The 144,179-nt window shown below is 41.6% G+C and overlaps 1 protein-coding gene and 1 long non-coding RNA gene across 5 annotated transcripts; one reads left to right on the plus strand and one right to left on the minus strand.

Moving 5' to 3' along the window:
* Positions 1 to 23,760: 23,760 nt before the first annotated feature.
* On the minus strand, positions 23,761 to 39,345 carry LOC117201223 (uncharacterized). The gene is made up of 3 exons (XR_004483209.2): positions 39,331 to 39,345; positions 38,693 to 39,220; positions 23,761 to 24,102 (listed from the first exon to the last, which is right to left on the minus strand). It is a non-coding gene; the product is annotated as an uncharacterized LOC117201223 (long non-coding RNA).
* HS3ST1 (heparan sulfate-glucosamine 3-sulfotransferase 1) lies at positions 39,310 to 104,060 on the plus strand. 4 transcript variants are annotated; one of them, XR_007477196.1, is made up of 3 exons: positions 39,310 to 39,965; positions 101,609 to 102,100; positions 102,430 to 104,060. XR_007477196.1 is itself a non-coding variant. In XM_004269637.4 (2 exons), exon 2 carries the CDS (start codon positions 68,557 to 68,559, stop codon positions 69,490 to 69,492), a length of 936 nt encoding a protein of 311 aa, XP_004269685.1. In that variant the 5' UTR covers positions 39,744 to 39,965; positions 68,448 to 68,556; the 3' UTR covers positions 69,493 to 69,821. The 4 variants fall into 4 exon arrangements, 3 of the variants coding, with proteins under 3 accessions (XP_004269685.1, XP_049565402.1, XP_049565401.1); XM_004269637.4 differs by lacking the exons at positions 101,609 to 102,100; positions 102,430 to 104,060 and adding an exon at positions 68,448 to 69,821 and having other exon boundaries at positions 39,744 to 39,965; XM_049709445.1 differs by lacking the exons at positions 101,609 to 102,100; positions 102,430 to 104,060 and adding an exon at positions 68,448 to 69,821 and having other exon boundaries at positions 39,965 to 40,078.
* Positions 104,061 to 144,179: the final 40,119 nt, after the last annotated feature.

Genomic DNA, 144,179 nt, shown 5'->3' on the forward strand with positions numbered 1-144,179 from the left:
AGTACCATTGGGCCATAGGACATCTCTGCTTTATCAAAGACATTAACTTTTTTTTAAAATTAATTTATTTTATTTTTGGTTGTATTGTGTCTTCATTGCTGTGCATGGGTTTTTCTGTAGTTGCAGTGAGCGGGGGCTACTCTTTGTTGTGGCATGCCAGCTTTTCATTGTGGTGGCTTCTCTTGTTGCAGAGCACGGGCTCTAGGCACATGGGCTCAGTAGTTGTGGCACGCAGGCTCTAGAGCGCAGGCCCAGTAGTTGTGGCGCATGGGCTAAGTTGCTCCACGGCATGTGGGATCTTCTCAGACCAGGGCTCAAACCACGTCCCCTGCATTGGCAAATGGATTCTTAACCACTGCACCACCAGGGAAGCCCAAAGACATTAACTTTTAAAAGGAAGCATGATTTAAAAATGAAAAGACTACATCTGGCTTTTACAAGAAAAAGACGGGTCAAAAGACCTATATGGAGTGATTACTTTTTGTCAAAAACTGTGTTACCTCCTTCCCATTCACAGCCTTATTTAATCTTCACAACTAGACTTAGAACTGTGGTGATCTTATAGATGAAAATATTGAGGAACAAAACACCAGAATTCATTGTCCTGGTGTATAAGTGGGAAGAAAAACTCTCCTTCTGCCTTTTCTAGCACAACCTGGATGTGTCTCTTTGTTTAAACTGAAGAACCTTTGCAAAATATTCTGTGACCTCCTTCCTGGTGGAGCTGAGGTGATGGTGGTGTCTAGAACAGAGCCTTAGTCATACCCACCAGGCACTGTGCACCCAACCAGAAGCTTGTCTGGGACTCCTTGACAAGTCATATGTGTGGTTTGGGAATTTTGTTTCCCCAGTGACAGAAACCAACATAAAATTGGCAAAAGTAAAACTGGAATTTGGTGTTCACCAAATATCGGGGTATTTGAACAGAGGGAATAAATATCTTAATATCAGAAACATAGGGATCTATTGGTTTTCAAGAAAACTGGAACCAGGGGCTCAGAATGCTGCCAGGATACATTATTTCTCTATCCCTATCTCGACTTGTGTCCATTGTCACTGCATCAGCCTTACTCTCTTGCTATAGATGGGCTTGCTCCAAGTAGCAGGAAACTTACCTCCCAAGATCTGGGAAGGACTGACTCATATTCATCCTGGTCACAGATTTAGAAATTAGCTCACCTCATGTTGTGTGCCCACTGGTAGACCATCACCTAAAGCCAGAGAAGTAGCTCTGTATGTTCACGGTAGCTCCTGTACTGACAATACAAATGAAGTGGAAAAGAGAACTTTCCAGAACAGTAAGCCTACTGGGGTGACCATACCATTAGCATCCAGGACACAATGGAGGCAAACAGCCACGGGACAAAGGAGAAGTTTCTACCAAGTCTAATGTAAACATTTCAATGCCCTGGAAACTGTTACATTTTCAAACTCCAAGTAGGTGGTTGTCAAGACTTCAGAGTATGCCCACACTCTCTTATTCATTCCTCAGACTACTGGTGCTAAAATAGAAGAGAAAATAAGAATAAGATATGATCCCTACGCTCAGAGTTTACTGCCTGCCAGGGGAAACAGACAAGTATACTAATGATGTCAGTACTGTGAGCAGAGTGTATTAATGAAGGTCCATAGAGGGCAGCGTTTTTCATGCTGTATGTTGGGACCCATTGGCAGGTCATTAAATCAATTTAGTAGGCTGCAGACAGCATTTTTAAAAAAGAAATAAAACAGGCCAGAGTATATCAGTGTAAAGATGCAAGAATCTGGTGAAACAATTGTATTTCAATTGTGAGGGAGGCTGTGTATGTGTCGGTTTGTGTAGTAAGTCATGATATAAAATATATTTTTTACTTTAGGTCATTGTCAAGAATCTTTGAAAGACACTAATATGGTGTGAGTAGGAACACAGAGAAGAGATATCTAGATGAGACTCATAGAAGTTGGAAGAGGAAAAAGTTTTCTGAAGAAGAGGACTCTTCATCCGAACCTCGGAGAAAAGGCAGTAATTCCAAGAGAAAGGGTAGCTTGTGAAGAAAGCACAGAGGACTGAGAAAGCAGAGCAGACTGAAGAAGTCTTGTGGCTGAAGAGTAGCAGTTGTGGACCTACAATGGATCATGCACTGTAGTTTTATCCCTCAAGCTACCGTCCCATGACCAAGAGCTGAGAATGAAGAAATGAGGAGACGGGGAACATACCTATCACAGAAGGCATGAAGTGATGGATGAGAATCAGATGAAAATATTATAAAAATTTAGAGTGTCAAAGATCACTTTTGCTTAAGAACACGAGAAAGCTTCATGAAGGAGGAAGCATTTTTGAGTTATCTATGAATGTTTCTCAAGCTTGGCCCAGGGATCAAATGTATGGTGCTTGAGTGCTTGAGTGTGGGGAGTTGGGTGAGGAGGAAAGAGTAGAAAACATTCCAAGAAAATTTCAGAGCCAAAAAGAAAGGGGTGACTGAGTAGGCACACCCTTGCCCTGAGACTCTCTCAAACCAACGGTGGTCATCGTTTGAGTTCTTTGTACAACGCCAAATAAAATCTAATTCATTATTTGACACTCTGAAATATGCTCATTGGAGGGAGGCAGTCTTTCATCTTAGTTAAAATTCTAAGATCTGTGTGACATTGGTCTAGTTAACTTGTCATTCTGTGCTTTGGAGTTCTCTTGGGTGAAACTGATAATTGTATTCTGCTCAGATCTTCAAGAAAGAACTTGACAGTCAGCTGACAGTAGTGTCATTAGCTATCAGCCTTCAGCCACAGCACCATTGGTTTCCACTGCAGAATTCAAGCTGAGGGCACACTCTTTCCAGAAGGCCCTAGGCAATGACAGAGCATGGACAGATACTAGGCCCCAGCCATATTTGTCCAATGTGGGACTCTGCTAAAGAGTAAGCTTTGCTTTGGATCTCCCGCTTGGGATTGCCAAGACTTTGTCAAAGCTGCATCAGTGTCAGAGTCTCATTCTACCTAGCTCTGCTTCCTCCAGACTCCTCCCTTTCAGAGGTGTCAAATCTGCTTGGTGGTCTGAAGTCTTTCTCCACCCTATCCTGCTTCTTCCCTCTTTATCTTCCATAGGCAAAATGGCCAAGAAGTCTCTTGCACTGCCTGAGCATCTGTTTCCCTGAATGGACACAATACCCAAATGTTGGGCTGTCCCAGGTTTCAGTTCTTGAATCGCTACTCTTTCTCATTTCCTAGATGAGCCCACTTCATTTTTAGGGTTTTAATGCCATTTGTATGTTAAAGACTCTCAAATTTGTGACTCCAGACCCAAAGAGTCTTCTGAACTTCAGGCACATATATCCAATCCCTATTGAACAGCTCCAGTGGCTATCCAATAGGAACCTACGACAAAATTGTCCAAGTTCCAACTCGTCATCTTTTCTCCTAAACTTGTCCTTTCTTCAGTATTTCCCACCTCAGTAAATAGCAACTTGACATTTATAATTGGGCAAACACTTTGGTGCCATCCTTGATTTCTCTTATTCTCTCATAGCCCACATCAATCCAACGGCAAATCCTGTGGATTCCACCTAAAAAAAACACACTGAATCCCAACCAGTTCTCAACACCTGCACCAGTACAACACAGTCTCAGCCAGCATGTCCTTCTCTCTGGAATACTTCCATGGCCTCCTATTTGAACTCCCTATTCCTACTCTTAACCTATCCAATCTATTCTCAACACTGTAACCAGAGTACCCTTTTTAAATGTAAACCAGCTCATGTCATTTTCATCTCAAAACCCCCAACAACATCTCCTGTCACTCAGAATGACAGGAGACCTCGTGTTATCTGTCCCCTCCTTCACAGTTTCCTTCTTGTTCACTCACTTCTGGTATTCTAACTACACTAACTTCACTCCTGACCCCATATGCATCTACCTCGGGATGCTGTGCATGCTATTGCCTTTGCCTTCAATGTTCTTCCCCCCAGTATCTGAATGGCTCCCTGTCTTCCCTGCTTCCCATTTCTGCTCACATGTCCCTTATCAGTGAAGCCTTCTCTGAACTCTCTCTGCAAAATTGCATAGCCCAGCACTCCTTTTCCCTTCCTTGCTACACTTGTTTATGACACTCTTAACATTTAACATAATTGATGCTTGTCTTATTGCTCTCTTCTGCTCCACTTAGATGTAAATTCCAAGGGAGCAAAATGTTACACTTATTTCAATCCCTGCCATATTCCCTGAGGCCTATTTCAATGCCTTGTGTATGGCAGGAACCCAATACATGCCTGGTGTATAAATTAATGAACTGGGATAATAATAGTGCTGACCTCATACAGGGGTTGTAGTCTCCAATAATTGATGTAAATACCTTAGTACAGTGCCTGACACATAATAAGTACTTGACAACTAATATTAACGATTCTTAGTCAATTCTTGTGTAAGGTGGACGCTTAAATGTAGTCCCCATTCTGGGGACAAAATTTGACAGCAGTAATCAGGTGGGGAAGACAGAATCTAGACATATCTCTATAAAACAATTTGTTCAGATTCTTTAGCAGGAAACTTTAGGGTAACGCATCCCATGTAGGTGAAAATGAGTACAATTAACCCACAAAATGACTGGGTAACTCTAAATAGTTTACTGTCTTCCTAATAAATATATTGTACTATTGTACTATGAATACTGCACCATAGATTTCTAGAAAAAAAGTCAATCTTTTCTTCAATAACGTGAACAATTTTAAGCCAGGTATAACTGAAAAATAAGACTCTAGTTTGGTTTACCTGGATTTCTCCTCTTTCATTGCCCAAGTCTGGGGACTGTGTTCATTTTTTTGCAACAAATGTTTTTGGAGTGCCTGATGTATCAAGGTACTGTGCAAGGGAAGAAGGATTCAGCAGCTAACAAGACAAGCTTGGTTTCTGTCTTCATAGAGCTTACTCTATCAGAAAAGAGGGATCATTCAATAAGAAATGACAGCAGGAACATGCTGGAATAGTGGAAGTACAGAATGCATATGATAGAAGCAAGTAACTTAACTTGGGGTAGGGAAGAAAGATGGGAAAAGAGAACACTTTAATTCTCAGAAGAGGAGATATTTAAGAAGATGTGTGAAGTTATCCTGGTAAAGATTCAAACACAAAACAAAATCAAACAAAAAACCACCTGGCAAAGAAGTTATCCTGGTAAAGTAAAGGCTGCTTCCAGGCAGATGGGAAATATGTACAACGGCTTGAAGCCTGGAGAGAACATAAGACCTCCAAGCCTTAAAAGTTCTGAAAGGTGTTTTTAAAGGTAAAACAAGGCTTACCTGCTGTGTCACATGAATGACTTGCCCATAATGAGTAGAGTTTCTCAGATTCTATTAGTAAGTATAGGAAATTCTTAATCTTTCTTTAATACATGTTCAAAGTTAACATTAAATCTTAATAAATAAGATTTCCTTTTTAATATGGTACACTCCAAAAATGTCTCCTGATCACATTTAAACTCTGGCCAGGATTCTTTCTCTGTTAGCATGGACCTGCAATTCTCTGTCTCACTCAGTTGCACGAGTACACAGCTGGCCTTGGGCTTTGGACTTTGAGCTTCTTTCAGGGCTGGAGTATATGCTTGCTATTCCCCCTCCTTTTCAAGAAAAGAGTAACTTAGTATTGGCGACAGAGCCGGACATAGATCCTAAATGTAGGCACCACATGCAAGCCTTGGCAATTCCTTCCACTACCACGCCCTGTAGAGTTGCTCTACAGGGCACTGGGTAGACTGGCTGATCCCAGGAAATATACAGTGTAAATAAGGAGATAGGGCGTGTAAGCATAAAAAGACGGTTAAAAATACAATGCAAACTTTGTGAAATGATGAGTGGTTTACCCAAAGAATATAATAGAAAATCAAGAGAAGGAAAGACCATCACAATCTGGACAGGTATTGCAAAGCAATAACAGTTTGAAATGGATCCTGAAGAATTAGTAAGATTCTGAAAGACGGGTATCAGCTGGATAATGCAACGCAGGGAGAGGGAAGGTGGTGGGGTGGGGGGCAGAGAGACAGGGGAGAGAGCATAAGTAAAGAAGTTCTATAGAAACCTGCAGTCAGCGTTCTGAGGTTCCAAAGAGACTCTCTTGAAATTAGTGATCTCTTTGCTTGCAAACTTAGACTCATTCATTCATCAAAATGTGGATGTGGTTATTTAAAAAACTTGGATTCTGCAAAGTTTTAGGATAGGATTTTAAGTCAAACCAAGGAAATAAAAAAAATGTTAAAGAGTAAAGACATGGCTTCCCTGGTGGCGCACGGGTTAAGAATCTATCGCCAATGCAGGGGACATGGGTTCAAGCCCCGGTCCAGGAAGATCCCACGTGCCGCGGAGCAACTAAGCCCATGAGCCACAACTAATCTAATCATAAGGAAAAGCCAGACAAACCTACACGGAAGAACTGTCTATAACTGGTCTGGATTCTTTAAAAATGTCAGTGTGTGCAAGTGGGAGGGACTGATAAACTTTTCAGATTAAGGGAGACTAAATAGACAAGGCCACTAAATGGACCAGATCCTATATTGAAGGGGAAAGTGCTTAAAGGACATTACTGGGACAACTGACAGCTATGGGATGTTGGAAGGTAGATTTGATGAAAGTACTGTAATAATGTTAAATTTCCTAAATGGAACAGTATTGTGGGTATTTATTTAAGAGAATATTCTTGTTCTTAGGAATTACACACTGAAATATTAATAAGTAAAAGGGCAGAATGTATGTAATCTACTTTAAGATAGCTCAGAAAAACAAATAAATATTTTAGAATTTATAATTTAAGCATACATATGTACATGCAGATACATGTGTGTATACATATAACTGTATACCTATCTATCTATCTACATATAGAGAGAGAGAAGATGATAAAGCAAATGTGGCAAAATGTTAAAAACCAGTGAATCTGGCAGAAGTATATCCAGAAGTTCTCTAGAGAGAGAGAAAGAGAGAGAGAGAAAGAGAGAGAGAGAGACTGTTTTTCCAGCAATTCAATGAGCTTTAGAAGTTTAAACAAATTGAAATTTCTATTAATAGGGAGTACTTACTGTGTGCCCATCATTTGCTATAGAATGTCCTAGACAGGTTACAGGCATTCTTTCTAAACTTTTTAAATAGCTGTGGATGTGGAAATCATTTTCATGTTTTGATATGAGGAAGTTGAAACAGGATACTCACTGCAGGACTTGGCAGGGTCCTGGATTTGAATTCAGGTTGGACTCATTTCCTATCACTAGAAGGGACAGTTCATGTGAGGTCAGGTGGGAAGAGGTGAGGCTTCACCCTTCAGGAGCTCAGAGCCTATAGGGAGGGTAGAGAAGGAAAATAGAAAAGACAAATATCATATGATATCTCTTATATGTTGAATCTGAAAAAAAAAAAAAGGATACAAATTGAACTTATTTACAAAACAGAAAAAGACTCACAGACATAGAAAACAATCTTATGGTTAAGGGGGGAGGGATAAATTAAGAAGATGAGATTAACATGTACACACTAGTATATACAAAATAACAAACAAACAAACAAAAATAACAAACAAGCACCCACTGTATAGCACAGGGACTCTACTCAGTATTTTGCAATAAACTATAAGGGAAAAGAATCTGAAAAAGAGTAGGTATATGTATATGTTTAACTGAATCACTTTGCTGTACACATGAATCTAACATGACATTGTAAATCAACTATACTTCATTTTTTTAAAAAGAAATAAATTTAAAAAATTAAAAATTAAACTGAAAATAAAAAGAAAGAAAAGTAACTGGATACCATAGAGTGCTGTGATAAGTACTGTTAAAGTCTTCCAACCACTGTTCATTGAACACCTACTAGGTGCCAGGTGTTATGCTTAGCTCTCTGGGACCAGAGCTGTGGACAGCAGAGCCCTGGGCTCTGTCCTTCCAGACCTTCGGTTGCAGTGGATAAGATGACGCTTGTGAGCACAAGCACTATGGGAGCACCTGGGAAGGATGGATCTCACATCCAGACTGGGAGGATTCTCAGAGGGGATGCCGCCTTAATGGATTTTTAGAGATGGATGAACCTGTGAAATCTTGCTCACCCCTGTGTTCTAAAGCCTGGCACGTATAGGGAACTCACTAATTGGTGAACTTGGAAAAAGAAATAGAGGTGTTCTCCATTGTGTACGGACTGCACTATTCCTGATTAAATGAATGAATGAGAGAGTGAATGACTAAGTGAGTGAATAAATCCTCACCTGCAAGGAGCCCAGTGGGATGAGCTCTCCCAGCAGGTGAGCCTCTCTGTCATCCTTACAGGTCACCAGAGAGAATGGACCAGTCTCAGCAGGCTTTCCTTCAGTGATGGAACATTGAGAAGAATTTGGGGATGGCAGCTGGTGATTAACCCTAGTATGCGTGTGTGCGTGCTTGTGTGTGTGTGTTGGGGGCAGGGTGCGGTTCCTTGTTGCCCTGGCTTCTGTGTTTTGCTTTTCTATTAGAGGAAATGCTTTATTAAGAAAAGACATTCAGATCTCTCTTTCTCACTCTCTATTTTTTTTTTCCTGACTTGCTCAATACTTTTTCAAGCTCTTATTTTCACAGAGGAAAACCAAGCCGCCTTCCCGAAGCTGTGCCTCAGGTTTTGTTCTTGCCAAGGTCATGCAAACCCAGCAGCCCACGTGCCTCTGTAGGTCAGAAACAAGGGCCCTTCGGCTCCATCCAAAGATCATAATCATCATAGTAACAAAACAATATCCTTTCAGTTTTGCTCAGTGCTTTTCCTTCTATGATCTCTTTTCATATATAGAGTACATTTAGGAAAATATGTACAACATTTGTGGATAAAATGCTTAGGGATTTCCACATTCGTTTTGGTGATGCCCCAGAAACCTGTGTAGGAGCCTATTGGGGAGGGGGCCCCCTAAAGGCAGGATGCTCTGCTGACTTATTTCTCTGCCCTTTGCTCAGCCAATCACACCAGCCAACTCAGCTGCTTGCTTGTGCACGTTCCATATACTGGAGTCCCAAGTTCCAGGTAACATACATTTCACATTTCACCTGATACATATATCTCATAGCAGAGGAAAAAATAAAAAAAGGTTGGAGATTAGTAATCAGTGGCAAAGTTGCATATCTTCATAGTGTTGCTAAAGAAATACAGGCCCAGAAAGGGAAATCATTTGCCTAAAATCACAAAGCTAATTAGTGGCAGAGCAGGAACTAATCCCTCATCCTAGGTATCATTCTGATTTCTACTCTAGAACATGTTTTATTGCTGCATCTGGCTAAACCAATCACAATGAGTGAAAAGGACAAGTAATTTGGACCAAGAGGGGAGAAATAATAATAGTAATTAAAAATCTTGAAAGCTGAAGCTTCTGGCCTGCCCCATCACCCTCCTGTGTACCTGGGGGATCTGAGTTCCCTGAAACTTGAGAGGTTATAGAAGGCCTGGTGCAGCTACTTCTCCCTCCTGGAACCTCACTTTCACCTCCAGAAACTGACCTGGGTTGGTCACTCACCACCATCTCTTTGGGCTCTGGAATGTTCTTCCAGGTAGGAAATAACTAGCAAGGATTACCCCTGTCCAGACTAACTAAAAGTCTGGATCTGAGGTTCAACTGAAATCAAGGATGGGAATGCTTTCTTTCTAATGTAAAACAATAAGGCTTTATAATGATGAAGTTGCTCCAAGCCTCCTTGCAGCATCACAGAAAGACAATCAGCTTCCAGGGAAGAGAATCAAGTCTCTACCACAACTTTCAAAAACCGCAGAAGGGAGGTCTCCAAGCTGCATGAAGTTCCTTTGAGAAGGCAAACTCAGATCTATTTTAGCCTCTTCCTGTGAAGGAATGGCAGCACTGAAGATGCTCCCTGGTGTCACGACCACCAAAATGACACTCTTTGTGCCACCTAGAGGTACTGGGAAAGTAGGGGGAGACCAAGGCAGTGACTGCAGCTGAATTAGCAGCTCCAGGAGGGCAAAGCGACAGTTCTTCCCAAGTTTTCAGCATATTCAGAACACTTTTAAAGATACTTTTACCTTCTGTAAAGAAAAATATGTTTGCTTATAGCTTCCTTACCTGTAATTTCTTGCAATGGTTTGCATACTGTCTGTTCTGTCCTTCCTTCCTTCCTTCCTTCCTTCCTTCCTTCCTTCCTTCCTTCCTCCCTCCTTCCTTCCAGTAAATCTCTCTCTCTGGCCAAAACAATACCATTTTTTCCTGTTCATTCCCTGAAGAGAGTACCAGTTATACTTATTTTGAAATGATGACAACAGTACCATTAAAAGCAGATTTGAATTCATGTCTAGTACTCAGATAATTTCTTCATATTAAGCATTGGTCTCTCCTACAAGCTTATTTTTAAATGTAAATAGTAATGTAATATTTTAATAATATCTTGAATCATGGAAGCTTTTACTGAATTAAATTTATTGAATCGATTTCACATCAACAGTAGACTCTGGCCAGGGACATATTCTGGCTATACTTATAAGGTTCTTCCTGGGGAGCAGACCCATTCGTTTCTCATCTCTGAGAAAAGATGAGTGGAGAGAGTACTACAAGAGGGGGTAACAAAACAGGTAAAGACAAGGATGTGGGGAAATCTGGAACACAAAGAGGGATAGTGAAGATCAGTGATTGTTTATAGGAACTATTTTGATGCATATCTCCTTGGTGGCAGATTATCTTCCATTATTCCCACCTCTTTAAGATGTACAACAACAGGAACTTCCCTGGTTGTGCAGTGGTTAAGAATCAACCTGCCAATGCAGGGGACACGGGTTCGAGCCCTGGTCCGGGAAGATCCTACATGCCACGGAGCAACAAAGCCCGTGCGCCACAACTACTGAGCCTGCACTCTACAGAACTGCGAGCCACAACTACTGAGCCCACGTGCCACAACTACTGAAGCTCACGCACATAGAGCCCATGCACAACAAGAGAAGCCACTGCAATGAGAAGCCCATGCACCACAACAAAGAGTAGCCTCCACTTGTCACAACTAGAGAAAGCACGCGTGCAGCAATGAAGACCCAACGCAACCAAAAATAAATAAATAAATTTATTTAAAAAAAAAAAAAGGATATACAACAATAGCCATAGTATTTTCCAGTGAAGCAGATCAATGTTATTTGCCATCAGGGATCTTAATCTTGTAAAAGAATAAAGTTAGTGAAATATATATATGAGTGAAAATAAACCTCTCTCTTTTAAAAGAAAAAAAACAAAACCTTTTATTAGTTTGTGTCACACGGCTTGTGGGATCTTAGTTCCCTGGCCAGGGACCAAACCTGTGCCCTCTGCAGTAGAAGTGTGGAGTCCTAACCACTGGACCACCAGGGAACTCCCCAGCCTTCCTCTTTTACACTAGAATTAACAACCAAGGGCCCTGGGAGGTGGGAAGGGGGAGGGCTGAATGTAAGGGCCATGAGTTCATGCCACACATTGGTGCCGAGGAGTGTTGCCATCACACCTATTTCCAACTCCAACCACCTTCGCAGTCCTGCATGGAGCTTTACTTCTGAAGGGGTTTTTGTGTGTATAAACAATCAAATTTACTACTTGCTCTTTCTTTAATGTTCAATGTAATTATACTTATATTAACTAAATTTTCTCTAAACATTTAAACATAAATTTACACAACTTATAAATCAAAATTTAAACTTTATGAAACCTCTTACACATTTAAAAGTTAATAACAAACCTTAGTCAAATTCTCTATCTCAATAAAAGCATGAGCCTAATGCGCGGCATTCCTTTAAGTGCGTCAAACACCTTAAAAACACATTCACAAATGTGTGATATTCACAAAGTATCATAATGCTTATAAAATATATTGTTATATTCATACTTAGCCTATGGGAAAATTAGTGATTCTATAGGTTTAGCTAAATTTCTCCATTATTCACATACTTTAATATATTTTAATGCATCTTTCCGGGTTACATGACCTATTGAACATAAAACCAAAACATTATGGTTGGTCAGCTGAGATTGTTATCAGTGAATTGATTATTAATCACACCAAGGCCACTGTTTGAATTTCCAAAGTGAGTCAAACCCTAGCAGATATTTTTTATCAAGATTGTTTCATTGTGTCAATGAGAATGTCCACAGCCACGTCTTTTCCTGCAACTTGGTGTCTCTGCTTTCTTCCTTCATTATATCTGTATCATGGGATGTGACTTATGTCCTCCCCAAATTCATATTTTGAAGTCCTAACCCTCAGTACCTCAGAATGAAACTATATTTGGAAATTGTATCTTTAAGGAGGTAATTTAATTAAAGCGAGGTCATATGGGTGAACTCTAATCCAATATGACTGCTGTCCTTACAAGAAGAGTATACTGGGACATAGACGAATACAGAGGGAAGATGATATAAACAGAGAGAAGACAGCCCTCAATAGGCCAACTAGAGAGGCCTGGAACAGATTCTTCCTTCATGGCCCTCAGAAGGAACCAATCCTGCTGACACCTTGATCTCGGACTTCTAGCCTCTAGAGCTGTGAGAAGGTAAGTTTTGTTTATGCCACCCAGTCTGTGGTACTTTGTTCCAGCAGTCCTAGCAAACTAATATATAATATTTAGCCTCAATTTACAATTTAACTCGATTTACAGTTTTTGCATCTCAGGAAAATTGGTTGAGTCATCCAGAAGTTTCATTTTCTAGGAGATAAGAGGCTGAGTTGACCTAGCAGTCCTTCTTCTTGAATTTGACCCATTTATCATGTGGCAACCCACTGGTATGCTTTCCACTTAGTTTCTGCCCATGGTCTCTTGAGCTGACAGGTCTTTGCTGCTCTGGGTATAATTTCGATCTCCTAGGTAAAACAAAAACAAAAAACCATAATACTTATAAACATGTACTTGGAAAAACAGAATGTCATGTATGTCATATATGTCAATAGTTCCTTACCAATTTTAGTTCATTTAAAATTTTTATTCACCCTTCTTTGGTATTATAATGATCATCTTATACGTGTTAATGAACTTATTTCATCTTTGAATGTCATAGCTTTCTTATAGACTCAATTCATTCCAGTTAGATATAGTTAATATTCTTGTTTGATGGTCAAATTATTATAACTTGGCAAGTAGGAGTTTCTTAAAACTATCTCCTTTGTCCTTGCAGGATGACCCTACACATTTTTAAAAGTGTCCTTGACTTCTGACACTCACTGTAGCTCAAAGTTCATCCTAATTTTTCTCCATACCAAGACATGGAGTCAGTTGATCTCCAAGAGGCCTTGGTTCTCTCCAGCTCAAGAACTACCTAGTGTTGGAGGAGGAGATGTGGCCACTCAGCGTCCATGACCATGCTTTGCATTTGAGTGATGGGGGACAGTGAGACATCAGTGCTGGACCACCAGTGCTGGACCACCCTGGGGACAGAACTGAAAACATCTGTTTCTCGTCAAGGTCAGGAGGCTCACAATTAATCTCTAATTTAGCTTTAAGATTAATAAGTTATTTAAAAAAGATTAATATGTTATTTAAATTTATTTCCATTTCACTATGCTTAACTTAACTTTTAACCCATCATCCCAGTTGTAATCATGTCTCCTTTTTTACTTTCTTTTTATGTCTCATCAACCACCATTTTGCAGTCACTTTATTGAACCTAAAGAGTCCCAAAGTACCTCATAAATTGCCTCTGTGTATCCTCCCTCACTGTCAGGACAGATACAAAGCAATCTAGCCCCTTTCACACGTGTGAACACATTTAGGTCCCATAAGATGACATTTCACAGGCTTAAGGCCTAATTTTCTAAGGATGTAATTTATAGCCTGAATGACCTTTACCCATTTTGTTCCCCTCTCTGGACCTCACTAACTCATCTATAATGTTTTGTTTCGTTTCGTTTTGTTTTTTTTTTAACTAAGAAAAGAAAAAGAAAAGGCCAGGTTTCTGTGATTCTGTGATTCAGGAATGTATCCGGTCCAGGACCAAATCTGTTTCATTAACTAAAGGATCTTTACAGAATGAATACAGAGGGAAGGAAGGACAAAAGAGCTGAGAGCTCTCCAGTCCTATAAAACCAGACACTGAATACCACTCAGCTGTTCTTTCCCTATGTGAACCCGAAGATTAAAAGGGTTAAGCTGTGTGAAAGCACTTTATAAACTTAAACCATGTGTAAATTTTCTTTATTTTTATTACAAATTACCAATCATGATAATGATTGAGTTAATTCAAGCATTAAGCTGTTAAAGCTGTCACCTAGGTGTCGGCAGCAAAGCCCTTACAAAGTCCACATACCCTGGATTTCCAATTCAGTGCTCTATCCACCAGATTATGCAGAATTTCAAATATGAAAATGAATTCCATGGATGAAAAGCAATCATTCACCCATGGGCCAGTCTCTCATCTTTCTCTGCACACCTGTCAGGAAGAGATCCAACTGGAAAGGCCCCACTTGCCTGAGATAAAGGCCAGTCCACTAAGGACTGTGACGTCGGGTGCTCTGCTCTTGAGCATTACAGCACACCAGCTGCATTAAGGTTGTAAGGCATGCAAGCCTTCCCGGGCTATTTTATTCATTCCAGGTCTCAGGGATACCTGGAATGTGAGATGAGTTTGGGTATACCATGTCTCTTCAGCATGGCTGAAAAATGAAGTGCATACATTGTAAACAATACATGACTTGTGTAAATTTATTTTTAATATACATACACTAAAGTATACTGTTTTATTATTGAAATATAATTGATTTACAATTTTTGTGAGTTTCAGACGTACAGCAAAGTGATTCAGTTATACATATAGATATATGTATTCTTTTTCAGATTCTTTTCCCTTATAGGTTATTACAAAATATTGAATACAGTTCTCTGCTCTATACAGTTGGTCCTTGTTCGTTATCTATTTTATATATAGTAGTGTGTATATGTTAATCCCAAACTCCTAATTTATCCCTCCCCCTTCTTCCCCCTTTGGTAACTATAAGTTTTTTTTCTGAGCCTATTTCTGTTTTGTAAATAAATTTATTTGTACCTTTTTTTTTTTAGATTCCACATACAAGTGATATCGTATGATAGTGTCTTTCTCTGTCTGGCTTACTTCACTTAGTATGATAATCTCCAGGTCCATCCATATTGTTGCAAATAGCATTATTTCATTCTTTTTTATGACTGAGTAATACTCCATTGTTCATATAGACCACATCTTCTTTATCCATTCATCATCTGTTGATGAACATTTAGGCTGCTATATGATCCTGCAATCCCACTCCTGGGCCTATATCCAGAGAAAACCATAATTAGAAAAGATACATGCATCCCAGTGTTCATTGCAGCACTATTTACAATAGCCAAGACATGAAAGCCACCTAATGTATACTTTTTGGTGTACTTTTTTTTTTTTTGAGTTTTGACAAATGCCTAGAGTTTTTTTTGTGTTTTGACAAATAACCACCACCACATTCAGGATGCAGGACAGCTCCATCAACACAAAACTGCTGTCCTTTTGTATTCAAGTACTCCACGGTACGTGGGCCTCTCACTGTTGTGGCCTCTCCCGTTGTGGAGCACAGGCTCCGGACCCGCAGGCTCAGCGGCCATGGCTCACGGGCCCAGCCGCTCCGCAGCATGTGGGATCCTCCCGGACCGGGGCACGAACCCACGTCCCCTGCATCGGCAGGCAGACTCTCAACCACTGCGCCACCAGGGAAGCCCCAACCTTTTACACAATGTCATATAAGTGGAAATCTGGCTTCATTCACTTACATACTGTATCATATATTTTAGATCTATCCATGTTGTCTTGTAATTTGTGTTTTTCATGGCCTGGTAACGTTCTATTGTATGGATACACCAGTGTTCGTTCATCCATTCATTAGTTAAAGGACATTTGGGTTGTTTCCAGGCTTTGATGATTACCAGTGAAACTGCTATAATCATTTACATACATGTTTTTGTATAACATAAGTTTTCACTTCCTTGAGTAAATACCTGGGAGTTGAATTGCTGAATCACATGGTGAGTGTGTGTTTAACTATATAAGAAACGGCCAAACTGTTTTCCAAAGTGACTAGACCCTTTTGCATTCCCTCTAGCAATGCATGAGGGTACTAGTCAATCTACAACCTTACCAACACTTAGTAGTGTCAGATATTAGTATTAGTAGTAGCACTATTATTATTATAGCAATTCTAATAGGCATGTAGTGGCATCTCATTGTGGTTTTAATTTGCATTTTCCTTGTGACAAATGATGTTGAGCATCTATTCATGTGCTTACTTGCCGTGGTAAATTGTCTTCAGTGAAGTGTATACACAAACCTTTTGCCTGATTTTAAATGAGTTGTTTTCTCATTCCTGAGTTCAATAACTATATTTAAGCTTACAATTTTTTGTTCACCAAGAAAAATCCAAATACCCAAGATTATTATAAATAGAATTTGAATCAATGGTAACAACAGACACCTAGATTTTAAGAAGTCCACATATTTAGTTATAGAACAGTACTTCTCAAAGTTTAGTGTACAAATGAATCATCTGAACATCTTGTTAAAAATGTAGATTCTGACTCAGTAGGTCTGGAAAGGAGCCTGAGAATCTGTGTTTCTAATAAGCTCCCAGGTGCCGCTGGTGCCTATGTCAAATTTGAACTAACAAGAGTCTAAAAGATCCTGGTTAAGTTCCCTTTTCTACCCCAGAGCTGACCAACACTCATCATGTAATCAAATCTTCCTTTTCTTTTAGAAGAAAAACATGGAATTAATAAATACCTTAAGATAATTGTATCTCTTCCACGGGTCATAACACATATTGCTAGACCTTGAATGGTTATGTCACAGAGTCACCGTAACAAATGTTTGTCCAAAATTATCTTATCCTGTTTTATATTTTGAAATTTTGCTACTAAAGAACAAAGAGGGATCCCCCGCACTGAAGTCATTCCAATGAAGAAATAGTTACATTTGTACCTTATTGGAATCAATTATTTTTTGACCCCAAAATACTTTGAAATAGTTTCTCATTGAAGTAAAAACTTTGTGTTTTTCCCCCCATTACAGTGATGTGGGAGTGGGTGAGTCGTATCCAGATATCCTAGGATGTTATTTAAAAATCCTCACAAACACAGGCTTTTTTTTTTTTTTTACATTTAGATGGCACCTACAGGAATTATTGTAGGTACTATCTAAATGTTATTTAATATTGCATTGGATATAAAATAAAATGATAGTAGAAAAACCCTTTTATGTCCAAGTCTCTTTGAGGCCTGGAATTTCTGTTTCATTTCTTGGGTTAAGAGAATCAGAATCCTACTAGCTAGCCCAGAGAAGAAAATCATCTACAATTTTGGCAAATGCAAATACTTGTTTATAAAGGGATTGTGTATACTTTAGAGGGTAACCAAGATGAGCCACTGAGATTCAGGAAAAAACTATTAGAACTTCTATTTTCATTCATTTGTAAATTTAAAAGAATAAGAAAATCACATTTGATCAGTGTTGACTGTATCAATTGACACATTGAACTTCATTTCATCTCCATGTCATAGAATGGAAGATAAAGAATTCCATTTTGGACATAAGTTTGAAATATCTGAGAGAGATTTGAGTGGAGATGTCAGGTAAGCAGTTAGACCAGCAATCACAAGAGAAGACCTGTTGGAGCCACAAACCAACAAGGTGTCAGAACAGAGAGGGAAGTGAATGGGATCCCTTCAGTAACAAAAGAAGGTGTAAATAGGAGGTAATTCTAACATTTAGAGCTTAAGCAGAGGAGGAAAGACAATCAAAGAAAATTGAGGAAGCAAAAGAGTAAAGAGTGTGGAGAGAAGCAAGCTTGTTCCCAGGAGAAAATAATGTTTCAGAAAGTAGTTGACAGAGTGTCAAGAAAGATTGATTAACCATATTAAATATTGCTGGCGGGTTTAGTAAAATGAGGGCAGAACATGACTACAGGATTTGGTTCCAGGGATGATTGGTGATCTCAGCAAGAGGGTGGCCATCTCAAAAGACCCCAATGCAAAGTGGAAGCACACAGGATCCATGCCCAAGGAAGGACACTTCCTTGCCGCTGTAAACAGAAGTCAACTTTATTTTGGTGTAAAGAAATACATGCATGTTCTGACTGAAATTAGGGGGAATTAAAGAAATGCAAGAGGTGACCAAAAAAACATGTTCTAAATTAATCACTGTTAATCCTATCATCTAAAGGCGAGCCCTGTACTAATGTTGTGTCCATCTCCTCTGTTTTCTCAGTTGGTAGGTTTTGTTCCTTTAATTTGCTCCACATAATTGTGATTAGGTTTTATGCACTGCTTTTTTCACTTCACTTTTTAACAAACAAACTTTAAATGGTTTGTCAGCATAGTATACCATAAAGTATGTACATCATATAGATACTCATCCCATTTAGATTGTTTCCAATTTGAAAGCTGTTACAAATAATGCTAAAATGAGCATCTTTCTGTATAAGACTTCTCCCCAATTACTTTGTACTTAAAAAAATTTTTTTTAAATAAGGAAATTTCTATGTTAAATGTTAAGATGACAAACTCTAAAGACCTATTTTTTTTTAACTGTAAAAAATTTTTTTTGAAATATAGTTGAGTTACAGTGTTACATTAGTTTCAGGTATACAGAAAGTGACTCACTTATACATATATGTATATATATATATATATATGTATATATATATATATATATATATATATATATATATATATATACATTCTTTTTTTACATTCTCTTCCATTATAGGTTATTACAAGATATTGAGTATAGTTCCTTGTTGGTTATCTATAACTTTATAGTAAAATATTCAAACATACAACAAATTGGAAAGAATTTTACAGTAAACACCCATATACCCAAACCTGGATTCTACTATTAGGTACTTGCTAAGGACCTCTTTTTAAAATGAATATTAGCATGCTATGGAATGACAGAAAGGACCCCAGATCGACCCATAAACAAGATAAATAAACTCTTGGCAGTTTTAATTCAGCAATTTCCATGAACACAATTTCTAATTTCTTTTCTCATAATTCAGAATATTACTTTTCTACCTTTACCTCCAAGGATACAGAACTTGTCTAATACTGAGTGGTAGGACATTGCTGCCAGTAAAAGGAGAGGGAGGTGGGTCGGGGGAGAGAGAGAAACAGGAAGGGAAAGGAAGGGAAGGGAAGGGAAGGCCATTTGCTACCTTTAATTTCAAGAAAGCAGTTGAAGTTGTTTAAGTTATATTTTTCTCTAAATATCTGCATTGTCAAAAGCTGGAGCATCCACATAGTAGACACTTATCAGAAGTTTTAGCTTCTGGGACAACCAGCCTCCTCTTCCTACCATCCCCAGTCTCCCATTTGGGAAACTCCTCTTAGCTGGAGTCCTGGTGAGAAACACCAACCCCTCACTAGAGAAGAAGAAGCAATACAATTCTTCTCTCCCTGTCTTGGGTCAGCAAGAAGCTGGCTCGTGAGTTGGGCTCTGCAAGTTGGCAATCAATTCCAGGGTTTAGATCTTGAGAGAATGATGCAATAATGTGGGAACAGAAGTCATTTTCATCACCGTGGTGCCCTGAGAGGGCCATCCCATGCTTCTATAATGACCTTTGCTGCAGTCTTTGATGGTCAGCTCTCCCTGGTGATTACCTGTTTCTACATCTACTCTTTCTCCTCTTGTTGTTTCTATGAGCCCTGAAAACACTTCAATAATCACCCGTTTCAACTAAATTGCTACAAGTCAGTCTTTGGTGCTTGTAAAGATGTCTCCGTCAGAGACCAGTGGGCAGGGCCAGGCTGCATTTAGGATTTTGGACTTTAGAGCTACTAATGGGTAAAAATTCTTTCAGCACAGCACTCATTCTTCAGGGATGATGGAGACCTCCCTGAAAACTAGTGGCAATCAGAACAAAAGGACACACAGGAGTGAATGCTCCTGGATGCTAAGGAGCAGAAAGAAGACTGCTCAGAGTGGCTGACACCCCGGGAGCAAGGACCTTCTCATCTTCCCATCACACAGAGGCTCAGGACACCAGGGAAGTAAAGACAAGGGACACAGAGGCTGCAAGTATACCTGTCTGGGAAATCCAGGGACAAATGAGGACGCCAGGAGAGACATTTCCTGCAGCCTGTGTAGACTCCAGTGCTGTGTTTTGTCCACTTTGTGGAGCCAGAAAGAATGAAAAATTGATAATAATCTGTTCTTCTGACAGCTCCTGACCCCTCAGTGCTCATCTCCAACATGTCAGGTGGGAAAAGCCCACCCAGCCTATAGCCACCACGCCCATCTTCAAGAAGTGTTTCCTAAACTTCATGGGTAAGATTCACCTGCAACTCCAGTTAAAAATGTAGCTTCCCAGGTGCTGCCCCCAGAGATCATGATTCAGAAGGTCGGGGTAAAAGCTGAGAATGATTTTTTACCATGTTCTGCCATAGGATTCTTGTCATCATGGAAGTTTGGGAAACACCACTGTAAAGTCTCTTACCTGATAAAGGTATAACATAGACGCCTAGGAGGGATTTCCCTGGCCATCTGCAGTATCATCACAGAAAAAAGGTGGTTTGAAGGCCAAGAATAGTGGTTCTTGATATTGTACATACCAGCATCTCCTGGAGGGCTTGTGACAATATAGATTGCTGGTTCTACTCCCAGAGTTTCTGACTCAGAAGGTCTTGGTTGGGGTCTGAGAATTTGTATTTCTAACAAGTTCTCAGGTGATGCTGAAGCTGCTGGTCCTGGACCACATTTTGAGAATGACTGACCTAGAAGGAACACAATGTCCACAGGTGTTCATGTTGGATGTCAGGCCATGGAAATTATCACTCACCTATTCTCCCAGAGGAAACCCCTCCCCCAATTGATGAACTATTAGAAAAGGACAGGAGATCCTCAATCCAGAATTACATAACCTGAGGCACCAGAGGCCAAGATTCCCCATCCCGCACAATATATCAGACAATAAAATCTAGAATCCCGATTGTGGTCATCAAGTAGACTCAGAGATGCAACCCAAATCCTAACCCTCCTGAAACTGAATAAAGTAGGAGGTTGGAGGGATATGGATGCCTGTACAGAGGCAATGTTTCTACAGTACAGCCTTGGGAGACCCATGGCAGAGTCAAAGCAAGGAAACTGATACAAAAACACCTGGGCCTTGGGACACATCCCTAGTGCGTCAGGGAGAAGACAGCTGAGAGGAAGGGGAGGGCATGCTGGGGTGGGGACTGGACACAGCTGAAAGAACCAGGCCGAAGCTCCCAGAATGACTCTGCCATACACTGGTGGGATGCCACCACGTGTAGAGTTGGACCATGGAACCCAGTGCATACAATCTACCTTTGGAGGGCTTTGTAAATGCCAGACAATGCAATGTTCTAAGAACTTTTCATGAAACAAACTCCCTTAAGACACACTAATCCCAGTGAACAGGTACTAGTAACATGGCCCTTTACTGATTAAGAAAATAGGGCACAGAAAAGCCAAGGATATTGGTGGAAGTCACAAGATGAGCGCTCACTGGAGCCACATATCCAATCCAGGCCATGTGACTTCAGTGACTCTAGGCTCAACCTCAATGTGCTGCTACTTCTCCTTAACAGAAGATGTATTTTGTGATTATCTGCCACCTTTAAGTTTATATTTTAGCCACTTTGGGTGGGGGTTAGAGGAGGGGGATATAAAATAAAAAAGATACTTTCCCTTCTTTGAGAAAGATTACCCTCTGGTAGGATGGACAGACATACTTACAGCTAGCAAGGCATCTACATCCAGTTAAAGGCTGTGGGGATGCAGAAGAGAGTATTGAGGGAGTAAATGGTAAATCTTGGAGACTTGGTGATAGAGGAGGCCTTTAATCTAGGCCTTAAATGTATTATAAGCCGGAAAAAAAAAAGTCCTTGCAGGGTGGGTACTTAAGAGAGAATATCTTGGAGAAAGAAGCACGTGATTCTGAGGCCCTGACCTCATTTTTCAGATTCTCCTTTGCTTTGCATCCCTTTCTGGTTCCCACTATCACCATCCCGCTGGCCTTAGAGGGTAGTAATCTTCAAATATTCTGGACCAGACAGAAAAGACCTTTCTATTAACTCCCCACTGTACAGCTGAGGCCAGGCTGGAATTAAAAATAATGGAAATCAATAAGCCTTTTACTAAATGCTCAGGAGCAGAAACAAGGAAATAAACAGTCCTAATAATATCACAACTTTGTCTAAGAGGGCTTCTCCTTCCACACTGGATCCCTGAGGAAAGGGCATCATGCCTGATGCCTTCTCTTCTTAGACCCTAGTCTCCCTTGAGATAGTGGATATCTATTTTCATCCCCACCTGTTATCTGGACTCCTCAAAGTCTAGACAGGAGATGGAGAATAGTCTTCCCTGGATCTGGTGCCTGTCCTTTCAGGTCTGGCCTTGTATGTTCTAACTCACCTCTCCTCTGAGTAATTAGAAGTGATTGACCTTCTCCTCTGGACTTTCATTTCTTTATGGGCTTTTAAAGAACACCATGGCTACCTTGTCTGAAATCAAGTCTGGACACTGCCATGAATTAACTGCATAAATTTGATCCAGGCATTTGACCTTTCTGAGGTTCTGTTTTTCTGTTGGAAAAATTAAGGGTTGGAATGAGTGGTTAGCTCTGTTCCATTTCTGATCTCTCTATTATTCTAAGGTTGTCCGTGGACATGACTCAAGTTGCTCGTAGCATATGTTTTTCCTCAGCAGTAATACATTAAGGGAAATTGTCTGAACCTGAATGTCAAGTCTATGAGGAGGCCCTGTGTCCCTAAGCTCAAAGACTGCTTTGCTTTTAAAGAACAAGGTTGGGTGAGTAGAACCTGGGCTCTTGGATTCTCTATCTTTATATACATAGTATTTAAAGTACATTAGGTCTAAAGAAATCCAGGAGCCCTTTCTATCTCTGGTAAGCTCAATTGCATGTAAAAACAGCATGGCTGATATAAACACTAAGGCCCATTCATCAGCTTCTCTCTCAGGCTGCAGCGTCCAGTCTCTGAGATAACAAGCTGGATTCAAGCACTTTCCCAGGAACTACAAGCCACGGCTGGGTCATACCAATGGGCCATCAGCATGTATATACAAATGACTCTTAGCCAGCCATTGGTACTCACAAGTTCCTTTTTATATGTGAAGATATACACAGAATTTTAATATGATGATGATAATGATCAGGTTTATGCTCAAAGAGGAAAAGAACCCCAGTGGAAATAACAAAATGGCTTGAGGTGACCCCACTGACATCAGCAATATCTAAGATTGTATTGAAGGTCATACTATTGCCTGGAGGATTTTCACCATTAAGTGGTCTAGAACATTAGATGCTTCTCCTTTGGTGGGAGGAGGTCTGCGAGAACCAGACCAGGAAGACATAGATATAACAGAACCAAGATGGAGATTCCTCTCAATAAAAGTACAGGAGGCATCAAAACTAGGAACCCTGCTTCAGTGGAGAATCAAAGTTAAGAGACCAGAGAGCAGGAAGAAAACATTCAGACTCAGGTACAGTACCAAGGAATCCAAAGGTAGTAAAAGAGAAGAGTAGACCATTGAATGAGATGAAAGAGCAGCAGGTTCTTTGGACAAATACTAGAAAAAAATCTCTACTGTCTGAGGTTGGATATTAAGGTGGCCTTTTAACATCCTGGTGGTATGGTACATGGGGCTCATCAAAGATTCTATAAGTCAATCAACCTACCAAAAAGAAGACAATGGGTGTGTGTTTTCTGGGCTTCGTGATATCCTTGGCTTCCAGCTGAATTTGGTTTCTATCACCTAAGTTCACGGTATATTAGTTACGTATCCCTGAGTAACAATTTACAAGAAACGTAGCACCTTAAAACAACACACATTTATTATATCACAGTTTCTGTGGATCAAGAGTCCAGGCTTTATTTTGTTAGGTTCTCCATTTCAGAGTCTCATTTGAAAGCTGCAATGGAGGTGCTGGCCAGGGCTGCAGTCTCACTTCAAGTTTTGACTGGGGAAAGATCCTCTTCCAGGGCCACATGACTGTTGGCAGCATCCATTTCTTACAAGCTGTAGGACAGAAGACCTCAGTTTCTAACTGACTGTCAGTTAGAAACTGCTATTCTCAGTTCCTTGCTATGTGGCTTCCTCCACAGGGCAGCTCACAACATTCATGGCTTCTTCACAGCCAGTGGGGAGAGTCTCCTAGAAAGATAATATTACAATCTCATGTAATATAACAGTGTACATGCAGTCACTTACATCCCATCACCTTTGCCAAATTCTAGTGGTTTGAAGCAAATTAGAGGATGCACTTGCACTCAAGCAGAGGGAATTAGGCAAAGGTGTGGCTACTAGGAGGTGGGGATCACGGGAGCCACTTTGAGTCTGTCACACATAAGTAGAGCTGCTTGTTGGTGCTGGCTCTCAATATTCTTCCATTCTCCTTGAGAAATTCAGCGAAGACACCATAGGCTTGGCAATGAACTGCCTCACATAGTTAAGTACAGACTGCTGGACCAGACAATGGGGCTCTCTAATCATTCCACAGTTGATGGGACAAGGTTGTTTCTCCTCTCTCTTGGCTAATAGCTGAGTTTCCATTCCCAGAAATCAAAGCTTTCCTTTTCCCAAGTAGACAGAAACCACAAACCAAATGAAATGAGGTAAAGAATTTGACAAGGAAAAGTATTTGGGTCCCCTAAACCTACCTCACAAGTTGGGGCAGAACTTGGTCATAAAGACTCATGAATAAGGCTTAAGGGATTTGATTGACTCAATATGAGTCAGCAGTGTGATGTGGCTGCCAAGAATAGCAAAGGCTGTGTTACATGCAGTGTAATTAGTCCAGATGGAGGATTACCCGAGAGGAGATGACCTTTTCTCACTTTGTGCTACTCTGACCACACACAGAGGCTGGTGCTGATTCCAGATCTCACATTCTAGAGGGCACATGGGGACATCCCTGAACCTGGAAAGGAGAGCCCCCAGGAGGCTGAGGAGTTGGAAAGCATGGAAGATAACAAAACAAAAGGAACAATCTCCCGAATGGAGAATAGCACTCTTTTCAAACACTAGAGGTCTGTCTTATGGATGAGGTATCAGGTGGTTTTATGTGAGCCCAGGGGAGAGAACTGATACACTTAGTGGAAGTCCTAGAGAATCAGAGTTCTGCTCACGGTGAGAAACATTTTCCAAAAGGCATAGCTGCCATAGAAGAGGGTAGATGTTTATTGCTGGAGATCTTCATCAAGTCGTTCAGTTATTCAACAAACTTTTATTGGTTCCTACTGATGGATAAGCACCAAACTATGCAGATACCCAACAAAGAAGATGCATTCCCTGTCTTCAAGGAACGTACCTTGAATAAGACAAGTCAATAAACAGTTTCAATGACAGGAAGTAACCAATAACCTCCAAGCCTCAGACATTCAGTTCTTGCTCATGTCCCGTGTAGGAGGCCACAGCTCGGCTCCTGGGGTTCCATCTGCCTGCTCATTCTAGAACCAGAATGAAGGAACTTGGGACAGGGGAAGAACAAGAGTGTTGGTGGAAACTTGTGACGCCTTTGAAAGTTTCCCCTCAGAGGAGACTAATCTGCTCACATCCCATTGGCTGAAGCATGTCACATGCTCAATGCCAATGTCCATGGACAAAATAGTACAGTCTTGCCACAGGGGGCCCTGTAAGACACAGCAACAGGCAAGTATGTATAACCCTATACAGGAAGGTGGGAGCAAGTATCAGGAATAACCACACAGTTTACTATAGTACCCTCACAGTCATTCTATGGAAGTTGAGAGAACAAGATTTTGTGGGAGACGTAACCCTTTGAAGGGACTTCAAGGATGGAGAAGACTGTTTTCTTGACAGTCTTGGGCCAATCACTCTCCCTTTCCAAAAATCACTCTATATTCACACATGTACTTACTATACAGGATAATACATTTCAGTGTGAATGTTTATAACTTAGTTAACTCTCGTCTAAGTGGGATGGTTTTCTTGCCTAGGGAGAGAAGTGAAAAAATAAACACTTTCCACTCGGGAAAGAAACCTCCAGAAATTTAAATGAGGTAAATGAAATTTAACAGCTGAGAGAAATTACAACTACGAAGAACTAGGTTAATCCAGGAATGAAAGGGAGTGAATCAAGAGAAAAATATAAGAAGCTGAATTTAATTAAGGGACCTAGAAGGAAGATATTAGTAGCTGTTCTCTGTGAGGAATAATAAATGAAAGATTGTCATTTTTGGTTGTAAAGGCCTAAATTATGGTCCCCTGCACACTTACCTCCTCAAAAAATAATTTATTTAAACTATCTGTGAAAATTTCACAAATGGAAGGAGCCAAGGCAGGCTGATTATAGTCTGTTGATTTGTTTGTTTATAAGAAATTCTATTGCCATGGCCCCTGGGAGCAATAGAGTGGAAAAGAAAAAAATATCCCTTTTTTCCTAAGTGTGGCTTGTGAACCAGGGAAGAGGCCGGGATGGGCACTTAGCCTAAAATACCCCATTGCTCACATTGCATGTCCTTTAATTTTTAATACATTTAATTCCTGTGTTTGGGGAGTTTTTCTTTTTTTTTTTACCCTCCTGGTGCAAAATCATTTTGTTAAAACTTTTGGAATCAATATGCCAAATGCCAACTGCACCATACAGTGGCTGTGAGATAAATGCTTCTTCAGTAATTTTCAATTAAAAAGCTACCTTGTTCTCTTCAGAGGAAAAAACAGTGCTTCTTCAGTAATTTTCAATTAAAAAGCTACCTTGTTCTCTTCAGAGGAAAAACACAATTTTAGTATTTTAAAAATAGTGTGGTGATGATAATAAAATCACAACCAGCATTTTCCTCTAAAGCTACCACTGGGGCCCTGGGTGGGCCCAATTAGGGGTGACTATGGTGAGTTTCAATCTTTCTGGATGTGTAAAGTTGCTGTTGGCAAGACAATGTCTGGTGAATGGAAGTTAGAAGCTTCTTTGGAGTTCTGTGTCCACAACTTGCTAGCCATGGGAACCTGGCTGATAACAACAGGAAACACTTAGGGGAGCACTTACTGTGTGCCACATATGGTTCTAAGTGTTTACATGCATTAACTCGTATAATCCTTGTGACAGCATCATGTGAAGCAGGTATTATTATTATTACCATTTTGTAGACAAGGAAACAGAGGCATAGTAACTTGCCCCAAACATATAAAGATCTTCTACAAATCAATAACAAAAAGACAAAAACACAACAGAAAAATGGGCAAAAGACATAAATAGGCACTTCATAAAAGAGGGACAAATTAAGGGTATGGTATTAACAGATATAAACTATTATATATAAAATAGATAAGCAACAGGATTATGTTGTACAGCACCGGGAATTACACCCATTTTCATATAATAACCTGTAATCAAGTATAAGTTGCAAAAATCTGAATCCGAATCACTATGCTGTACACCTGAAACTAATATAATACTGAAAATCAACTATACTTTAATTTTATTTAAAAAGTGAAAGTTGATATTCAATGTTATCACCACCACCCCCAAAGAAAACCAAACAAACAAACAGTAATTATGTCAGGGAATGGAGGTGTTAACCTTACTGTGATAATCATTTTGCAATATATACATATACGAAATTATCATGTTGTACACCTTAAACTTATTTATGCTATATGTGAATAATATCTCAGTAAAACTGGGGGGGAAAAGAGGATATCCAAATAGCCACTAAACATAGAAAAAAAGCTGCTCAACTTCATTGGCAATCACAAAAGTCCAAATTAAAGCCAAAATGGCACAGCATTATATACTCAGTAGAGTTCCTGACAGTAAACAGACTGGTGCTACCAAGTGCTGGAGAAGAAGCAGAGCCATGGAAACTCACACACTATGGGTGGGGACTGAGTCAGCACACATTCTCTGGAAAACAGTTTGGTATTAACCACTCAGTTGGACTTTTGCAAGTCCTGTGATGTAGCAATCCCACTCCCAAGTGTAGAACAACATAAATGTTTGCACTTGTGCACCAAAAACACATGCACCAGGATATTCACAGATGTGTGATTTGGGAAAGTCCTAAACTGGAAACAACCTGAATGCCATCCACAGTAGGACTAAGAACATTCCGCTACTCACACGATATAATACGATTCAGCAGTAACGATGAACTTCATCTCCAAGCAATGGTGTAGATGAATTGCATAAATGATGTTGAAAGAAAGGACTGAGACACAGAAGAATACTGGATGATGGTATGTAAATAACATTCCAGTTTGCAAATTTAATCTCTAATTAAAAAGTCAGGAGAGTGGGTGCTTTGGGGAAGGAGGGAGGGTGGTGCAAAGAGGAAGAGGCATGCGAGCCTTGCGGAGGTAAACAAGACCTATCCCTACGTCTTGAACCCAGTTCTTCATTCCTGGTTCATGAATTGGGTGAAAGTGAGTTTGTTTGACTACTTACGCTTCTTCAGACTTCCATGTATCATCAGACAATATTTGTTCATTTTCTATATGACGTGAATGTTGAAGTATTACCCACTAATTTAATTTTTTTAAAGCAAAGGCCTGGCCCCTGTTTGTGCCTGTTCCTAAGAAATTAGAAATCCAAATATACAATAAATGTTATGCTAAATAAAGTTAAAACTAAACAACTTTAAATGCTACAGGCTTAGAAATACCCTAGTAGGACAAACTGGCAATTTCAATTTCATTTTTCATTTCAGCTATTATCTACCCAGTCTTAATCCAGGAATTGCCTTTGGGTAGTGGTGTTATTGTTTTGTTTTGTTTTTTCCTCTAATTTTCTGTGATTTTCCAAATTAGCTATAATGAACAAGTATTACTTTATAATCAAACAAATGCAAAAGTAAACTTTAAAATTTAGTTGAGCCCTTAATACTGAGATGCGGAAGTTTAAAAGTAGCATGTAGTCCTTATTCATGTATCACTTGGGGCCTGTAAATGCTTCTTTCTCCTCTGACGTTTTCAGTAAATTCAGTGGAGAATTTTGCCATTTGAAACTCTTCTATAGAAACCAAGCCCATGATTCCTGGATGTGGCCCAGATCCCACCTCTTTGTGAGGCTTTCCATTCTCTGACTAGTCATTTGGAAGCAGGACCCTTGATGGTCAAGCAGGACCCTTGATGGTCAAGTTAAAATGATCTTTTTCTTTGAGTACATCAAACATTTTGAGGATTAGTTCACATGCATAGAACACAGTAGTATCGATCTCTTGAATGATTTACTAATTAAGTACCTCAAAATTTGATTCAATGGTTTTGGCTTTCTTTATTCTTATTATAACATGTAATTACAAAGGTACTGTGAAAAATTACAGGAAAAAAAATGTTATAATACATCACTTAAGGGTGCCGTTTCAAAGATTGTAAGAAATAACATACTGTATTTCACTGACTTTAAGGTTTTTTTTTACATTTTAATATTTGTGAAATTGGGATTATCCCACAGTTGATGGCATCTTGCCATTGTGGTCAGCCAAGCAGTGTCATGAGGCTGATGTCGCTGCCTGCTTATTGGTGGACTTGCTTGCTGCTGCAGTCAGTTTTGAAACTTGTCATGATCCCTGCCTCCTGAACTTCATATTTCCAGTAGCCTCATCCCCTACAGTATAGGCTAGACCTAGTTACTTATTTATAACAAATGGCTCGTGACAAATGTGACAGGATGTCTCTTCTGAGGTTAGGTTATAAAAAGATTCTGCCTTCCATCTGGGGTGTGCTTTTTGCTAACTCAGATGAAGCCCACTGCCCTATGGGGAGGCCATACAGCAGGGAACTGAGGGAAACCTCAGAATGGCCAGCAAGGAACCAGGTCCTCAGTTCAATGACCTGTGGGGAACTAAATCCTGCCAACAGCCAAGTGAGTGAGCTTAGAAGCAGATCCTCCAACTCTGAGCCTAGGCATGACTGCAGCTCAGACAGACACCTTGATTAGAACCTGAGCTACTCTGAGCCAGAGGACCCAGCTTAGCCATCCTGACCCACAGAAACCAATAGAAAAATGTGTGTTGTGTTAAGGCACTAGCATTAAGGTTAATTTGTTACACAGCAATATATAGCTGATACACCCAACTGCCATCACTTCATGTTATTATTATTTGAAGTACATGTGGTGAGTATAATTGTTTTAAAATGTCTTTTAGAAATACACTAAGAATTTTCATTGGAATGAAGTAAGTCAGAAAGAAAAAAACAAATATTGTATATTAACGTATATATGTAGAATCTGAAAAAAAATGGTATATACGATCTGATTTACAAAGCAGAAATAGAGACACAGACATAGAGAACAAATGTATGGATACCAAGGGGGAAGGGGGGGTGGAATGAATTGGGAGATTGGGATTGACATATATACACTATTGATACCATGTATAAAATAGATAACTAACGAGAACCTACTGTATAGCTCAGGGAAGTCTACTCAATGCTCTGTGATGACCTAAATGGGAAGGAAATCCAAACAAGGGGGGATATATGTATATGTATAGCTAATTCACCTTGCTGTACAGTAGAAACTATGCAACATTGTAAAGCAACTGTACTCCAATAAATTTTTTTTAAAAGATAGTATATATGCAAAGAGAACAGAAACAGGGAACTGTGGTATAAATGTGACTTCACAAAGTCAATGTCCGTATTTGTAGTAATGACCAGGAATTCTCTATTCTCTTGCAAACCAACAACAAAGTGTTTATGGAACTGTGTTCATTTTTTAGGGCTGCCGTAACTCAGCACCACACACTGGATGGCTTAAACAACAGAAACTTATTTCCTCACAGTTCTAGAAGGTAGAAGTCCAAGATCAAGGTGTTGGAAGAGTTGGTTCCTCCTAAGGGTCTCTCTCCTTGGCTTGTAGATGACCATCTTCTCCCTGTGACCTTGTATGGTTGTCCCTCTGTGCATTTCTGTGGCCTAGTCTCCTCTTCATATAAATATACTAGTCAGATTAGGGTTCACTCTAATGACCTCATTTTCTCTTAATTCCCTCTGTAAAGACCTGATCTCCAAATACAGTCAACTTCTAAAGTCCTGGCAGTTAGGACATCAACATATGGATTTGAGAGTCGGGGTACACAACTCAACTCATAACATAAGATCATATGTTCACAGGTTCTGGGTGTTAGGATGTGGACATCTTAGGAGGCCATTATTCTGCATATATCAAGGGTGGATGATGAAAGAGAGTTTCCTTTATGCTTCAACATGCCACACGTGTGAGTGGAGTACAGCTAGCAAACTTAGAAAGATGTTCTCTGCAAAAGAAACACCTCCCATTCTCGCTTATTCAGAAGATAATGGCCCAGTTTGATTTCCCATGGGGTTGGGGTCTCTTCCTCTTGCTCTGTTCCACCCCTTCTGTGTCACTTGCCTTTCAAGTGAATACAAGTCCACTCAGGAAGCAACATCAGCTCTGGTTAATGGCACTACTTGAAATCAGTGACAAAAGGAATATTCCTTGTATTCAGTAAAACCAAAATATATGTGCCACACAGTCAGTGGCTGTTAGCTGCATCATCTTACCTAAATCTCAAAATATTGTCTTCTAAGTACCATTGTGTTTATCTTATAGAAGAAAAACTGAGGTTCAGAGGGAAAATGTGAATAGACTTGAAAGGCAGAGAATCATACTTAGCTTTGTCTGACTCCCAAGCTTTTCTCTTTGAGAACTCTCCTTCCCTTCACTGCTATGATTTTCAAGCAGCAATGACCTCTGGAGCAGACGTTGTCAGTTCACAAGAACTGTTCCCTTAAAGGGTCTGTAATCCAGAGGCATTTAGGGTGCTTAAGAAAGTAGATGGGGTTTGTTGTACTTCTTTTAAGAAAGGCAGGACCATCTGATTTAATTCCCTTTTATAATAATGTGCTTGCATTCAGTGTGTACTGTATGCTTTACATGTAATATGAAGAGAAGGGGGCCATTTTTATTTTCACCATTTTAGAGAAGAAGAAACTGAGGTTAAATAACTTGGGTGAAGTCACAGAGCTCATTCTGCAGAGCTGGGATCTGAACCCCAGCAATCTGGTTCTGGAACCTGCCCTCCTGGGGTTTGCAATATCTCCTGAATGTTTACTTTGGAGGAGTTCACTTCATGTTCTCTTTCTAAGTATGAGTAGGGCCTAAAAGGCATAGACTATGAGCCCAATAGACATACAATAACCCCAGGAAATGACCTTGGCCATGGTAACAATTAGAGAACAGGGCAGTACATAATGAGTGCTAATTGTGGGCAAGGGATAAGTGAATTAGGACCAGGAAAGAAAGAGGGTTAATCAGTTGGGAGATTTTAAATCTACCTCCATAAGTGGCACCCCTCTTCCGTGCCTCTGCAATAAACACCAAGACAGATGAAAGCTAAATAAGTTCTTCACTACTGAGGGAAGTTACGCTGGAGAACGTACCACATGAGAGCCAAAAGGGCTGCTAGCTGAACCCCAGAACTGGGTACACTTACGTAGGGAGGAAGAGACAGCCCCAGGCCAGAAAAGACCTCTCTCCAACAGGGGAGGACCCCAGAGAAGCAGCAGAGGAGTCGAGCAGGTTGGATGCTTTCTGCAGGCATCCTGCTCCCATGAGGAAGAAGGGCAGAGCTGATGAAGCATCTGAAGTTATTCTTCTTTGCAATCTGCTCACAAATCAGTCCATCCATTTCCCTAGACAGGTAGTGTCCCCACCAACCAGAACAGCTTCCAGGAAGAAATAAATTCAGAAAGGCAGGCTGTCTCCAAATAAAGAGCAAGAGCTGGCAAGCGCATTTAATCCTCCAAAGGATGTACTGACACCTTCCTGATTTTCAGCTCTAAGACGACAGCAGGTGCTGTCTCCACTTCACCCTGTATCTCCAGGGCCCACCCCTGTGCCTGGCAGAGAGTAAGAGCTAGAAAACTACCTGATGCTGGAATAAATGAACTAGTGACCATAAGACACTAGAGCTGAGATCTGAAGCACCACATGAAATCAAGGGCCCCAATGTGAGATAAAGTTTGCAGCAAATACATCTCCATAACAGCTACTATATTAAAGGGCTGATTGTATGTGGGGTGAGAAAAACAATTACACTGAGAACTGAGCTTTTAAGTCTAGAGTGAGTTTACTGAATGCAATTACAGTATGAATATTGGATGTAAATACCTTATGGATAATTCCTAGAATGTAAGTACATTTTCTAGGCATAAAGAGAACCCTAGATCTCTTCTTCTACATTTGGAGACAGGACATAAAATCCACTGGACTCTTCTTTCTGCTTTTTTAAAGTGCATACATGCAGGTAAGAGAGGAAAGAAAAAGAAAAAAGGAGAGAGAGAGGAAAGAGAGAATTACATCATGAGACAGGAAAAAAACATAGAAGGACTTGATGTTCACCTGGCCCTAAATCCAGCATTGCTAGTTGTATGCCCTTTAAGAACGTACTTAACTTCTATATGTCCATGTGCAAAACGGGAATAAAAGGAGAATGTATTCGAATCTCCTAGCATAACGCATATCAATAAATGTCATGATTTTTATTTACCTCTACATACCTCCTCCTTATTTCCCATGTTGTCTAATATATTTTCCTAACTTTGTACAAGTTAACCATTTTTTTTAACATGGAATTCAAGCATGGTTTGATCAGGGCTCTGTCTTAATTCTTCTCTGATCCACTTGTTTTTACATCTTCTGTGTACCAGAGGTCAGATTTTGTTTCCCTGCTGAGGTCTCTCATGGTCACAGGACAGCTACAAAAAGGAATTGAGGTATCATACTTGCAGGTTAGTCATTTTTATATTTTATAATAAATATTGTTACTAATATATTGAGATGTCAGCTTGATCATTTTAAATACAAAATGTTTGTTTTTCATTTAGAGCTAAGTTGTCTGAGCTTCAAAGTGTTCTTTGAAATACATATTGCTACCATAAAGGAGAAAAAATATATAAATATAGCTAGCTCTTCTGAGTGTCACTGCAAACTCTTTATAAGAAAAGTATAGCAAAAGTCAGAAAGAGAACTTGAGCATCTTTCAAGACTCTTCTCATAGCTCTGGCTCTATTTTAAATATAGAATCAAAACAAGGCTTAGAAGTGAGAAGGCAGCCCTGCCGGTTTTCACGGACAATAGGCCACATTCTGGAGGACTTCAGCGGGGACTCGGAGAGGAGAGAGCTGCTAGAAATATCATGTGCTGCTTGAAGCTGAGAGTTCAGGGTAGGAATGTAAGGGTGTGAGAATCACAGCCCAAATGTTCCTTTGACCTTCCTAGTATACAGAGAACAGGAGCACATGAGAATCGTCAGACTGAATTGTAATTTTTCTGTTCTGCTCATCTGTGAGCCCCTTCGGGTAAGGGATTACATTTTATTCTTCTCTATAAATCTCAGCCCAGGTACGTACCACGGGGCTGCTATATAGGATGTACCCAGTAAATGTTTCCACTGAACTGATAGGGCTGAAGAGAGAGGAAAAGGTCCTTTTTTTTTTTTTCCTGGAGAGTTTGAACCTCCCAGGATCCTTGAATAAGACCTAAAAGAGAGAATCAGCAAGACCTGCTCATCAAAGCATCAGTCAGCTTTGGTCCGAGCAAACCTGAAATCAAAGAGAGTGCCAAAATTTCCCATCGCCCTGAAGGCTTTCCAGCACTCAGCAGGGTCTAATAATTTGAACAAGGGGACCACTTTGGACCTGCAATATTGCAATTTTTGCAGCACTGATGTGTGTAATTTGGGGCAAAGTTTGACACAGGATCAGAAATAAAAGCAGTATGCTGTCTAGAGCTGTTTACCCAACACAACAAATGGACTATAAGGTATGAGTATGAAATTGGGTTTATCATACATTCTTCACCAGAATCAATTAAGCATTCATCCCTTGCAATATCACCATCTACACATGGCCAAGCTCTCCATTAGAAGTCATGAGAGCCCAGGGTACTTTCAGTGCTTCTCAAAAAAGTTTTAATTTCTTTTAAAATCAGAAGAAATAACAAGCTTTATATCTCAGAAAATATTTAAATAAATAAGAATAATATACTCTTCTTTACACCAATGTAGTCATGCAATATAATTTTAATTTTTAATTAATTAAGTAATTCATTTTGGTGAAGGATAGGTCCTATAAAGGCAAAAGTTAGAACTAAACCCTGTAACCACATGTGCCAAGAATACATCTGGTATCGGGAAGGGGATGAAAGTTCTGTTTTCAGAAAAACATCCAATAATCTATTAATCACAGAGGCGTGAAACGTTTTCAAGGACATATAGATAAAGTTGGGAGTTGGTCGGGCTGTTGGGGGAGGCATGTGATGGGTGTGCTGATTGGAAGGAACCACAATCCTACATGTTTTCTGGATATGACCCTCATTTTCTCTCTCACAAGCCGTCTGCTCCAGCTAATTAGCAAGTCAAAAGATATAGAAACAATTCTAGACCTCAGCACAATCAAATTAGAGGAGTTATTTGAGGATACCATTTCCACACAGTGTAATCATACTCTCTTTGTTTTGGTCAAATGAGTGAAAATTATCTTTCAAACCCAACTCCCTCTCCTCTACCCAACCAGCTCTGTGGATGGTGGCATTTCATATCTGCTTTTATCAGTTTTACATGTGATCTTTCCTATGAAGACAGGAACGCACAATCTACAATTAAACAATACCCATCAAACTTTCTATACAGCAAGGACCTTTTAAAAAATACATTAGGGGCTTCCCTGGTGACACAGTGGTTTACAGTCCGCCTGCCGACGCAGGGGACACGGATTCGTGCCCCCGTCCGGGAAGACCCCACATGCCGCGGAGCGGCTGGGCCCGTGAGCCATGGCCGCTGAGCCTGCGCATCCGGAGCCTGTGCTCTGCAACAGGAGAGGCCACAGCAGTGAGAGGCCCGTGTACCGCAAAAAAAAACCCCCAAAAACATTGACTTTTAAGATGATTCAGCACTGAGAGCCATTAGAGCTCTATCTAAATCAAGACTTGAAAAGTTTATTAAAATTGGATTTTTAACCTGATCCCAATTTCCTCTGCTTATAAAGAATCCCACTGGACTCCTTAATATTCATGCTATTAACCTGAAAGAGTCAAATGGCCATTAAGGGAGGAAAGGCTGAGGCTGCGCAGGGTAGCCTTACAGATAAAATCAGGTTGAGCCCAGGCAGGTAGAGTGACCGTGGGTCCTGGAGGTGCTCCAAGGAAGCAAGCTCTCTCTTTCTCTCTCTCTCCAACTCCCCTTCTCCTGACCTCTCTCTTCCATCACATATTTGGGGGAAAGTAAACAAACGAAAATACCAAAAACAAACATAAGCAAACTATTCAAGTACAGAGAGCATGGGCTAGGAGTCTAAGTTTTACTGGAAGGGTAGCTGCCTTGGATAAATCACTTCCTCCTCTGGTGCCCTCATTACTCCCACTCACTCATGTCATGACTTTAAACTTCTGTGCCTTTTTTTTTTTTTTTGTAAAATGTGGACATCATGGTTTCCAAGAAGATCGATGAAAGAACAAATGGTGAGGTTCATATCATTCACTTTGTACAGAACCTGGCACAAAAGTCTTGGATGAGTCTCAGCTGGGTGTATTCCTGATTCTTGATCCAACACACAGGCCAGTTACTTCCACTTCCATTTCTTTCCTGCAGCCTTTATCTTCTGCAGGACACAGTATGAAACTTAACTGATGCCAGTGAGTCCTGGTAAAAATGGGTTCTGTCAGTCTTGTTTCTCCTTGAGATAAGATTTTCTGCTCCCTTAGGGCAGTGGCGATGTCTTACTTTTCCATCTCTTCCTGAGTACCTGGCATAGTAGTAAACACATACCTACTGGGTGCTCTATAAAGACTTTGGTACCTTAGAATATGAGCAGCTGAGAGATCACCTACTAACACCCTCTCATTTTCTAGTTGATGACACTGAGTAAGAAGGTCTTAGGCCACCCATCTGAGAGTGACACCCACTTTTCTAGTTGACTGTTACTGTGTCTCCTATGTCCATCCATTCTTACACTGATAGCTTTGAAATGGAAAAACGGAACCACATCTGACCTAAACCCTGACTCCTTCAGGGAAGTTCAGTTTACAATCTTTTTTGAGAGTATACTATGTTTCAGACACCATGCAAGGTTCTGGAAGAGATAACTAAATTGTACTCCCCATGTTCAAAGCACTTCTAATCTAGTGGGGAAGACAGATCTCTAAGCAGATATTTTCAGTACAGTGTTTGTGTTGTTATAGCAGAGCTGAGTTCTGGTGATACATAAACACTTGGATAGAAAACCTAACTCAGGCCCAGAAGAGGTCAGGGAAGGTTGTTCAGGAGAAATGACAAATGTTTTGGCAAAGACAACAATGCTGAATAACAAAATAACCAATTAACTCTTTCTTAGTTATCTAAGCACAAGAATACTCACCATCGATCAGTGAATGTTGGCTAAAATCAAAAATTGAAAGAAGCTAAAATTCCAGTCCTTAAACTCTTGCCAGTTGCCAGATCTGCCTTGAGTCACTTGGTGCAAGTGAAGCTTGTAACAGAGACTCAAGGCTGGGGCCTGAGGTTCTAGTTCCTTTTTTGGACTTGTAGTGGGGAACTAAGCAGATCAGTTCACCCGACTTTGGCTCCCAGGGTGCAAATGGAATCACTGCCAGCCTCCCTTCACATCTTACAAATGAGTTGTGAAATTCAGACTATGGGCACAAAATCACTTTGAACTCTTAAGGAAAAGTAATCATGCCAACTTAGTACATCAAAGCCGCTCCCTATTTTGAAGAACTCATGGTCTGTGCAGGGCTTAGCCTCTGGTAGGAGCTCAAGGACACCAGTAATTGGCAAGGGTATATCTTAAACTACACTTGACCCACACAGCCTCATATGTGATTATACACGGCTTCATAGAATAGGGGGAAAAAGCACTTCTTTTAAAGCTAATGTAAATTTGAACGTTAAGGCTTTTCAAAGTGGGGCTTTCAACTGACTTTGCTTTTTCCAGTTTTACTGAGAAATAATTGACATACATCATTGTATAAGTTTGACATACATCACTGTGTAAGTTGAAGGCACACAGCCTGATGGTTTGATTTACATATATTGTGAAATGATTACGACAATAGGTTCAGCTAACATCCATTTTCTCATATACACACGATAAAAAGTAAGGAAAGAAGAAACAAATGAAAGAAAAAATTCACTTTGTGATAAGAACTCTTAGGATTTACTCTATTCGCAACTTTCCTATGTGCCATACAGCAGTGTTAATTAACTATGGTCATTATGTTGTACATTATACCTCTGGTACTTATTTATCTTATAACTGGAAGTTTGTACTTTTTGACCACCTTCCTCCAATCTCAGCCCCTAACCACAAGTCTGATTAAAGTGACTTTTTAAAACATATATATATATTTTTTTCTTTTTTCTTTTCCTCTTTTTTTTTTCAACCTAAAATAGGCATGTCAAAATTAGTCTGGCTCAAAGAAGTAACCAGGGTCATTAAAACCCCTAAAAGCTTATTTTCCAAAATAAGACTTGGCCTTGGCCTCCCAGATGCTACTAGCTTTATTAGACAGCAAGATAATGTTGGTCATTATCTTGTTTTCTATTGTAAAAGGGCACTGGGTAACAGTACGTGAGAAAGGGGTCAATTTCCTACAGCATTAATTACTTAGATGGGAGAGTATTTTTAATCTAAGCAAAGTTAATGAAAGATTTTTTTAAACTTAAAGGACAAATTCGAATTCTTCCAAGTATTTATCTTCCAATATTTAAGATACGGAAGAGCTGCTGAAATTTCATATAAAATAAATTACTTTGACGCTCACCTGGCATTTTTCTTTTTTTCTTTCCTTCTTTTTTCTCTTTTTCTTTTTCTTTTTTTTTTTTTACGTGTTTGCTGATCTGCCTTTGAGGGTGACTTGCTTTGGCTCGGCTAGGCAGGAAGCCCAGCTTCCCCAAGGAGATTCCAACTCCAGGCCCCTGGAAACCTTAAATCTGAAATTGAACTGAAGGCCGGTCTAGTTCTCACACAAAACTTCCCAGCCACAGGAACGCGGGGTAGGGGGCAGGGAGACCTGCTTAATTTCAGAGCTGACATTTGCAATCCTGGTGCACTAGCAAAGGCAGAGCTGAACGCTCTGCGCTCCCCTGGTGAACCGGCATCGGCTCGCGAACGCGAAACCGAAGCTGGAGGGCGTGTTCATGGCGACACGGAGCGCTTGGGAGCCGGCTGCTCGCGCTGATCCCGGCCCGGGGTGCCCAGCCACTGGCGTCCAGGTTGGGCTGCGGTGTGTGAGGATGGCTCACCCTACTTCCTGGGCGGCGCGGGGAGCACCGACGCCTAAAGAGGGCACCTGCCGGGAAGGAAACCGGCCTTGCTGACGCACGTGGGAGGAGTGCAGGTATCGGGGACCTTGCAAGGCTGGAAAGTGGAGGAAGAGATGGGCTCGGGGTTCGGACCTACCTTTCCCTAGCAAGAGTGACGGAGTAGACAGGACTTCCCAGGTTTGCAGCGACGGCAGAGTCACCCAACCCACAACAGACCCCTTCCTCCCGGTAGCGCTGGTCCCCTCCCCAACCCCCCATCCCCACCCCCCAGCCTCCCGGGACTAAAACCCGAGGAACTGCCGTGTCAGGTGGGCGGGACTGACTCTTTCAATACCTATCGGCGGGAGTCCTCAGCCCAGCCCCGCCGCCGCGAGCGCTAAGTAGCTAGCCGGTCACCGAGCGGACCCGACTCGGGGCAGCACCGGCGCGGGCCGGGCAGCAGTGGGCGCTCGCGATCCTCCTCTGCCCAACGCGCTCTCTCTCAGCGCCCGCCTCCTCCGTCCCCTCCTCCCTCTCCTGCCCCTCCTCCTGCCCCTCCCCTCCTCGGGTCTGATAACCTAGCCTCGCGCCTGCAAAGTCCCCGGCTCGCGGGCAGCCACGAACCTCCGCCACTGCCTGGTCTCAGTGGGTGCCTGCGCCCGTGCCTCACCCGCCTGCCCAGGTCGTCTCGAGGCTCGCTCCGCCGGCCGCCGGTGCTCCACGGCGCTGCCCATGGCCAAGCCCGAGAGCCGACTTCGGGCGCCAGACCTGCTGGAAGGTGGCGCGGCTCAGGTGAGTGACGAGCGCGCGAGGCGAGGGCCGTCAGTCTGGGGAGTGGCAAGACGAGGGGCCGTCGAGGTGCCCTGACCTGGCAGCCCGGACTTAGGGCAAGAGCAGAGCCCAAGGTGAGTTGAGGCTGGAGCAAGTGGAGTGTACATTGGGGGGAAAAGGAAGGAGAGGCCAGAGGTTTTCCCATCCTCCTAACCTCCTGACTTGGTCCCTCAGCTGTGCAAGTCTTCAAGGACTGGTTTTTACAGGCAGGTATCCGGGTTTCTGATTTGGTGAATTGGATTCTTTATTTTCCCTTACCCCCTAGCAGAGTCAGGAGGTTCGCTCCTGCCCGAGGCTTCTCTCTAGGACCGACCGTGAGGGATAGCAGGAGCTCAAAGCGCAGCGGAGCCCGGGTACCACTCTGGCTGAGAACTTGGGGCGCGGATACAGTCAGCAAAAAGTCAGTCTGTTGAGGGAGCACCCAGGGTGGGGAAACCTTGGTCTGGTTTGCTTTTGGAGCGGAGCAGAGATGGGGCATTTCCCGAGGGGCGGGGATGCTCGGGAGGAGAGAGATCGAGGCGACAGACAGTAAGTACCCTTTTCCCCTAATGCCAATTATGCACGGTTCTGATTTTTCGTGTTACTTTCTACTCTTTTTTTTTTTCCCTGCATCTGTTTCTATTTCGAGCACCTTGGGTGGTGACGGCAGATGAAGGTGAGGGGAGGAGGGGCGCCAACCTGCGGTGGGAACGCGTAGAACCCGGCTCAGAACCAGGGGCACACTCACGGAGCCTGGTGTCTCCAGGTGCGCCCTCCGAGCCAGGCGGCCGACTGCGCGCTGCTCACCCTTCTGGCCCCTGCCTGTGCCGGGAGCCGGAGGGCCGCTTCCTGAGCTGGCAAAAAAAATGGGATGGAGAAGCGAGCGGGGGCAAGAGCTGGGATGCATGGTGCGGGGTGTGAGGTGTGCTCTGCTCCGCGGACGTTTGCCGGCTCTGTGAGTCTTCCGTCTCATCCCCTCCGCCGGGCGGGAGTCCACGCTTCCTCGCACTCCCGGGCCCCTCTCTCGGGAGGGGATTTTATCCCTCTTCCTCCGCCCTCCACTTTGCAGGACCAGTTGTATCCGTTCCTTGTCTTGCGCGAGTCTCGCTCCTCCCCACAGCGTTGTCCGCCGGCTATTTTTATCCACTACTTGTACAGAGATGCTTTTGAGGGGATTCTAGGGAGGCGACTCCAAATCTACTGCCTTCTCGCTGCGCTCCCCGAAGCGGTCCCCTGCTAGCAGGGAGCAGCCAAGGGATGAGAATGGAGTGCGCCCACTTCTCCTTCTGCAGCCTGAGCTCTCGAAGCCCCGGCACCACCGGCTCGGCTGCTCCGCCCGCCGCTTGCTGCGGGAGCCGATCCCCGGAGAGTTCCTTAGGGCCCGGGCGCAGGTGCTTGACCGACTTTCGTGGCCACAGCCCTTTTACACGCAGGATCCTTTGGGTCCTACACGGGCGTTCTCGCCTTGCCTCAAAATCTTACCTTATTTTGTTGAAATGTAATTACCAACTTCCACTCAAGTGTTAATTTCAGGAATTTCATGTTTAAAAAAAAGGAAAGGGAGATAACCCAACTTCTGCCTCTCTGCATTTCTAAATGGGTTTCTAAAACCCAACGCCCCTCCTTTGGCGTTCGGAATTACTCTTGCCTTTTGCTTTCTCAGTAACGATTGGGTGCGATTCGAATAAGCGTGACCCAGTGAAATCCCAGGAGATGGACGCTTCTGCTACAAATCCCCGCGTTACTCTTTGTGTTTCCAGTGCTTAGATTTTTTTCTTTTTTCCCTCCCATAGGATTGCACAAATAATATTGAAATGGACCATTGTGTTACGTAAGGTTTCTCCAGCGCTAAGCAGGGAAAGATCAGCTTCTCAAGGAGCTTTTCAGGGCTTCAGTGGGTCCTTTCTAACTCTTCCAGCCGAGTTTGACTGGGATCAGCAACTTCGTGACTAAGCACTCTTAAGTCGAAGCAGTTAATTACGGAGGTAACATCCAGTGAAGATCCCTTATGGAGGCATCTTGAGCGGTGTTTCCTGGCTAGAGATCCAGGCTGAAGCTGCGGGCTGTTCAGGGCACCGTAGCTTTAAGCTGGGAAATTCTTTGCTTGGGAAACTGGTGAGAAAGTGCTACCTTGAACTTGCAAAGGGCATCAGGAAAAACCCATGGTTCTCAGCTGTGTTGTGCTTTGTGTGAAATTTCAAGTCCTCCACTTTGTAGATTTTCAGGAACGCTTGGACTCCACAATATAATTGGGGATGCAGTTTTGTTGTGAAAAGAAGAAATCCTCTTACTGGAAAAGTCTGGAGTGCTCCTTGAAGGGAAACACAAAGTGGAAGCTTTTCTTATCTTGAACTAAAATTTGATGGCGAATAGAAAAGGGCTAGGGAGGTGGACTGGCTGATGTAAAATTGCTTGATGGGTAAACAGTGCCTTTCCCAGAACAGGGCATCTACCCAGGGTGGCCCATACCCACAGGGAGTACAGAGCCATTTTCTCTCTATTGAGGACAGTTTGGAGAGAGGGACAGTAAAAGGTAGTGATGTCCTGATGGAACTGAGCCTGTATTCAGGGCCACAGCTGAGAATCCAGGTTCCAGGGCATGCTTCTAAGCCAGGGTCCTTGTGTGAGAGAGAGTCTTGGAGGAGTAAAGGCCTGTGTAAAGGAGTAGAGGCAACTTTGGGGAATAGCAACTTTCTAACTGCCCTGTGAGAAATGCAGTAACTTTCCAGCTGGTGTTGGAAAAGATCTGGGTTTTTCCCCATCACTTTGATGTAAGTATCTTCCTTCAACCTCACTAATGACCCAGTGCTTCTTAGCAAGGCCAACATTTTCCAGTGGGGAATGGCAAGAGTGCTAGCTGAATTTGGAGCCCGCTTCTTGCCCCAGGACCCTAAGCAAATTATTTTTTAATCTCTGAGCCTCAGATTTTACCTCTGCAAAATAGAGACTGAAAGATTAAAAGTGAGAAATGTATGTGAAGAGCATTTGGGCAGTTCTCAAACACCGGTGAAAAATGTACAAGGTTACTTAATATGCTTTTCCTGCCAATTTCATTTGGTCTATTTTAATGCTAAATTTTATTATAGTTTGTGAATGTCTGTGTGAATTACATATGCTAAACTTTAAATGAGGGAGAGGATTCCATATAATGGACCAGTATCTCTTTGTGAAATTCACCAGCATCAGGGCTCCTGGCTTTTGAGAACTATTAGTTTCTTGTTTGTAGAACCAGAGTTAAATTTCTGAGTGTTTTTTGGTTTTTTTAGCTTAATGCATTTCATATGTCTTCAGGAAATATATGTTTCAGGAAGGGCCCTTATATTGATTAACCAAAAAAGGAGGAACTTGCAGATGAGTGTATCAGTTTCAGGAGATGACCTGGGTTTCCCTTGTCTACCTCTGTCATCAACATAAAGTGTCTCTCTATTGCATTTTGGTGTTCAAAAGTTGTCCTCAGGACCTAGCTAAGTGGCTAATACATGCTCGATAAGTTTTTTGTTGTTGTTTTTTTTTGCGGTATGCGGGCCTCTCACTGTTGTGGCCTCTCCCGTTGTGGAGCAGAGGCTCCGGATGCACGGGCTCAGCGGCCATGGCTCACGGGCCCAGCCGCTCTGCGGCATGGGGGATCTTCCCAGACCGGAGCATGAACCCGTGTCCCCTGCATCGGCAGGCGGACTCTCAACCACTGCGCCACCAGGGAAGCCCTGGATAAGTATTTTTGAAGTGAGTGAATGAACGATTGAACTGAATCTTCACAAGCAACCCCATGCTGTACACAGGCAGATGACATCATTTCTGTTTTAAAGATTTGGAATCTGCTGATTAGAAAAGTTAATTAATTTTCTGAGGGTACAGAGGATTCCAGATTGGAGTTCAGGTCTGTCTGTCCTCATTCCATTCCTCTGTACTGCCTGTGTTGCCCTCCCTCTCCCATCACCACTTAAAATCTCCTCCTAATCCATAGTGGACTTCTGCATTTTGGAAGGTTCCCAGCAACCAAACACCCTTCTTATTCAGGGGCTACCACCCTCCCCTCATGGAGGGTCTTTTCCATGGTGGGGTGGGGCTCTTCCTCTGTGTCCACATCTCCGGGCCTTGAACTGGGGCCCAGCTGGATGATCCCACCTGAGACTTGGAATCTCGAGGGACTAACTGAGGGACAAAAGGACAATTGAGCATTTATTTATGACCGTGGGTCATGAATCAAGTGGTGTCAGCAGCAGCCTCAATGTCACAGGATGTCCCAGGGATGCCATTCCTATGTCATTATCCTGACGGTCCCTGGTGCCAGGTTCCCTCCATTCCTTTTCATTTCCAAGCCTGGCTTTTCAGCTTCTCATTAATTCCTAGAGGTAACTCATAGTCTTCAAGTAAATTCTTTCTGTGTTTGATTTAGCCAGAATTGTAACCAGCTGATGCACAGCCGTTCACAGTTTGTCTTCTGGCCTGCCTCTGGCGTGAAGCATTCTCAGCTTCCTCTACCCACAGGGAATTAAGCTCATAGCTTTTTCAGGCCGTTAGAATAATATTTACTGGGCCATAGTTTGTCGGTTGTTATGTGATACCACCAGAGTTCTAGAAAAATGAATATATTATTCTTCCAAGAAATAGCGTAAACATAACGGAAATAGATCCCAGGGGACATCTTTTCTTTTCTTTCTTTTTTTTTTTTCATGTTACATGCTTTTTGGTAACTTTCCAGCAGGGGTCGCTCACTCAAATGCCTTCAGCAGCCAGGCAAGGAATAGCCTGAGCAAAACAGGCCTGGGAACAATCAGGGTAAGGGGGGTGGGGGGCTGCAGCTCTGACCCAACACACAAGTTGGGACCTCAGGCCCTGTCTTGCCACATTTGTTTTTTTTTTTTTTTTTTTTCCAAGATAGGCTGCAAGTTCACAATTTTATGTAGAATCTACTGACTTTTAAGTACCAGCCGCTAATTCAAAGCAATTCTACAGGTAGGCCTCCTCATCTATATCCCACAGGCCTCCAATTTACGGCCTCTGGGTTCTGGGAATAGAAAAGAAATTGGTTGGAATATGAGGCTAAGTAAAATCAGTTCTTGGGAGTATTGAGGCAAGGATATGTTGGGAGTGTAGTGTAGACAGTGTTCCAGTGAGTTAAATTTCATGTCTACAGAATTTGTGTTTGCGGTATTCCTTTTCCTTGTCCTGTAAGCAGTTACACCAATTGCATTTATCCCTTTAACATATGTTTATTGAGTTCCAGTCATGTACCAAGAGTTGTTCTTCTCATTGGTGACACAGTAGTAAATAAAACAGAGGGAAAGCCTTGCCCTTCTACTTGTCTTCTAGTGGAAGAGACAGGTAAAAGCAAGATGGGTAAAGACAATCTATCCTAGATTAGATCGAGATGTGCTAAGAATAAAAATAAATCAGAGGAAGTGTCAGGGTGCTGGGGTAAAACCTGCGGCAGGCGGGGCAGGAATCTCCAAGTTCAGTCTCTGACTCAGCATAACCAAAGTCAGCTTTCACTGTTGGAAATAAAAGATTTTGGGGTGTGGGAATTTGGACCCTGGATTATATTCTGGGAGTGGCTATTGTGGGTAAACCCCTAATAACAGACTGTTATCTTAATTTTAATGAAATCAACTATTGAGCCCATTCATTGAGTGTCTAGCAGGTGCCAGGCGCTGGATTAGGTGCTAGAATCCACTAACAGACAAAACCAATCAAGGGACAGTCCTCAAGGAAATTGTAGACCAGCATGGAAGACATGAATAAGTGATAGCAAAAGAGTAGATGGCGAAAGTGAGCAAGGAGGGTGGAAAGGGTATCATAACTATTGAGTTTTGACATTCGGAATGCTGGCATTCAGCATCTTTTTAATGGAGCATCTGATATGTGTCAGGAACAGTTTAGGTCTGTGCTTCTCAACCTATTTGAATCCTGGACCCCATCATCAGTGAAGATTTTTTTAAAGCTTTTTTTACTTGCCATGACATTTTGTGTGATTACCAAATTTCATTTTGTGTCAAGAAAACAAAGTATTTAAAAAATCTGTTCTAAGTGTGAAATGTACTTATGATTTTTGAAACTCTAGTACACCCTCTCCCCAGTCGGCCCAGCCATTGATAGTGACTGTTGTTGCCAGGGAAGTTGTGCAGAAAATTAAAGAAAATAGTTCTTGTTCTTGAGGAACTGACAGTTTAGTATGGTAGTCAGATAAATTAGCAATTTTTTTTTTTTTGCATATGAGCTGAGAAATGCATCCTGTTTGAGCCTTTGCCTGTGTCATCAGGTAAGCCTGTCCTTGAGAACACCTTCTTTACAATCACCCTATTCATTTCTTTCATTGCAGTACTCGCTCCCACAGCATGGTTTTGTAGCCATAATGTTTGTCTGGAGTCCTCTCATTACTTCATTGGTTCACTTGCTCACTATCTCTCACGCCCCCATCAGAATATGCACCCTGTGTGAGCAGGCATCTGGAGGTACAGGCTTGTTTCTCCCACCAGCTTCCAGAACAGTGTGTCTGGTTCCAAGTAGTTGCTCAGAAAAGAAACAAGAGGCAACCTTTCTGCCTGGGGGAATTAGGAAAGGCTTCATGGGGGAAAGAGAAAGGCTTGCAGAGAAAAGCCAAAGAACGATGATGATACAAGATAATCAAAATATGGCCCCAAGCCCTAGGTGCGATCTCATTTGTCGGTTTTAGGGATTCCTAGTGCGGTCAGCCCAGGTGAAGAGCTGACATGCTAAATACAAACCCTTCCCTGATTAGATCCTGGCAGCTCCAAAGCACTCTGGCATGAAAAGAATGAAAATGATTTAAAAAGACTGAAAAAAATGTAAAAAGAGAGAAAAGAGTGAAAATGATAACTCTTTACTTCCATCTAGTACGTTAATACCCACTGTCTCCTTTTTCTTCTGTACCCAGTCCTTCAACGCAGACAGGGAGCTCTTAGCATCTTCATTTTGTATTTAAGGAAACCAAGGTCCAGGAGTGAAGCGACTTTTCTTAGATCCTCAGAACGAAGGCAGCAGACCCTGGATCCAGGGCTGTGCTTCTCCACCTGCAGTGAGCAGATCGCTCAAGGTGGAGACTGGTTAAATCCCTGGAGGACTGAGTTTTCTATAAGCGAAGAAATATATTTAGATTTCAAACATTCACGTCTCCTTTGATTCGTTAAGAACTTCCATTTCAGCACTTTCTGAGATGTGTTTTGTGTCTTGTTGAATTTCCCCTAGAATTCTGCAGATTAGGTACACCCTGCAATAGGGTTGCTTTATGTAAATGTCTTCACTCTTTAGTTTAGGAGAGTAAATCAGAGTCCTGCATCAGCAGTTAAAATACAGTGGGAGAAAGGTGATTGCAGATGCAGCTGAAATGAAAAGGCATGCTCTTTTAGCTGTGCTCAGAAAAATACATACTCAAGTGGCATGGAGTGAAAGCAGGCTGGCACTGTCTCTGGAAAACTCACTTGCACTTGATGTAAATTACGTCTTCAACCAGATTTTTCCCAGTGTCCCGGACAGGAAGGACAGAAAAGGTGTCAATTACAGATTTCTGGGATTAGATTTTGGAGTTATTCTTGAGGTGGAAACAGCATGGCTTTTGAAGTCATGTCTGTTGGCATTTCTGATTCCCCTCCTTACTGATTGTATCACCCTGAGAAAAAGACAGTTTTTCTGGGTCTCAGATTTTTCAACATTCTAATGAGGATTAAAAGAGATTGCCCATATCAAATGCCTAGTGTAATGCTCAAGATAACTTATATTCATCTTATGCAGAGTTGCCCGATTTAACAAATAAAAATACAGGACACCCAGTTAAATTTTAATTTCAGATAAATAGCATATACTGTTTTAGTATAGGTATATCCCAGATACTCAATATTAAGACATGATTGATTTTTTTTTCTGAAATTTAAATTTAACCGGAAGTCCTATATTTTATTAAGCATCTCTATTCTTGCAGTGACAGTTCGGGTAATGCCTTTGGTGAAAGTTCCAGAGCTGTAGACAGTTACAGAGGGGAGAATACAGTAATTTGGAGGTGAAATGACTTAGCCAGGGTTCCAAGGAGAGCAGGAAGGGCTGTTTTCTCTGATGAAGGGCTGTTTTCTCTGATGAGCTTAGCAACAGATTAAACCAAGGCAAGCTTACTTGTTTGCTAAAAGAAGCAGAAGAATTGTGGACAAGTCAGATCTCTGAGTGCATTTAATAAGTTAGTCAGATATCTCCCAAGCATGCACCAGATTATTCCCAATACCCTTTGGGAAGAAGGTATTTTAATCCCGTGAGGCTACCAGGGGAGCATTCAGTCCGCTAACGCAGCACATGATTCAACAATATTGCTCCGAGCTCATTTACTGCACAGGGCTGGAGCTGGAACTACGAGGCACACACAAGGGTTCCACTGAGTACACTGAAGGAATACTTTGTGCTTTGAAAACTCACACCTGCAATGTCTTCCTCGTCTGATGAATCCAAAGCTCATAAAACAGTGAGAGGGCCTTTCAGACCTGCTCCTCCCAAGTAGATGAACTCAGGTTATGAATTGAGTCTGAGATCTCCCCAGGACTGCTAGAATATGTTGTTCTGAGGATGGCTATGAAAATGTGTTTCCATTTCAAGTAATAACCTGCTGGGGAATTCAATAAGCAAGACTTTGGCTGCCGGTAGACTTTTCCCAAGCAGAATTTAATGCTTTCTTCTATAGTGAGATACTGCTCATGCCAAAATAATCAGTTTCTGTTGCAGCTTATATTACTAACTCCTCATTTAACCTGAGCTGCTTACTAGCATTATGTTTATATGGAATATGGACCAGAAAGAAGGCAAAGCGGCATGGTGGTGAGGATGCAGCCTTAATCAGCCAGAGAGATCTGGTTAGATCTACTTTGCTACTTCTCAGCCATGCAGTAGGAGGTGTTACTTCCCCTCGCTAAGCCTCAGTCTCCACATCTTCAAATTGGGCACAATTAAAATTATAGCAGAGGATTACTTAGTGCGCATTAAACCAAATAAGTAGTGTCAAACATTTACATGGTGCCTGGCTCATAGTCATCTTTTTAAAAAATGTTATTAATAAGACGACAAAAGAAAGCAGTGTAGACCTTGAGATTGCAAACTCAATGTCATGTCACAGAGACCATGGACTGAATCTCATGCATCATACTCATGGGAGACTCTCTGAGTCTTTTGCCCTTTGTTTCTTTAGTCTTTATTTATATAATCCGTACAGATCTTATTATTTCATTTTCTGGGCCAATAGCTTAGAAGCAGTAATGTAGAAAAGGTTTTACTGTTAGGGGAAGACACAAAGTACAGAGAGTGAAAGGGAGGGAGGAAGAACCTGGGGAAGAGGGAGGGAAGAGAAGAGAAGGGAGAAAAGCAGGGCAGAAAAGGAATGTAAGAAGACAGAGGATTTGAAGCTCAGGGAAGTGCCGTGACATCTTGTAACAATAAGTCCCTGGTTAAATCCTATCCCGATGCAGTCATTTAAGTAAATGCTACTCCCTCTCCCTCTCCCAAGGCTTCTCAGGACCCCAACTTAATACTTATGGCCTTGAGGGAAGGACTGCAAGAACTGTAATGGTGAAACTGGAAAGAGTGTGGAACATGATGGAAATAGAGAAACTGGAACCTTTCCCCCTGCTCTGTAACAGCATAAAGTCCTAGATGACAACTGAACACAAGGGAACCCAGTGACATTGTGTGGAGGACACAGCCACCGTGCCCATCTTGGTCCTCCTCTTGCTGCGAGAGGTGGGTCTGTTATTTTGGGTTTAGTTTTACATTTCCCTTCATTAAACATGGACTCTTATTAGAGAGAGTTTCAGTGTGGCATCTCTCCTGCCCCTGTTTCTCCCTGTGAAATGGTTCCCTCCCTTCTGATCTTTAAGCACTTTCCACACCACACATCAGAGGAACTGACCTTTTCTGGGGGGACAGGTCGGTCCTCCTCAGTTGTTCAGCAAGCTGGGAGCATCCTCGGGGCCAGAGTGCTTTGGAGGTCACGAAAAAGAACTGCCCCTGCTCCAAAACGTAGTGTGTTATCTGAGGTGTTTGACATTGGGAAAAATGATTTTGTTTTTCCCAACCTTGGTTGCCTTGTTAAATGGAATTACACTTCATGGACCTTTTGCTGCTAGAATCACATTTAATAACATATGTGAAACATTGATTTGAGAGTCTGGACCAAGGAAGTGTGTATAATGCCGCACTTAGTAGTGATCATTAGCTTTTCTTGCTGGTAAGCCTGATTTTGTGTGAAAAGCAGATCAAGAATGTTATTAAGACTCTAGCTGTGTATTGCCTTCCAGGTCACCTCCCACTTCCGCTGATCTCTGTCTAGGTGGTGAGAAGCCCATGGTGGTCCCAGCAGCCTCCCTCATCCCTTTGCTCTAACATAGGAAGGGAGCAAGTTTGGGGAACTCTTTTAATTGGGGAAGGAAACCTTTCTCAAAAGCCTGCAGAAGATTCCCCGGTAGGTCCCGTTAGCCAAAACTTTGCCCACAGGCTAGAATTACAGAAGGAGAAACTAAGGCACAGACATTTGAAACTGCGGAAGAGGCCAATTAATCGAATATGGTCATCCTGAATTGATCCCTCTTGCCTTTGAGCAACTGTTACATTTATGTTTGTATCTTGCAATGGGCAATGGACCCTGCTCTGCTTCATAACATCTTTTATTTCTGTCTTCAGCTGAAACACAAATCTTGTATTCTCCCGGTTATGCTTTTCTTTCCCTCCCCAGCTCCATAACTTTTACAACCATTTGCATCTGCAGTATTTCTCTATGTTAATTTCTCCAGCCCTGACCCGAACAATCTTTGCAAAACACAACTATAATAATCAGGTCCCTGCCCTTTCCCTTGATGAATAATGTCCCATGGATCCCCGTGATTTACAGTGTTAGTGTTTGAGTGCAGGATACTTAAACATAGATGAGATCTCGGCTCAGCCATGTTGCTACATCACAGTATCCCTTTGGGCAAGGTCATCGTCTCTCTAAACCTCACATATTCTGTGATTTTTAATTATGGATTTTTTCATACACTTATTTAATGTTTAATCTGTTCCAGTAGATTAAATCATAGGAGGATGGAGGCTACAACCCTGGAACAATTCTGAACCAATGCCTGGTAGGCAGTTGGCACCCAGGAAATAACTGTTGACTAAAAAAACCTAAGAACCCAATATATTCTGTTTTTAATTCTGATTTGTCAGGATTAAATGTGGTGGTGCATAGGGAACATTTAATGCCCAGAGTGGGTGCTCAAAACCTAGTTTTTCTTTTGCTGTTTTGTTTTTTTTTTTAAATATAATTATAAGTAATGATGCAATTCAAATCCTGCAGCATGGCATTCACACTCTAATCTTTCAAGCCTCGTCCCTCACCATCCTCTGTTCTGACACACACCTTGTGTTCTGACCACAGAACTGCCCATTGTTTCCCCAGATAAATCAGGAATGGGGACATTCCACCCTTTGCCCATGCTGTTCCCTCTGACAGCCTCCCCCCCTTTTTTAAAAATTAATTAATTAATTTATTTATTTTTGGCTGTGTTGGGTCTTCGTTGCTGCGCACGTTGCTGCTGCTTTCTGGGCTTTCTCTAGTTGTGGCGAGCGGGGGCTACTCTTGGTTGCGGTGCACGGGCTTCTCTTTGCGGTGGCTTCTCTTGTTGCAGAGCATGATCTCTAGGCACGTGGGCTTTAGTAGTTGTGGCACATGGGCTCAGTAGTTGTGGCTTGCGGGCTTTAGAGCGCAGGCTTAGTAGTAGTGGCACATGGGCTTAGTTGCTCCGTGGCATGTGGGATCTTCCCGGACCGGGGCTCGAACCCATGTCCCCTGCATTGGCAGGCGGATTCTTAACCACCGTGCCAGCAGGGAAGCCCTTCCCCCTGTTTTATTAGCTCCAGACTGTCCTTCCCTTAGGTCTGTCCTGGATGCTCTCCAACCACCACACCCCCCAGCTCCATCCATAATAAATAACGTGCATGTGGCAGTTGCATGTGGCAGCTCTGCGGCTCTCTCTCTTCCAGGCACAGAGTAGGGTTGCATTTTTCCTATCTGAAGATTAGATGGCCTTGTGACTTGCTGTGGGCAGTGAAAGCAAGAGGAAGTGAAGTGTCACTTCCTGGAGCTTGAAGGGCCAGCTGAGGTTCTGTGCATTTTCTCCCCACTCTGGCGTGATGGCCTGCACTGTCTTTCTAGGTCTCTGAGAGCCTCAAGGCAGAGTCCTGCCACCGACCTGAGTGGGACAAGCTGCCGAGGGAGGAGGCACTGAGATGTGGGGTCGATTCTCAGTTCTCCTGGCTCCTTCTGGCGCCGTGACGTTGCTGTGATTGCTGTGGGCTTCACCGCATCCCTCAGGAAACAGCTGCCCCCAGAGAGCAGGATAAACCACTGCTCTTAGAGCTTTGCACCCGCTCCCACCTGCTCCCTGATCTCAGTGCAGGATTGCTCAACAGAATGTACCACTGGGAAGTGAAAGTACCGTTATCGTAAACAGAAACATCAGTCTTTGAGAGAAGCCTGATGTTTTAGTTCAGATTTTTTGAGCTCACGTGGGCAGCTGTCCTTAGTGACCCACCAAGGAATGAAAATGACCCCAGAAAATGTCCTCTGGGTAAAGTCAGTGCCACCCGGCTCTCTGTCCTTTCCCGATCCCTCTCACTGCAGGCAGCCCTGTGTGCATAAGCCTTCCCCTAGCCTGGGAGGCCCCTGTCCCAGGGAAGGCTCTACACTGTTTACTCTTGAAAGTGGAGCCGGCCTTGGCCTTGCTCTGATCCCAGCCACGCTTCCTCCATCACACAAATTCCAGCAGATGCAGCAGAAGGGCTCGGGGTTGGCATGGAGCCATTAGTGAGGATTCTGATTACACAAGCCACCGGGCCCTGCTGATTTAAACAATCGCGTGTGTTCAGAATTGCCTTCACCTGCCGCCTTTTCTTACTTAAATAGTTCTTTTCGGTCCTCTGCAAAGATGGTTCAAAGGGTAATTATCTCATAATTGTTGTCCTTTAAAAACATTAGATTGAGCCACTTGGTGCTTTTCATTCTGCTGTTTTCTTTGCCATCTATCTCTCTCTGCATAGCTCTCAATACTCAAAATTTTCCACTTTTTCTGAAGAATGCTTTTCCTTGTCAATTTTTGGAATGTTGCAATTCCTTTCTTATGACAATTATTTAGCAGCTTACTTGTTATAAAAATCTGAATTTTAATTGCTATTATTGTCCTTTTATTTTTCTCTTCAAGCTAATTCATCATACTACTGTTGATTGAACCAATTTTATTGAACTCCTATGTATTGAGGGTCTAACCCTGTGTCAGGTGGACTGAGGTATTTTTCTGCAATATCTCATTTAATTCTTACAGCCACTCAACATGGTAGGAAGCATACCCTATCTTTGGATGGGAAATAATAAGACCCAGGGAGGCATGTAGCTTTTCCGTGATCAAATAACTAAGCCAGGATTTAAACTCCGGCAGATATCAACTCACTTGCTTTGATCTTCCCACACCGTTCTATTTATTTCTCTATTTTTCTGTTTATATACTTTACCCTGGATGTCAGTTAAAAGCGTTGAGCTTGGTTTTTGTCCTCATCAGACCTCTGAATGTTTCTTAGGTATTTTTTCATGAAGCATGTCACAAACTTCCTCTTCCTGGCCTCCTTTAAGTTGCTAAAATTGTGTCTACCACAGAGCTTCTTCCATCTCATTGAGCTGTAAGTATATATTTCCACATCCATCTTTCCCCTTCCACAGTGGTCTCCTGGAGGCTGAGGGGGGACCTGTCTCCTTCCTGTATCCCTGGCCAATGCCCGGAAGGGTCCTGCCCTCAGGAGACCTGGTGTCTGTGTCCTGAGCAAATCACATAGACTCCTGGGTGGTGTCTGAGGGAAGAAGGAGAGTAATATGTGTAAGAAGAAATCTTCTTGAAATCTAATTTAGTGACTCACACTAAATGTCTTTCCTCCTATGACTCTAAACATTTGAAGGAGACTTGTGGAAAGCCAAACTATGAATTTCAGCACAATCTTCAAAACCTCATTTAATTTGAACCCTTGTGCTTTGGCCAAGCCCCTCCTTTTCCCTGGCATGTTGGACACCAATGCTAGTTTGAGTTTGGTCCTAATCTGGGGTACAAAGCCAGGCCTGCACGTTCCTACCAGCTGATGGGGGAATGAAGGTAGTTGTCAAAGTGGGAAAGCAATGTGGCTCAATGATCAAGGGGGACACAGTCATATTTTTTCTTTGAGAACTTTGGAAACTCATTGTCATGGAAGCATCACATGGGCAGGACCTCAAGACACGTGTTAGCTTCATTAGTGCATTGATGGCCTTGAGAGGGTGTGAAAGTTGCAGGAAGTCTTGAAAACTTAGTTCATCATTGGAGCTATCTCTCTCTCTCTCTCTCTCTCCCTCTCTCTCTCTCACACACACACACACACACACACACACACACACACACACACACAATTTTATGTAGCAAATTCCTTTCAGAAGGAACTGGAATGGGGAATCCCGTGGATGAGCCCTACTGAAGTTCCATCAAATCTAATCAACACCAAAAAACAAAGAGCAATGTAGAAAATCACATGAAGACTCCCTCTTCCAATGCCTTTGCTTTTTCCTTCTTGTTCACTAAGAATTGGAGAAATACAGTTATTGGGACATGATAACTCATTCCCACGCCATTTTCCATCTTTGATTTTGAAACACAAAACAAGCTATTTCTAAATGTAACTCTGTTACAATTCTTCTCGTCTCTTGACACATTAATAAGACCAAAACAATTTGATGTGTGATGTATGTCTACCCATTATTCTGTTGTCTATGAATCTTTCTGCTAATAAGCAGCATATCTGTAGCCATCTCTCAGCCCTAACCTTAGTGCAGTCATCACATATTTTGCCCCGTCTCCCTCCATTTGCCTCCCAGTACACCCTACACCCCTGCGTGTACCTGAGTTATTTGAGGGAAGGAACAGGATGCAAGCTGTGTCTCCAATTCCCCAGTGCCTGATACACAGCTAGTCTATTTAGGGCTTGTCTGAATTGTGGCTACGCTGAGCAGGCTGATAATTGGGTTTTTGCACGTCCTACTATTCTTCAAAGGTTGCATCTTCATTTATTTAGGGAGAGACTGAGTGTTATGTGTGGTCAGAACCAAGAAAATGGACGCCTGTGGCAGCCCTCAGCCCTTTTCTGTTGTCTTAGGCAATTTTGCTCACTCCCAAACTTACATCCCTCTCTTACACAAGCAGAAGCCCTAGAGTCCACTGCTTCTATCCAGCCTAGAAGGTCCTGAAGCTGACCCTTTGGAGTTGGGTGTGGGGAAGGCTTATCTCAGCACACACAACCCCTCAGCCCCTACCCCAGCCTGAAGGGCTTGGTTTAAATGTATATCTTCTTATCACTGAGAAGCCTTTTATATAATGCTATTTTTCTTCATCTTGTTTTGTTCTAGTGGTGACTAAGCATCCTTTGGAGATGGTTCTCTAATCTAGCTGATCCACCTCTTAATCAGGTGCTACGTTCAATTAATATTTGTTGAATGAACGCTGGTTATGATCTGAATAGAACCAGAGCAGCAGGTGGTTTGGGAGACCCTACCCAAGGGGACAGTCTTTCCTGCTAGAAGCTGTATTATTTTCCCTTATATCAAAAGGACTTTGGCAGAAATTCAAGACATGTTGCTACCTTTAACCCGTGAAATGTTAGACTGATGCCAAGTGACAAAGCTTTATGATTTATTTTTAACAGTAATTGTTTTGTTTGGAATTTTGGATAATAGTATCTTGCTTTGATAGTCAAGAATGTTTCTTAATTCTCTAAAGCCTTTGCGTTGTAGATAGATATAAGAGGGCGGATGTTCTTAGCATTTGTGGTCTGATTGCTTCCTTTTGTAAAAGAGGCTTAGAGTATTTCTTTGTCTTGGCCAAGGTCACACAGAAGTCAGGACAGAACTTGGGACTAGACCCCAGCTCCTGACCCCAGCTCAGCACCATACTCACTCTTGAGCACTGGTCCTTTCAAGCAAAGGTGACTTTGTGGAGATGCATTTTATGTGCCTGAAATGATCGGTGTTAGCAATATTGACTACCTGAATAAGACCTTTATCAGCCACTACAGTGGAAAACAGAGTCCTGCCAGGGCTGATGATGACATTTGATGAGGGTTTTCTATATGCCAGGCCCTCTTCTTAGCACTCATGTAGTGAATATCTCCTTTAAGCCTCATGACAATCCTACAAAATTAATACTGTAACCATCCCTACATTTCAGGTAAAAAACAAACGAAGCACACAGAGAACACACAACTTGCTCTTGGTCACACAGAGGGAGTAAGGGATGGAGATGGGATTCAAACCCACACTCTTAACCACCAGCCTGCCCCCTCTGAGCTCTTGTAATTCATCTTAGGATTCCTGAATGTCTCCCTCAGATGCCAGATCGTTTCAAATATGTTATTTAAGTAATAATAAATTGAAAATATTTTAAAAGAAGAAACCATAAATCACTCTGCAGCAATATTCAGAAAGAATAAATGACCAGGCTGATGATGATTGAACTTATTGTAGAGTGTTACATTTAATCTGAAGATACTGAAATTATAGCAAGAGATAACAAGAGATCACAGGGAAGCTTGTGTCAAGTGCAAGATCTTTTCGATAGATTAAATGGCATTTAAAGATTTCAAGATGACTGAGATAATAAGGTAGGTGTTTCCTGTTTAAAGTAAATTCATTATAGATAAGTTCAAGCTCAAATCAGAGGCACATGAGACACTAATTTATTTTTTAAAACCTGAAGCTTAAGAATAAAGGAATATTTAACTTGAATAGTGGTTTTAAAAAAATTTTAAGTAAGGGATGAACAGAAATCACAGCCCTATGTGTATGTGGGGGGGATGGAGGAAAAAGCCATGCACCACCATTGCTATATTCAGTGCTGTTACAGGAACAGCAGCAATTTAATTCAAAAAATGAAAGAAAAAATACAGACAATGTAAAATCAAAACCAGCCATGGTACCATGCTTTAATTCTGTCCATGCCTGTTTCCCCCTCAGCAACTTGCAGGCAGGGATGTCAGTCCTCACTGCACCCCCAGTGTGTTTCAAGGTCAGTACTAAGCTGTCACTTAAATGTCTGCCTTTAAATGATCATGTTAAACCAAGAACATGCATATCTAAAGCAAAGACAAAATCAAGCTCTTGGACCAAAAGTGAGCAGTAGTTTCCAAGATTTTCCATTAACTTGCCCCATCTTGGAGTCTGTGAGTGGCATTGCTGGGATTCAAGCTCAGCACCTTTTGCTTTGTTCCATTGCCATGGCTCTTTTCCCTCCACTGTGTTTCCGAATCTCAAGTCGTGGCCCCTGCTGGCTCCTGCAGCCTCATATCTGTCACCCTCCCCCATAGACTGTACCTCCACAGCCAACCCCAGCACAGGCCAAGTCCCCGCAACCTGCCCTGCCCTGCCCTGATTCTGCTACAAACTCCATTTGGGATGATTGTCCCTGGGGGACTGCCTGCTGAGCAGACCCCAAGCCTCCTCCCGGGTTATACCCGGCCATTGATCACCTTTTAGTAGAATGGCACCAGGCCCTCCCTGGTCTTCTACCTGTGTGGCCTCTCTCCCCTGGGCTCTGATGCAACTGTACCTGATCCCTGCCCACACTGAACACGGTAATAGGTCTCCTTCCACCTGTATCTTCTACTTTACAGGGTGCTCTGAGGACGGTGACTAGGTTATTTCTGTGTCCCCGGGAACTCAGTACAATCTTAGCAACATCATAGGTGCCTTGTAAAAGTTTGGGGGGAGGGGCACCTGTGGGCAAAGTATAGACCTGAGGCATCAGTCTTTGCAGACTTGCTTTCTAATCTTTCCTTTTTTTCATCTTCACCTGTCTTGGCAACTGATAGCCATTTATTACATTCATAACTAATAATAATCGTGAGTTTTCACATAAATATCCATAGTTCAATCTTGAAAACTCCAAAGATCAGCCCACACGGGTCTCTTGTCTCCAACCACATCTGCCAGAGTTGGCAGCAGCTGGCTCCCTAGACAGACCACGTACACACGTGGCTGCCTGCTGCAGTCCCCACTGGCCAGCAGCCTTCCTAGGTGGATGTCACTTGCCTGATCCAGGAGACTGCTGTGTGCTACCCCTGGGAAAACTTACACGGTGGAAGCAGTCCCGAGCAGACTCTTTTTCTTTACTATTTCTTCTAAGGGCTATGTATGAGTCTGCTCAGGTAGCTGGAACAAAATGCCATAGACCGGGTGGCTTAAACAACAACAAAAATGTATTTTTCCCAGCTGTCCAGTCTGGGCAGTCCAAGACCAAGATGCCAACAGATTCAGCTCCTGGTGAGAGCTCTGTCCTGGATGCAGATGGTTGCTGTCTCCTAGTGTGCTCAAGTGGCAGACAGAGTACCAATCTCTCTTCCTCTTTTCATAAGGACACTCATCCCATTGTGGGTCTTATCCTCAGGACTCCATCTAAATTTAATTACCTCCCAAAGGCCCCATCTCCAAATATCCACCACACTGGGGATAAGGGCTTCAACCTCTGAATTTTGGGGGGAAACAAAATTCTCTCTGTACAGTCTGGCTCAAGAAATGAGACAAATCCGCCCTCTACCTTTGCCCACCCAGGGGAAGAATTTACTTTGGCTTGTATATATGTATTTTCAGCTGCAAAAGTATTCTAATGTTCCCTGTCCCAACATAAAAGAAACACAGATTCCCATGTGTTTGGGCCCTGGTGGCATGGGAATCAGAACACCTTGCTTTCTGACTCATTTCAGCCCCTACACACTTGACCTTGGGATTCCCGTTCTGTGCCCACCTGTTTCCTCATCAACAGGGATACGGACAGGACAAGATGACAGCACAGGGTTCTTTGGCCTCTGATGCTCTGTGTGTCTTTCCTTGCCATTTCTGGGGAAATGTATGGATTTCATAGGTGCTGGCCATCTGTGGGGTGATGATGACCGTCCACCTCAGCCAGGGAGGCTCCCACAGTCAGATGGTACCTGTTGGGAGGTTGGGTCACAGCTGGAGCAGGGATCGAGCCATGCATATCCAAGTGCACTGAGGCAGCCCAGCTCCTGTCTCCTGTCTGCTAGCATGGCCCTCTTTTCCACTCAGCCGCACTGAGTAATAAGAGAGGCCCTGTCCGCCCTCCTGTCACAGAACTCTGCCTGTGCCAGTGTGTTTCTGCTTCTAATGAAGGATTTATTTAGGTCACTGCTGCCTTCTGTGCACAGCACCGCAGATTAAACATGTTGAGGAGAAGTAGCCCCTCCTCAGCCCTCCTGGGGGCCTCCCCGCTGCACACATATGGCTGCCCATCACTCAGGCAGGGGGTGTTCAGGGAGGACCCTCTGTGTGCCCCCTCCCCAGATAGAGAGCCTGGACTGCTTCTGTGTGTCACTGTCCTTTCTTCTGTAAGCCTCTGTCTGGTTGAGTCACTGCAGTACTTTGGATCATGAACAAATGCGTTTGACTAATTATCATCCTTGATTCCCATTTATACCACACTGCCTTCTTTTTTAGGGACAGAAATAGCTACCACGATTGAAGGGCTTGCCTTGGGCCAGGCAATATGGCAACTTCGTAAGCACCACACAGACTGTTCTATTTAATCCTCAAAATCGGTATATATTGGGCCAAGGCATTCAATCTAAGGCTCTGAGATTTCAATCCTGTCTTGTGGATTTTAAGTTATACAGCTGAGGTTTGAGCCTGGGTTTTTGGCTCTAATCCTCTGAATTCCAACATCTCCCCTCTTCCCGCCTCCACAGATAACACCACCTCTGTGACGGGACTGATCCCTCTCTATTTTGTCTACTGCAGGTGGTTCCAAACCTGGATTTAAAAACAAACTGCCCCAACAATCATAAGAAACAAAAACCAAAGGCACATCAGCCTTCACAGCCCAAGGCCAAGGGCATCAGGATCTGAATGTGAATGAACACAGTTGTTCCAAGCTCACTGAGTTCTTGCCATTCCGAGGGCTATGGGTGGGCAGACCAGTTCTCCTGGGAGCTTATTGAAACACAGACTCCCAGGCCTCTCCCCAGAACTCTTGGATCAGAATCTGCATTTTGAACTACATCTCTAGTGGATCGGTGTGCGGATCGGTGTGCACGTATAAGTTTTCAAAGCACTGTTGCTGGTGATTGTCATGGGGCAGACAGAGCCCCTGGGGGGATGCTTAAGTCACCTCCCACTTGCAACTCCTTTCTAGATGCTTCAACCCTAATCTCTCACTAATTTGGAAAACAACTTTGTATGGGTTGACTTCAGACTACCTATGGGACAGTTTTCCTTTATCATCCTCATAGTATCATGGAATTCTCAGAAGCTCGGCAAAACACTGTGACTGAAATCTTCTGGCCCTAAAGCCTTGCCCCACCATGCTACCCTCCCTGGTTGGCCCAGGTCCCTCCTTCCTTCAATCCTGAAGAATTACATTCATTATGCAGGCAACCTTTTGTATATATGGAACCTCCCAGCCGTGCCATGGAAGCAACAGAGCATAGAAAGTCTGGAAGAGGGAGTGTTAGAAGAGTCCTGATCTTTTTCAAGGGGAAAACAGGGCCAATTACTCCTCCTTTTCCCAGATAGCCAATGTGACCCAGAGAAACTTATTAACATTATGTGGACTGACCTGGGGTCTTTTCTACCCTGGACTCTTTCCACCCCATCCTACCTCACAGCAATTACCATAAGTAAACCCAAACAGAAGTGAATGCCAACACTGGATGACAAGTGTCATGTGTAGGCAATTTCAAGAAAATAAATATTAATGCAAGTCTTGAGATCTCACTGTCCTTCTGTAGACTGACAAGCATGAGCTAAATCTGTTTCCTCTTTCTTGGTTTCCAAGATGATCTGCCAAGGATAGAAATTTGACAGCTCTGCCATGCACTCTTAAGTTAGCAGTGCAAAGGTAAAAGAGAAGACATTTTTTTTCTCCTAAAGATGAACAAAAAATCGTATACTGTTGATTGCTCAGAAGTTTGGTTGGATATGGAAATGACAGTTCTGATCAAACTGTCTTGGCTCAGATATCAGTGCATTCCAGAAAATTAAATCACTCAATACTCGGGGATGCTTGGAGAGAAACAATTCTTGTAGCGCAGCACAAGAGCTCTTATCCTTCCTGCTATGTTATCATCATTCTTTGGAGTAAGCTCTCCCCTCTTGCCGCTGCCCACAGAAGGCATCTCCATTCAAAGGCAAAGCAGCACAATGGGCTTTACAGATGGCCTGCGGAATTTTAGTCACCACACTTCCTGGTTCTGTGACCTTGAGAAGGTCATTTAACCTTAATAGCATGTTTCCATGTCAGCCTTGGGGAGAGAGACAGGCCATTAACATTCGTTGAATGCCCACCGAGTGCCAGGCACTGCACTATCTCTTTGGCGTGGGTAATCTTACTGAGTCACGATGGCATCCCTATGAAGTAGATTTTAGCCCATTTTGCAGAACGGCACATTGAGCCCCAGGGAGGTGAGAAACTTAGCTGAGGTCAGTTAGGTATAAGAATTCTATCCTGGTTCTGTCCAATTACAAAAGCTTCTTTGCTTTTCTACTACTGCACACTGCCTTTTCATTGCTTAAAAAATATATAAAATAAAAGGAGACTAACCACCTCTTACTATCGTTACAAGTATTAGAGGAGATAATTTATACACGAGTGCCTACTGCCTGATACACAGTGGGCACCCAGGGAGGAATCTATTTCTTTTCAACCCTTTTGTCAGATCCCTTAGATGACTTGGGTCCCCATGTTTTGATCGTCCCTGTTATCCAAGGAGATTCTCACCTGTGCCAGCTGGGTCACCGTCTTTTGTTGAGAGGCTGGGAAGTTTTTCCTGCAGACACAGGGACCGCAGGCGTCACTGTTCCCGACACACTGAATTTCCCTCCTATTAAATATTCTAGTTATTTCATTTTATCCACGAATATACTCCAGTGGTGGGACTGAGAGCAAATATATTGTATTAGTTACATTTGAAATCTGGGTCATGATGTGAATTATGTAGTAAGAAGACTTAAGGAGAAAATTAAAATATTTTTGAAGGGTGATTTCACTGCTTCCCCTCCTTTTGTAATGAAAATATGTTTTAGACTCTCAGTGATCTTGTCCAATCACCATGAGAAATTTTGAGTCCCCCTCTTAACATCTGGTTTCTGCTTAACCCTCTAGGGAGGGAAAACTCACTACTTTTTCACACAGACATTTTCATAAAGGGACAGACTGTTAAGTTTCTCTTTCTGCTGAATTAAAAGCCTTTCTCAGTGCCTTCAATCATTTGCCTGACTTTCCACAACATTCAATGTATTCATTCAGCAAATAGCATCTCTAGTACCCACTGTGTACTAGCAATCATGCCAGCCCCAGAGGATGCAGCAAAGAGAGACAGGACATCGATAAGGAAGCTCTGAATTAACATTGTTGGGTGGAGAGGCAGGCAGTAAACAAGCAAACAATTTTGGATAGTATATGAGGAATATAAAACAAGATGATGTCAAAGAAAGTGATTAAAACAGAGTGGGGGCGCTGACATTGTGGGAAAGCCAACATTTGAAATAAAATCCGAATGACAAGAGAGAGCCAGCCTCGCAAAGCCTGGGGCTAGCATCCTGGAAAGAGGGAGCATTAAATGCCAAGGCTCAGAGCTGGTGTGAGCTTGGTGTGTTCAAATGAACAGAAAAATCTGGGCTTGGCTTAAAGGAGGCGGGAGGGGCAGGCAGGTCCCATCCTAGGTTCCTCCCTGACCTGAAGAGGAGTGTTGATTTAATTTTCTTTTTTTACTTTTCTTTTCTTTTTTTTTTTTTTTGCGGTACGCAGGCCTCTCACTGTTGTGGCCTCTCCCGTTGCGGAGCACAGGCTCCGGATCCGCAGGCTCAGTGGCCATGGCTCACGGGCCCAGCCGCTCCGCGGCATGTGGGATCCTCCCGGACCGGAGCACGAACCCGCGTCCCCTGCATCGGCAGGCGAACTCTCAACCACTGCGCCACCAGGGGAGCCGTCGATTTAATTTTTAATGCAAGGAAATCTCCATCTGGAAAATCCTGTGTCCTCTCCCATGTGTTCCCAATGCCTGGTGTGTGGTCAGCATCTTCATGGTGGGGCCTAAGGACACCTAGTGCTGCAGATGGGAAAGACTCTTGTCTTTGGAATTCTTGAAACTCCGGGCTTGGTTTATCACTGCAGGATGAAGCAAACAGCCTCCCAGATAAAAGGGAGTGAACAGGGAGTGGGCTGGATCTCTTTTGGGAACCTTTTAACCCATCTACAAAGGGAAGGATGGGGTTCATTTTATGCTCATTCTAGCAAGACTGGGCCATTCCAAGGAATCCTGTTCTTCATCAAAGAATCAGTGGCTGGCATGGTGGTTCAACAAGACCAAAGACAAACCAAGGAGCCCAGTAACTACTTATACACTAACTCTGGGTGTTGCCACCTAGTGTAAGGGATGGTGAGGTTCCTGGCTTTGCCTGCTCAGACTGAGTTTGAGTCCTAGTACTGCCTCTAACTTTCTAGACAAACCACTCTGTTTCTCTGAGCCTCACTTTCTTATAATGATATCAGTTCTATCGAGAATGCAGTGAACATCACAGGGGTCCTGTGTGCAAAGTTGCCAGCCTAGTGTCCGCTTAGTAGCGAGGGCTGCAGATGGCAGCTGCCACCATTGCTTTTGGGAGGAATGTGGCTCGGGTTCCAGGTTCTGTTGAACAGTCTTTGTCTGTGCCTGTGCCAACTCAGGGCTCCAGACTTTCAGAAGATTCCTTTGATAGTACCTAGTTTACTTCCGGAGGGAGAATAATCAACTTACCTTTGTGCTGCTTGCAAGTTCAAACTTGCCTTCCTGGTCCTTTTCCTGTTTGGGAAGCTCCTAATTTGTGAATGGGGTAGAGTATCTTACTTATTAAGAAAGCACTTTCCACAATTAAAGGGATTTCCGAGTAAGAACTGCAACACTGCTCAGTGTTCTAATACCTCTCTGCTGTCCACCTCAGTTGCCAGTAGCCACATGTGGCCTTGAGATGTCCTGTAAGAGTAAATGTATACACACTGGATTTTGAAATCAAAAAAAATGCAAAATATCTCCTTAATTTTATATAGTGATTATGTGTTGGAGTGATAACATTTTGGACATACTGGCTTACATAGAAGATGCCTTTTTAAAAAGGGGCTCCTGGAAAATGTACAAGCGCATATGTGGGTCATTTTAACACCTATAATAAAAGTAACAATAAGACATAATCTGTCTTAGGGCAAGATATGACTAAGTGTCAGGGACATAAATAAATAGTGGCTGCTATCACCTTTGAGGGGAGTTGCTGTTACTTTCCTGAGCATCTCTAGATCGCCTAAGGAGATTTGAGTTTTTTCTCCGAATGTAGTAAAACTGTGTGTTACACTTTTTATTTACACAACTCATCTGCTGCATAACTCCTATGGGGAAGGCATCGTGGTTGGCATAATGGAGGGGAGAAAGTATTGGTGAAAGTGGGGAATTCATCTTATAGCTTAGCTAAAATGCTAGCTATATAGCATGAATTCAATAAATATTTGTTTGATAATTGGAAAAAAAAGTGCATATGTGCTTCACGTTACATTTCTATAGGACAGTGCTGATAACCCATCTCACTTCAGTCCCAAAGTAGCCATTTGAGGCAAGTGGAATTATTACCACTTCACAGATGAGAAAACTGAGGCTAAGAGAGGTTACGGCACTTGGACCAAAGTCAAAACTGGAGACAGGATTCCTGACTCCATAGCCTGTGTGATTCCTTTAACTCTTCTACTGAGTAGAACAAATGAATGAGTTTCACCCACGTGCTATATGTATATCCCCTGTGTACCAGCTGATTCTGGAGTTGGCAGCCAGGGCTTGTCACTGCTAGGTAGGTTTTTTCGGGGGGCTTTCTTCTTTAGGATCCCCAAAACACTGCCATTGTTTTAAGACCACATGCTAGGGAGATAGCAATAATAGCAGAGAGTACAGAACTGGAACTCAGGATCCACAAGTTCTAGGCTCTGATTTTCTACCTGATCTTGGGCCTGTCACCTCAGGGCCTCCTCACCCATAAAATGAAAAAAAGGGACTTAATGACATGATGCTCTGATGCTCATAATTCCATTGTCAAGATCAGCTGGCCCAGATGTCCTGGCTTACAGGTTCACCTGAGCTTGGGGATCTTTCCTTTTCTGAGAATGTTACTAAAAGGCACAAAAATTCTATCTGTACCACTGAGAAATTCACATTATCAAACTACAACAGGAAGAACTTGGCTCTCGATGGCCACTGTGTGTGTGTAACTACATTTTATATATATTTAGATGTACAAATATATGCATGTATATATACATAATATATATGTGTGTATAATATATACATAAAACTTAGCTAAAGTTTCATACACACACACACACATGTACATATGAGACTTCAGCTAAGATTTTTTTTTCCATATATCTCAAGTACTTTTGGAATGTAATGTAGATGGCTTAGAATAAGTAAATATACATTTTAGAAACTATTACATTATAAATGAGGAGCTTTTAAACTACAAACTGCCCAGTTTTTTGGTTGTTTGGGAGGGTTTTTGTTTTTTGCTTTGTTTTTGTAAAGGACTAACTATATTTAGTTTCTTGTTTCTGCTGTCTGCTGGTAATTTCCCTTTAGGAAAAAGATCTCAGATGTGCACTGTGCTAATCAAGATGCCTCATAACAGAATGGAAAGAGCATAAATAGTCAGATAGTATGAATCTCAGATCTGGGCTCTGACTCTAACCCTTAGATGTTGCAGGATCAGGTTGTTTCCTAAGTCTGGATGCAGAGCTGTATGATGGGGATGACAATACCCACCACAGAGAGTATAGCAGTTTAGTGTGGGGAAGCTACTCTCTCCATCACTTCACCCACCCCACCCCCTGCACATGCACGCACACACACATACATGTGCACACCCACGTACACACGTGTATACACATACATACATAAACACACAAAAACATACACTTGCACCGGCACACACATACCCCAAACATGTAAAAAGCAAGCACAACTGGTCCCTTTGGTCAACCCACATGGGCAGTTGAGAAGGAAATAGAATTTCACTGAAACATACTAAAACGTTCATTTGACTGAAGCAAATGGCCCATTAAATTGGGCTCATCCAATCAGTAAGACCAGCCTTGAGCCCCATCTTGTTTGGCCATCCCTCCTTAAATTTTTCTCTTTCTTTTTCCTAAATATGTATGTCAGGTGATTTGGCAAGTCCCTTTTCTAGTGTTCTGTGATTTTCTAAAGGTTTCAGCTTTTTAATTGCTTGATCTTTAATATACATTTTACAAAGTGGCTATTACAGTTAATATCTGAGGGAGGTAGATCAATTGATCTGATCATAAACACAGAAGTCCTGCCTGTTGTTCTTTGTTTACACATTCTAGACAAGTTTTAAGCTAATAAAGTGAATTTTAAACCTGGCATAAAGAAGATGATGGGCCCTCTTGATAGAAAACATTTTTCTGGCTCTGTAAATCCCATAGTCCCCAAACTGGGCCTCTGTGCAACTCTTCCTGAGCTGTGTTTAGACAGAGATTACTTAAAAGAGAGTTTCCAGGACTTCCCTGGTGGTGCAGTGGTTAAGAATCCGCCTGCCAATGCAGAGGACACGGGTTCGAGCCCTGGTCTGGGAAGATCCCACATTTTGCAGAGCAACTAAGCCCCGTGCACCACAACTACTGAACCTGCGCTCTAGAGCCCACGAGCCACAACTACTGAAGCCCGCACACCTAGAACCCATGTTCCACGAAAAGAAAAGCCACTGCATTGAGAAGCCCGCACACCACAACGAAGAGGAGCCCCCGCTCGCCGCAACTAGAGAAAGCCCGCACGCAGCAATGAAGACCCAACGCAGCCAAAAATAAATAAATAAATATAAATAAACTTAAAAAAAAAAAAGAGAGAGAGAGTTTCCAATCTGCTCTTTCCAGGAGAGGGTCGAACACGGATTGCTGCTTATCAGCCTCCTAAAAACAACAACCATAGCTCGTGTGTCTTTGGGAACTCCATGCCATGTAACCCAGCAGTGCCCGTGTTCCTGAGGGACTTTAATGCCCAAATGTGATAAGTCTCAGTTAAAGAGAAAAAGATATAAAGCAGGCAGTTCACAGGAAGAGCCCTGAATTTCGAATTTTAAATTTGGACCGTGAATTTTGAAGTGGACTAAATTTTTGTGTCCTTGTGTTTCTATAACTGTCCTGCGTTTCTACCTTACACTGTAGTGTTAAAATGACAATCCACTGAGCAGACTGCAAGACCTGTTCTTTATAAATAGTAAACCTTTGCATGCATGAAGGTTTTTTGCTCTTTACAATAACCTCGCCTGTTTATCCCTCTAGGCCCACTTCAAACATTTGCTTTACTTGGAAGACATCCCTAATCATTTCAGGCAAAATGAATGAACATAGGCCCTCACAGTACTCTCCCTAAATTATAATCGTAACATATATCGCACTGATTCTTGCAGTCCGGTTGTATCAATTAACCTTTGCCAAATTGGTGCTGTAATACAAACCACCCCAAAACTCACTGGCTTAAAACCACAAGCATGCATTCTCACTCCTGAGGGAGATGGCTGGGCTGCACACAGGGGGCTGATGGGGCAGCTCTACTGCAGGTGTCTCTCGTCTTCCTCCTGGGACCAGCAGCTGGCTGGCCAGGGCATGTTCTTCTCGTGGCAAATTAAAAAAAAAAAAATCAAATTGCTAGGAAGTACACTCCCCCTACAAGGAGGCTATAGCAAGAATTGGATTCAGGGAAGAGTAAAGAATTGTAGTTAATCATTCAATCTTTCAAACAGGTTCACCTGCCCTGTTAGATCAGGAGCCCCTAGTGGGTTGGAAACAATGCCTCCTTCCATATCGCCTGCCCCTCTGCCTGGGGCCGGCAGCTGGTAGATATTCTCTGATGTTTGCCAAGGTCCAAAAGTCCTTCCCAACCTTTTCCTTTATAGCAGATGTTGGCAAACTATGACTGCAGGCCAAAGCTTGGCCTGGTTTTAGTGCCAACAGAGCAGTAAAAATACAAATGTTTGAAAAAAATTAAAAGAAGAATATTTAATGACCCATGAAAATTATATGCAATTCAAATGTCAGTGTCCATAAATAAAGTTTTATTGGGACACAACCACACCCATTTCTCTGTGTATCATCTATGGGTGCTTTAGAGCAAAATAGCATAGTTGGAGTTGCCATAGAGACTATATGTCCCCAAAAGCCTAAAACATTTACTCTCTTGCCTGTACAGAAACCATTCGCCGCCCCTGCTTCATAGGATAAAGGAACCAAGAAAGCCCCAGGAGGTGAATGTCGTGCCCAAGACGACAGAGTTGTCAGCTTGATTAAGCCCAGTATTTATGTGGGGTTAATACTTCTCCCCTTTGTTTCCTAGTAATCGGAAGCCTGCGACACCCATGTGTCACTGATCTGGAGGCATCCCTCGCGGCAGCGCTTCATGACCCAGCGGCGCCCCGCCCAGTGAAGCCACCGTGGTGTCCAGCATGGCCGCGCTGCTCCTGGGCGCGGTGATGCTGGTGGTCCAGCTCCAGCTAGTGCCTTCCCGCCCCGCTGTGCCCGGGGCCGAGCTGGGCCAGCCGGAGCTTGTGAGGAAAGCGGCGACCTTGCAGGACGAGATCCGGGAAGGCGCGGCCCCCAACGGCTCCGCCCAGCAGCTGCCGCAGACCATCATCATCGGTGTGCGCAAGGGCGGCACACGCGCGCTACTGGAGATGCTCAGCCTGCATCCCGACGTGGCGGCCGCAGAGAACGAGGTGCACTTCTTCGATTGGGAGGAGCATTACAGCCAAGGTCTGGGCTGGTACCTCAGCCAGATGCCCTTCTCCTCCCCGCACCAGCTCACAGTGGAAAAGACCCCCGCGTACTTCACGTCGCCCAAAGTGCCTGAGCGGGTCCACAGCATGAACCCGTCCATCCGGCTGCTGCTCATCCTGCGGGACCCGTCAGAGCGCGTGCTGTCCGACTACACCCAAGTGTTCTACAACCACATGCAGAAGCACAAGCCCTACCCGTCCATCGAGGAGTTCCTGGTGCGTGATGGCCGGCTCAACGTGGACTACAAGGCTCTCAACCGCAGCCTGTATCACGTGCACATGCAGAACTGGCTGCGCTTCTTCTCGCTGCGCCGCATCCACATCGTGGACGGCGACCGCCTCATCAGGGACCCCTTCCCCGAGATCCAAAAGGTCGAGAGGTTCCTGAGGCTGTCGCCGCAGATCAATGCCTCGAACTTCTACTTTAACAAAACCAAGGGCTTTTACTGCCTACGGGACAGCGGCCGGGACCGCTGCTTACACGAGTCCAAAGGCCGGGCGCACCCGCAAGTCGACCCCAAGCTCCTCAATAAACTGCATGAATATTTTCACGAGCCAAATAAGAAATTCTTCGAGCTTGTCGGCAGAACATTTGACTGGCACTGATTTGCGATAAGCTAGGCTCGGAACCTTTCCTATTGTAAGTTCTAGTGTACATCTAGGGGGGAAAGAGAATTTTAAAAGGGCATTTAAGCTATAATTTATTTGTAAAATCCATAAATTACTTCTGTACAGTATTAGATTCACAATTGCCATATATACTAGTTATATTTTTCTACTTGTTAAATTGAGGGCATTTTGTATTGTTTTTCATGGTTGTTAACATGTGTAATATGTCTCTATATGAAGGAACTAAAATATTTCACTGCAAAAAAAAAAAAAAAATTCTGGACACGCTGTCTTTTTTGAATGTAATTAACTTGCCCCCAACTCAAGATAGCTGTCTGTGTTCACTCACTGCACATATTCCTTTATTACTTACTTTAAAAAAAAAATGTTTTTCATAGCTGTTATACTCCTCTCCCGTTCTCTCCCTTCTTCATTACCTTTTAAAAATTTTAATGGCTCGCTGTGGTCATCAGATTTATTTTTTTACTTGCATGGTGAGATTTCTCTTCATTGAGATCCCCTATTATTTTTGGAGGTGATAGTTTCACCCATTCGCAACTAAAGCAAGTACCTGAATGTGGACTTTAACCCCATGTAAACTCCAAGTGGACAAAGAAATTAAGCTGGAGAAGTAGTTACTAACCAGCAAGAGGCTTGCCTCCGAGAGTGCTTGCACTTACTTCTGACTGCAGCAATATGTGAAACTACAATAAAGGGAATTAAACCATTGGTCTTCAGAACGATCTTGGGGCTGTGTACTTTGCCCCAGGTGGCAGTGGGTCTCTGGAAAGCCACTTAGAATAGAAAAGAGGAATTGCAAAACCTATGCATGTTCCCATTTGTAAAAAGCTGACTAAAGTGGTAACTGTTTCCTTGAGTTGGGAGTCTATTAATCTATTTCCTTAAATATAAATATTATACTCCATATACTTTGAGACATAGGTGTATGTATGTTTAAAAATCAACTCTGGAGTCCTGAAGGTGAAAGGAAATTTAAACTCCCAAGGGTTGCAATTGAAAAGAGAAAAGTGCAAAGCAAATGGTGAAAGGTAAAGAATCCCTTGCACCTGCTTGATAGGCCAGAGGCCCAATTTAGGTTTCACTTCTGCCCCGAACAACTGGGTTGTTAGAAGTGATAGAATAAGCCCTTCTGTGCCTCAGTTTTCTCATGCGTTCTTTATTCAGTCAGCCTTTTACAGAATTAAATAAATTGGATATTTTTTCTTATTATGAATGAAATAGACATTATATATAGGAACTCATTGAAATTTCCCCCAAGCAACCCCAGGAAGAAGGAATTATTACAGCAAGTTCAAAGAGGAAGAAATAGGCATGAAGAAGATAAGGAACTCGCGCAAGTTCACACTGGCTATAAGCCAGAGCTCAGAGTCCACTTAAAGCCAAAGCACAGGGTTTTTGGGTTGGTTTTTTTTTTTTTTTTTTTTTCCTACACAATTTTTTCTAAATTCAAATGGAAAGGCCCAGGCTCAGAGACAGTTCTTCCTGACATATTCCTTCCCTGGTGCCAAATGTCTTCCACCCCAAGAGGTGAGCCTGAGCCAGAGGAAGAGGGCAAGAATGAGCCTGAAGTTCTCTCAGCAGTGCTATCAGGGAAATGAGTCACCTTGGTTGTGCTTTGCAGCTGCACCCTGGCTTGACCTTAGCATGGCCCATGCCCCAGCCTGGGCCTTGCACAGACAGCAGAGAATGTCTTCTCTCCTCCTTTATTAAGGTTGTCATTAAACAACCAACTCCCCAGAGGGTGTGGCAGAAATATAGCAGGTTTCCTGTTGACATGGTACTTTGCCATTTGCAGAGTGTTTCTCTCTGTAGCACATCATTGGATCTTACTTTTATCACACTCATTCAAGACTGAAAAAGTGAGAGGCCGGGCTTCCCTGGTGGCGCAGTGGTTGAGAGTCCGCCTGCCGATGCAGGGGACACGGGTTTGCGCCCCAGTCTGGGAAGATCCCACATGCCACGGAGCGGCTAGGCCTGTGAGCCATGGCCGCTGAGCCTGCACGTCCGGAGCCTGTGCTCCGCAACGGGAGAGGCCATAACAGTGAGAGGCCCGCGTATCACAAAAAATAAAAAAAAAGAGAGAGACCAACAAAGGTGAAATTGAGTTATCAAGTTCGCCCAGGAATTGGCTAACAGAGTGGAGACTCCAGGGTGTGTTTTCTGACTCCTAAGAGGGTGCTCTTTGCAAAATACTTATGCATGTCTGTTCCCTGATAAGGATGGTGTGCTTAAAGCCTGCACTGGTGGAGCAAAAGGTGGTGGGTGGGGCTGGAGGAGGGGAAGACCAAGCACTGGAGACACATCTAGCTGCTGCGGCTCACACAGCTGATGGTAGGGGATGATCCAGTTTAAAATGATCAGAAGGTATAAATTCAATAATTGTTGGTTTGGAAGTATGAGTCTTGACTAAAAATGCATTCATGGGGTCCACCATGGGCAAGGGGTCAAGGGTCAGATGAATATTTCTATTCATCTATTTATGGTACAACCCGAGCCAGCCATTTGGAAGAGATAAGCAGTAGGAGCCTATTGCTCCAGACCTAGCCCAAGCACCTAGATCTCATCTGAGCTCTGTCAAATTCAGGGGAGGTCCTGCAGTAGACCACCTGCACAGAGAGACAAATGCAATGACTCGGGAGCCAGATGGGCACCTGACCCCTCTCCAAACACACCTAATACTAAGTCTGTTAACAAAGAGAGAGATGCTGAGGGAGTGAGGCTGCTGCCTGGACTGGTCCAGGCTCAGGGGCAGCCTGGGGGCCTCTGGATGACAGCCTCCCAGAGGTGGCTGAGGGCAGTTGAGCAGGGCCTCAGCTATTATATTTGGAATATTCACTTCACTTGATGCTTCTGAGTCAGGACAGCCCCCTCCCATCCTCCAGGAACTGGGTAGTGCTGAAACCCTGGTAACACTTTGGTTATCAGCTCACAGCCTGAAAATTTGCCATTTTAGCAAAAATGATGATGTGCCTCTGAGCAGAGTGCCTTGCCCTTTCTATCCTGGGAGACTGTACTCAGCAGAAGGGAGGTGTGAGGCAGAAGAAGCCATTGCTCAGGGTGCCTGCTGAGCAATGAGGTGGAATCAGAGATCACTGCCAAGAGTTCAGGTATTCATTAAAATTGTATTTTTCTTTCGAGCCCCTACTATGTGCTTAGCATGGTATTAAGATCTCAGGAGTATGAAAACGTTAATGCAAGAACGAATAGTCATTAACTGTTCTGTGTTTAAATTAAAAACAACAACAGCAATATGGAAGGGCTAGGAAGGCTGTTCTGTGTTTAAATTAAAAACAAAACAAAACAAACAAAAAGACACACATGGAAAGGATGGAAAGGCTAGAAAGGCAGGTAGTATTAACTGTGTGTAGACTGACCAGTGCAGTCATTCTCATTGAATTCAAGAACATCCCTGGGAGAAATCAACTAGCCCTGTGATAGAGAGGACTAAACTGGGCATAAGAAATGGACCTGCACTCATTGTTTTAGAATAAATAGAGGAATACTTACTCACGGTAGGGGGATGGTTGTCCCAGAGATGGGGAATGTTGGAATTAAGGATCATACACAGAAAGTGAGAGATGACAGAGACATGTTTCATTACTCAGGAGTAGCAAGAGACGGGAAATCTTCCCGAAGGCTGCATGGCCGAGCTGTGAACCAGATCACGTACCTTGTGGGCCACAGGACCCTGTTCTTTCCACAGGAAGTCTTGGTGAAATTGCCATAGAGCTGGAGTACAGGAGGCAAAGGACATAACCAGAGCAGGGCATTCTGAACAAGGGCAGCTTGAGGAATCATGACAGTGGTGATGAAGAGGGGGAAGGAAGTAGAGAGATGCAGGCAAGAAACTGTCTACTGGTCATGGGAGTGAGTTAAGCACACTGGGAACTCACTCTGTGGCCTTGACATCTGCTTTCCAAGTGGTGGAAGCTTGCTTAGAAGGCACCCATGTGTCTCTGTCTCCTGTGCAGGTGTATCTATCATATAAAAATAACTACCATTTTTTTGCATACCTGCTATGTGCTTGGCATTTGAAATAGGTTGCTTCTAATCCATGTGACAATTCTGAGAAGCAGGAAATGGCATAGTACTAATTGTACAAAGGAGGAAACTCAAACTCAGACACTAAAGGGCTTGCCCACGATGCCAGAGCCATTGATTGCCACAACTGGAATTTAGGGTCTAATGTCCACGCTCTGCTGCTTTGCAGTCTATGCAATTGTGGGACAGGGGAGGAAGAAATAAAGCATAGGCATCTGTCTATTAGGCAGAGCCTGGAAGAATGATGGGCATCCAGAATGCCAGGATGCACAGAGAGAGTTATATCAGATCACCTTCAAGCCAGGAGTGGCTGGGACCTGATACAAGGGACACATGATAAAGCATGTTCCTTACCGGCAGATATTCATTTAGAAAGTTTAAGCTTGAGCTAGAGACCAAAGCAACACAATGGAGCTCTCCAAATGGCAAGCAAGGGGTGAGGACCAAAGCTATAGACTGTCCCTGATTGAGATGCTTGACTGAAGTAATTTGATGTAAGAAATGGCCTTGGTTCTTCAGTTCACCCTGGTATCAATATCTTTACTCCATTTTCCTCAAGTTTCCCAGTTAGGTGACCTGAGAGAAAAATAATCAAGTAGAGCCAGGGGACCTGGATGTGAATCCCACCTCTACCAATTTTTAGGTTCAAATTCTCAGAAGCTCAATTTCTTTCTCAATGTAAATGCGCTTAACTCTGTTTGGGGGAGAATTCAATGAGATAAGTAAAAACTGTAAAATCTGTGGGTATGTGGCTTAGTGGTTAAGAGCATTTAGAACTTTGGGAAGTAGACCAAAACTGGTTTTGAAACAGTCAGCAGGCACACACTGCCTTGGTTTCTCCATCCATTTCCCAGCTTCGGGACTGTAACCTTTGCTGTTGGTGCACCATCCAGAGCCCATTTACCAGGGAAGTGTCCCCATTCCCCACCATCAGAAGAGTTGGCTACTAAAAGCTCACCCTGTACTGTGTTCTGGAGCATTTCTCTCAGTTGTCAGCTGCTGCCTTCCCTGGAGGTACCTCGGAAGTTATGCCCACCCTTCTTTTCTACTCTCCTTGGGGTTGCCTGTGAGTAACACTTGATTGATGTGGGATGTGGAGTGGGGTCTTGGGGAAGCAGCCCAGATTCCTGGTCTCTGGGCAGGGCAACCTCTATGGTACAACTTATGCTCCAGAACTCCTCCTGGGATCAGGCTGAGGCTAGACTTCTGAAACCACACTTTTGCTTAGTTTCTTCTACTTTATCCTGTGCCCCTTGTTACCCATTTCTTCTGTAATCCCATTCTTAGTAAATGACTTACCCAAGAATACAGGAATCCCCATCTCATGTTTGCCTCTAGGGCATACAATCTAAGATAGTAAACTTGCATACATGTCTTATTCTCTCTATATTTCATATGAGTAATATGACCAGCCCACAGGGTTATTATAATTTTTCCAGTTAAATAACAGACAATAAGGAATGAGTCTGTCTTATCCTCTGACACATAAAAGAGCTAAATACAATAATAGACACAATTGTTACCAAGTATAATAGTTGTCTCTTCTTTGGCTTATCAGACTATCAACATAGTGTTCATGCATCAACATCAAACTTTAACTTCATGAAAGATTTCTGGTTCTCACAAATATAAGGGCATCACGCTATCTTATGTTACAGGATATCGTATCTCTATTGTTTGATAAGTATTTCATTTCGAGCTTGTGCATGAATGTTTTCTGCTCTTGGTTGCAACAACTTGGCACCTAGCACAGTGCCTGGCACATGGTAGACAGAAAGTACTTGTTTGTGGATTGAATTGTAATTCTAGCCCAGTTGTCAATCTGATGTGAAAATCCCCTCTACTATATCCCAGCTTCATGATCTGACCTCCTGGGAACACCTTCTGTGGGCCAGGCACTGCTAGCACTTCACAATATACTGCTTTATTTAATCCTTAGAAAACCCTAGGGAAATAATCAATCCAAGCTCATTGTTTTTTCCTTACCATCATATCCCCAGCAAATAGAACAATGCTTGACATAGAAGTTGCAAATATTTATTAACTAAATGAATCATTCTAATGCCCAAGCTCTCTCCACTATGCAGTACTATACAACCACACTTCCTGAATATAGCACTAGTGGAGAATCCAGTATTCTCTAAGGCAACCCATTACATCTCCAAATTGGCTACTAAAATTCACACTTCCTGTAACTAAATCTCTATTCCCGTAGCTTCCTCCAATAGAAATGAGTTTACCACAGGGCGTCATGGAGAACAAGTCTCATTCCACTTTTCCGTATTGGCACACTGGATGAAACACTGGCCTTGGGTTCTGAAGTCCTGAACTTAGAGACTTTTCATAGCTATGTGACCTTGGGCAATTTCCCTAGCTTCTCTGAAATTCTGGTAACTTTCTGCAAAACAGGATAAATCATGCCTTCTTCACAGAGGCTCTATGAGTATTGCATGGTTAGTGACCAATGTATAAATATAAGAGATCATAATTCTATAAAAATTCATCTAATATTGAAAAGTAATTCAGATCTTATGACTGGTGTCATCCCTTATAGAGGCTAATGGGATAATTACTGAGTATTAATGAAAGCTGGGTGTGTATTATCTCACTTTATCTTTAGGTCAACCTCTGAGACAGATATTACTATTAACTTCATTCTATGGATGGGGAATCCAAAGCACAGAGATATTAAGTAATTTTCCCAAAGTCACATAGCTAGTAAATAGCAGTGCCAGATCTGTTCCCTGGGCTGTCTGTCTTCATGGCTAGCTTACTTAACCTCCTGGCTACCCTACCTTTCAGTGCAAAAGAGAACCCTTTCTCCAACATATCTGCCCATGAAAAGAGCTAGAGCACAAAGAAGAAAAAAATAGAGATCAGGAACTTAAGATAAAAATCAGCAGAAAGACATAGTAGGCAGAATTCAAGAATGTCTTCCCAAGATTTCTAGCCCCTGGTGTACACACTCCATGTAATCTTCTCCTCTTCAATGTGAGCAGGACTTGTAAATAAGATGGGATGTTTACCCTCTTGATTAGGTTATATTAATGGGATAATGGATAAGGATAATTAATAAGGATAATGGGATGTGACCTATCAGGTTATCTAAGACTCCAACTTAGCAGACTGGGGAGGGAGAGAGATTCTCCTACTAGTTTTGAAGAAGTTACCTGCTATGTGAGAGGGCTAGCAAGGGATTGCAGTGGCCAGCAATACTGAAAGTGTCCCTTAGCCAGCAACCAGCAAGGAAACAAAAGCCGTAGTCCTACAGTTGCAAAGTGTTCCAGCAAGCTGTGAGCTTGGAAGAGGGCCCCAAGTTCCAGATGAAAACACTTCTGGCTGAGACCTTGACTGTTGACCAGTGAGGGCCTGCTTGGACTCCTGTTTTATGGAAACTGAGATAGTAGAAGTATGTTGGTTTAAGCTGCTGAGTTTGTAGTAATTTTTTATGTAATAGGAAACTAATACAAAAACTTAAATCTACTTTTTAGCGATCTTCTCAGTTTATACTCACTTTTCTATACTCTCTCTTGAAAACAAACAAAATGCATGACTTTTTGCTACCCAAGGAATACATGTCCATTATACGAAAATCAGCTTCTTCAAGTAAGATTATTCAGAAATAATCACTGTCAACATTTTGATTTGTATAGTTTCAGATTTTTCCAACACATGAATGTGTGTGTGTGTATTAAAAAATAAATTACATCTTTTTGATAACTCAGCAACCTAAGAGTAAACATCAGCTGATACCTATCCATTGATAGAGTTGAAATGGATCTTAGAAGTCATTTAAGCTAATCTTGTTTTATGGAAGAAGGATGTGAGGTAGGTTTGGAGGAGTCAAGTCACTGTTCATGCTGAATCTATATGAGAACTTAGAGCTACTTCCTAATACCTTCCGCACTGTATGTTTGATGTCTAATCACTTGTCTAACTCCCCACCAGACAGTTTGCTCCCCAGGTGAAGGCCTGCACTTCCTATGAAACCAGTGCCTCACAGTGTTTTGCAGGAAGCTGATATCTAGGTGAGAGTGGCTGATTAAAGTTTTCATTTAGCAGTGCTTTTAGTGCAATGGGAAAAACAATAAAAGCTACATAGACGTGGTATTACAGCTACCTGTGGCTGTGTAGCAAACTACTCTAAAACTCAGTGGCCTAATGCAACAATTTATTATCACTCACAGTTCTGTGGGTGGCCAGTTCTTCTTTGGGTGCTCACCCAGTTGTAGTCAGATGGTGGCTAGGACTGAAGTTGCCTGAAGACTGGACTGTGTTGGAGGTCCAAGATGGCTTCTTTCATTACATGTTTGATGCCTCAGCTAGAATGGCTAAAATGCCTGGGGGCTGGCTGGGCATCCTCCCCCCAACACACACACACACACCATGTGGCCAACTTGGGCTTCCTTATAGCATGATAGACTTAAGGTCATTGGTGGAATGTTTTATATGGTACCTGACTTTCCCATGAGAGTGATTGTTCTAGAAGAACGAAGTAAAAGTTGCAAGTGTTACATAATGAAACTACTGCTACATTGTGTTGTTCCAATGGGGCCAGCCCAGATTCTGTAGGAAAGTACTACATAAGGAGCTGAATAATAGGAGGTGTAGTTCACTGGGGGGACTGGCTCTCATGCTTGGTTGTTCCTTGACAATAAAATGGACAGAACACCTACTTAATGGATTTTGGGTCATATTTAAAAGGGAGATTAATATAGGTATGAGCTTTCATGGACCTTAGAGTCCATTATACAAATGTAAGCTATCATTATTACAAGTCCTTGGGCCTACTATGTAATTTCAGCAATTTTGACCTAAAGCATTTGCCTATTTTCAGTCCAATCTTTTGATCACATGTGATGGTGTTAAGTGATTTTGCATGAATCATTTGTTCCATGTTGCTTATACTGTATTTTTATTGTAGCCCAATGAAACCACATGAGAAAAAGATATACTTAGAACAAATTGTGGACTCTGGTCAGCAGGGAAAATTTTGTCCTCTAATGTAGGCAAACCTACAGAACATCTTAGAAAATCTGTCAAACACAAAAGAAAGTTGCTGAAAAAAAAAAAAGAAAGAAAGTTGCTGAGACATTTAACACTGCATATTAGAAACTGTGTATAACATTCAGAAAAGAATGCATGGCAGAGTCCATTTCTACTTTCTTTAATTTGGAAGTTCTATTTTTAGTAACAATTTACATTTTCCACACAATTAAGGACTCCACCTCAGCTGTGATTTACATTTTTTTCCCCTCTGTTTATCTGTTTACCTGCTTCCCAGTAAGAAAACTAGGTTTTAAATTTTGACTTTAGTTGTGAGTAATACTAGACAAATTTGATTAACTATTTTAGAGGGTCAGTTTGCTCATATGTTAAATGGGAATAAGATTTTATTTAAGGAATTCTTAAGTAAAAGACCAAGAGCACAGTCTTTCATTTACTTATCTTAAAGGCCAAGAGCACAGCCAGGTGCATAGTAGGCATTCAACACATGTGCATTCATTGTTCTTTTAACGAATTTTTTTAAAAAATTTATTTTATTTTATTATTTTTTATTTTTTTATTTTTTATGTGGTACACAGGCCTCTCACTGTTGTGGCCTCTCCCGTTGCGGAGCACAGGCTCCGGACGTGCAGGCTCAGCGGCCATGGCTCATGGGTACAGCCGCTCCGCGGCATGTGGGATCTTCCCGGACCGGGGTACAAACCCGTGTCCCCTGCACCGGCAGGTGGACTCTCAACCACTGCGCCACCAGGGAAGCCCCATTGTTCTTTTAATACCCTCTTTGTGGACCCCTCCAAAGGGTCTGCGATAAAGAACTGGCTTTTGGAATAGAACAGCCCTTAGGGTATCACTGCTCATTATGAACATCAAGGGCAACACATCCAAAATCAGTGAGATCTTGTTGTGCCTCTAAACATAAACATTCACATAAATCCAGGCCATTGACAAGCAAACACAGCTTTTGAGATGATTATCTGAATAATAAAAGTCTATTTGTTTTCCTGAAATATTCAAATAATGAAGAAGATAAGTTTGAATGGCCTCTTTGTTCCTTTCTTTTCTATACATGACAGATGCAGATTAAAGGTAATTTAGAAAGAAAATACAGTCCACTAAATAGTTTGTAAATTTACCTGTTTTGATAAAGAAGGCTCCTAACTATTTGCCAAGGACATAAAATGACTGTTTTTCAATTAACTGTCATTTCTCTCATCTGTACCAAAATCATTCCTTTAAAATCCAGTTTCTCCCATCTCCCAATGTACAGTGTCCTGCTTAGTTCCCCCCCTCCCCCTTGACCCAGGGGGTATGGCAAATTTGGAAAGGAAACTGGAAAGGGTTTTAAATTTCAAGGGATATTTTAGCCATGACCATCTATTTATTAAAGTCCAGTCTTACTCTAGTTCACAATCACCAAATGGTAGAAACAACTCAAGTGTCCATAAACAGATTACTGGATAAATGAATGTGGTCTATCCATACAATGAAAATTTATTCAGCCATGGAAACAAATGAATCCTGATGAATGCTACAACATGGATGAACCTTGAAAGCTTTATGCTGACTGAAATAAACCAGACACAGAAGAACAAATATTGTATGATTCCAATTATATGAAATAACTAGAATGGCCAAATTCAGAGAGACAGAAAGTAAATTAGAGGTGATCAGGGGCTGAAGAGAGAGGGGGAAATGAAGAATTGTTATTTAATAAACATAAAATTTCCAATGGGGTAATGACGAAGTTTTGGAAATAGACAGTGGTGGCTGATGTACATTTTGAATTTAATTAAAGCTCCTGAATTGTATACTTAAGATGGTTAAAATTTATGTTTTGTTATATTTCTTACCATATATATATATATATATACAGATATAGATAGATATAGATATAGATACATATAGAAAAGGACACAAATCCAACCTTAGGTTCTATATTAACTTTTTACTTAATTGCAAGCAAGTCAGCTATGTTCCTAATTCATCTGCAGTTTATGCAGAAGGACCTTCATAAAGTGTTAACTTCACGCGTCACCAACAATTGCATGACAATTCTAGTTTCCAATTACTGCATTATTTATCAGTTTATAGATGGAAAATAAACATGATACTTAATGTAAAGCAGACCTAATTACCCCCACTTTTCATGTACCTAACTTATGACTTATCTTCAGACAAAATAAACTATTTACAGTTCTAATTTAAGCTACTGTACACAGTTTTCAATTCCTCCCATCCTGAGAAGTACATTACTGCCTCTAAAATGTATTGTTCCCATCCTGAGAAGTACATTACTGCCTCTCTAAATTGTATTGTTCCCAATCTACCTGTGAAATGTTCAACATCACAAACTTGGGGTCTCAGCATCATCAGTCAGGTCTTTCCAGAGTGAAAATTAGCCCATGACTCTGTCAGCTCTGTTTGACAAAAATTTCCCATCATGAGTTGAGCCTAACTGACCAAACAGTTGGAAATAAATGATAAAAAAAAAAAAAAGCTCCTTAGCAAGCAAAAGCAGATGATGTATGTAATCAGAGTGTCTGCCTTGTATAGGAACGGGTTGTTCACCTACATGTGGATTTAGGTCAAGCCAGAAGACCCATCAAGGTGCTTATATTTGCTTCCTATGGAAGCTATAACAAATTAGTGTAAACTTAATTAATTGTTTAAGACAATGTGTATTTATTATCTCAAAGTTCTGGAACTCAGAAGTCCAAAATCAGTCTCAGTGAGCTAGAATCAAACTGTGGTCAAGGACCCATTCCTTCTGAAGGTTTGAGGGGAAAATCCATTTAATTTTCTTTTCTAGCTTGTAGAGACTGACCTCATTCCCTGACGAGCAGGCCCATATCACCTCACCTTTTATTCAGGTGATCTCTGCTTCCTTCTTACAAGGGTCCTTGTGATGACATTGGGTCCACCCAGATAATGGGTCCACCCAGATAACCCAGGATAATCTCCTCATCTCAAGATTTTTAACTTAATCACATCCACAAAGTCACTTTGCTGTGGAAGGTGACATATTCACAGACTCTGGAGGATTAGGGTGTGGACAACGTTGGGGGTCATTATTCAGCTTACCACAGGGCTCTAGAGGTCTGTCATAGAACTGATCATTACTGGAGATGATATACATTTATTTGTAGGTTAAATATATATATTTTACTCATCTCTCTTATTTCAGTTTTCTTGTGCCAAATGTAATTTGTTCAGTTATTCCATGGATATTAGCTGAGCATCTAGTGGGCCAGGCACTGTTCACAGGACAGGGAATGCCACAGTAGATAAAAAGTAAAGTTTCTTCCATCATGAAGCTTTCTTTTGGTGTTGGTTTACCGCCCTCCCCTGCTAGAATCTCAGCGCCATGAGAGTAGGGACTTTGCATCTTTTGTTTATTCCTGAACCCTCAGAGCCAGAACAGTGCCTGAGCCCTACTGTTAACACTTAGTGAATGAATGAACAAATGATCTTTCAAATCTGTCACATAGAAATTTACCCCAGGGAGAAAAGGGGGACAAATTTTGAAAATCTCTCACAGGTAGAGAATGAAGGGATGGAATGTATCTCATACTTCACCCTCATGATTTCCTGTGGTCTGTGTTTGTCCCTATGGTCAGCTGTGGAAAGTGGGAATCAGAGACATCCAATCACTTCCTCAATGACACACAGCTAGACTGGGACAGAGTCTATTTGACCCCCAGTTCCATGCTCTATATACTGTATCTGTTCAGGGCAGCACAAGCTTACTGATTAGTAACTAGAAGAAGAGTGAAGGATTGGCAAAGACCTCAGTTACACACACAGTTTCTCTACACTCTACCACCATACATTCTATGTAAAGTAGATGTCTAAAGAGCTAAGGTTTAGATACATGAAAGTATAAGTCACCTCAGTGTTTATGAAAGAAAGAGAAAAAGAAGAAGAAGGAGGAGGAGGAGGAAGGTAGGGAAGAGATGGAGGAGGTGGAAGAAGAGAAGGAAGAACAAAGAGAGTAACAAAGTAGGGCTTTTAATTGACTATTTGCTCACATCGGTATTTCATCCTGGCCTACAATTCTGCACTTGATGTTGTTTATCATCCTAAAGGGATTTCTCAATAGTTTCTTGTGCAGGATTCCTACACACTCCTCAGTAGAGAGCCAAGATTCTCCTCCCAGCTGGGCGCCTCCCTCCCATTCACTGCAGTCCCATGATGCCTGTCCAGAGCCCAGCTCCTCTGGCGGGTGGCCAGGAGCTCAAACAAGCGCTGTTCTCCGAGCATAAAAATAAAGTACCATTATACAAATGGGAGGCTGGATTCTGCAATTCAAATTTGGGCCAGAAAATCACCTCTTACCTAAGCTGTTGTTTATCTAGGCAACAGGGGACTGTGGAAATTGCTGTACAAAATTTCAGTTCATCCATTCACTGGTTCTGTGGTTTTAGATACATATCTTCATCTCTCTGAGCCTCAGATTTCCTTCTTTGCAAAAGGTCATAGAACTAGATGATCTTTATGTTCCTGACAAGTTCTAGAATGCTATAATTTCTCCTAGGTAAGAAAAAGAAGAAAGGGTTGTCTTCTCACCCTCCCTTCCTTCCTTCATTTCCCTTTCTTTCTTTTTCCTTTTTCTGTCTTTTCTTCTTCTTCTTTGTGCCAAGATTTTAAGTAACAGGCTGCTCTGGCTGAAATTAGTACCTTAAATTTTTGAAATTGTCCTGGGTAGAAGCCAGAAAAATAATCACTTAAAAGCCATAACCATTTTGTTATGCTCTTAGAGGAGGAAACTGGAGGACAACTTTGTTGCCTCTGTCCTGAGAGCATCTGTTTACAAATCTTATTTCTTGAAAAGTCACCCCTCCATCCTGATAGGATTTAGAGACAGGATTTCAGCATGGGTTTAGAAATGCAAATCCATTTTCTATTTCACATGTTATCTTGGTCAGTCACTGGTGAGGTGTGAGTGGCTAAGTTAGGCTGTCTTGGTCTAGAGTTGGAGCCTGGCAAGGGACTAGTGAGAGGAAATGGATTTAGAATGTTCTGCAAACCATACCTTATCATTGGAGAGATGGAGGTGGTGTTTGAAAGTTTGTTTTCTGAGACTTGCGTGCAGGAGAGGAGACATGGAAGAGGGTAGAAGAAGGAGTTGATTTTATGGGAGATTATTTGGAATTCTGGGTGGAGCAAGGTTTTCTTAGGATCCAGTGAAAACGTGACTCTGAATGGGGGGGAGGCCAGTGTCCACATCCCAGCCCTTTCCTCCCCAGCCATACAGACAGTGGGTGTCAAGCCCTTGAGATTCAGGGGTGTCGTTATTGTAGAAACCTTACATTATATGATACAAGCTAAGCTTAACCAGACAAACAACCCACCAGGCTGTGGTAACTAGTTGATAACTGTGAGTGTATGATATACTCCTTTTGGGGATCCAATAAAGAATTGGAAGATGCTGATGAGAGGAAATGAGACCCTGTAATCAAGTCAGTAGTGTTCATGACACCATGGTTTTAGATTGCATGTAAATGAGATCTTGCTTGGATTCAGCATTAATGTCTTTGGTATATTCTGTCCCCTTGAACCTTGACAATGATTCCTTAGAGGAGAGGACACTGAGGCTGGGGTTTGAGCTAGGACTGTCTCACCCTGCAGCCAACTCTCCCCATCATACAGCACTAAGTCTGTCTTCCCTTTTGCTCTGCTCTCATCCCTGTCCTGCACATGCATCATTTTAAAGTGTGCATAATCATATCACATTATGTATTTTACTATCACTACACTAGAGACAATGGACCTTTCCTGTTGAAGACCTTGACATATTCATAGTATAAAAAAAAAGACAACAGCAGCTAATGTTTGAAATACTTCATGCTTGGTTCCTCTTCCTATGAAACATGCTTGGAGTTTGAAAACCCTTAAGCTCTTGTTCCAACACCATGGGGGCAGATAGAATTGGGAAGCTTTCAAATGTAAAGGAATTTGTTGTTTCCTTGGCAATGTCATAATTCAAATGACTTCAGGTTTTCAAATGTCACAATTGTGATATACTATAAACAGTCATTAATAAACACAAATGTGTTTTTTGAGGTTTAGATAAAAGTCAGTAAATAAAGGGATGGGAACCTCTATGCAGAAAGCAAGTGGATGGTGTTGGGAGCTCCATTTCTGTAGCTGGCTGGCATTTGCATGGAGTTCAAGTTATCTATGTTGACTGTGATCTTTGGAGGGGTATTAATTATTTCCCACTCACAAACCTTGATGGCTGCCCATTGATGGCAGGTAAGCTTGCTTTTTGCTTTTTAAATGTGGCATTTAAAGCCTTTTGCAAGATTGGTCCACCTTTACCTTCTTGTCTTCTTTCTCTACCTGTCTACTTTCTTGGCCACATTTTAAGACACAAGAGTACCAGACACCCTAGCCTAGATTCCCAAACAGGCCACAATTTTTCATGCCTCTATGCCTTGTTCAAAACATGTTCCTCCCTTTGCTACCCAGCAGTGGCCTCCATGGCTTTCAGAGCCCTGCTAATATGTCACCTCTTGGATTTAACTTTCCCTGGTCCTCACTGGTGGAAGGACTTAGCACCTCCATGGCATCCTCAAAGCACTTTCTAAGAATATCGTCTGTGGGGCAGCCCTGACCATTCAGTGTCATGGTCAGTTCTGGGCCCAAGTCCCTGACCAGGTACAAAGTCCATCAATATTCCTGTGTCACCTTGTCTCCATTGCACCTCACACAGCAATGACCTCATAGCAGAAGTGCTAAAAAAAAGGTTTGGTGAAAGAATATCTGAATAGTTAATAGATAGTTCATAGATACTGGTGTTCTTCTACCTGCCTTCATTTAATATTTTCTTTCTCCACTTTGAGAGAAGGACCTGCTTTTGAAACCGTGGGCATCCCAAGCCCACAATGGGCTACACTTCAAAACTTGATACCCTGAACCTCTGGGTCAGTAACCATTTGTGTAAGTGAACAAGCATTAGCCAAAACCACAAACAGCACCAGAGAGGGAGGAATTAGAATATTAGCAAGCCATGCATTGATAACCACCAGCCAGCTGGACATTCTCCTTCTGGGGCTCCTATGCTATTTGTTCTCTTCATTTTGAAAAGTGAGAAACTGAGGGGCTGTGTAGCCAAATTTAAGAAATGTATATGTAGAGTAAGGAGACTTTCTATCAAGGTCCACCTATAATTCCAGGAGCAGGAGGGAAAAATGTATACTCCCTAGAGGTAAAATACTTACTAAACAAAGATATAGATAATTGCTCCAACACTCCAGGGATAATTTTTAAATTAATTGTAATAAAAGTGAATGACGATTTCACCCACCAAATTATTAAATATTTAAATATATATGTGCATATATAATTTACATGTGTGTAATATTTAACACTGATAAAAATCTATGGATAGATTAGGACATGCTCATATAATCTCAAGTTCAAATGGTGAAAACATTCCAGAAAGCAACTGAACAATATATATCAAGGTCCTTAATAATGAGTAGAGTCCTCTGCTCACTAATTCTGCTGCAATAAATCTCTGTTAAGAAAATAGCAATACCTGAAGCAAAGACTTATGAACAAAGATTGCATTGAAGTGATATTGTAATACAGATATTGTAAAAGTTATATTGAAAGCGACTGAGTGTATCTATTAAGACACACATGTGCTATATATCAATCTAAAATGTATTTATTACAAAATATCTAAAATGAGAGATCTTGCTTGAATATTTTACAAACATCAGCCCACCTGGCATAAGGTCTGAATAAATCCTGATTTGAAGAAAACACTCTCTAACCATTAATTTTTCAAGCCTCTGGGTCAGTAATCATTTGTGTAATTGATTCAGTATTAGCTAAGACCACAACAATTCCAGAAATGTTGGAAATGAAACACTAGCAGAGTTTGCATTGATAGCAACATCTTGCTGGCCAAGATGTGGTTGTACAGAAATTCTTACACATTCCAGGGAGAGATGGATGTTTGGTTAAACATTTTGGTACTTAGGGTTAATCCTGAGAATGAAACCTGAGGAAGAAAACTAAAATCAAGGGCAACAACAACGGAAAGTCTTACTTACAAAAGTATTTATTGTAACAAATATTATAATACTTAAAGCTTCTAAAAAGTCAAATAAGAACAACCTACCTATCAAATGATGGGATATGGTCAAGTAACTTGTGACCTAGACATGAAATGGTGTATTATGTTGTCTTCAAGCAGCTTTTCAGAAAGCTACATGAAAATATGGGAAAATGCTTGTCAAGTTAAATAGAAAATGCAGGCTAAAAATAAATATATGGTTACTATACATTCAGAGGACTATAAATTATTCAGGAAACTATTAACTGGGTGGTTTGAATAGTGAGGTTGTAGATTTCTTTCTTCTTTTTTTTTTTTTTCCATTTTCTCCTTTTCTCCCCACCCCCGATTTTTACTGGTCTCTTAAAATGAAAACATATAATAACATTAAAGATGTAGAATTTGTCTTCAGGGGAAGCTTTTGCATAGTCAACTGAGGGCAAATTAAAGGCTATAATACTTTATTCAACACAGAGGAAGCATCTAGCATCACAAAAGAATGAGCAAAGGGAAAGTGTTTTCCTAAGATGTGAAGACTGGAAATATAAGTAGACTATTAAAAGTCTTAGACATTTTTTGAATGGAAGGTGTACAAAGGATTGTTAAGCTCAGCAGGATATTTAAGGAAAGTACTTAGCTTCAAATTTGATTTTTCCTGAAATGCTTTCGAAATCTTTATCACAAAAGCCTCAGACTGAACATGTCCAGATTTTTAGGTTTCTATTAAGATCTGCCTTGTGGACTTGAAGAACTTTTATTTGGAAAGATACATGGGACCCTTTCTGCCTGACTCCAAGGAATGGAACAAGGGGTCCCATCACCTTGGTAAGGGAGACCTTTCTATTAGTTAGGAACAGTGTGTGGTAGTCAGGGTACCAATGAGAAACAGATGGCAAATTCAAACTGGGGTTGTTTGAAATGGGTTTATAAATGGAGCTGACTACAAAGGTATGGGAGAACCACGAAGGATAATGTGATAACCACGGCTAGTAAAAGAGCACGATGAGATGGCTATCAGCACCCACTAGCTCGAGAGGAGTGGTGACTTCAATCAGGGACTCGCTTGTCCTACATCACCCTTAGGACAGGACCCAAGGAGAGAAGTAGCCTGACTCCTCTCCTCTCACCCACCAATATCCTGCTGGATGTTGGCTAAACCTATTGGCTCAGTCTAACTGGAAATGAGAATACGGTCCCTAGAGACCATCCTTATGGAGAAAAGCATGTCAAAAAAGGAATATCCAACCATATAAAAGAGTATGTTTTTCATCATTGCTGTTGGTGAAGAGAGGCTGAAGGATCATTTCTTTGGGAAATCCAAGCAGAGCATGGTGTTTGGACAAGATGGCTTAAAATTTTCCATTTAATTCTGAGATTTTGTAATTCTAAGGTACCTCCACTGAACTAGAAACATATAAATAACCAATGCAGCTGCAATTGTGTATTATGATCACCAGCCTCAAGTCAGGAAAATTGAGCTCTTTATTCCTTTTACAGTGCAATAACAATTTTCAGCATTCACACTGATTATCTTTGGAAGATTTTTACAAAGCAATAAAACCAATGATATATTTAATTGAAGTGTGGGTGTTGATGATCAACAAACACAACCTGGGATGAATATGTAATTGGCCCTCTTTACATTTGTCACCCAAAGACCAGGGTGGATGAGAAGCTCATTTTAATAAGAGCTGATGAATATTAAATGGCCACCATGCACTAGGCATTGAGCCATGTACTTTATATTAACTCATTTCATCCTGCCAAGTGTTGTTTGAACTATGCACTATGGTTAGTATCTTCCAATCTGTGCCCAGAAGCAGCCAAGGAAATGTACCACTAAGATTTCTTCTGTAAGAGCACAATTTGCTGATAGTCCCAGCTGCTGCCCCTTTGCTTTCATTACCATGTGTGCCAAAAGCACACTTCCCTTGGGCTACTCCCAGCCCAATGACAGGACACTCTACTGCATAGTGAGATGCAAGACTCCTCCAGAGAGTGACTATCTGAAGAACACCTATTAGAGCTACCATATGATCCAGCAATCCCACACCTGGGAGAAAATCATCTGGAGATTATCTGGAGAAAATCATAATTCAAAAAGATACATGCACCCCAATGTTCATAGCTGCACTGTTTACAATAGCCAGGACATGGAAGCAACCTAAATGTCCATCAACAGATGAATGGATAAAGAAGATGTGGCACATATATACAATGGAATACTATTCAGCAATAAGAAAGAATGAAATAATGCCATTTGCAGCAACATGAATGGTCATGGAGATTATCATACTAAGTGAAGTAAGTCAGACCGAGAAAGACAAATATCGTATGATACCACTTATATGTAGAATCTAAAAAAAAAAGGACACAAATGAACGTATTTATAAAACAGAAACAGGCTCACAGACTTAGAAAACAAACTTACGGTTACCAAAGGGGAAAAGTTGGTGTGGGGAGGGATAAATTAGGGGTTAGGTATTAACATATACACACTATTATATCGATATATAAAATAGATAATCAACAAGGACCTAGTATATAGCACAGGGAACTCTGCTCAATATTTTCTAATAACTTAAATGGGAAAAGAATCTGAAAAAGAATAGATATATGTATAGGTATAACTGAATCACTTTGCTGTACACCTGAAACTAACACACCATTGTAAATCAATTATACTCCAATATAAAATAAAAAGAAATTTTAAAAAGGTATATATGTGAGGTGGTGAATGTACGAATTAACTTAATGGGGGCACTGTCACAATGTCTATGAATGTCAAATCATCACATTGTATACTTTAGACATCTTACAGTTTTATATGTCAATTTTAACTCAATAAAGCTAAAAAAAGAACAAAACAATGCTTATTAGCCTGGCCTAACCTTTCTTGAAAGTGGGCTGCAGTAGAAGATCCTTCCTACTCAAATCTTCCTCCCTTTTCTTCTTTCACAGATATCAGATCCACATAGGGGGAAGGCTCTGCCTACTTTCCGCTCCCTCCATGCTATGGACTGTGTTATATCCCCTTCCCCTGTTCCTAATCTCTCTCTCTCGCTCTCTCTCCCATGTGAGGACACATCCAGAAGGTGGCCATCTGAAAGCCAGGAAGCAAGCTCTCACTAGAAACCCAGTTGCCCAGCCCCTTGATCTTAGACTTCCCAGCCTCCAGAACTGTGAGAAAATAAATTTCTGTTGTTTAAGTCACCCAGTCTATGGTATTTTGTTATGGCAGCCTGTGCTGATACTAATCCACTCCTCCAATAAATGTCTTACTCCTACAACCCCATCTTGACATCTGGTTCTCTGTGGACCCAAACTAATGCATGTGCCATTGGGAGTTTCAGGTGTTTGCCTAAGTTCACAGACCTAGGCTGGGGCTCAAACCCAGGCAGTTGGACTCAACTATCTGTTTACTACTCTGCCTCTTGTGTTACTGACTAGCTTAACTTGCCTAGGAACACCTTTTTGGAACCCCTTCTCTCCTCATTTAACCAAAGAATCCCTGCTTTCTTTATCTATTTCGCCTGACTTGAAGTCAGACATCTCTTGTATCTGATCCGAGACTTCTGCTCTTCAGGAAAACACGTCTGGTACTTTCTTTCATTCCTCATGATGGAGCAGTGTTCAGATGCCTCTTCACTCTCATTCTCCTAAGACAACTTAGACAGATGTGAATGTAACCAGTTCTAACATTTCCCAGCTGTGAAACCTCAGGCACACTGACTGCCCTGAGGCTTTGTTTAATTATATGAAAAAAAAAAAAAAAATGAGAATCTCCATTCCCAACTCATGGGTTCCTTGGAGGATTCAGTGAACATTTAAGGGTCTAGGACACTAGCTGATCCACAAAGCCATTTATAAATAATATGGTTCTCCCCTATTTGGACCCACTTTTTGATTTATTTAAATTGATTGCTCTTGAATCTATTGCCCACAAGTGCATAAGATATTATCATTTGCAATACTCCTCCCCTCATGAAATTGCCAATGAATATACTCAGGACACCCTACTCAGAAGCTCTGTCTAGATTTGACATTTTCCCTTATATTCCTGGGATTCAAGAGAATTCATTTTGATTTCCCAACTTGTTTATCTCATTCCCAGAATATCTTATGAACTTGATAATCAAGTTCATACAAGCACTTGAGTTACAGTCCCAGCTTATGGCAGAAGTTGCTTTTTCTAAGGGAAAAAAGTGAGTCCTGGAGGTAATTTTTTCTCATTATGATCTGATCTTCAACAAAGTACTGTACTTTCAACTATTTCTAATCATTCGTTACTTGAATCCATCTTAAAAAGTTAAAAAACAAACAAACAATTTTTAGGCCATTTTGAAAATTGAAAATGACAAGCAGTGTGCTATCCTGGGGGCTGGAATGACCTTTAGAGTAACATAGGTGAGAATTTGGCTGTACTGATAATGAGCTGTGTTACCTTAGACAGTTTCCTTAACTTCTCTGTGTTTGTTTCCTGCCACTAGAGAAGGATAATAACGTTCCCTTTCTTGGGATTTCTTCTTGGGAGGATTAAATGAAATTATGAATGAAGTGCCTCCTTGCTGACAAGCAGAAGAACCTAAATAAATTGTTGGTATTGTCCATGATATTTTCATTAATTTGGTATCCATTTCTTCTCTTTCCATATTGTTAAGTGTTCAAAGCTCTTCAGGGTTTTCAAGAACTTCTAACAAAGAATTTCCATTGTTTTAATTTCCAAGAAAGTCTAGGATAGCCTGTTAGAACTTGGAAGTTCCACTCGTGTTTTATATAATTAATAGACTGTTATAGGTTTTTGTTCCTTTGGTTGTTTATTTTAAATTAAAATAATTATTAATTATCTCCATCAAATATAGGTTTTGTTGAGAAATCAAATTTTAGGTCCCACACAGTACTCCTTTGGATGTGTCCATTTCTTTGCTTATCTGGTCTTTAAAGGGCTCCTTTGGAATATACTAGAACACCTGGAAAGTCCCACTGGATGGTCCCTCAGGTATTACCTGCACTGTGAAATACAGACAGCAGGTTCCTGTCCCTATAAGTTCTGGAAGAATTATACTATTCTCTGAAGAACAATGCATCTTACTGAATTATCTTCTTAAAAGGGATTTTGTTGAATCTGTCATGATTTCTAAAAACCTTAAAAATGTTTTTTGTTCTCTAGCTTACTTCTTAATGTATCTCTCTGCATGACAAGCTCTGATGTTGACAAGCATAGGTTTATGCACGTGATGTGCCATGATTCCTTCATAATACTAAGTGTGTGGGAATTTTTAGCCCTTGAGTAGGTGACTGCATCACAGTGAGATGGACTTATGGCTGGGGTGCAAGGACTCTGTGCTCTTATGAAAACTGGTGGCTTTCATGAACCATACGATTGTGTTAATTGCTTTTCAATACTATTCTATACTATAGTATGCCATTTTAGACATTCTTCCCACATGTGTCTTCCAGTGAGAAATAAACTAAAAGGCAAATAAAATATTTATTTTCAGCTCCTGAGAAGAATCTGTAAGCCCTATCTTTGAGTCTATGACACTCCAGCTCCTGAATGGACCCCAGGACATCCTTTAAGAACAAGACTTGTCCCTGTGTCTGAGCTATGTCTGCTCAGAACAGGAAACGTGTCTGCAGCCTCAGCCCCAGACTCCAGTGGGAGTCTAGCAGAGTGAAAGTGACCCTGGAATCCTGGCTCCATCACTTGTAAGCTCTTTGAACTTAGGCAAGTTACTTAACTTCTCTGTGCCTCAGTTTCCTCTCCTATAAAATGAGAATATAACACCCATTTCAGTGGTTTACTTTGAGGACTAACCAGGATATTACATGTAAAGTGCCTGATACATAATAATCCCTCAATAAATGTAAACTCTCATCATTATTGTTTTCTCCTCTCCCACCAGGTGGCCCCTGCTACTGTGTCACAATCCATCTACTCTGCTTCAAGCCTGTCCCCATTCTTGTACAAAGAATGACTGACCCACTGGCTCAGAGTTCATGGGGTCATGCTAAGCCTCACCACTTTTAGTGACTTTGGAAATTTATTTCATCTGCAACTTACTTATCTCATCTGTAAAATGGGTATCATACCATCATTAGTGGTAATGTAAAGATTACATGAGCTAATTCATGTTAAGTGTTTAATAAAATTCCCCAGCAGCATTGCTACTCAATAATTTATATCAAAATGTATGCAAAACTGAGTTATATAAATCTTTGAACCCACAGTATATTGGGTCTGCTCTCTTAAGAATCCCACCTTTGTGCTTAGCTGCTGATGTTGCTTCTTTCATTCCTATAATAGTCAGCTTGCACTGTGTTTTGTTTTTGTTTCTGTTTTTACGAAACAGGCCATGTTCTGAAAAGCAGACCCCTCAATTTGAGGGTAGAGGCACAGAGCAGGCATCACAACTCCCGTTCTTACTGCTTCCATAGAATGGCAAAATTCATACAGGGATACTAAATACATTGCTATGCTGAAAAGTGAAACTCTGCTAAATAAATATTCATAAAATGTCATTTACAAAATGAATACCTGTGCTAAGTGAATATGCATAAAATAAAACCTCATTGAACAGGTACAGAATTTAACCAAATTATAAATTTCATTAACCAGTGAGTACACTCATCCATTAACAAATTAATCAGCTTTCCCTGCTTTAAAAATGAATTCATAATTGAATCGCTTATTATACTGATCTTTCCTCATTGAAGACTTTTAATACAGGAACAGTGAACACGGAGGCAAGGAAGGTATAGCTAGTGTGTTTTCCTTTTCTTTATAACTGTCCTAAAGTTGTACTGCTTCTTCAGTGAAGACTCACGTAAGTTGCACGACAAGGAAAGGACACAGTATTTTTTGATTTGCTGTTTTTTGGTATGTTTTTGACATTTACTAAAAGTCAATGAGCATACCTCATTTAATTTAATTTAATGGGTTAGGAATCACTAACCTATTTTGGTTGGAATTGGCTTGGACAGAGTTACAGGCCTCAAGCATCTCAGAGCAGGAACGTGACTAAGGGCTGTCTGACTCTGAAGCCTGGGTTTCCTTCACTTATACCCTGTCAAGCAGAGATATTAACACTGGTAACTGCCCTAACTGATGGCAGAATGTCAGCCAAACTCTACAACAAATCCCTTCTGCAGGCATTAGCCTCTGTTCACTGACTCACTGCCCAAACCTGCCGCCTGTGATACTGTTCTTGGCACTTTTCCTGTCCTCCTCTCGTGAGCAAGCATACTGTACGTAGCCCTCAGCAAAGCACTAATATGAACGGGGCCTTTACCACACTGGAATCACTCTAAATTAAAGTTAAGGGAAACCCAGAGGCCATTTCCTTAAATCTAGCAGGAATCAATCAGGTTCATTGTCTTGAAGAGAAACAGTGCAAGCATTTAAGGAAAGTCACGGTGGCTTCGGGTCATAGAAAGTCAGGGCTCGGTGTCACGTGTTCACTCCCCTCATTTCCTCATAGATGAAGAAACTAAAGCCCTCTCTCTTATGATGTTCATTGGCTAAGTTGTGTAGTGTGGAAAAAAGAATAGTTCAACAGCGTTTAAAGCTGAAATAATTGTTATGGGTTGAAGTGTGACGCCAAAAGATACGTGTTAAAGTCCTAATGCCCAATACCTCTTAACGTGACCTTGTTTGGAGGCAGAGTCTTTACAGAGGTAATCAGACCATCAGTGTGGCCGCTAATACAATATGACGGTTATCCCAGTGAAAAGAAAGATTCTTGACACAGAGACAGACACATGTGGGAGGAAGACAATGTAAAGGGACAGAGGGAGAAGATGACTCTATTAGTCTGCTTGGGCTGCAGTAACAAAGTGCCACAGACGGCTTGAAAAACAGACGTGTATTTTCTCATGATTCTGTTTTAGAAGTCTGAGATCAAAATGTCAGCAGGGTGGATTTCTTCTGAGGACTCTCTCCTTGGCTTGTCGAAGGCTGTCTTCTTCCTGTGTCCTCACACAGTCTCCCTGTTTGTGTCTGTCTCTTACTCTCCTCTTTCAGTCATGTTATTGGATCAGGGCCCACCCACAGGACCTGATTTTAACTTAATCACCTCTTTATCTCCAAATACAGTCACATTCTGGAGTACTGGGGGTTTAAGTCTTCAACGTATGAATTTTGGGGGGATACAGTTGACACCCAATCAACATCCATTTACAAACCAAAGAGGGAGGCTTGTGGCAGATACTTCCCTTACAGCCAGGAGTCAACCCTGCCAATGCCTTGATCTTGGACTTCTAGCCTCCAGAACTATGAGAAAATGAAAGGAACTTGTGGTACTTTGACAGCAGCCACAGAAAACTAACACAACAATGTTTACCTGGAAGTGCCTAGCTGGAGTTTTCAGCCGCCAGGTGCAAAGGTATAAAGATTCAGCTGATTTCTAGAAAAATAAAATTGACTATTTTGCACCCACGTTTATTTCCTGAAAAAAGTTTTTCCTGTCTTGTGTTGTTTCATCCTAGTCTCTCTTCAGGTCATTCTCTTGGGTCTTTGTTGTTTTATTTTGTACTTAGTTCCTGATAGCTCATCAAATAGGGAACATTTGTAAAAGACGACAACAGGGGTTATGTTTTATTTCCAAATACCATGGTGGACTGGAGGAGATGTCCTTTCTGGCATCTTGGAGACCTTGGAGCATGAGACCTTCCTGGGAACACTGTTTACACCACTGTAACTTAAGTTCTTTTGCCTTGTTCTCCAGGTGATTATGCCTAAGTAATATTGCAGGAGAGAACATGGTAATGTGAGTTCACACAATGCTTACCTTCTTGAATCTCAGGAAACTACATTTTCTAGAGTGAATCATTTTCTTGGAATTGGTAAAACTTGGTTCCTTTAAACTTTTACATTTAGAATGATACTATTCTTGATGGATTCTTTCATAACAATGAATCACATTTTCCTGTGTTCTTAGATGGAAAAACTTTTTCCTGGAAAATTATTTTCATGTTCACGATATTTGTACAATCATCATATGTACCCTTAAGTTGCATTGAAATGCGTAGTCCCCTGAGGATATGTTTATGTATGTAAGATTTTCCCTTCATTTACTCTGGGGTACTATTTTTTTGGAATTCCTGTCTCTTCTTAGACACAACTTACCATAAGTGTTGGAATAAACATTTTAAATCAGAGGATTTTTGTTAGATGCAAATGGTCTACAGTAACTGTAAACCATAAACACAGTACCTGGTACATGTTAGTTCATCTCTTTCCTAACTGGCTGGAAAATATATTGTCAAACTACTTAGAACTGTGAATAAAATAAAACTTAACAGGTGCTACATGCTGGCCTGAGTAGCAGTCCTTTGAAAGTTGTACATGAACTTTAGTTTCTGAAATTTTTTGGTGGTTTAAAGGGATTGTGTGTGTGTGTGTGTGTGTGTGTGTGTGCGTGTGCGTGCACATATGTATATTCTTTGTTATAAGCCTGCTTGTAGGTGTGTGGTGAGTGCTGTGCTTTAAGATAGAATTGGGATTGAATCCTGCTGTATCAGTTTGCTGGGGCTTCCATAATAAAATACTGTGAACTAAAGCCTTAAACAATAGAAATGTATCGTCTCACCTTTCGGGAGGCCAGAAGTCCAAGATCAAGGTATCACCAAGGTTGCTTCCATCTGTGAACTGTGAGAAAAAATCAGTTCCATGTCCCACTCCTAGCTTCTGGGGTTTGCTGGCAATCTTTGGCATCCCATGACTTATAGAAGCATCACCCTGATCTCTGCCTTTTTGTTCACATGGCATTCTCCCTGTGTGCTTACCTGTCTCCAAATTTCCTCTTCTTATAAGGATATCGGTCCTATTGGATTAGTGCTCACTCCATTGACCTCATTTTAACCTAATTACCTATCTGAAGACCCTATCTCCAAACATAGTCACATTCTGAGGTGCTAGGAGTTAGAACTTCATCATATGGATTTTGGAGGAGAGGGACACAATTCAGCTTATAATATCTGGCATTTCCAGTGACTATCTCTAGTGATAGCAAAGTTATTTGACCTTTCTTTAGTCTCAGTTGCCTCATCTGTGAGAGGAAGCTCATACTGCAAACCTCCCAGGAGGTACATGAGAATTTTTGAAGATATATGGAAAGGTACTTTGTGACTGCCCAAGTGCTAGTCATGAGTATTAGACCAGGGAGATGTCACCATGCCTCATGCACGTGAGAGCCCTGGAGGGGTTGTCAGGGCACCTGGATTTCACACCCTAATAAGGGAGGTGAAGAACTTTTGATAAGCCCCTACCATGTGCCATTATGACTCTAGTTGTTCTTATGGGGAACTCAGGTTTGCCCTGCTCTATCTAAAAGGGGCTGAGTGGGTTGGGCTGCAAGCATCAATTTGCTCACACTGGACTTGTTCCTTTTTTGGCTGAAGTCTGAGGCAGAGGAATAGGCATTGGGGGAGTCATAGCTATGGCTATAGTCACAGACTATGGGCCAAACTTAGAAGTTGAAGAATCTGGAGCAGAAGCTAAAGGGAACTCTTCTCTGGAAGCCTGCTGGGGAGTTGGAAGTTTGCACCAAACCAACTAGGCACCTGAGGGTTTTATAGGTTTGAGATGGCCTGGACTATGTCTCCATCTTGGGTGTCAGTGGCTCAAAAAATTCCCAGAAATAATACTGCAACATAGGGGGCACTTTGAAGGGAACTGAGGTCATATGATTATGCTGGAAAGTTAGGTAAACGATGCTTACGGGATTCCATCTGTACCTCTAAGTTGAGGACACTGGGGAGATTTCACATTTGTCATCTAATTTCAACCTTATAAAAACCCATGAGTGGTTATTATGTCCTATTTTAAGAATGAGGAGACTGAATATCTTCCATTGAGCTATTTGTCTGCCTAACTGTTTCCCAAATAATTCCTGTATCACCTACACAGTCTGGGCCACATATACCTACCACTTGTATTTCCACTGTATTTGATATTTTCTTTAAACTGATTTAATTTTACTTAGAGTTGTCTTGAGAAACAATATATATAATTAAGGGCTTACTGTGTTATATATAAACATATAAAATACACATTAAAATAAATATGTAATTAATATTAAAATATTTTTTAACATCTTTATTGGAGCATAATTGCTTTACAATGGTGTGTTAGTTTCTGCTGTATAACAAAGTGTATCAGCTATACATATACAAATATCCCCATATCTCCTCCCTCTTGCATCTCCCTCCCACCCTCCCTATCCCACCCCTCTAGGTGGTCACAAAGCACCGAGCTGATCTCCCTGTGCTATACGGCTGCTTCCCACTAGCTATCTATTTTACATTTGGTAGCGTACATATGTCCATGCCACTCTCTCACTTCGTCCCAGCTTCCCCTTCCCCCTCCCTGTGTCCTGAAGTCCATTCTCTACGTCTGCGTCTTTATTCCTGCCCTGCCTCTAGAATCACTGACCAACAATTCCAATACTAGGTATATACCCACCCCCCTAAAAGAATGAAGACATATATTCACATAGAAACTTGTATATGAATGTTCAGAGCATCATTATTCGTAATAGACCCCAAATGGAAACAACTCAGATATCGATCAATGATAAATGAATAAATAATATGTGGTATATGCATAAAAGGAAATGTTATGAGGCCAAAAAAGAAATACTGATACATGTTACAACTTGGGTGGACCTCAAAACATTATGCTAAATAAAGGAAGCCAGACACAATAGGTCACATATTGTATGATTCCTTTTATATGAATTATCCAGATTTGGCAAATCCATGGAGGTAGAAAATGGATACGCATTTACCAGGGGATGTGAGGAATGAGGACTGATTACTTGCTAGGTACAGGATGTTTTTATGGGATGATGAAAAGCTTTGAAACTAGAGAGAGGTGGTGGTTGTGCAACATTATTAATATACCAAAAACAACTGATTTATTTACTTTAATATGGTTAACTGTATTTATGTGAATTTCAGCTTCAACTAAAAAAATCATCATCTGTGTGCTATAAAATTGCCATGTCTAGGTGTAGGGCGACCACAATGCAAACCTTTTATTTTTGGCTCCAAATCTCTGCCCCACTCTGCCTGATGTTGCCACAAGCTGATTGAAATGGAAGCCCAGCTTTTACTTCAGCCGAGTGTTTGCAGACATCCACTTCAGCAATTGCAGGAGATGGCAGAGGCAATAGGAGAAGAAGGAAGGAGAATTGGTTCCAGACTAGGGAACCCAGCTCCAGCTAGAGCCACACATCACACTCATGGTCAGCACACAGGGTTCCCTCGCCATGGTTTTCGCCTTCGATGATGGCTCCTCCCTGTTTCAGGTGCCGATCCGGCCGATTAAAGATGAGAAGGAAAGTGTGAGGCCGGTGGTTTTGGGTGAACCTGTCCTACCTGGCTGCTCAGGCAGCCAGACTGCTGGAATCATGCGGGACACACACCCACGAGCCTTTTCATTTCAAAGGATGCTGGCTGCTGGGGATGGGGCACAGGGGCGTGATCAGAGGGAAGATGCTCTGAACAGCCGCGCGCCCCCAGCCCCCGAGGGTGCGGGAGGATAGGAAGAGAACTCCTGGGTGTGGAGGCTGGGGTCTACTAGCAATCACCTGCCCCCAGCAGAGGTTTCAATCTTCTCCTTCGCTTTGGCATTTACGCAGGTTCATTTCCTCTCATTTTAAATGAAAGATCCCATAATCTCATGCCCCACCTATTAACACTGCTTTTTTTTTTTTTTTTTTTTTTTTTTTGCGGTACGCGGGCCTCTCACTGTTGTGGCGTCTCCCGTTGCGGAGCACAGGCTCCGGACGCGCAGGCTCAGCGGCCATGGCTCACGGGCCCAGCCGCTCCGCTGCATGTGGGATCCTCCCGGACCCGCGCACGAGCCCGCGTCCCCTGCATCAGCAGGCAGACTCTCAACCACTGCGCCACCAGGGAAGCCCAATACTGCTTTTTAGTGAAACTTTTCCAAAGGGTTTCCCTGGACCGCCTGCCCCTATGTCTCCCGTCTCTCTCATTTGCTCAATCCAAAGGTATACCTGGGTTCTATCCCCAGCCCTCCCCTTCGCGGCTCCTGCATGCTGACACCTATTTTACAGGAGGTTCCTGCAGTCTTTGACCTTACCCGCCACACCCTCCAGTTTAGAATGCTCCATTTCTTAGCATGCGTGATACCTGTCTCCCCGGGCTTGTCTCCTCCTCCACCCCCTCCATTGGACCCTAAGCAGAGTGAGGTGGGGAAGATGTCTGCTTCCTTCAGTATCCACACACCTAGCAATGCCTGAATCACAGTGAAACCCCTTGGGGGAAAGGAACTAATGAATACCTCGATTCTTCCAGGTGGAAGACCTGGATTTCATTCTCTGAGATGTGATAAACTTTTAAACAGAAGCAGTGGACTGTGTCACACTTTACTTTCCCCTGGATAGCATCCAAGCTCTGAAAATTGTAGTTGGAAATCTTCAAACGCTCTGTGAAAAGCTGATCCTGCTTCTGTGAATCTCTTGAGTAATAGGGAAGTAGATTTCTTCAGTTCTGGAAGCACCGTGGCTAAGAGCCATGCTTGGGCATCAGACTAACCTGGGTTTTAATTTCAGCTCTACCAAGCAGTAGATGGAAACCTGGATTAAGCCCTAGTTCCCACAGATGTTATTGGTGAAAATAATATCTGCCTAGTAAATACTGACATAATACCCACCTGCTATTATGAAGCTAAATTAAATGAGATTATATACAGTCAATTTTGCTGTAATGTGACGTATGAGTCCCTAAAAATCATTACACTATGCACAATCATGCAATAAAAATGACAGGGCTCAAGGGAAGCATGGAGTTATTGGCACAGCACTCAAAAACTTCATCACTGATACATTTAAAGAAGAACCAGATAGGAACTTAATAAAAGTGGTGGCACAGCTTTACACGTAGTAAGTAGATAAGAAATAAAATATTTCAATAAATGTGGCCCTTGACTTTGAAAAAGACCTGAAGTTTGTATACTGTGAGTGATGGAGAAGTGAGGAAGGAGAGGCATAAAACTGGGTGGAAAGTCATAACACAGAATGTGGATGGGAGAGTGTGGCTTAGGGCACACGCGAGGGACTGGGTAGTTGGTGGATGTCTGAGGTACGTTTTGTGTTCGTTTTTTTATTTTCATATGTCTCTGTTGACATGGATGCAGTTTTCTTTGTTTATCTAATGCTTCTTGTGGACAAAATTCTGCTAAGCAGACACAAAATTTGTGTTATGCTCAAATTGTTCCCTGATATATCAATTATGCTGGAAAACATTTGTGTTATAAAAATAAGTCTTATTTCAGAACTGGCTGTAAGGAAGGTGCTATAGTGTCCCTGGCCTGCAGTAAGCATCCAAATAAATGGTTGGTATTTTTCCTCTATTTTTCTCTTCCCTAAAATCTGATCTTGTTGAGGGCAGGCACTATGTTTTGTCCACCTTTTTGCTCCCTGTGACGGACACTCCTTAGCCAATCAGTAAGTATCCCCGATGGTAAGAGCAGGACAGGGCTCAGCCTCTGGGGAAGAGGCTGCTGCATTTGACAAGACCTAAATCACAAGGGAAAATATAACAACTCCGATACCTGGTGACCTGCAGGTTGGAGTAAGCCCAGAACCTGCTGACCAAATGCTGGACCCTGAGTATTGACCTAGCCCAGAGTTGGGCCTGCAGGTGGAGGGGCAAGTGAAGGATTCCAGAGAAAAGAAATGGCCACACTGTGGTTTCCCAGGGGCAAATGACAAATTTCAGAGATGTGACACCATCACAAATCTGGTAAGTGACAGACTGAAGTCTTGATCTTGGGCAGAACTGGCTCCAGGCCCATGCTTTTACCTGCATGTCACTACTTACCAATGCCTATGACAAAATCAGTCAAATCTACAAGGTACTACCGCAGTACTGTGAACTTTCTACCTGACGTCTTATTTAATCCTCAAAATCACCATGTAATATAAGATTAATTTTCTTCTTTTACAGATGAAAAGAAAATAAGCTCAGCGAAGGAAAGTGACTTGCCCAAGGGCACACAGGAATATGTGGACAGCTGGCTCCTCATTTAGAGCAGGGCAAGGAGAGTTCCGGCTGCCTGTCCTGCAGGGCCAGGGGGAGGATGGATGAGAGAGTGGATAATAAACGTCAGTGCTGCTGTCGGCTCTCAGCGGAGGGCACCAACTGTGTCAGTGAACAGCATCACTCTGCTCTTCCCTAACAGAAGCATAAATATGGCCCTTCTCTGCAATGAGCAATTTCCTTAGCTCTGCTGACACAACGGGAAATATCCTCAGCGAGAAAATTAAATATTGGTGTCACAGGACTATTAGAGAAGCAAATAGCATCCCACACTTCCTCCTCCCTCCCTCCTTTTGCATCTCCACCTTTTCTCAGGCTGGCATGAAGCCCTGAAGAGGGTCCCAGGTCCCAGCTATGAAAGTGAAGATTTTTGAGATGTCTGGGACTCGGCTTTGTAAGGTGAGTCATTAGTTCACTGATTTGACACATTTCTATTTGAAACAGCATGAGGTCTTACCGAGAGCTTCTGATTCACATTTTAGAGCTCAAGTCTGGACTCTGCCTCTGAGACGCTGTGAACTTGGGGGAGGTTACTTAATCTTTCTGAGCTCCAGGTTCCTCTGGACCTGTTTCTTTCTCTATAAAGTGAAGATTCTCACCATCAATATAATCATCCTCATGAAAATACCTCCTTCATTGGGTTTCGGAAAATGAATTGTGTCAGCCTCCCAAGTCTAATGCACAGAGTGTGTGAACACCCAGGAATGTGATTTTGTTTTCATTCCTAGGAGGTCCCGGAGCTTGTGCTCAGCGATGTGAGAAACATAGACAGCGTCAGGGATAACCCTGCCCTCATGGAGTTCACAGTCTGCCAGGCACAAGAACCCACATGCCTGACTCCCCAGCCCGTACTTCAGAGAATCATCACATTTTGGACTGTGAAACACCTTTTTAAAAGTCTGTTTTGCAACCACCACGGGAGAGTGCTTATCAATTAAATATCCAAGTATTGAAAAAAAATACAAGACTGTCATGTATTAATAAAAATGTAAAATGAGTCAGGATTTTATTTCACAAACCATCATTAATATGCATTTGAAAAAATATTAGAACTTATAAAGGGCAAGGTATTTTATCTGGGGTAGAGACAAAACGTAGTACATATATGGTTCAAGAGCTCTTGAAATCACTCTATGCCTCCCATCCCCATGGCCTACACGTTGAGAATTACACAAAAAACAAGAAAAAAACAAAACAGTCCCTAGAGGGACTCCTGCCTTCTTTGTCTCTTGAAGAAAGGTTAGAATAACCAATACATTTTGTGATGATGAGGTGAACCCATAAAAGGAATGATGTCTCCAAAGCTCTACAGGGATACCCAGGGCCTCAATGACACGCACAGAGGGATAGCAGGTAATTTAGAAATAGAGGGTGGAGCTGCTCCCCAAATGTAACATTACAAGTTAATCCCATGGATGGGAAAGAGAGAACTGTAGAAACTAATGCAGAAACTAAGAAACTGTAGAAACTAAGATCACCAAAAATTAACCGAAGTTAATCTCTATAGTCAGTGTGGCATGCTCTGCTCTGTTGAGGAAGGAGAGATGAAATGGTGGCAACATATTTTACACTAGATTTGTTAATTTTTGCTTCTGCTTTTGCTCAAAATATACACATCTGACAAAACCTAACATCTAAAGGTCTGTTGAAGTAGAAAGCTGAGCTTTTGGGATGAGAGTATAAAATTCATCTGGAGATAAATTTTTAGTTTTCACTCTTGACTGATGCTCAGATACTTATGTGAGGACGGAAGGAAGTATCTGATGTGGTTTTGGATGGAACAGATTCGACATTCCAGGTGAGGGCTCATGCCATATAGGAAAAGAGCACTTGCAAATACTAGACACTGTGTGTTGAAGCCGTCGCTGTCACACCCACTCCAAGCTATGATTTCTCACGTGGGCATAAGAATAGCCTCCTAATTGGTCTCAGTACCTTCATCTCCCTCCCTATGCCCCACCCCACTGCCATCATACACCATCTATGCAAAAGCCAGAGAGAGTTTTTAAACTTTCTTTTCGGATCACAACACTCCTCTGCTGACCTGGCTGCAAAGCCCTCCCTAATCTGGGTCCTGTCTTCCTCTCTGACCTCAACATGACCTCCATCTCCCTTGCTCCCTGGTTTTCCTTCTGTGCCTCAAACACCCCGACCTTGGGCATCCTTCTCACCATTTGGATTTTAGCTTCAGTCACTTCCTGTGAAAGGCCTGTGCACACCCCTGCCTCTAACATACTTTTGCTCACATAGACCATTTTCTGTCACATTTCTTTATTGTAGTGTCTTCCTAGCAGTTGCCTTCATCTGAACTTACCCTGTTTATCTAGTTGCTAACTTGTATGTTGTCTGTGGACACCCTACTATAAAGTAAGCTCTGTGAGAACTGAAACTTTGTCTGTCTTGTTTATACCAACCCCCCAGTGCCTGGAACGAAAAAGGTAGGCAATAATCACCTGTTGAATGAATGACTGAATGATTGAGTGAGTGAAATAACTTAGTTGATTTACAAAGCTTTGGAATGGTCTGGGAAAACTTAGGAACCTTTATAAAAGAAGAGAAGCTAGAATACTGGTGGAAACATGAACAACTAACTACATCAATAAAAATGTGTTCAGTTCCTACGACTAAGTCATTTAATCTTTGTGATCTCACTTGATTTCTCACAACTGCTAACGGAAGTAGGCAAATCATATACAATATCATTATGCATGTTTCAGAGCAGATCAAATCCTAAGGTTATCAACCTAAGCCAACAAAGTGAGGTTGAGAGGAAGGGGTTGAGGGAGGGAAATGGAGTCATTCTCTGCATTGGGGTATGTCCCAAGAACTCACAACTTCTTCCACATCCATTGCACTGTTCAGCCTTTGCAACAGCTCTGAGAGGTGGTCAGATGAGCACGGCACAGAGGCAGAAACACAGAGGGATGGTGTGGGGTGACATTCCTGCTCCTCCCATACTGGGGTCATGACTTTGGGAACATAATTGAATCACTTTGTGCCTTAGTTTCCTCTTCTGTAAATGAAGAGGAACATAATCTCATAGAGTGAAGGTAAGGATTAAGTAAATCAACCCAGGTAAGGTAGTGAGAGTGGTGTCTGGCACATAGAAAATAAACAGCTCAAATGTATTACATCATCCTTCAGAGAGTGGTGAGACTCCTTTAAGGTCCTATATTGAGCTCGTGGAGGAAACAGGATTCAAACTCAGATCTGGAAGCCGCTAAAGCTGAGTGTTGCCCCTGAGCCATGTGACTGCTCTCCTCCTGGGGTCTCAGTTACTGATGGTCAATTCCATATAATTTATACACTTGGACCATTCCTTGCCATTTTAGTGTGTGCATATTTATTTTCCTCAGTGGGATTATAGGCACCTGGAAAGCAAAGATTGCCTGTCTGGAAAGCAGGGCTTACCATTTGGTAAATCCCAACACATCTTGTCAGTGTATAGACTTTCACTTAAACTGCATCTAAAACCATCCACCCTCCTTATTGTCCCGATGATTCCCAAGGTGAGTTTGCCTCTAAGCCGACATCCTTGGAATCCCCATGTCATACATTGCTGGTATTAGTCGTTCAGGTTTTTCGTCTCAATATTAAAGCACTCAGTAAGTCAGTATAGGTCCCCGATGTGGCCTCTGCCACTAGCTAGAATTGCTATTGTTTGATTGCCTAGAACAGCAGCTTGGATAGCAACACAATTCATCCACTGCTCGGAGGGAGTTTATAGTAACAAACTTGAGCACAAAATGGTGCAGCAAACATTGAAATGCACTTAGGATGCAGAGATGGCCCCGCCCTCGAGAAAATGCAGTCCACTGAGGAAATGATATGTATGAAGTAATCACAAGACAGTGTGGTAAGTCCCATGACAAACAGGAGACGAAGGAGAGCCCAAGGTTGGAAAATCTCTGAGGAAGAATTTGGCCAGGCTAGGGAAGAGGGAACAGGCCAGGTATGGGCTCAGGGGTGACTTTCAGAAGAAGGTAATATCTGAATTGAGTCTTATAGAATTAATGGAATTATGTCATCTAATAAAGATGGAAAGATTATTCTGTGAGGTAGTTTGAACAAAAGCATGGAGGTCTGATGCATAAGGAAGGGGGTTGGATGGGACATAGTAAATTTTGAGTAGCTGGAGCATTAACTCAAGACATCCAGTGTCAGAATGAGTCTCTGGGTACTTCCCAGGCTGTACCAGGGAGCTGGGACATTTTCCTGCAGATACAGGAGGATTCAGGAAACAACAGTGAGACAAGTCAGGGAGAGCAGCATTTATTCGTACTTTACCAGGTACCAAGCACTGTGTTAAGTGCTTTACAAGGATTATGCCATGTTCGTAACAGCCATATGGGACATTGCGGCAGAAAAATGGTCCCTAAAGATGTGTGTGTCCCAATCCCCCAATGTTATCCTACATGGCAAAAGGGACGTTGCAGATGTGATTTAGTTAAAGATCTTAAGACGGGAATATATTCTGGATTATCCAGGTGGGTCCACTATAATCCCAAAGGTCCTTAAGAGGCAGGAAGCTCAGAGATAAAGAGGGAGAAGTCATGATGAAAGCAGAGGTTGGAGTTAAGCGTGGCCATGAGCCAAGGGATGTGGGCAGCCTCTGGAACCTGGGAAAGGAAGTTAAATGGATTCTCTCCTAGAGCATCCAGAGAGAGCCACCTCCGCTAAACCATTTTAGACCTCTGACCTCCAGAACTGTAAGATAAAAAAAAATTGTATTGTTTTAAGCCACTAAGTTAGTGGTAATTTGTTACAGACACCATAGGAAGCTTATTCATGGAGTCAGGTATAAAAAACAAAATCATCTTCATTTTAGTAATGAGGAAACCAAGTCTCAGAGAGGTTAATTTGTCAAAGTGTCACAATGCTGAGAAAAGGCAGAACTAGTTAAACTGTGCAAATTCTCTCTCCAGCGTTGCTTATTCTGCGTGAACCAATTTTTTGCTTGAGTTGAGGGTAATTTCTTGTCAATTTCTTTCACTCCCCATTCTTGGCAACACCCTTTACGCAGTATTCATGCCCACCAACATGTGATTCTTTACCAAACAAATGACAGTAGAGAGATCTTTTACTCCTGCCAAAAACCTAAAGGAAAGGGGGAAAAGCACAGGTTATGAGCATCTCAGTGAGATTGGAGAATCTGAGTTTAAAAATTAGATTGGGTGATAAAAAGCACATTCTTCATAAATATTTAACCTCCATCAGCATGACAGTAATTAGAGAGCTGAGTGGAGTACACTGCTTGCAGTGGGCTGTCCTGATTTCTGAAAGGAAAATGCTCTTTTTGCAGCTGTATAATTCTTCTTCGAGAAATAAATGATTGAAATCCAAGAAAATGAAATACTGCTTTGGCCACCAACGTTTTATTTGAAATGCCCCCCAAAATGATGCTTTTTAAATTGTTGAACTCTTAGCAAATCTGCCTTCCATTTTCAAGCTATAATGGACCTGAAAGCTGTACATAGTCAGTGCAAACAGTTATCCCACTTCATTCTTCTGCATTCATTCGCTATTCCTCTTGTGGTGGATTGATCATTAATGGTCCTGATTTATTCAAGCCTCCCTGAATGCACACCCTTTGGTAATGCCCTTCAATATTGACTCTGACTCCAGTCTTGGCCATATGCCCTGTTTTGGTCAAAAAGTAGTAACAAACAAGACTTGAAAAGTGCTTGCACATTAGGGCTTTTTCTCTTCCCTTTCTTAGAATCCTGAGTGTGGCAAGCTTGGACAAGCCTATTAGATGATAAAAAGCATATAGTCCAATTGTCTTATCAACCTAGATGGCAGCAAGCCAACTGGCACACATGAAATGTGGCCAATTTACACTATCCAGACCCAGAAAACGAGAAGCTGCCTGCTGACCATTGATATATGAGTGAGACCAGCCCAGCCTAGCTGAATCATCTGGTTGAACCCAACACAAACTGCCAATCTGCAGAATCAGGAATGGAAAAAAATATATATTGTTTTAAGTCACTAAGTTTAGATCAACTTGTTATGCAGGAAAGCAAAACTAACTTACTTTGCATCAGTATTCAAGCATGCTCTTGGGTCTTCACTATTAATTTAACACAATAAAATAATACAAGCAAAAGGAAACAACTCCACAGGTCATCCTTGCAAGGCAGCTGCTTCAAGTAACAAGTCTACACCATTGAAGGGGAACAGCTTTGCTTGGGGGTCACTAGCTGTCTCTAATTTACTACTTAGACATTAGCTCTGCCCTAGCATCACTTATACAGCTTCACTTGTACATTTCTTGGAATGATTGCATACTCATGTTATTCTTTAGTTTCAGGTAACTCTTTATTCACTTCAGTCTGGTTTCCAGTCCTAACACTTCACTGAAACTGTTCTTATTGAGGATCGGTTAGGACTCTATAATTTACTGACAAGCAGCATAAACCCAAATTGAATAACTCACAAACTAAAAAGGAAAGTTATAATTATGGTATAGAATATCTCACAGAACCCAAGAATGGGGTTCACCAACACCTCAGCCACCACTGGAACCAAATCTTTCTCTCTTTGGGTCTCACCTTTGGGCCTCTCCACATGTTTCCTTTTTTATTCTCTCTTGTTACAAGCTAACTGTCTCTGTTCCTGAATCTGTAAAACAGAAAAAAAGGTAGCAGCCAAAATCCTCTGGGTTGCATCACTCAAGTTCAAGAGAGTAGCTAGGCCTAACTGTCATCTCTTAGATGGATTTCATCTTCCCTGAGTATCTTTTTATTAACCCTACTTGAGGGAGACACCAATTTATGAAATGACTCGTTGTGTCTAGGGTTTGGGGTCATACTGTGTAATCACACAGAATCTCTTATGACAACCATGCGGCTATAAATGAGGGAGGGAGGGACAAATCTCAGAAAAGGAGAAGTTCCCAGAAATGTGGTAGAACTAGGCAGACAAAGCAATTTTTGTTCACTAGAGCTTACCTCTTGGTTTCCAATCATGTATTCTATCAATACACACATTTTTAAAACTTTCCTACCCTAAATGAGCAAAAATCTTCACACTGTGGGTCTTAATATCAGCTCTCAGAGTTGTAGCTTTATTCTTGGTTTTTGTACGATTATGTGATTCATGTCTATTTTCCCCACTAGCTTATATCTTCATTAAAGCAGAGTCCAGTTTGTTGTTTAGCTCAGGATCTGGCTCTAATGGTAGGAACCTAATAAATGTTTGGGAATGACCCAAGGAACACCAAGTCATTTTTAGGTTTGGCATTGAGAAATAACGTCATGGGATACTATGTTCTGATCCACATTACCTGTATTGTCAGGTGAGCAAAATAAGACGTCAAAATATTAGATAATTCACCCAGGTTCATGCAGCTAGTCTATGATAGACCCTGGACTTTGATCCTTACATTTTTGCTTCAGAATTGAAACTTTTAACCATTCTGTTCTATGGATTCTCAAACATACTAATATACAATAGTGGAGGAAAAGCAGGATAATGGCAATAAACTTTACCAGGAAAAAACAAGGAGGAAAGATGACGGAGCATATGCTGATCATTGATCCAGACCACAAATCACATTTCGTTGGACAAATATAGTAAGGTCATTGAGAGGATGAATGGAGCTCATGGAGATAACTTTTCTGAATTACCTCTTTGATCAGGGAGTGAGATTCGTGGTCAGCCATATGGCTGTATCTAATTCTGTCAGTTGGGAGGATTTCTCTTGCATATAAACTTTTACTGGAAGTCTTTATCATCTACTGTAGAATGTTGTCCCTGCTTTGAGTCACACTCTAACTGAGTACTTAAGGAAGAAGACTTCACCACCACAGAAAGAAGACTTTAACACATTAATCCCACGGGATAAAGGAGGAGCATAAGCAGGAGTCCTTTGGAGACGCATGCTGGTTCAGATTGTCAAGTCATCTGACTCCTCCCACATATCCCTAATCCACATTTCCATTATCATACACAGTTACCTGGGCTCTCAGATCTCTAGGGACATTAATAAATGTATGTTCCTGTCCTGACACTTAATTCCTTGTCTTAAGGTAAAACAGCTTGAATTAGAGAGTATTTCTCTTATAGTATCTCACAGAATGCCATCAATAACTGCACACACACAGTATAATGACCTGATAAAGTGCTTTTAAGCTTTAGTCTCAATGCACACATCCAAGACCAAAAATCAACAGATAATAGTTTATCCAGTTAGTTCACTAGAACACAAGAATGGCAAGATTCCTAGTCCAGAGTGAATATGTTGTTGTTGTTTCCAATACCCATTTCTCTTCCAGTCCTGAGCATCTGCTACTTATAATTCTGCTTGTGGTGAACGTATGATGTAGTGGTTAAAAAATATGAAATGTGGATATAGAGTATATGTGTTAAGTCCTAGCTCTGCTACCCACTGGCTGCATGACTTTATACAAGTTACTTGACCTTTACATGCCTCGCTTTCCCTGTTATGATGAGTTAATAATAGGGTTATTGTGAAGATTTAAGCATATTAAATAGTGTGTGACCATTTCATGATATTCCTTAACTATCATAGTATAAATTTATTTGTTAAAAATATTATTTTTATTAATAACAAAGTCATACTTGAAATAACTGAGGCAAAAATGACATGAGGTTTGTGGAAACTAAGGCTAGAATGAAGCTAGAAATTCGGGAAAGCTGGGCATATAAACTCATACACCACCATACATTCTTGGTGCGGACAGGTTTTCCCTTCTCTATAGTCTGGTTGCAGTAAAAATGGCCACAGTCAATGCTTTCTTGGTTTACTTCTCTTCAATTCAAAATATCAGTCAAACTTAGCTTAAATATTAATTTAATTCCCAATTGCCAGCTAAGTATTCTTATTGGCATGTTTTGGGCCAAGTGTTCTTCCTTGACTCCAACAACTGTGGCTTGGAGATGGGATGAAGTTATACTAGCGGGCATCTGCCAGAGTAACCATATAGGTTGAGTAGGGAGGAAAGGAGATGTTTCACAAAGGGGAAAAGGTGAAGAGAACAGTTGTCAGTAAAGAGGAAAATTGTGTGAGGAAAAGGATAATCATTCTCTACCACAGACTCTGATAACAAGGTTGTGGCAGAAATCTGAGAAATGTTTTTAATGTTCCTTGTGCTTGATTTCTCAATAGTTGACTCAATTAACCAAGTTCCCTCAAAATGGTATCTTTCCTTGGAGACTGTGACATACTTATTTTTTTACTCTTTCATTGCCCTTTCTATGCCTGTGTTCTATGCACCCTCCTCCACCATTCCACAGTTGACTATTGGTACTTTTTTAAGATTTTTTTTCTGGGTATTTTTTGCTTTGTATATTTTCTTCTAGGTAATCTCATCCACCACCAGTTTCAAAAGCCATGTGCTGATGACTCCAGATTTATATCTAGAGTTCCGGACTGTCCACTCAACCTCTACATTGGATTTTCTCACAAGGATCTCAAATTAAACATGTCCAGGGGCTTCCCTGGTGGTGCAGTGGTTGAGAGTCCGCCTGCCGATGCAAGGGACACGGGTTCGTGCCCCGGTCCGGGAAGATCCCACATGCCGCGGAGCGGCTGGGCCCGTGAGCCATGGCCGCTGAGCCTGCGCGTCCGGAGCCTGTGCTCCGCAACGGGAGATGCCATAACAGTGAGAGGCCCGCATACCGCAAAAAAAAAAAAAAAAAAAAAAAACATGTCCAAAGCAGAACTCAAAAGCTTCCCTTTTGAACTAGCTTCTCATCCATTATTCTACCATTTGGTATTTTATGCATACTTTCTCCAGAAACAGGCATAACGGAGCATAACTGACAGCATTAGGGCTTCTATTTTATTGAAAGCCCCATTTATAGTAATTCTAGAAAGATGAAAGGGAATTCCTTGAACTCACAGTAATAATTTAGTGGAAAAGATCCTATCAAATGTCAAAGAGGTAGTTAATTTAAGGTTATGAATTTGGATTTATTTCTGCAAAGCTGAGTTGTTCCCTGATAGCTTAAGTAAATATAGGCGATATAGAGCTTAGCTGTTTATATATTGTCCATAAGCTTTCATGAAGATTCTTACATAAATAAAGATTGCTCTGTGATATTCAGGGGTGCTGAGGGACATAAAGCAAATAGCTAATAAAATAACAGAACTGGGATTTGAAGCACCATCCATTAAATTCCAAGGGAGATGTGTCAGAAACAAAACAAAATACAGCAGTGAGGGAGTTTCAGAGACAGAAATTCACAGAAATGCCTAACCCATACTTGAAAAAGTTCTCCAGCCCATGCACCTAGGGTAGGGTGTGGTCCTTAGTAGAAGCTAAGAGCTTGTGTATTGACCAAATAGAGAGCCACTGCATCCTAGAAGTCCCTGAAATTCATCATGGAAGCATAGTTACCAAAGAGGCTGGAAAAAGAGGATCCTGCAGGTAGCTTCCAGATGGGCATTTGAGATGGAGGGAAAGCTGAAGTAACACTCTGAGATACAGCTCTTTCTGTGATGAAATTCTCTCTCTCTCATTTTTTTTTTTTTTTGACCGCATGGCTTGTGGGATCTTAGTTCCCTGAGCAGGGATTGAACCCAGGCCCTCGGCAGTGAAAGCAGGGAGTCCTAACCACTGAACAGCCAGGGAATTTCCTATGATGGAATTTTTAATTTACAAAAAGCATTAAGGAAAACATTTTTGCATAGGAAACCCCAACATTTTCAAAAAGCGTATACTTTTATTGAGAAAAAATAGATATGTGATTATTGGGGCACAAAATGAATTCTATAGTTGGAAGGTAGCCTAGAAATAATCTAGTTCAACCACGTCATTTTCCATTTATGGAAATAGGCAAGACAAGTGAGGCATGAGAGGAGTCTGTATAGAGAGAATTTTTGTGCCTCCTCTGACTCCAAAATTTACCATGTGAACCACTCCTCTTCTATCAGCTTGTTAGAGCAAGTTATATATACTTGTTACATCTCCTCAAATGTGTAGCAAAGAAATCCGTTCCAAAAATAATCACATGTGACTTACTTTTTCTTATTTCCCCATAATACAAAATAAACAGTGAAAGCATATTCATTAAATACAACCTAGAAAATACAAGAAGACAGAATGATACTGAGGATGATGATAGTATGATGATAATGATATTATTAATAATAATAGTAAAATCATTCCTAGTCCTATCCCCCAAAGATAGTCATTATTTTTATTATTTGGATATGTAAAGACATAGATTCAAAGACATAGATTAAGAGTGTGGGCTTTCCTTTGAGGGAAACAAATTTCAAATCTCAGTCTTCCGCCAGAAGTTGTCTGACCTTGGATGTGTGTTCTGATGTCACTATGGTGGTTTCCTCATCTGTGAGCTCCAGGTGTTACCAACAACTGCCTGATAGGACTGTGAGGATTTAATTGTGAAGCGTTAGTCCATTCCAGGAAAAAGCATGCAAAGCTCTTCGTTATTGTCATTTTAATATATGCTTTACAACCTATACTTGAAAAATACAGCATACACCAAGAGCTGTATGTTAATATATACATGTCTAACATATATGGGTAATTGCATGTTCTACTTTAAGTTGCCATTTATGATAAGAAATGTTCATGTTATAATATTCACATTCAAATATCATTTTATGGCTAAAAATAAAAGGATATGTGAAATCAAACTTCTTTTTTGACATTTAAGGTCTTTCAAAATTTTTGCAATTACAAATAATGCTGTGATGAATATGTTTATATATAGTCTCTTTTTATGGATACATTTCAGAAATGGAGCTATCACAGCAAATATCAGGGATATTTATAAAACTTATGATGCATCTTGCTGGATTGCTCTCCCAAGGGGTTATACCAATTTACACAAAAATTAGCAACACATGAGATTTTTTTTCCATCTTTTGGTACATGTGAAAGCATTCCATTCTGATATTTTAAAAAAACTTTGCAAATTTGATATTTAAGCAATGAGATTTCATTGTGATGATTTCAATTTTGCATGACTCAGATGACTGGTGAGTTTGAATATCTTCCCATTGCTTTTTAAGCAAATGCCTTTCCACTAAGGGAGACATATTATTTTCTCATTTATCTACAGATATACAAGTACATTTCTTATTGATTTGTTTGGGCTATCTGATTATTATTGATAACAATCCTATTCTGTGTTTCCTAAAAATTGATTTATTAGTAATAAATTTACAATGTCTTTTTATATACCTTAGGTTTATTTGTTCATTACTTTGTTTTAACTTATATGCACTCTGATCTGAGTATTTTGATAAATTTATCAAATAACTAGAAAATTATTATGATTTAGGAATTATGTGTCTGGTATGTATATTTTGTTCCATTCATTTGTTTGGTCAGGCCTGGGTCAGAATCACACCGTTTCAATTTCTGTAGCTTTATAAAATTTAGATTTCTGGTTAGATTAGTTCTCCCCCATGGACTTCTGTTTCCGAAAAACTTCTCCGCTATTTTTACAAGCTTATTTTTTACAAGATAAATTTGGATTAATCTTTCTTAACTAAGTAGACAATCTGTCATGATTTTGAGAGAAATTACATTCTACTTTAAAGCTACTTGAAAATAAATAATAGTTTAGAGTCTTTAGTCTTCTCATCCAGAAATATGATCTATATGCTGATGACTCAGTATTATCTTATACTTTTCAAGAATATTTTGTTGTTTTCTACAAATTTCCCTGAATATTTCTCATTGATATTACTTCTAAGTATTTTCTTCATTTAGCTATGGTTAATGAGATATTTCCTGATTAAGTATTTTTAAATCCAGTTTTTGCTAAATATATGTTTACCATTCATTCAGTTTACTGAACTCTGATTCCAATAGTTCTTTGGGTGATTCCTTCAGGTAAAAAGTGCCTGCATTAGTTATCTTTTGCTGCATAGAAAACTTCCCCCAAACTGAGTGGCTTTAGACAACACATTATCTCTCATTTTCTGTGGGTCAAGCATCTACACACAGCTTCGTTGAGTCTTCTGGATTAAGATCCCTCACAGGCTGTAATCAATATGTTGGGCAAGACAGTCTAAGTCATCTTAAGGCTTGACAGTGGGACGAAACTTTTCTTGACTCACTAACTTGGCTTTTGTCAAGATTCAGTTCTTTGTCGGCCATTGGGCTGAAGGCCTCATTTACTTGCTGACTCTTAAATAGTGGCTACCCCTCATGTTGTTGCAACCCAGATCTTTCCATGGGCAGCTTGCTTCATAAGAGTGAGAATAGCCAGATGGAGGGATGGAGAAAGCCAGCAAGATGGAAGTCACAATTTTTATCACCACATCCCATCATTCTTGCCATATTGTGTTGGTTAGAAGTGAGTCACTAGGTCAGGTCTAGACCACACTCAAGGGGAAGGGGTTACACATGTAGCAAAAACCAGGAAGGTGGGGACCGTTGAGAGTCTATTCAGAAGCTGCCTACTATAGTACCTTTTGAGTGATTTAGCAAATAAATAAGTTCAACTGCAATTTTAATTCCAACTAATCTACTACATCTCCTGTCAATTAATAAAAATAGCAGTTCATTCTCTCAGCCAAGACCACAAAGGTTGGGCCTCTCCATATGGGAAGTCCACAGCTGATTGTCTGAACTTTGGGCTCTCTTGCAGAACTTCTAGACTGGGCTGATCACAATGTCCTCAGACCATGCCAAACCCAGAGGATGGCTAGCCATTAAGTTACTATATTGGACCAGGGTACTATTCTGTGTTCACAGCTCTGTTCTTTCACACAATTCTAGACAGGAAAAATGGAGTTCAGGTACATAGTTGAAGAATTATGTATAAAATTGCAGCGTATATTTAGTGGAGAATGGTATTTATCTCCCCAGTCTCCAGACCAGAGCTAGATTGTACTTTATTAGTGAAGAATTAAGTTGCTGTCTCTCATTTCTTTTCAAATAAAGAATCAAAAGTTCAAGGGGTCTTGCCAGCTCCCAGAAGTTTGCAAGCCAGGACTCCAGAAGCACTACACAAAATGATACTAATTGCTTAAGGGAGTTCTTCGAAACTGAGTGCTTTAGTCCATCTTCAAAGGAGAAAGAAATGGAGTCAGTGATTCCCTCTTGCAACAATAGACACTTTCTCCTGCACCCAGTTGAAAGGAGAAAAGGAAAGAAGTGTTAAGTGAGAATTGACAAGTGCTTGCACAGACTGTCAAAGTAAGATGATAATGAGCTTCAGAGTTTTAAAAATTGTCTCTCCTTATTACCATATTCCTACTCTCATGATACATATTTCCTGAACCAAACACAGACAACTAACACCAGATTTTTCCTTGAAAATTAGGAGGTTGAGTTTAGGAATAATAAAAGTTACTTAAATTGGATTAGAAAGGACCTTGCAATGGAGGGGATACACTGTAGGGTTTGTAATCCAGACCTGGATTTGAATCCAGCCGATCTGCTCTAAATTCACTGTCTATGCAACTTTGGACAATTTTGCCTTTCTGAGCCTGTCCTCATATCCAACAATGATAATACCTTACTCAGAATTCATTCAACAGACATTTATTGAGAAGTCATTATGTGCCAGGCATTCTTCTTTATTCAAGAGGCATGATAGTAAATAACCAAGGTCCTAGTAAAGAGATATAAGTAGACAGAAACCTATATAAATTCTGTATCAATATGTGATAAATTAGGTTAATGTGATAACCCAACTGGTCAGAAAAAGCTTTGCTGAGGAACATAATATATGTAAGATAAGACACATGGTCCTTAGAACATCATAGGGGCTCAAAAATGCAAATTCCAGTTTGTTCCCAGTATCATTGCTCTGTTTATTAAGCAAAGGCACAGCATGTGAGCAGCATTAGCCATCCCATCATACGTTTTACATTGTGTAAAACTCTGAAAATTTTAGAAGCAGCCTTAAAGTTATCCTAGCCTAGCTCTTATAATTTATAGATAGGGAAACAGAGGCTAGTAGAAGAGACTGAGCTGAGGCAATACGGGTTGATTTTCATCCAGAATACTCCACTGCAGAGTTAACTGAGCTGTTGTGTATTGGTGAATCAGCCTCTTCCCTGGGCAGCTGCAGATATTAAAGTCCTGGCATCTGTGAGATCAGCTTTTCTCAGTTCTGGAAACAAAGAAACCCTGGTCTGAAAGTCTCCTGACTCCTGGCTGAGAATTCCTTTATCCTTAGAGTTGTGATAATGCCCACACCCTTCCTATCTCCAGCCCAGGGCAGTGGGGAGTGGCCAGCGAGGTGAGAGCCGTGGAGGAGTAAGTTGGGGACAGTGGAGCCAGGAACAGGAAGTCCTCCGCCCACAGTCCTGTCCCCTTTCATCCCCTCTCCTTACTCAGGTCAGCAGGACATCATTCTGAAGCTCAGATCTGATCTGTCACTTCCCTGCCGGGTGGGTCCTCTTCGCTATCACGATAAAGCCAGATTCCTTCTGGGACTAGATGACTTCACAGTCTGGCTCCTGTATTCTCACCATTCCTCTTATCAGTTTGTCTGTACAAACTGAGCTCACTGCCACTTCAAAAATATACTATTTCCCCTTGTGCCTTTTGCACATGTTCTTCTCTGGCTGCAACATCCCTTTATCCCACTGATGCACCCGAAAAATACCTATTCATCCTTTGAGGTCTGGCTTTGACATCACCACCCTGGCCAGCCAATGGCACTCCTGCCACCCAGGCCAGGTGCTTACCTATGTTCTGTGTACTTCCCTTTCACTCCATGCTTAGCCTCATCACTGTGCCTGTCACCCTGCACCTCTGCCCTGGATTTTGTCTCTTTCCTTGTTTGTCTCTCCCACTAGACCATAATAAGATCCCCTGAGTTCACTGTGGAACCTCAAGGGCATTGCACTGTGCTTGACATAGAGTGAGACACCAAATACATATTTGTTGAATAAATGGAGGGATGAATGACTGGATGGAAACCATAATCATCATTAGCTCTGATCAATAATTTAAGAATCTGAGAAGTCAGGGAAGAGCATGATTGTGTTATAGTTCTTGGGGTCTGCATTAGTTTTCTCTAGGACTAGACCTTGATCCATGGACCTCTAGCAAAAACTGTGTCAAACTTTTTGATCTAAAATGTAGACCCATATTAGACCTTGTATTCAATTCTTAGGGCTGGTGTAACCCTGCTTAAGGAAAGACCTGGTCATCTCTGTTTCATTGGCTGTCCTCCCCTTTCTGGCTCTTTGGCTGATCCCTTCTGTATTAGTTTCTTAGGGCTGCCATAACCAAGTACCACAAACTGAGTGTCTTAACAAAAAGAGATGTATTGTCTCACAGTTCGACAGGCTAGAAGTTCAAGATCAAGGTGTTGGCAGGTTTGGTTCCTTCTGAAGAATCTGAGGGGAGGATCTGTTCCAGGCCTATCTCTTTGGCTTATAGACAGCTGTCTTCTCTTTGTGTCTTCAAATTGTCTTCCCTCTATACTTGTTTGTGTCCAAATTTCTTCTTTGTATAAGGATACCAGTCATATTGGATTAGGGCCCCACCGTATTCCGGTACATCTGCAATGAACCTATTTCCAAATAGCATTACAATCTGTGGTACTAAAGGTTAAGACTTGAACATATGAATTTTGGGGGGATACAATTTAAACAGTAACAAGGTCCATAGTGGGTTGAATAATGTCCCTCTAAAATTCAAGTCTATCCAGAGTCTCAGAATCTGGACTTATGTAGAAATAGTGTTTTTGCAGATATAATGAGTTAAGAACTGTGAGAAAATACGTTTCTGTTATTTAAGTCCCCAGTTTGTGACACTTTGTTAAGCCAGCCCTAAGAGACTAATACAGAATCTAACATGTACCTACATTTTAGATCAGAGAAGTCCAGCACAGTTTTCACCAGAGGTCCAAGGAGCAAGATTTAGCCCTAGAGAAAGGGAACATTGGAACTTAAAGATCAGGGCTTAAAGATCATCAGATCCAAGAGAACAGAGTGACTAATGGTTAAAAGGGTGACTTTGGAGTTAAAGTGCTCTTGTTCATAGCCTAACTCTACCACTTGCTGACTGAAGATAACAGTTCCTCTATCCCATGACCAAAGTGAGGAATAAAAGAGATAACGCCTGTAAAGTGCTTAGCAAGCACCTGGCTCAAAGTCAGCAAGGTGTAGACAGGGAACTAGGAACCTGCCCAAGGTGGACCAACCGTAAATGGAGATGCTCAATAGGGCCCTGTACTCTGATACCCACATGGCCCTCCTGGGCTCAGTCAGTCCTGCACCACCAGCAGAAGGACCCTGGACTCTTTCCAGGCCCCTGAAGGGTGGGGAAGAAGCTCTTCATACAAGCAAGTGGGTCAGACTCTTCTAGCTGTGTTGGTGTGATGGGGTGGGGCTGGGGGTGGACCCAACCCTTCAGGAGGCTGCCATGTATTCTGCTTCTGGGGAAGGCAGGAGAGGTGCCAACACTCTCCTTACTGGGCTCCCCACCTTCAACCAACCGACAGAAGAGTAAACAGTCCCAACTCTTGCAAAACAAAAACCAATCCTTTTGCCAAATTAATAGTTCTTTTTTTTGGTTTGTTTGTGTTCTAAACTCCCAGGACACTCTGTTTCTATGTACAGCATTTAACAAAGGCAAACATAAACAAAGGCAGCCTCCATAGCAATGATTGGCCCAAGGCTGAACCCCTTTATCAGAGAGCACTCTGTCTTAGGTAGGATGGGCTCTGACTCTCTCATGTCTATGTACATTACCTCCTCTGGCTACAGAGCCCTGGGAGAGTCCAGTGATTCTCAGGAAGCCTCTTTTAATAAGGAAGGTGTTAATGTGTTTATTTTACTGTATTACTTATAATCCCTTTTTTGGTCTTATTTCCTTGAATTTTTCTTTAACACTACTACCCCCAGTTAGACTTTAAGAGCGACAGGAAATTACTTGAGAGGAAAAGAAGGTTCGACACTACATTTTACCGTTGAGACATTTAAGTAACCATGCATCCTCCACCCAGCTTGTGATAAACAACTTTAAATTCCCTCCACACTCAGCAGCCTTTGTCACCACCGCGGATGAGTTCTTCAAGGCAAGATGGTGAGAGATGTCATGAGGATGCTCCCTCAGCCCTGGAAAAGGGGATCTGGAGTGAGAAACTCATCCCTGGGCTGTCACATGGCTCTCTCAAGGGCCTTCAAATCATAGTCAAACCAACTTCACCCCTACGTGCTGTGTTACGGTCCGCCTGCCATTCAAAACCAGGGGCACTGACAGAAAACAAGAGGAATTAGCATCCAGGGTGGGCAGTCTATGCAGAAGGGAATCTTTGCCTTTGCAGCAGAGCAAAGGACCAGACACCAGATGTACCTGAGACCCACTGGTTTCATTCTAGGACTGTGTTGGGTGGTACCTTGTCCATCATAATCATAATAATAATCATGATAATAAGACTTAACTTTACACATTTACTTATCCAAGACCTACTGTGTGTCAGAGACTGCAAATTCTTTAGCATATGTTTTCTTAAAAGTCATGCAATCTCTGCAGAGTTGATATTGTTATGACCATTTTGTAGCTAGAGAAACTGAACTTGCCTAAGTCACACAGCAGTGTTGATCAGAGGTCCATCCAGGGCCTGCTGATTTAGAGACCTATGATCCCCAAGCCATTGTTTCATCTGAAGGCAGTAGAGGAGAATGGTGTGTGCTCAGATCTAGGGCCAGATAGCTGATGGCCTTTGAATAACTAGTCCTCTAGTGACTTGCAGAATGACATTGGGCAAATCATTAAATGTTTCTCAGTGTCCTCATATGTGAAAAGGGGACTCATTGGTCATGCTTTCTATAAACATTTAGTGAGTGCCTACTAATGCCAGGTGCTGAAAATATAGGAGAAAACAAGAGACAACAATTCCTGAACTCTACCTTCTGGGAGTTGGAGAAATGGAGGGAAATGAACAAATTCATAAGTAAACAACATTGCATATTACATGGCTGTTAGGGTAATGGGGAAAATAAAACAAGGAAGAATGGATCGGAAGCACAGTGCTAGGAAGAAAGGAGTGGTGTAATTTGTAGTGTCTGGGAATGCCTCCCTGATAGGGTGGCATTTGAGCAAAGTATGGAATAAATCATGTAGATATTTGTGGGACCAGCATTTCATGCAGAGGGAACAGCAAATTCACAGGAGCATACCTGGCAGATTTGAGAAGAATGGGGTTGGGGGCAGTATGGCTGAAGTTGACTGAGCAAGAGGAAGAGGGGGTAGAGATGGATTCAGAGATGGGAGTGAGATTGCTCAGGACCTGAACAGACCTGTAATAACTGGTTTTTAACTCCAAGAATAGAAAACACTGGAGGGTTTGAAAGGTTGACTAATAGGATATGAGATATTTTCAAAGTATCATCCCGACTTTTAGACAGAGGATGGACTAGAGTGTAGCAAGATCAGCAGCAGGGAGGTTGCAGCCATAATCCAAAGCAACAGATAACGGTGGCTTGGATGAAGGTGAGATGATGGGGAAGCGGTATGCAGTGGTTAAATTCTGGATACAAGATGATGTTAGTTGAAAGCACTGCATAAGTTTACTGTTACAAGGTGTAAATGTGTTGATATAGGTAAAGCACTTCCAATAATGTACAAAGTAAGTGTTATTTGTATTTTTCCTTATGATAGACACAACATTATTGATAATAGCACACTGTGAAGTCATTCTATCATAAAGCCAATACTTTCTCTTCCCTCCTTCCCTCCCTCCCTCCCTCCCTCCCTCCCTCCCTCCCTCCCTTCCTTCCTTCCTTCCTTCCTTCCTTCCTTCCTTCCTTCCTTCCTTCCTTTCTTCCTTTATGTATTTATGTATCCACTCAAGGACCTATATTTATATTGACTAAATTTGTAGGGTCTGGAATCATATACATATTTGGGTTTAAAGGCTTGGTTATGCCATTTTACAGCTGTGTTACCTTGAGTAAAATCGAGATTCTTAACTTCTCTGAGCCTCAGTCCCTTCATCTCTAAGGTGGATATAACAATGGTACCTACAGTAGAGGGTTGATTTGAAGATTGAGATAATTTGTATAAAACCCTTAGACTAGTTACTTAGAGTAATAAATGCTCAATAAAAACTTTTTTTTAATTTATTGTATTATTAAATTTGTATTAACAGCTAATAAGTACTGTATTATATGTTGAGGGTTAAACAATTATTTACATAGTCCTAGCTCTTTAACACCTCTTATCTAGAGGAAGAGGCCTGGGGAAGAAGCACAGATAAGTTGTACAGAACAACATAGCAGAGGAAAATATGGTGTGTTGCCAGGGAATTATCCAGTAGTAACTAATCCAACTCATAAATTCAAGGTTGGCTTACTGGAGGAAGTGATGTTTAAACTCAACCCTAAGGGATCAGTAGAAGTTTGCAAGGAAAGTTGGGAGTTGCGAGAGCTTTCTCAACAATGTTTAGGCAAAGGAAGCAACATGAATAAATGTCCTGAGGCAGGATATGGCATGATCCAGGCAGAAATTGTAAGCCGTTCTAAGAGATCAGTAGAGAATTATTTGTCAATCAGGTGCATGTTAAACTGGTGAAATGAATTAAAAATTTGGAAATTGTGACACTGACCCTTTTCTTCCACAATTATTCTATTTGGTAGAATAGAGTTTCAGAAGGAATTCATGCTTATTGCACCTGTCTTAGCTAGTGTCCAAATAATGATGTCAGCTAGGGGGAAAGAAAAACAAATTTACCCCCCTCTACCCAAAACAGCTCCTCTTTCTGTGTCCCATGCCCCTACCCTCATTTTTGCTAATAGCATCAGTATCACCCAGCAGTGAAACATCTCTCTGAGTCTTCTACCCCTCCTCCTGCTACAAGGACACACACACACATACACATAAACACACACACACACACACAAGCATATACATCTTCATTTAACTAAACATAGAATTGTGTCATTTCTACCCCCAGGATGTCTCCTATCTTTTTCCTGTCCTTTCTAAACCCACTGCCATGATCCATGTTCATGCCATCACTCAGCTAGATTGTTGCAGTAGCCTCACAACTCATCTTCCAAACTCTTCTGTTCCTAGGACAGGTCAGGGGTTTGAAGACCATGGCTATCAGATTAGTCTTTAAAACAAGTGTCAGCAAACTTTCTCTGTAAAGGGGTCAGATAGTGAATATCTTATGTTTTGTGGGCCACAGGGTCTGTGTTACAAGGACTCAACTTTGCCATTGTAGCGCAAAAGCAGCCATAGACAATACAAAAAACAATGAGTGTGGCTGTGTAATAAGCAGATGCCAGAGTTGACCCTGTTCTAAAGGAAGACTCTTAGCATCACCCCACAACTGCTTCCCATAACTTCCAGAGTAATGTCTGTAGCCTAAAATTAAACACATATAATATATCTTTTCATCTACTGTTTCAATCACTTTCCTCTGGATCCCACCACTATTTCCTTTCCCTGTAGGTCTTTAGCTTCCTGTCCCACTGAACATTCTCTATCTTCTGAACAGGCTCAATTTTCTATCTAACTTGGGTGCCCTTTTCTCCAAAATTATCTTGTTAAAATTTCCCTTATCGCTCAAGACCACCTCTGACACTGGTTTCAGTTCCCAGGGGTCTTTTTCACAGTAGGAGTTCATCCCATCCCAAAGGGTCAAGAAGAAACTGTTGAGTGTTAATGCTCCTACTGGTGGTTTCTGTGAGGAAGAAACTTCTGTCATCTTGTGTTAGACACTAAGACCCTTGCTCTTGCCTGAAAAATCTTTGACAAAAGTCCCATTGAGAACCAGGATCTGTGACCCCTAATCTTGAAACTGGGCAGGCTCTGTGATAACCGTGACCATAGAGTATGGCAAATGTGAGTGTCATATGCTTGACGTATGTCATATGTGTGTCAGTGTCAATGCCTAAGTTTAAAAAAACTGACATCTTTTACTTTATGCCTTTTAGAATACTCTCTTTGGGAGCCCTAAGCAACAATATAAAGAGTCTGACTACTCTGAGACCATTTACTGTCATACTGGAAATGCCAGATATTAGTGCTTAGATCAATAGTATTAGCTGAACCCGGCCATGCCTCTCAAGGCACCACATAGGTAAGTAAAGCCATTTTGGAACCCCACACTAGCCCAGCCAGCAGCCAAATACATCTATATGACCTCCATCACCACCACATGGGGCAGAAGAATTGTCCAACCAAGCCCTGCCCAAATTCCTCACCCACAAAATCAGGAGATAAAACAAAATGATTGTTTTTTTAAGCCATTAAGTTTGGGGCTGGTTTGTAACAGAGCGATACATGAGAATATAGGCTTCTAGATTAATCACCCTGTTCTCCTCAATTTTTGTGAAGGGGAATGTCCTCAACTCTTTTCCAAGCCAAGAGACTTCCCATTCCCATTTACTTTGTGGTTGCTCTTCCTCCTGCTTGGAATGCTTTTTGACTGTGACTTCCTTGTATTCTTTACTTTTTGCCTATTAAAAATCCAGTTTTACAGACCCATTTATAATACCACTTCCCTATGAAGACTTTTCTGATTTCTCCAGGCAGTTATTCAGCAAGGCCTTGAAGTTCTCCCAGTACATGGTTTAAAAGCTCATCACTGTAGTGATTTCTTTTGTGAGTTTTCTTTTAATGTGGCTGCCTTCCCCAGTGGGCTGTGACCTCCTCAGAGGCATAAACCATGCCTTACTCTTCTACACAGCTCTGTTTGTCATATGGTTGCTGACAATTATTAGCCACTTAATAAACATCTATTGAATAAATAAATGCAAGAGCTGGGATGTGCACACTAGTAGTTGCCATGTTGGATTAAAGATGATGAAGGCAATCTGAGAGGAGTAGCCAAGATGGTGGAGTAGGAAGACCTGAACTCACTTCCTCTCACAGGCCCACCCAAATTACAACAATTTACAGAGCAACTATTGATGAGAAAAACTAGAAGATTAGCAGAAGAGACCTACAACTAATGATATAAAGAAGGAACCACCACGAGACCAGTAGGACAGTAGGAGGGGCAGGGATATGGTATAGTTAAGACCCATACCCTATAGTAGGTGACCCACAAACAGGAGGATAGTTACAAATGCAGAGGTTTTCCCCAAGGAGTGGTCTCAACTCCACATCAGGCTCTCCAGCCAGGGCTCTGGCACCCTGATGATGAGCCCCCAGAATGTTCAATTTTGAGGTTCATCAGGGCTTAATTTCAGGAGACCCAGAGGGCTGTGGGAAATACAGACTCCACTCTCATTGGGCACACACAAAATCTAACATGCTCCAGGACACAGGGAAGGAGCAGTAATTTGAAAGGAGCCTCGATTAGACCTACCTATTGATCTTGGAGGGCCTCTGGGAGACGCAGGAGGGCAACTGGAGCTCCCCCTGGGGACATAGACACTGGGGGAAGCCACTTTGGGGAGCTCGTTCTACCATGTGGACACTGGTGCTGGCCTCCTTCCAGATTACTAGCACCGGCCCAGCGCAGCAGCCTTTTAGCACTGGTACTATGTCTTAGGCCAAGGAACTACCTAGGTGGAGATATGGCCCCACCAACCAGTGGGCTGATACCTGCTCCAGGACCCCTAAGACCCTGCAGCCAACAGCCTCATGACTAGCCCTGCCTATGAGTGGCCAACTTACTAGACACCCATAGTAGTCAGCCCACCACAACACAAAAATTCACACAGCTCACAAAGGGGACACCCCTAGAGCATATAGCTCTGGGGATCAGAGAGGAGTGAGCAGCTGGGACACATAGGATGTCTCCTACAAAAGGTCACTTCTCCAAGGTCAGGAAACATAAACAACTTACCAGATATATAGAAATAAAAACAGCAAATTAGGCAAAATGAGGCAACAGAGTGTGAAATAAAATTCATATTTAATGGCAAGATAAAAATTTAAACAAAAAATTTTCTCTGCCATTTGGCCTCCTCTTTCCCCCCACTGTGCATTGTGTATCTGCATTATGCATTGACCAAACCTCCCCCATCAGCAGAAATACCTGCTCAACCATAAAGAGCAACATTCTCCTCGTATCAACAACTCCTTAAAGATAACATTCCTTCTTGATCTTGTAAAGGGTCACATGGAGCTTACATCTGGATTGTGTAAACTGTCAATAATACATCATTTGATGTATAGCCCTCTGTCTCAAAAAACCTGTATGACTGTGACTTGATTTCTAACGTGTGAGACAGTTCTCAGAGCTTTCTGACATGGTCTACCCAGGTTATAATCCTCAAATTTGGCTTGAATAAAAGTTTCCATTTCTTTCTCAGATCAGCTGATTAATTTTTGTTGGCAAGAGGAATATATTCAAAATGAAGAGACAAGATAACACCCCAGAGGAAGAACTAGCATAGTGTTGTAGGTCAATTATACTTCAAAACAAACAAACAAACAAAATCAAAGAAAAAGAGATCGGATTTGTGGTTACCAGAGACAGGGGGAGGGGTGGAGTAGGAATTGGATGAAGGTGGTCCGAAAGTGCAAACTTCCAGTTGTAAGGTAAATAAATACTAGGGATGCAATGTACAACATGATAACTATCATTATTCCTGTTGTATGTTATATATGAAAATTGTTAAGAAAGTAAATCCTAAGAGTACTCATCACAAGAAAAAAAACTTTTCTCTTTCTTTAATTTTTTATCTATTTGAGATGAAGGATGTTCATTAAACTTAATATGATAATCATTTCATGACCTATGTAAGTCAAATTATTATGCTGTACACCTTAAACTCATACAGTGCTGTAGGTCAATTATATCTCTACAAAACTGGAAGAAAAAAAATATGTTGAAGGGAATCTGCTCATTTACTGACAAATTAATTCAAACTTTCTCATTACTCATTCCAAAGGAAAGGATAAATGAGTTTAGTTTATTTCTAACATATAACATGTCAGGAATGAAGACTGAGACTAGGCTGTGAGGTGATCAGAAGTAAATCCTAAATCTCAGTGGGTTAAATGGCAAAGATTTATCCCTCTCTTTATGTCACAGTCCAATGCAGATTAGGCAACTCTCCTGAGCAGGTCTCCTCCAACTGAAACTGTGCACCTCATATTGGAACTTGAACCCACGCGGCCGGGACTCGAACCCGGCCAAAACCCACAGTCTTCCAACTGAGATCATACACCTGGTTTCAGGACTTAATGAAGCTCGGGTTCTTGATGTCTCATCGCAGAAAGAATTCAGTGAATTCACAAAGATCTTGTGTGAAATTTCAGTTGAGTTTCTAGTCTGTACTCTCACACTCTATTTAATAAATACTTGAGATAATTCAGTGCATTACAACAATGTATATTTATGAGTTCCTTTTTCCACAGAATATTCCCAGTGATTTGCAATGATTCAGACTGTGGGATCTGGTATCAAATTGCCTGGGTTCAAATTCCAGCTTCGTCACTTCCTATTGAACATAAGGTCGGTAGCATAACCTCCGCACTCTGTTTTCTCAGCTGTAAATCAAGAATAATAACAATAGTAACTCCTACTAGGGTTTGGGGGAAGATTCAATGAGATAATCTATGTAAAATGACTGTGAACTCTCAAGAATATAATAATAGCTCACTAAATAGTGCTTAATTACTTGTCGCAGTGCTATTTCTCTGACTTGGGAAAGGGACACCCATGGGTTCTACATCCTTTGTTAGGATGACAGGAGTTTTTTTTTTTTTCTTTTTTCCTTCTCTTTCTCAGATAACAGATGAAGAAGTGACAGTGACAACTCTTTGTTGTTATCTTCTGATAATGCAAGTGTTGCGTCAACACAACAAGTTTCTTTTAAGTCATTGGTGAGCTGGAGAAAAGAAGACAGAAAGGAACCTGCAAGTACCATCAACCATCTGAAGGCCAGTCAAGTGGAAGTGGATTAGATGTGTGCTCTGTCACTTTGGAGGACAGAATAGATCTTTGGATGGGAGTTATAGGGAGTCTAAGTTTTATTGAATTAAAGAAAAACAATTTACTGAATGTAAGGAAAAATATTCATGGTGTCAAACAATAGATGGGCTGCTCTTGTATTTTAAGTTGATTTCCCAGAAGCAGCCTCTGATATGATGATGAGCACAAAAGCAAATCAGAGACATGGGAAGGAAGTAAGATGAGGAAGGAGAGGAGGCCAAGGAAGTATATGATATCAAGTATAAGATATACCCACTCTTGGAGGGTAGCTTTGGCTCAATCCCACAGGGGAGCCTTGGACACAGTGAAGGGCACATTCCAGAGTTCCTGAATCAGGGGCAAGGGAGCTGGAGTAGTTATACTCCTGCACTCATCATTAGTTAAGCCCTAGGATGACATACATTCCCAGGTACTTCTGGGTCTTTTTGCCTTATGCCTATAGGCAGTGAAGGCTCTGGTAGCCTGAAGGCAGCCCTCCAATTGCTGCTGTTGGTAGCAGAAGCACATGAAAGCTGGGGGACACAAAAATAGTTAAAGGGATCTGATGGAATATAGATGGAACACTGACATCATCTGCTAAGCTTTGTCTGTAGTAAAATCCCATTTCTGAGGAGATCCAAGCAGAGGCTGACAACTAAAGATATGGTCTCTCGACACCTATTTTAACTCAGAGTCTTTAACAAAGACTTTCTTTAGAATGAAACATTACCATTGCTTGGTTTCATTTGGCACTTTTAAAAACCAAGTGCCTGGAGAAAGCCTTCCCCTAAATACATAACCTGGTCTCCAGTTGACCTGCTCTTTGGCTACTCAATGGACTGTAGCTTCAGACAGACTTGGTTTCTCTTTCCTGCTCTACTCTCTTTGGGCTGAATCAGACAAATCACCTAACATCCTTGTTCTTCAATTACTTCAGCTATAAAATGGAGCAAATAATAATTACCTCTTAGGTCTAATAACAATATCTCTATATCTGGCTCACACTAGGTATATATATATGTGTGTGTGTGTGTGTGTGTGTGTGTGTGTGTATACTACATGCATTCCTTCATTCTCAATTTGAGGCAGTAGAAATTAAAGCAGAAAGATTAAGTCGCATCTCAAGTCTCTTGGAGAGAGTGGGGATTATTCCTATTCTACTGACTCTTTCTCCAGCACAATTTCTAATTTATCATTTCACATGGAAATAAGGATATGGATAAGGCCAGATAGAGTGTAGAAAAACAATAGATCAAAACCCAGTGTCACTGCTGGTGTTGTGGCGGTTTTTATCATCCATATCTTCTATTTACTAGCTATTGGACCTTAAGAAATTACTTATGTTTTCTGTGCCTCAGTTGTCTCTACTCCAAAACATGAACATTGGGCTACATGGACATAAAGTTCCCTTTGGTTCTAACCACCTACGATTCTAGGAGGCAAAGAGGGGACAAAGGCATGTAGGTGCTAGAAGTCTAAGTGTAGTGATATGGATGGAGTTGTATAATATTTCCTCAAGAGGTCAAAAGCCTCTGTTGCCCATAGGGGGAAAATAATAAAACATAGCCTGCCTACCGAAGGAACTTGCATTTTCTGATTGCTGGTTGGATTTAGACTTATTTACTTGTTTCTCTTCAAGGTTATTTCCAATCCTGAGGTTAACGATTAACAAAACCATAATTCAAACAACTTACCTGAGAGGCACTGAGTATATGTATCTAAGAGAGGAAAATCGGCTGCAAATGAAACAGAATATTTGTGCAGTGAGCTCCTCTTCCCACAGATGCTGGGAGGTTACAATGCCACAACTGAATAGCTGTTTGAAATAGTTCACTAAATTACTCTGTTGGGTACCCCTTATTAAACAATCTGCTTCAGAAAGTTCTTTTGTTTTCTTCTTCTTTCTTTTCTTTTTTCCAGGGCTGGCAAAGTCTTACAATTTCATTATGCTGGGGGGCTTGGTGCTGTCTCTTTTGAGAGATATGTCTGCTTGGCAAGTGGCCCGAATTACCTTCGTTGGTGGGCCTTGATAAGTGTCTCTGAACGAAGGGAAAACAATTTGTACAACTCTTCCAGTCAATTGGAGGCTGAACTGTGGGACTGAACAAAGCTCCAAAGTGCCAATTTGCCCTTATCAGGTGCAGCAGAGAAAATGTGATGGCCGTTACTGTGAGAATAGGCAAGTACTCCCAACAAAATGAGAAAACAGTTATTGGACCAGTTTTATGAATCCAGAGCTAGTTCTGCAGCAATTTTCATACAATTATGATATGTTAGTATTGCCTCACCATATGGCTAGTCATTGATCATTTTGCCATGATATTAATTTAATATGTAGTGTGGATGTTTGTTTGTTTTGTTAATAAAATTGTCATTTTGGTGTTCTGATTCTATCATAGAATATGTGAGCATTGATAGGCTTTTAAATAAAATTTGTTGATATTTGTAGAATAAAAATCTCTTTCATAAACCTCACACTATTTGAACTTTCATAAGTAAGTTATTGAGTCCCATATACAGAAAGACTGACTGAGGCTGAGAAGTTCCTAATTTGTCCCAAGGTCAAGCCAGTGGTAACTGAAAGGTCAGGGTTCAGTCCATTTTTTTGTTGTTGTTGTTCAGTGAAATATTCTTTCTGGGCTGGGATACTAGCTTTCTTTAAATAGAATTCCTTTATAGGGATCCTGTTGTGACATATTCAAGACCTCTCCCAACCTACTGGAGAAACATATGTGGAATCAACTGAGTGGCTCTCCCTCTGCCCATGTGTTGAGATCTAGGGGACATATTACGTACTCTGGAAACCAGAGCCCAGCTCAGGCAGACATGAGAAAGCCACCAATGAGACATCAAGGTTCATATAAAAGGCTGAAAAGGACCTCTGCAATGCTCTAGTTTTGAAATTCTGTTTCCCAGAACTTCTAAGATTCTGTGTGGGCATCTCAGAGTCCACTGCAGAGGTCAAGAAGAGGGTTTGAAGCTTTCTACCCTCTGCCTCAGCCAAAGCTGTTTAAATATAGGACTTTCATGAACACTTTCCTTTGGTAAGAAGGTTCACTATGGGACAAAATGTTTGAAATAACTGGTTTAATCCAATACACTCTCTTTCTGAAGGTGGAAGAAGCCAGCCCTAGAGAGGCCATGGGTCCAGGAGGAATCTGCATCTTTCAGGAACTCAAGCTACATCCCATCATCTCCCAGCTCCTACTTCTGTGGACCATTGCTGGCAGGGTCAATCAATAAAAAGACCCCATATCTCAATACTGTTAATGCTTAGACTCACATTTGCCCTATACTGAAGACCACATTTGGAAGCTGGGTATGTAGGGTTGTTGTGAAATATATAATTCATGAGGCGATAAGAATGTTCGAGTGGTAGGGAGGAATGTCTAAGTACCTATTAAATCTCTAAGGTCTTTCTCTTCAATAATATTTTATTATTAATTCACTTTAAATGATTACTCTATGATTAATTTCCATTCCTCCTCTCCATTCCCACTGTGTTGCATCATCTCTTAACCAGTGTCTCTGCCTCCTCTTTTGCCTATATCAAATGCATCTTATGCACAATCACCAAAACATATCTTTGCAACATACAAATCTGACTGTGCTACTTTCCTGATTGGAATCTGCTTCTTTAACAAGATGACATCCTGACATCTTAGCTGTACTGCAGAATGATTTTTTCTCTCTCCCTTATACCCACTGATTACTTCTCTGGCTTCGTCTCCCACTGCTGGTCCCCTTGTTCAACAAGTGCCAAACATAACCTTTTACATTTTCCTCCACGCACTCATCACTGCTTCACACATGGACTCCTAGGCACATTCAGTCCCTCCTGTCTGGAAAACGCTTATGGCACTTGTGTACCTGGAAAACTCAAGCTTCAAGATGTACCCTAGGGCTTCCCTGGTGGCTCAGTGGTTGAGAGCCCGCCTGCCGATGCAGGGGACGCGGGCTCGTGCCCCGGTCCGGGAGGATCCCACATGCCGCGGAGCGGCTGGGCCCGTGAGCCATGGCCACTGAGCCTGCGCGTCCGGAGCCTGTGCTCCGCAATGGGAGAGGCCAAGATTTACCCTAAGAATTGCTTGCATTAGGAATCTTTTTTTTTTTTTTCCTATACCCATCATGTGTTAAATAAATGTTCTATAACATACCTTTATCTAGCAATTGCCTGATTCCAGTGAAATCTGCACATGATGTGAATATATTTGTCATTAGTAAAGCTTTCTAGGGCAGAACCTGCATTATACTTTCTTAATCCCCCCCATAGTACTCAACACAAAGAATGCTCGATAAATACCTCTTGAATTTAAATGTCTCTATTTCTGATTCCATGTATTAGTTAAGGCTCTTTTGTTAAAGGAAATAAAACCACCTTCTACAAATTCAAACCAAAAAGGGGATTCAGTAGGAGTATGCAGGGATAATTAATAATATCCTAGGATGTGAAGTTCAGCACAACTTGATGGGGGTTGGAATGCTAGAGGCATAAAGTCCATTCCTCCATCTCTCTGGGACCTCAAGCTCAGTCATCTCTGCTTCTTTCTGAGGATCTGATGAATTTTCTTCTCATTTTGTCTCTGAGGATTGCTTTTCTCTGCTTCCGAATACATATGGAGGGAAATGATCACCAGAGCCCTAGCCCAATGTACTATCTGAGCTGGACCTAAAACTTCTGAGTCCTGATTTGAAAGAGGAAGGATAGGACTCTTTCTATTTTTCTAAGCAAACATTGTCAGAGGGGAAGGCATGGCTATGAAGATTAACATAGAGCCTATAATTACCCATTTGGTTGAGTCTGTTTGAAGAAAAGAGGATTGCACAAGCATCTCAGAAGTATCCACCTGCAACATGCTATTTGTATCATGATTAGGCAGTCTAGAGTGAGGCTAGTATTTCTCATAGTGTTTTCCACTGAAAGTTAGTTCCATTGGGTGATGAAAGTTGATATAAGAAAAACAAAAACCTCTAGTCCCATAAGCTTGAGAAAATGCTCAGTTAAACACAGTTATCCAGGTTTCTTTTCTTCAAGACTCCTTAATGGCTTTTATATGCAAATGTGATTTCTGGACCAGAAAAGAAGGATATCATTTGTTGCATTCCCTAAACTTATTTGTCCACAGAAACACTTTTTCCCCCAAGAAACATCTTTTAGCATTAAAGTTCCATAGAGTATACTTAGAGAACACTGGGGTAGTCCAGTGTTAATTATCTCACCCTCCTGGTGGAAATACATACTAACCAATATGTTCTACTCCACCAATTATAGTAGTGGCATTTCCTGGACTGTATTTAGGAGCCTTTGAGAGGCGATAAATTCCTCTTTCTCTCTCCCCTCCTCTCAGCAGGAGTGAGTTGTGATTTCCCTAGTGACCATCCCTCAGGTGGAATCTTCTCTTTCTGTCCAATTTTAGGCCTAATTAAATGTCTGCTATGATTTTAACAGATTCCACTTAGGATGTGAGTACTGGTTCTTCTTGAGAAGTTGTTTCAGCAAGTAGAGATGAGCTGGGAAAACAAAAGCAGCAGTTATTTACAGGGCACAGCAGAGTGCATTGACATTATGTTTCCAGGTTAATGATTGGTTCAGGTCCATTCATCTCATGTTTATTGAGTGCTTGCTTGATTTTAGGCTCCAGGTTGGGCATTGCTGATACCAAGGTAAATAAGACTAGAGCCTAACCTGTAGCAGCTCAGATTTTAGTAGAAGAGACAGACATGTCACCAGATAACTTCTGAATGTGATAAACACTTTGGTAGAAGAAAGTAAATGATAAAGAGCTAGCACAGAGACTAGGACCATTTAATCTGGAGGACGCTGCAAGAAAACACTCTCCGGAGGAAATGACACCCATTCCCTATTTTGATGAAAGGGTAACTGTTTTCTTTTCTTTCTCTTTGTCTGTGTTGGGTCTTTGTTGCTGCACGCGGACTTTCTCTAGTTGGGGTGAGCAGGGGCTACTCCTTGTTGTGGTGCACGGACTTCTCATTGCAGTGGCTTCTCTTGTTGCATAGCACTGGCTCTAGGTGTGCAGGCTTCAGTAGCTATGGCTTGCGGGCTCTAGAGCTCAGGTTCAGTAGTTGTGGTGCACAGGCTTAGTTGCTCTGCAGCATGTGGGATCTTCTGGACCAGGGATTGAACCCGTGACCCCTGCATTGGCAGGCAGATTCTTAACCATTGCGCCACCAGGGAAGTCCTGAAAGGGTAAGTGTTTCAATGAAGATAAGAAAGGAGGACTTCCCTGGTGGCGCAGTGGTTAAGAGTCCGCCTGCCAATGCAGGGGACACGGGTTCGTGCCCCGGCCTGGGAGGATCCTGCATGCCGTGGAGTGGCTGGGCCAGTGAGCCATGGCCGCTGGGCTTGCGTGTCCAGATCCTGTGCTCCGCAACAGGAAAAGCCAGGACAGTGAGAGGCCCGCGTACTGCAAAAAAATAAAAAAAATAAAAAAAAAAGGAAACCTTTTTATGCATGACTGAGAAGAGAAAAGGGTCAAGGACAGAACCCTGGGTTATACTCACAATTAAGTGGCTGACAGAGGAAGTGAATCCAGGCCAAGGAACTGAGAAAGGATGTCCAGAAAGTTGGGAGAATTAGGGAGAAGGGTAGAAGAGAAAGAAGAAAATTTCACGGAAAAAAGAAAACAAAGAAACAAAACCAGAGCATCAAACGCTGCTGCAGAAAATCCAACAAGATTCCAAAATCAGTGGTTTTAAGGTTAGTATTCTCAACCTTGAGCTTGAATATATTGGAGCCCCCAAAGACAGCAATTTGGACTCCCATCAACTTTTTCCACTCACCCAGTGAAAACCTTAAATGGACCCATGATAAGATAGTATAGACTGTTATTACTGAATCAATGTAAACTTCAGTTAACAAAGATACAAAACTTGAGAATAAAGGGAAGGGAGGGATGGAAATCAAAGGGGTCTTTGGTGGGTTATGGGTTTGTAAACATTTATATTTGATCAAAAATATGCATAAGAATAAGGAATCAGGAGACCTGATATTGATACTGGATTCTACCATTAACCAATCATGTGAGCTGGATCTGATAATGACTGACATCTAGTGAAGAGACCAGGCTGCCATGTTGTGAGCTGCCCTGTGGAGAAGCCCATGTGATGAGGAACTGAAATCTCAGCCAATCAGCAATGAAAATCTGAGACCAGCAAACAGCTGTGTGAGAGACAGTCTGAGTGGAACCTGCCTGTGGAGCCTCAAGGGGACAGTGGTCCCTCCCAGTGATCACCTTGATTCCAGCCCTGGGAGAGACTCTGAATAGAGGTATCAGTTAAGCCACACCTAGACTCCTGATCCACAGAAACAGTGAGATAACAAATGTTCATTATTTTAAGCTGCTACATTTTGGGATAAGTTGTTACACAGCAATAGATAACTAATACATGTGTTACCCTTACAATGGTCTACTTAACACACATGTTTTCAAATCAACTTACTTTTTTTACATGCCTATATTTATTTAGATGGAAAACTTTATATTACATATGTAAGAGAATGGTATCAATTTCCACAAATGGAGGTTGAAAGCATCCCATTTTTATATACCTTGAAGAATAACTAGCTAATCGGAAGAACAAGGGTTTGTGAGAGAGACCCTCGTTTGAATTCTATGTTCACTTCTTGTTAGCTGTGTGATACTAGGAATGTTTTTTTTTTTGCTCCAAGACTTAGTTTCTTTGTCTGTACAAGAGGAAATTTATCTCTATATTTTAAGAGGTTTTTGAGGATTAAAAATGCAGTATTGTGAAAGTACCCAATGATGATAATGATGATGATGACAATGATGATAATTGCCATCTTTTTAATCCTTACCTCTGTACCAAGCACTATGTTAGATGATTTATATCCCCCCCAACTTTATTATATCATTATAAACATTCTGCCATCCAAGAAACTCTTCTGGAAAGGTTGGATAACTTGAGGTCACCCAACTAGTGTAAGGGTGGGGTAAGAATTCAAACACAAATCATTTTCATTACGAAGCTCCTATTCTTCACCATAATAGATTACAGACTACACACAGTTAAAAATACTTGCCAGTGTTGGTTGCCTCCTCTTGCTTATGAATGATACTTTTCAGTTTTCTGCCTCCTACTTTAAAGTAACATTGAATGCTTGTTTTTCTAAGCCAGATTTAACTTCATCTCTTGGATCATCCTCGGTTTTCTAATGGAGCAGTGGTCAGGACCCCATTTTTCTAGGTTCACAGCAGCTCGTCAACCATCACCCAGGGTCAATTGGCGCTGCCTGTAGTAATGACAAAATCCATGCCTTCAATTTCTTAATTAACTAAATACAATGAAGTCTGTAAATTGATCAAAACAGGATCTCATATAGAATTAATTAGGAAATTGCGGGGGAAGACTTGGTAATTAATTTAGACTTTATAAATCTTACTGGGAATTTTATGGAAGCCCCAAATAAAACACAGTTTTTTTAAAAAAATTAATTTAGAATGTGATATTCACTTCAGCATTTTTTCTTTATTTGGGAGCATGAAATATCTCAGCTTCCAGATGCTGTGTTAAGAGGGTGACATTCTGGGGTTACGCTGTGCCTTGAAAAATGCCCAGTGGCAGTGCCGTAAGCAGGCAGATGGGAGCCTTTTTATAAATTCCATGATTGCCCTTTCCCAGCAGATGCCTCTAAACATTGCTCTCGACACAATCATTTTAAACAAGAAACACCATTTTTTTCTCCTCTTATCGAAAGTGTAAATAAAAGCATTCTTAGAAAATTTTACAATGTTTCTCACCTGTTACAAAACAATCTGCAAAACCAGAACACTTAATATTATGGTTTCAAGAAAAGTCCCCCAGCTTTTCGACCCCCAGCCAATGTGTATGAAAATTCTGGGGCCACCACTCTATTGAAACCCAGGCTTCATTGGTTTCCTCCATCCACAAAGGATCATACCCATTTGATTCATGGCACTGCGCCTGGTACTTGTAGAAGAGCAATGCATGGGGCACCTGTCTTTGCCTTCAAGGAGCACACAGGTGAGTGGAGGATATGGACGGGAAAATGGGCAAGTTCACAAAAGTGAGTTTGATGGTGGGACCAGCAACCTTGTGTGGAGCAGTAGTGGGGGTGGGGAGCTGAGACTCTACATTGAGGAGCTAGCACTTGAGCTGAGCTTTGAAGGAGGAAAGACTGTCACCAGGCAAGCTTGAGGGAGTGGCATGAACCTGGAGGACTCAGGGACAAGGTCACATCTACCACATTAAAAGGACTTGGGTCTATGATGGCTGGAGCACTTTATTTTTCTGGGTCCTGACACATTGGAGGTGATAATTGTTCCATAATAGCACTTCTGTTGCATTGACTCAGCCAGAATCTTTCTGATAATGAATTAAAAATGCAATTATTAAAAAAAAAAGGAATGCAATTAGCTATTTTACATTGTGTTCATATATGCAAATTAGAGAAGAGACTTGATATAATTATGTAGAAAATGGAGGTTAATAAATACTCGTTTGGGCTGTAATTATCTGTACATTCCTAGAGAAGGATAGTTTAGAGTCTGATTTAATGGAGTAAGAGAAAGGAAGAACTGTATGTCAGCTGCTGGGCTATTTTTAATTGACTCCTCTGACCATGATGAGAAGGTCACATTATCCCCAGTTTACAGATAGGAAATCAAGACCCAGAAAGGGAAGGCAGGTGTTGAAATTTGCACAGCCATACCTGACCAGCCTGAATCACGCCTGGCTTGGTCTGACTCTTAAGTTTATATTCCTTCCATTTTCCCTCACTTTGTTTTATTATTATTTGAATATTTCATGATTTTATGGTGTAGTGATAGCTGGATTCAAATGCTAACACCTGAAAATGTATTAATCATTTTTTGTTTCTTTCAGGTAATTTAGCTAACAGTGTACTTTGACAATATGACCGTCAATTAATGACATCATAGTATGTGTAACTTATAATATTTGATTTCCACAATCTTAGTTTTTTTTAGGGAAAAAAACCCCAATAAATTCAAAGCATAAAACTAAGCCAGCTTACATTTACCCTTCAAAATTGGAAACTTTCAAAATGTACAATAAGGAAAATTGAGTAAATTATGTTATACTATTGGGTTGGCCAAAAGTTTCGTTCTGGTGATGAAGAGGCCTGATATAGATAACTGGGGAACTGGCTAACAAGCTATAAAGTCTGCTCTGCAGTTGGAGAAAGCATTAAACAAGCTGCTGCCAGAACTGAAGACCTTGGCTTCTAAGAATAAAGAAACCAATCTCTCACGCTTCATGAAAAAGTTCCTGGATTAACAGACCAGGAATATAAGCTATCTGGAATACCAGCTTAACTATCGTAAGGACTTAGAAAAGGCAGACCAGAGTGAAGGACAGCCTGAAAAGGCTGCTGAAGCATCTGAAACATCAAGTAAAGAGACAACATCTGAAGGCAACACAGCAAGTCTTCCCACCCAGGAGGTCCCAAAGTCAGCTACTTAAGAATCTTGTTCTTCTCCCTTTGACAGAAGTGTGCTTTCCTTTTCACCTCACAAATGAATCTGTTTTGCATTATAAAAGATATTTTATGGAAAAATCCGAACAAATCTTTTGGTCAACCCAATACTTGCAAGGAGTATTAAGTAGCAAATGAAAATATTGTGCTCAAAGACTATAAAATATACACAGAAAAAAAAGAATTTGCTCTGTATGCATTAAAAAAAATTTTATAATAGGCAAATATTTTAATAGAAAGTTATACTTTATTATTACTTTTAAGTGAGCAGACAGGATATAAAGACTCCATGTTGATTTTACATTCCTTTGAAATAAGGTCCTATTGCTTTAAAAGCAAAGTACAATAAATATCTCTAAATAATAATATCAATGCATGATTAATTAGCCCTCTGATTTATACAAGCAAGGTGAATAAATTCCACGATATTTGTAGTAAGAGCAACAAAGCAGACGTCAGAATGAGTCCCAAAGCCAGGAATTACTCCTCTTATTTTACACCTCTTATTTTCAGCAAGGGTTTCTGCATTTATTTTTGTCACTTTTCTTTGCCCTTTTGGGTTCATCCTTTTTTTGCACGGACTTGTGCTATGCCCCATCTGCTGTGATTCACCCTGTTCTAATTATACAGCACACATCCTGTCTCTATGAACCAGAATTTTATGAGGTTTTTAAAAAATAATTAATCAGGGCCTCCCAGGTGAAAGATAGGAATGCAATATTTTTAAAAGAGATGTTATTGCTGGAAGTAACTTGCACAAGCCTGAGCACATTTGGTACTTGTGATTATTTGGGACAGAGGGAGAACATATATTGTAAGTAACTCAGTTTCCTGGAAGGCTGCCTGGTCCAAGGCAGAATAGTGGCCTGAGAGGAAAGACCCCTGACAGCTTGCCACAGTTCTGCCTGTTACTAGCTATGACACTTTGGCCACTTAACCCCCTACCTCTCAACTTTCTCCTCTTTTGAGATGAGAGATAATCTCTGAACTTCCTTCCAGGTCTGATCTTTCTTCCAGACCTGACACCTCCTTCTTAATTGAATCACTTTTACCCATTCATTTGTTCAACAGATATTACTGGAGCACCTATTTATATGAGACCCCAGGTTCAGAGACTTGGAATCCATTTGTAGTTCTTTTGGTAAACAGCTAAGTCAGGCCTGAAAATTCATTTCTATATGTTTCTACTTCATTTACTTAGAAAACATTTCTATCACATCTACTAGGTGTCAGGCACTGTTCTAAGCACTTTATAAACAACTTATCCTCTCCATTTTACAGATTAGGAGGGTTCAGTAACCCAATGCTATTGGCTGAATTGTGTCCCCCCCAAATTCATGTGCTGAAACCCTAACCCACAGAATGTGACTGTAATAAGAGATAGGACCTTCAAAGTGCAGATTAGGTTAAATGAAGCTGTTAAGGTGGACCCTAGTCCAATATGACTGGTATCCTTATAAGAAAAGGATATTTGGACATACAAAAAGATGCCAGGGATATGTGCAAACGGGGCCAAGACCATATGAGGACACAGGGAAGAAGTGGCCTTGTGCAAGCCAGGGAGAAAGGCCCCAGAGGAGACCAAAACTTTCCACACCTTGATCTTGGACTTCTAACCTCTAAAAGCGTGAGAAAATAAATTTCTGTTGTTTAAGCTATCTAGTCTGTGGTATTTTGTTATAGCTGCCCTAGAAGTCTAGCCTACCCACCCAAAGTCACATAATTAGTAAGCATTGGATCTTGTATTCATTTAACCATAGTTTTATGCTATCTCTCAAAGATATAAATATACCTTCCCCTATTACCCAAGTCTGGGATAGTAGAAAGAGCCTACTTTTCAGAATGGAGTACATCCAGGAAAAATTAATACCTGCCTGGGCAGTCCTTAGCTGTGTGACCTTAGGCAAGAAACAGAAACACTCTGACCTTCAGCTCTCTCATCTGTAAAACTGAGATAATATTACCTACCTCGTTGAATTGTTAGGTGGGTTGGAAGACATTGCATCTGTGTAAAGTACCTACTAGGGTATGTGAACATACAGAAGATTCAAAGGCAACTCTCTTTCCCTTCCATGAGATGATGGATATGGAATAGAGATGTAAAATTTGCAAGTGAAAGTCTACAAAAGGTATTGATAATAATACCCCCTTTATACTGCATGCTTTTTGCCTGCCAGGCCCTTTGCATATGCCATCTTCAATCCTGTGAGGATGCCCAGGATGGTTTGTTGTAACTCTCCCCATTTTAGAGTTCAAAACATGGAAGCTCAGAAAGTTTCAATAACTCACTAACATCATAGAAAGTCACTGACAGAGGGAAGTTTTTCCCCATGGTGATTCTTATGCCAAACCCTGAATTCTTACTGGAATTATATTTCCTTAGACTCCTTCCTAACTGTTTCACAGTCAACTCCTTAGCCCCCAAGGCCAGGAGCTATATTTAATTTGTGTGTGTGACTCCTATTCCAAACCAGCATTACGAATGGCATAGGCACAAAGAAAATTAGTATTTAAATGGCAGTGTAAATAAACACATTAAAGATTCTGGGTGTACACATCCCTGATTCTGCTTGCTTTCTCAGGTGGGTGAAGGGCTGACCATGGACCTCTGCTGGACCATCTGGAGTGGATGTGGCCTCCACATCAGGAATAACAGGACCAACCAACTACAATCTGGCAGGCACCTCACCCAGACAACAGGGGGCCCTTCTGCAGCTTCAAACAAAGTTGAAAGTCCACCATTTTAATGCTTCCCCAGAGCTTTTCTGCCTGTTAGATCCTCCAGGGAACAATAAAATAGGAAACCTCCTGCCTCTCCTGGCCCCAACTTCCCAACCATTGCTTTTTAATATTCAGGCCCTCTGGCCTCCAACCAGATCAATATAGCATGATCTCTCACAGAGAATCACTTCAAAATGACTTGCCTTTGGTAAAGCAAGTTGCTCATCAGACCGTCTGCAGATCAATGACGGCTCCCTCAGGAGAGAAGCACGTGTTGTTTCCTTATTACAATTTAAGGATTATGTTTAACCTTACAACAAGGGTGCCCTTGAATGCTTAAGTAGGTGGCTTTTGATCCAGGTCTTGGAAAGTAAGAACTTTGCAAGGGGTGGCAGTTAAGCCTGGGAATGGCAGAAAGAGGGACCACCATGTCCAAAAAACACGCAGGTGAGAGCCTAAATAATAAAGGAAAATTGATCATTTACTGAGTGTCTACTTTATGCCAGGGACTGTGTAGGGAGATTTACATCCTCATAAAAGCACTAGAAGTTAACTATTTTTATCTCCATTTTTTAGAAGGAAAAGCTAAGGCTCTAGGAGTTCACGTAACTTTCCAGAAGTGGCATAGGTGTTTGTTGATGGAGAGTCTGAATGTTGAGTTGACTGATGCAAAGCTCACTCTTTCTAGAAGAACAAACATAATATAGAGGCTGGCCTGCTAAGTCTCCAGGCTCCATTCTTAGATATTTGTTTATGGGAGTTTTATTTGTTTGTTAATGTTTGTTTATATTTCAAGTGATGGTTTTAGAACTTGATGAGTGAGACAGTCAGGAGTTACAGGCAGGGATTTAGAGAGATTTTATTTCATGAGAAGTTGTGGTCCCTCTCTTCTTTGCTTGTGGTTCTTGGAGAAGCAGACTGCTTCTTGATGAGGCTAAGAGGGAAGAATTTCAGATATTTAGATGGCATCTTCAGAAGAAATGCTACATTAAGTATCCGCCCCTGAGTGTTGAATAGATCTCCATCCAGTAGGCATTTATTTTTTCATTTATTCATCCTTTCCTCACCATCTATGTATGTAACACTTCCTGGGCAGCAAGCATAGGGCTAGTCCTTGGGGCACTAAGTGGCCAAGTGACCCTCCTGCTCTGTCCCTGGAGAACTCATTCTCACATCCAGGGCAGGCAAAGGAATTGACAAAAATGAGAATATCAGAGAAGGCTAGAGAAAGGAGTAAGTGGTGATGTCCCAGGTGGATCTGCAGGGGAGAAGGAGCCCCAGGATGTAATGTTCCTGAAGATTCTTGGAGGGAGAGATGGGCTGCTGGCCATCTGTATTCAGAGCTGGACAGCAGCTCCAGAGGACCTGGGAATAAATCCGAGGACAGCAAAGTGGTTCCAGCCTGTGTACTGCGTACACAGTTCCCCAGACTGTGACTTCCTGTCTCAGAGACCACCTTGCACTTTCTTACTTTGAAGATATAGGCTTCTCATGAACAGTGAATTTCACACTTTCCAGAGTGATAATCAATCTGCTAGTGTTGGTTCAGGTTAGAATGTAAGGGTTCGAATAGATTCTATTTGATGTAGCTCCTCAAAATTAGTGTCAACTCATTTAAAAGCAATTTTTATGGAGTACCTCCTTGGGCGGGCAGGTATCTATAGAGATCCTTGCACATAGGAGCGCTTTGTAAGTGTATTTTATGTGTTATGTATGTGGATTTCATCTCTTCCCCCAAGTTATTGCCTTAATCTCTACAGTTCCCTGTGCATCTGATTGCCTTTCCCTCCCTCAATCTTTGTTTCTCTCTCTTTCTTTCTCTTTGACACACACACACACACATACAGAGTTCCATCTGATTTTGCCACCTTTGTTCCTTCCTCCCTTTGTCCTTCTGTTTCCTCACTTTCTTTTTCCTCATTATTCGTTAAGTGCAGAGTGATACTGTCCTGGAACCAGTTTACTGTGACTATAAAGACCCCTGTGCTAGGCAGTCATCACTATCTGTCTCAAATCAGGGCACAGGGGAGACAATCCTTAGCACGTGCACAGGGCTTTGCAATTTAAAGGAATTCTGCCATTTGCATCAATTTTCTCCATTAATTTTTGCCATAGCCTGGAAGGGAAGGATTCAATAACGCTCTCATATGAGGACCCTCCACACAAGGATATAATGAGTGAAGTAGACACGCAGAAGAACCATCTGGAAACCTGTTGAAAATCCAGTTTGGGGGCTCTGCTACAGGAATTCTGATTCAAGGAGAAGCCAGAAATCTCCATGTAACTAACTCCTCAAGTGACTCTGATGAGGGGGCCCTACACTTAGAAAGGTGGTCTAGAAAAATAGATCTTGATAAAATGGGGTTTTAGATTCATCAGGGTTATGATGAGGGTGAGACTTTGCATTTCTAACAAGTTCCCAGGTGATGCCTGGGGTGCTCTGGTCCAGGGACCACACTGGATATAGCAGGGGTTTAGTAGGGGTCTTTATTATTCTCCTACATTTTGCAGGCCTGGAAACCATGAAGGTAACTCCATTTCCTCAAATCTGTAGAACTAGTAAGGAACAGAGCTGGATTCACTGCCGTGGGCATATTGTTTTACTTCTACACATGGAGATTCCCTGTGAGAGAACCAGGAAATGCAAAGTATCAAGACTTTAGATATTTAGATCATGTGAAAGACACAAGATGGAGATAGGAAGTCAAGTTCTGCAGTCTTTTGACAGTCTTGTTCATTCTACTCTTCTGATTGGACCAGCCAGCCCACCTGGGCTCACACCACTGCCTTGTTTTCCCCAAGGCTGGTCACCATCTTTCTCTCTGGGGAGCCAGGTCCATAGAAAGCTTATGGCCTATGGAATCCTGCAGGCCTGAATTAATATGTTTGTTCTGCCAACTCAAATCATATTGGTAGGATATTAATATTACTTACTAATGCGGAAGTTGTAGTTTATTTCCCCCAACTTTAGTTTCCTTTCCCACAAAGCAAATGTCATCTTCTGCCTCCCAGAAGAGCTATAGCAGGGAGTGTCAGGGAATTCTTAGATCTTAACTTCTGTGGAGGTGAGAGCAGGGGGTGATGCCCAAAATGGTTACAGATCATCCTCTGACCCAAGTCTTCTGCTCTTCATTGCTTCTTGTCCTGTCCCTGTAACTGGTGAGTTCTTGAAGTGCAGTGACTGTGAGGGTTAATAATTGTAAAAGCGTTTAGAAAGGCAGCTGGTACATAGGAAGTGCTTGATAAAGGTAGCACCACTGCCATCATTGTTATTAACATGACTCATCTGTGTTTCATTCATGGTACCTGGCCCACAGCTGAAGAGAAGCCTGCTGCTGGGGGTTATGTAGTAACCATAGAATGAGATCAAGAAACGTTCAATGACTATTTCGCCATAAAAAAGAATGAAACAATGCCATTTGCAGCAACATGGATGGACCTAGAGATTATCATACTAAG

Source organism: Orcinus orca, chromosome 4, assembly GCF_937001465.1.
Source record: "Orcinus orca chromosome 4, mOrcOrc1.1, whole genome shotgun sequence".
Lineage (NCBI taxonomy): Eukaryota > Metazoa > Chordata > Mammalia > Artiodactyla > Delphinidae > Orcinus > Orcinus orca.

Excerpts from the sequence above, each read along its gene's own strand:
- HS3ST1 (XM_004269637.4), top strand. The coding sequence starts at position 68,557 with ATGGCCGCGCTGCTCCTGGGCGCGGTGATGCTGGTGGTCCAGCTCCAG.